The sequence below is a fragment of the Ranitomeya variabilis genome, chromosome 4, assembly GCF_051348905.1.
Source record: "Ranitomeya variabilis isolate aRanVar5 chromosome 4, aRanVar5.hap1, whole genome shotgun sequence".
In the NCBI taxonomy this organism is placed as follows: Eukaryota; Metazoa; Chordata; class Amphibia; order Anura; family Dendrobatidae; genus Ranitomeya; species Ranitomeya variabilis.
In genome coordinates this window covers 707856191-708000369 of record NC_135235.1, presented here as the reverse complement: position 1 = coordinate 708000369, position 144179 = coordinate 707856191, and the positions used below count along the sequence as shown (strand labels likewise).

General features: G+C 45.1%; 1 protein-coding gene across 2 annotated transcripts; it reads left to right on the top strand.

The window, feature by feature from the left end:
- Window positions 1-40682: 40682 nt before the first annotated feature.
- Window positions 40683-95041, top strand: LOC143766496 (uncharacterized). 2 transcript variants are annotated; one of them, XM_077254224.1, is made up of 8 exons: window positions 40683-40742; window positions 50626-50775; window positions 73082-73258; window positions 73341-73464; window positions 73548-73645; window positions 74657-74747; window positions 90122-91732; window positions 91898-95041. In XM_077254224.1, coding segments are annotated over exons 1-8 (2280 nt in total). In that variant the 5' UTR covers window positions 40683-40715; the 3' UTR covers window positions 91900-95041. The 2 variants fall into 2 exon arrangements, with proteins under 2 accessions (XP_077110339.1, XP_077110338.1); XM_077254223.1 differs by lacking the exon at window positions 40683-40742 and having other exon boundaries at window positions 50429-50775; window positions 90122-95035.
- Window positions 95042-144179: the final 49138 nt, after the last annotated feature.

The following is a 144179-nucleotide window of genomic DNA, read 5'->3' as shown; positions in this document are numbered from 1 at the left end:
TAAAGAAGAAAAAAAAAAATATTATTCCCATAAATACATTTCTTTATCTAAAAAAACAAAAAAAAAACAATAAAAGTACACATATTTAGTATTGCCGCGTCCGTAACGACCCAACCTATAAAACTGTCCCACTAGTTAACCCCTTCAGTGAACACCGTAAGAAAAAAAAAAAAAACGAGCCAAAAACAACGCTTTATTATCATACCGCCGAACAAAAAGTGAAATAACACGCGATCAAAAAGATGGATATAAATAACCATGGTACCGCTGAAAACGTCATCTTGTCCCGCAAAAAACGAGCTGCCATATAGCATCATAACCAAAAAAATAAAAAAGTTATAGTCCTCAGAATAAAGCAATGCCAAAATAATTATTTTTTCTATAAAATAGTTTTTATCGTATAAAAGCGCCAAAACATAAAAAAATGATATAAATGAGGTATCGCTGTAATCGTACTGACCCAAAGAATAAAACTGCTTTATCAATTTTACCAAACGCGGAACGGTATAAACGCCTCCCCCAAAAGAAATTCATGAATAGCTGGTTTTTGGTCATTCTGCCTCACAAAAATCGGAATAAAAAGTGATCAAAAACTGTCACATGTCCGAAAATGTCACCAAAAACGTCAACTCGTCCCGCAAAAAACAAGACCTCACATGACTCTGTGGACCAAAATACGGAAAAATTATAGGTCTCAAAATATGGAGACGCAAAAACTTTTTTGCTATAAAAAGCGTCTTTTAGTGTGTGACAGCTGCCAATCATAAAAATCTGATATAAAAAACGCTATAAAAGTAAATCAAACCCCCCTTCATCACCCCCTTAGTTAGGGAAAAATAATAAAATTAAAAAAATGTATTTATTTCCATTTTCCCATTAGGGCTAGGGTTAGGGTTAGGGTTAGCGCTAGGGTTAGGGCTAGGGTTAGGGCTAGGGTTAGGGCTAGGGCTAGGGTTAGGGTTAGGGCTAGGGTTAGGGTTGGGGCTAGGGTTGGAGCTAAAGTTAGGGTGGGGCTAAAGTTAGTGATAGGGTTGGGGCTAAAGTTAGGGTTGGGGATAAAGTTAGGGTTGGGGCTAAAGTTAGGGTTAGGGTTTGGATTACATTTACGGTTGGGATTAGGGTTGAGATTGGAATTAGGGGTGTGTCAGGGTTAGGGGTGTGGTTAGGGTTACAGTTGGGATTAGGGTTAGGGGTGTGTTTGGATTAGTTTCAGGTAGAATTGGGGAGTTTCCACTGTTTAGGCACATCAGGGGCTCTCCAAACGCGACATGGCGTCCGATCTCAATTCCAGACAATTCTGCGTTGAAAAAGTAAAACAGTGCTCCTTCTCTTCCGAGCTCTCCCGTGCGCCCAAACAGGGGTTTACCTCAACATATGGGGCATCAGCGTACTCGGGACAAATTGGACAACAACTTTTGGGGTCCAAGTTCTCTTGTTATCTCTGGGAAAATAAAAATTTGGGGGGCTAAAAATCATTTTTGTGGGAAAAAAAGGATTTTTTATTTTCACAGCACTGCGTTGTAAACTGTAGTGAAACACTTGGGGGTTCAAAGTTCTCACAACACATCTAGATAAGTTCCTTGGGGGGTCTAGTTTCCAATATGGGGTCACTTATGGGGGGTTTATACTGTTTGGGTACATCAGGGGCTCTGCAAATGCAACATGACGCCTGCAGACCAATCCATCTAAGTCTGCATTCCAAATGGCGCTCCTTCCCTTCTGAGCTCTGCCATGCGCCCAAACAGTGGTTCCCCCCCACATATGGGGTATCAGGGCACTCAGGACAAATTGGACAACAACTTTTGGGGTCCAATTTATCCTGTTACCCTTGTGAAAATATAAAACTGGGGGCTAAAAAATCATTTTTCTGAAAAAAAAAAGCATTTTTAGTTTCACGGCTCTGCGTTATAAACTGTAGTGAAACACTTGGGGGTTCAAAGCTCTCAAAACACATCAAGATAAGTTCCTTAGGGGGTCTACTTTCCAAAATGGTGTCACTTGTGGGGGGTTTAATGTTTAGGCACATCAGGGGCTCTCCAAACGCGACATGGTGTCCCATCTCAATTCCAGTCAATTTTGCATTGAAAAGTCAAATGGCGCTCCTTCCCTTCCGAGCTCTGCTATGCGCCCAAACAGTGGTTTACCCCCACATATGGGGTATCGTTGTACTCACGACAAATTGATCAACAACTTTTGTGGTCTAATTTCTTCTCTTACCCTTGAGAAAATAAAAAAATGGGGGCGAAAAGATCATTTTTGTGAAAAAATATGATTTTTTATTTTTACGGCTCTGCATTATAAACTTCTGTGAAGCACTTGTTGGGTCAAAGTGCTCACCACACATCTAGATAAGTTCCTTAAGGGGTCTACTTTCCAAAATGGTGTCACTTGTGGGGGGTTTCAATGTTTAGGCACATCAGGGGCTCTCCAAACGCAACATGGCGTCCCATCTCAATTCCAGTCAATTTAGCATTGAAAAGTCAAATGGCGCTCCTTCCTTTCCGAGCTCTGCCATGCACCCAAACAATGGTTTACACCCACATATGGTGTATCAGCGTACTCAGGACAAATTGCACAACAATTTTTGCAGTGCAATTTCTTCTCTTACCCTTGGGAAAATAAAAAATTGGGGGTGAAAAGATCATTTTTGTGAAAAAATATGATTTTTTATTTTTACGGCTCTGCATTATAAACTTCTGTGAAGCACTTGTTGGGTCAAAGTGCTCACCACACATCTAGATAAGTTCCTTAAGGGGTCTACTTTCCAAAATGGTGTCACTTGTGGGGGGTTTCAATGTTTAGGCACATCAGGGGCTCTCCAAACGCAACATGGCGTCCCATCTCAATTCCAGTCAATTTTGCATTGAAAAGTCAAATGGCGCTCCTTCGCTTCCGAGCTCTGTCATGTGCCCAAAAAGTGGTTTACCCCCACATATGGGGTATCAGCGTACTCAGGACAAATTGTACAACATGTTTTAGGGTCCATTTTCTCCTGTTACCCTTGGTAAAATAAAACAAATTGGAGCTGAAGTAAATTTTGTGTGAAAAAAAGTTAAATGTTGAATTTATTTAAACATTCCAAAAATTCCTGTGAAACACCTGAAGGGTTAATAAACTTCTTGAATGTGGTTTTGAGCACCTTGAGGGGTGCAGTTTTTAGAATGGTGTCACACTTGGTTATTTTCTATCATATAGACCCCTCAAAATGACTTCAAATGAGATGTGGTCCCTAAAAAAAAATGGTGTTGTAAAAATGAGAAATTGCTGGTCAACTTTTAACCCTTATAACTCCCTAACAAAAAAAAATTTTGGTTCCAAAATTGTGCTGATGTAAAGTAGACATGTGACAAATGTTACTTATTAAGTATTTTGCGTGACATATCTCTGTGATTTAAGGGCATAAAAATTCAAAGTTGGAAAATTGTGACATTTTCAAAATTTTTGCCAAATTTCCATTTTTTTCACAAATAAACACAAGTTATATCGAATAAATTTTACCACTATCATGAAGTACAATATCTCAAGAGAAAACAGTGTCAGAATCGCCAAGATCCGTTGAAGCATTCCAGAGTTATAACCTCATAAAGGGACAGTGGTCAGAATTGTAAAAATTGGCCCGGTCATTAACGTGCAAACCACCCTCGGGGCTTAAGGGGTTAATTTAGAGTTGTAAGAAGAAGCTTTACATTCAAACGGATTCAGTTCCAGGCCCTGTACCAAATATAACTGTACAACAAATGCACAAGTTTCCTATGGAGGAGTCCTATCCATAGATTAGAACATAGTGTAATTGTAGATAATGTTAGATAATATTTAGGGAATATTCAAATAAATATTAGAATACTAAATTTAATAATATACAATGCGCATTGATAATTAGGATACAACATTTTGGGTTAATATACATGTATTCTTATTCTTTGTATGTGAAATATGTAGTTTCAACTTCTATGTGTGTCACAGTCTGAGTGACAGATGACAGATGAGCGTATGAGCAGCTGCTAAGAGTGCACTTAACGTAAGAGTGAAGTTAACGAAGGAGTGAATATAGTGTGGAATGTACGGTATGAAACAGGCCTCTTTCAGTCTCATGATTTATGGTATGTTGAAGAAAAAAAAACCTTGATTTATGAAATAATATTGTTAAATTATTAGAATATTAAGATATATTTAAATATTATTTATTCAACATATATTTCTATATTTCTTTAGTAATTATTATTACTTGATTTAGTTAATAGTGAATAAGTGCAATCACACATCAATATTGTTTATCAAGAAAATCTACATTTAGAACATTTTTCCAAATTATAATTTTATGATATTCAGTGTTTATTTAATAGTTACATAGATGGGTACACATCTTCAAACAAATATATGGCACAAGTTGATATGACAGTTATAAAATTAATTATTTTTAATTTTGGTTTTTACAAATTAATTTTTTTCATAAAATATTATTTTTTGGTAATAAGGGGGAAATGTGTTTTTGATCCAAATTACATCATCACATTTCATCAATACCTCTTCACACATTTTAATAAAGAAGAAATATTAATAAGGTATTATTGGGTACAATAACATTAAGTGTTATAAAAGTAATTTTTTCTCTAATGAAGGATATTACATGCAAAGCTGCATAATTTCAGTATTTCAGTAATCGAAGGTTATGACAACATCTAAATGATGAAAATATTAAGGAAATGTGTTATTGAGACATAACCTCTGCATTTATCATCAACATACAAAGGCCTTATTTTTATTTTTATTCTCATTTTTATTATTAATTTTTCACTTTTTCTTCAATTTTTATTCTTAATTTTTATTTTATCTCAAGAAAAAAATCAATATTTAATAAAGTAATGTCTAATACAAGAATATTGCTTTATTGAATATAATAATCATATGGCTTCTTTATATAAGAAATGTTTCAATTCTGAGTTAAATACAACAATTCTTTCACTCATTCTTTCACTCATTCATTTATTCATATATATTCCTATTTTGGTTCATGACTACACATTCTTACATATTATTGGTATAATAAAGATGGAAATATTTGTTATATAAAAAGACACACTGACATCTATGGGTTCAAAAAGAAATTACACCTATGACATAAAAATGTCCTATCACATGAAGAATATGGTTAATAATATATATTATCATTATTATTATTATTATTATTTTATTTTTCCAAATATAAACTCCATATTAATATTCTGCTAATAATTATATGGATATTATTGATTGCTATGGTAAGCTATGATATTATAAGTTAGGAAAATTACCAGATTTGGTATAGAGTAGGGAATGAAGACTTCAATCAAGATACTGAAGTTACGTTAATAAAATTCAATTGATTCTTAAAAGTTGCAGGAAGAAAAAGCCGTTATCCAGAAGTTCCACAAGGTAACAATGCTATGATTTCTGAGTAATAATAGACTGTCAAATACAATTCATGTCACCACTCACAACTACAGCATCCATCACTGACAAGTATGAGTACAGTATCTAAACTGACAATCACAATTGGGACGATGATCCTATGATGCTAAGTTGAACTGTGTTATTACGTTCCAGTGGTTTCCTATCACCTATAAGACTTCCATGAAAGCTGGCGAACAATCAGGTAATTGTCAGGACATGTGTCCTGTGCACTAAAGACTGGTTATGGTGATATGTTTAGCAAGGAAGAGTCAATGTAACCCTTGCTGTTCCGACCAAAGATGTCACACCTGTTCCAAGACCAATGTGGATGATATGGAGATTCCAGACGATTTCCAAGGTGAGCCAATGTAAGTCCAGGTCTCTAAAGGTGACACTGCACAGATATTAAAGCTACATTTCATCTATGAAATTTGTTTTCTTATCAACATTTGAATTTATGGACTTTAATTGACACATGACACACAGTCTCTACAATATCTACATGCTATCATCTATTTCAAAATAATTATAATAAAGATTGTTTTAAAAGAACCAAGAAGCAGACATCAAGATGAAGACTAGATGATGATCAGACCTGAGATGCTTCAAGTAGATATAGGGAAGTATAATATATATATTTTATATGAATATTAGTCACGGCTTACCATAACATGAATTTACATAACATTATATTATTGAGTATGTATAACAATATTATTATTATTATTATTATTATTATTGATATTATGAACACAATTATTTTGCCAAAGAAGAAGAAAGAAGATCTTATTAATATATTTTATTTGAGGGTTCCAATCAATGTCTGTCACCCTCAAAAGGGGGAATTGTTAAATATTAATTAATTGAATTATTCTTAATCTCAATTCTGTACTGAGCACATTGCTTCTTGCTGACATTACAAAGAGCTATTTCTGTGTATGTATCTCAGAGTATAAGTCAACTCCATATAAAGGGGAACATGTGGTCTGAGGACACATATATAAACATAGCTCTTAGGAGGGTGGGGGCCTTTTTGTCACATGGGGACTGTCACCTCCTGCCTTTACCATCATTCTCCATGGACATCCAACATGGAACAGCTGATAGCTGGTAGCCATGATGACCTTCAAACTTCACACAGACAGACGGCTTTTACCATTCAAACTTTGGGAAAGTTGAGTATCAAGTTCTGATACCTTCACATGGACAATCTATTCGTAACTATTTCATCTATTTTTATGTTTCACTGAAATGTGTTTTTTTTCTGTGGACAATTCAATAAACCACTACCTTTTTTTTATGAGAATATCATGACATTTTCCTTTAAGAGTAATGCACCTGGTGAATAGTCTTGATTAAATAAATGTGCGAAAATAATCATATTTAACAGTGCGAGGTGTACGGAGTGTAGCCGTGTGTGTACGAGGTGTACGGAGTGTAGCCGTGTGTGTACGAGGTGTACGGAGTGTAGCCGTGTGTGTACGAGGTGTATGGAGTGGAGCCATGTGTGTACGAGGTGTACGGATTGGAGCCGTGTGTGTATGAGATGTATGGAGCGGAGCCGCATGTGCAAGGTGTATGGAGCTCAGTCGTGTGTGTAGGAGGTGTATGGAGCAGAGCCATGTGTGTACGAGGTGTATGGAATGGAGCCGTGTGTGTACGAGATGTATGGAGAGGAGCTGTGTGTGTAATGGGGTATACGGAGTGGAGCCGTGTGTGTATAAGGTGTATGGAGCGGAGCCGTGTGTGTACGAAGTGTATGGAGTGGAGCCGTGTGTGTACGAGGTGTATGAAGAGGAGCCGTGAGTGTATGAGCTGTACTGAGCGGAGCCATGTGTGTACGAGGTGTACGGAGCAGAGCCGCATGTGCAAGGTGTATGAAGCGGAGTCGTGTGTGTACGAGGTGTATGGAGTGGAGTCGCATGTGTACAAGGTGTACGGAGCGGACGCTGGCTGTGTCGGATCGGAGCAGATATTGCTCCTCGCTCTGACACTGACTGGCACAGGAGACACAGGAGGTCTTTATCAGTGGCGTATCACAGCTGCAGCGACGTGAGCAGTCAACAGCGCAGCTGGATGACACCATTCAGCGCCGTGGGAGTGGAAGCTGCCGGCTGCTGCGAGGGAGCGCGGTGAAAGGTGTGTGTGTGTGGTGATGGAGAAGGCAATGATGGGGGTGGGGTAACCATGTGTGGCCATTATACTGCACCCAGCATTGTGTGGGAGCATTATACTGTATAGAGCATCGTGAGGGGCCATTATACTGCACCCAGCATTATGTTTGGCCATTATACTGTACCCAGCATCATGTGGGGCCATTATACTGTACAAAGCATCATGTGGGGCCATTATACTGTATGGACCATCACATGGGGCAAGTATACTGTACGCAGCATCATGTGGGGGCCGGGGGCCATTATACAGTATGGAGCATAATGTGGCCATTATACAGTATGGAGCATTATGTGTGGCCATTATACAGTATGGGGCACTGTGTGGTCATTATACAGTATGGAGCATTATGTGGAGCCATTATACAGTAAGGAGCGTCATGTGTGGCCATTATACTGTATGGAGCATCATGTGTGCCATTATACAGTACGCAGCATCATGTGTGGCCATTATACATGTTATGATCCGGTGACCTTGGAGCTGCATGGGACTTTCTCAGGAGACGTGGTATCTACACTGACCGCAAACCCTGAACTAACACCGCAACTAGAAGTAGCCGTGTGGTGTGCCTATCCAACCTAGACACCTCGACACAGCCAGAGAACTACATACCCCTATAGATGGAAATGGGAATCCTAACTTGCCTCAGAGCAGAACCCCAAAGGATAGGCAGCCCCCCACAAATATTGACTGTGAATAGGAGAGGAATGACGCACACAGGCAGAAAACAGATTTCAGCAAAAGAGGCCACTCTAACTAAACAGGAAAAGATAGGACAGAATACTAAGCGGTCAATATTAAAATACTTCAAAAATATCCACTGCAGATAATACAAAAAGTTCCACAAACTAACTAAAGTCATGGAATGTTCATCTGCAATTCCTGAGAATCCAACAAGACCGTGAAATACACTGACACAATCAAAGCTGGACAAAAAACAATGAATAGTACTGAATAATAAAGCACATAGCATGTGTGACAAAAGTAACCAGACACTTATCTTGCAGATTTGGTAGCAAGGCTGAAGGAACCAGGCTAGGACTAAACCTCCAAAAACAATGGACAACTGGCAAGGACTAATGAATCCTGGGAGCCTAAATACTCCAGAAGAACTGCAATCAGTAGATTCACCTGAACAGAGCTACAAACCAGAGACCACTGCATTACCATCTACAACCACCAGAGGGAGCCAAAAAGCAGAATTCACAACAGTACCCCCCCTTTGAGGAGGGGGCACCGAACCCTCACCAGAGCCCCCAGGCCGATCAGGACGAGCAAAATGAAAAGCATGAACCAAATCAGCAGCATGGACGTCGGAGGCAAAAACCCAAGAATTATCCTCCTGGCCATAACCCTTCCATTTGACAAGATACTGAAGCCTCCGCCTCGAAAAACGAGAATCCAAAATCTTCTCAACCACATACTCCAACTCCCCATCAACCAACACAGGGGCCGGAGGATCAACAGAGGGAACAACGGGTACCACATATTTCCGCAATAAAGATCTATGGAAGACATTATGGATAGAAAAAGAGGCAGGAAGCGCCAAACGAAAAGACACCGGATTAATAATCTCAGAAATCTTATAAGGACCAATAAACCGAGGCTTAAACTTAGGAGAAGAAACCTTCATAGGAACATGACGGGAAGACAACCAGACCAGATCCCCAACCCGAAGCCGGGAACCAACACCTCGACGACGGTTAGCAAAACGTTTAGCCTTCTCCTGAGACAACACCAAATTGTCTACCATATGAGTCCAAATCTGCTGCAACCTGTCAACCACAGAATCTACACCAGGACAGTCAGAAGGCTCAACCTGCCCAGAAGAAAAACGAGGATGAAAACCAAAATTACAAAAAAAAGGTGAAACCAAAGTAGCAGAACTAGCCCGATTATTAAGGGCAAACTCAGCCAATGGCAAAAAGGTCACCCAATCATCCTGATCAGCAGACACAAAGCATCTCAAATAAGTCTCCAAGGTCTGATTAGTTCGCTCGGTTTGGCCATTTGTCTGAGGATGAAATGCAGAGGAAAAAGACAAATCAATGCCCAGCCTAGCACAAAAGGCCCGCCAAAACCTAGAAACAAACTGGGAACCTCTGTCAGACACAATATTCTCCGGAATACCATGCAGACGAACTACATGCTGAAAAAACAACGAAACCAAATCTGAGGAGGAAGGCAATTTAGGCAAAGGCACAAAATGAACCATCTTAGAGAACCGGTCACAAACAACCCAGATAACCGACATCTTCTGGGAAACGGGGAGATCAGAAATAAAATCCATAGAAATATGCATCCAAGGCCTCTCAGGGACCGGCAAAGGCAAAAGCAACCCACTAGCACGGGAACAACAAGGCTTGGCCCGCGCACAAGTCCCACAGGACTGCACAAAAGAACGCACATCACGTGGCAAAGAAGGCCACCAAAAGGACCTACCAACCAGGTCTCTGGTACGAAAAATACCAGGATGACCAGCCAACACCGAACAATGAACCTCAGAAATCACTCTACTAGTCCATCTGTCAGGAACGAACAATTTCCCCACTGGACAACGGTCAGGTCAGTCAGCCTGAAATTCCTGAAGAACCTGTCGTAAATCAGGGGAAATGGCAGAAAGAACAACCCCTTCTTTCAAAATGCCAACCGGCTCAAGGACCTCAGGGGAATCAGGCAAAAAACTCCTAGAAAGGGCATCAGCCTTAATATTCTTAGAACCCGGAAGATACGAGACCACAAAATCAAAATGGGAAAAAAACAAAGACCATCGAGCCTGTCTAGGATTCAGCCGCTTGGCAGACTCGAGGTAAATCAGATTCTTATGATCAGTCAGAACCACAAAGCGGTGCTTAGCTCCCTCAAGCCAATGTCGCCACTCCTCAAACGCCCACTTCATAGCCAACAACTCACGATTGCCGACATCATAACTGCATTCAGCAGGCAAAAATTTACGGGTAAAGAAGGCACACGGTTTCATCAAGGAACCACTAGGATCCCTCTGAGACAAAACGGCCCCTGCGCCAATCTCAGAAGCGTCAACCTCAACCTGAAATGGAAGAGAAACATCTGGCTGATGCAACACAGGCGCAGAAGTGAATCGACGCTTAAGCTCTTGAAAGGCAGATACTGCCGCAGAGGACCAATTCGCTACATCAGCACCTTTCTTCGTCAAATCGGTCAAGGGTTTAACCACGCTGGAAAAGTTAGCAATGAAACGGCGATAAAAATTAGCAAAACCCAAAAATTTCTGAAGGCTCTTTATGGACATAGGTTGAATCCAATCATGAATGGCCTGTACCTTAACTGGATCCATCTCAATAGATGAAGGAGAAAAAATAAAACCCAAAAAAGAAACCTTCTGCACCCCAAAAAGACACTTAGACCCCTTCACAAATAGAGCATTGTCACGAAGGATCTGAAACACCATCCTGACCTGCTGTACATGAGACTCCCAATCATCAGAAAAAATCGAAATATCGTCCAGATATACAATCAAAAATTTATCAATATAATTCCGGAAGATATCATGCATGAAAGATTGAAAAACAGATGGAGCATTAGAAAGCCCGAATGGCATCACAAGGTATTCAAAATGGCCTTCGGGCATATTGAACGCAGTTTTCCATTCATCACCCTGTTTAATACGAACAAGATTATACGCCCCCCGAAGGTCAATCTTTGTAAACCAACTAGCCCCCTTAATCCTAGCAAAGAAATCGGAAAGCAAAGGTAAAGGGTATTGAAACTTGACTGTGATCTTGTTCAAGAGGCGATAATCAATACAGGGTCTCAAGGAACCATCCTTCTTAGCAACAAAAAAAAATCCTGCTCCCATTGGTGAAAAACATGGCCGAATATGCCCTTTCTCCAAAGACTCCTTAATATAACTCCGCATAGCGGTATGTTCAGGCACAGACAGGTTGAAGAGTCGGCCCTTAGGAAATTTACAGCCTGGAATCAAATCAATAGCACAATCACAGTCCCTGTGCGGTGGAAGAGCACTGGACTTGGGCTCATCAAATACACCCTGAAAATCAGACAAAAACTCTGGAATTTCGGAAGAGGGAGAAGAAGAGATGGACATTAAAGGAACATCATTATGGACCCCCTGACAACCCCAACTAGTCACAGACATAGACTTCCAATCCAGCACAGGATTGTGTACCTGCAACCATGGAAAACCCAATACGATAGCATCATGTAAATTATGCAACACCAGAAATCGACAATCTTCCTGATGGGCTGGTGCCATGTGCATGGTCACCTGTGTCCAAAACTGAGGCTTATTTTTAGCCAAAGGTGTAGCATCAATGCCCCTTAAAGGAATAAGGTTCTGCAAAGGCTGCAAGGTAAGACCACAACGCCTGGCAAACTCAAAGTCCATTAAATTCAAAGCGGCTCCTGAATCCACAAACGCCATGACAGAAAATGATGACAATGAGCATATCAAGGATACAGATAACAGAAACTTAGGTTGTACGGTACTAATGGTAAATGAACCAGCGATCCTCTCTGTCCGCTTAGGGCAGACTGAAATAACATGAGAAGCATCGCCACAATAATAACACACAACCCATTCTGACGTCTGAATTCCTGTCGTTCTGTTCTAGACAGAATCCTAGACAGAATCACACTGCATTGGCTCAGGACTCTGCTCTGAGGACAACGCCACAGCGCGCACAGTTCTGCGCTCCCGTAAGCACCGATCAATCTGAATAGCCAGAGACATAGAATCACTCAGACCGACAGGCGTGGGAAACCCCACCATGACATCTTTAACGGATTCAGAAAGACCTTTTCTGAAAATTGCCGCCAAAGCATCATCATTCCATTTAGTCAACACAGACCATTTTCTGAATTTCTGACAATACAATTCTGCTGCCTCTTGACCCTGAAACAGGCCCAACAAGGTCTTCTCTGCTTGATCCACAGAATTAGGTTCATCATATAATAGTCCTAAGGCCTGAAAAACGGAATCTATATTAAGCAAAGCAGGATTCCCAGTTTCCAGGGAAAATGCCCAATCCTGTGGATCGCCACGCAGCAGGGAAATAACGATTTTAACCTGCTGAATGGAATCACCAGAGGATCGAGGTCTCAAAGCAAAAAACAGTTTACAGTTGTTTTTAAAACTCCAAAATTTAGACCTGTCACCAAAAAACAAATCAGGAGTAGGAATCTTCGGCTCCAGAACAGGAGTCTGAACAATATACTCAGAAATTCCCTGCACCCTATTAGCAAGCTGGTCTACACGAGAAGCCAATTCATGAACATCCATGCTAATGCAAAACTCCTCAGCCACCCTAGGAGAAAGAGGGAGAAACAGGCAAAACAGACTGCAGAAAAAAAAATGACTCAACACCTTTCTTCCCTTCTTTTGAGATGCATTTAACTCATTATTGGCCAGTTGTACTGTTATGATCCGGTGACCTTGGAGCTGCATGGGACTTTCTCAGGAGACGTGGTATCTATACTGACCGCAAACCCTGAACTAACACCGCAACTAGAAGTAGCCGTGGGGTGTGCCTATCCAACCTAGACACCTCGACACAGCCGGAGAACTACATACCCCTATAGATGGAAATAGGAATCCTAACTTGCCTCAGAGCAGAACCCCAAAGGATAGGCAGCCCCCCACAAATATTGACTGTGAGTAGGAGAGGAATGACACACACAGGCACAAAACAGATTTCAGCAAAAGAGGCCACTCTAACTAAAAAGGAAAAGATAGGACAGAATACTAAGCGGTCAGTATTAAAATACTTCAAAAATATCCACTGCAGATAATACAAAAAGTTCCACAAACTAACTAAAGTCATGGAATGTTCATCTGCAACTCCTGAGAATCCAACAAGACCGTGAAAGACACTGACACAATCAAAGCTGGACAAAAAACAATGAATAGTACTGAATAATAAAGCACATAGCATGTGTGACAAAAGAAACCAGACACTTATCTTGCAGATTTGGCAGCAAGGCTGAAGGAACCAGGCTAGGACTAAACCTCCAAAAACAATGGACAACTGGCAAGGACTAATGAATCCTGGGAGCCTAAATACTCCAGAAAAACTGCAATCAGTAGATTCACCTGAACAGAGCTACAAACCAGAGACCACTGCATTACCATCTACAACCACCAAAGGGAACCAAAAAGCAGAATTCACAACATATACAGTACGAAGCATCATGTGGGGCTATTATACAGTATGGAGCATAATGTGGCCAATGGCCATTATACCGTATGGAGCATCATGTGTGGCCATTATACAGTATGGAGAATCATGTGGCCATTATACAGTATGGAGCATCATGTGGCCATTATACAGTATGGGGCATCATGTGTGGCCATTATACAGTATGGAGCGTCATGTGTGGCCATTATACAGTATGGAGCGTCATGTGTGGCCATTATACAGTATGGAGGCTCATGAGTGGCCATTATACAGTATGGAGCGTCATGTGTGGCCATATTTTTTTTGTTTATAATTATTGTTTACGAAACATTGTGAACAGAAGTGCTAAATGGGTGTGGTTGGGCGTGACTAGTTGTGAAATGGGTGTGGTCAGAGGTTTGGCCTAAAATTTGCCGCAGCGCGCTAAGCGCGCCGCTAAATTTGTCCCTCTTTCCCTTCCTCGAAAGTTGAGAGGTATGCTATTACATGAAAACATTGTCCATCACTTTGTGCACCTGTGGCTCCATTCTGTGCATCGTCAGGGTCGCCTCTGTTTCGCAGTGGGTTCCCATCAGTCGGTGTAATAAAGATTGAAGTACAGTCCTTTTCAACTTTCAAATCAAGTTTAGAAAAAAGATTTGCACTGGCGCCTGTCACCCAAGGAGAGAAAGGAGCAGAAACTCAGAAGCAGCTGGTGTTTAAACAGGTTCTGTGTTGATCCCTGTAAATAGTAAAATTTGGAAAGGGTAGTACGGTAACACCGTGCTAAACTGAGATAGGATGACTGTTCAAATAAAGGATAGATCACTAAGTGTTATGTAAAAGGTTAACCAACTAAGGCTATAGGGTACTCACTTGTACTGATGATGATGCTCTGTCGGAGGAGTGGATTAAGCAGATCAATGGACAATTGAAGTGGCTAAAAGATGGATGTAAGATAATAGTTAATATATTTTTAGATCCTTAAGCCGACTCCTTACTGGATTATAGTTGTACTTACTGGTACTAGAAGATGAGATGTTTAATATCTATAGGTTTAACAGGATATTTGAGCGCTCGCCAACATGATTTGCTGAAAAAATATTGTATGTATATATATATACTAGATGGCAGCCCGATTCTAAAGAATCGGGAGTCTAGAATCCATATATACTTTATTTATTCAAATGTAAGAATAATACAATAAATAATAGTAAGAAAGAACAAAAAACGGCTGCACTCACCAGCTCTTGACAATTCTTGACAGTACGGCACATTTCTGATTGGTCGCTTGCGGCAGGCGGCAACCAATCAGAAAAGTGCCGCGCACCACGAAGGCATATATCTTTGTCCACCCTGAGCGGGTGTAGGACGCTGGTGACGTCACTTATCTCCGGACATTATCTCCGGACAAAGCCACGGAAGTTGGCACAAATTGCCGGAAGTAGTATTCTAGGCAATTATATATTAGATTTTAATGTTATCAGTGTTTACCTTTGAACGTTTATATTGTATTGTCCTGTCACCAGCCATGTGTACGATTATCGGCCGAAAGCCTCTCTGGAACCAATAATCACCCCATGTAAAGGTATCTTTATAAGTTAAAGATTCAGAATACTATGACTTTTATCATATCCTGACCAGTCAAGTTTTTTATGAACCGTTAAGGTTTTCTGGTTGAAGTAAAAAAAACTCTGAGTGTTTACAGTTTGAAACCATAAAATGTTGAAAAATTATGTCATTCTTGAGTATATCACTCAATGGTGCTCATAAACGTGTCAAATTTGATCTATAATATACTTTAATATACGTTACTTTAATCTTTAATATACTTAAGAACAGGGCCCCAGACATCACACAGGGGGTCTGAAACACCGCACAGTGGTCCAAAATATCGCTGTGCTCTGCCTGGGGCCCCATATGCTGCCTGGGGCCCCTGTGCTCTGCCTGGGGCCCCATATGCTGCCTGGGGCCCCTGTGCTCTGCCTGGGGCCCCATGTTCTGCCTGGGGCCCCTGTGCTCTGCCTGGGGCCACTGTGCTCTGCCTGGGGCCCCATATGCTGCCTGGGGCCCCTGTGCTCTGCCTGGGGCCCCATATGCTGCCTGGGGCCCCTGTGCTCTGCCTGGGGCCCCATAGGCTGCCTGGGGCCCCTGTGCTCTACCTGGGACCACTGTGCTCTGCCTGGGGCCCCATATGCTGCCTGGGGCCCCTGTGCTCTGCCTGGGGCCCCATGTTCTGCCTGGGGCCACTGTGCTCTGCCTGGGGCCCCATAGGCTGCCTGGGGCCCCTGTGCTCTGCCTGGGGCCACTGTGCTCTGCCTGGGGTTCCATATGCTGCCTGGGGCCACTATGCTCTGCCTGGGGCCCCATATGCTGCCTGGGGCCCCTGTGCTCTGCCTGGGGCCCCATATGCTGCCTGGGGCCCCTGTGCTCTGCCTGGAGCCCCTGTGCTCTGCCTGGGGCCCCATGTTCTGCCTGGGGCCCCTGTGCTCTGCCTGGGGCCCCATGTTCTGCCTGGGGCCACTATGCTCTGCCTGGGGCCCCATAGGCTGCCTGGGGCCCCTGTGCTCTGCCTGGGGCCCCATATGCTGCCTGGGGCCCCTGTGCTCTGCCTGGGGCCCCTGTGCTCTGCCTGGGGCCCCATGTTCTGCCTGGGGCCCCTGTGCTCTGCCTGGGGCCACTGTGCTCTGCCTGGGGCCCCATGTTCTGCCTGGGGCCACTGTGCTCTGCCTGGGGCCCCATAAGCTGCCTGGGGCCCCTGTGCTCTGCCTGGGACCACTGTGCTCTGCCTGGGGCCCCATATGCTGCCTGGGGCCCCTGTGCTCTGCCTGGGGCCACTGTGCTCTGCCTGGGGCCCCATATGCTGCCTGGGGCCACTGTGCTCTGCCTGGGGCCCCATATGCTGCCTGGGGCCCCTGTGCTCTGCGTGGGGCCCCATGTGCTGCCTGGGGCCCCTGTGCTCTGCCTGGGGCCCCTGTGCTCTGCCTGGGGCCCCATGTTCTGCCTGGGGCCCCTGTGCTCTGCCTGGGGCCCCATGTTCTGCCTGGGGCCCCTGTGCTCTGCCTGGGGCCCCTGTGCTCTGCCTGGGGCCCCATATGCTGCCTGGGGCCCCTGTGCTCTGCCTGGGGCCCCATATGCTGCCTGGGGCCCCTGTGCTCTGCCTGGGGCCCCATATGCTGCCTGGGGCCCCTGTGCTCTGCCTGGGGCCCCTGTGCTCTGCCTGGGGCCCCATGTTCTGCCTGGGGCCCCTGTGCTCTGCCTGGGGCCACTGTGCTCTGCCTGGGGCCCCATATGCTGCCTGGGGCCCCTGTGCTCTGCCTGGGGCCCCATATGCTGCCTGGGGCCCCTGTGCTCTGCCTGGGGCCACTGTGCTCTGCCTGGGGCCCCATAGGCTGCCTGGGGCCCCTGTGCTCTGCCTGGGACCACTGTGCTCTGCCTGGGGCCCCATATGCTGCCTGGGGCCCCTGTGCTCTGCCTGGGGCCACTGTGCTCTGCCTGGGGCCTCATATGCTGCCTGGGGCCCCTGTGCTCTGCCTGGGTGTAGGACACTGGTGACGTCACTTATCTCCGGACATTAGCTCCGGACATTAGCTCCGGACATTAGCTCCGGACATTAGCTCCGGACAAAGCCACGGAAGTTGGCACAAATTGCAGGAAGTAGTATTCTAGGCAATTATATATTAGATGGGCATTTCCTGAAGGAAATACATGGTGCTTGAACAGCGCTACCAGCTTTACAGCAGCACTTTTCACACACGGAACTGGGGGGCACGCTTACTTTTGCACCCGGGGCACGCTTACTTTTGCACCCGGGGGCGCACTTACTTTTGCACCCGGAGGCGCACTTACTTTTGCACCCGGGGGCGCACTTACTTTTGCACCCGGGGGCGCACTTACTTTTGCACCCAGGGGCGCACTTACTTTTGCACCCGGGGGCGCACTTACTTTTGCACCCGGGGGCGCACTTACTTTTGCACCCGGGGGCGCACTTACTTTTGCACCCGGGGGCGCACTTACTTTTGGGGCCACACTTACTTTTGGTGGGCGGGGCTCCTCGGCCTCCGATTTGGTTGGTGGGGCCCCTCGTCCTCCGATTTGGTGGGTGGGGACCCTCGGCCTCCGATTTGGTGGGCGGGGACCCTCGACCTCCGATTTGGTGGGCGGGGACCCTCGGCCTCCGATTTGGTGGGCGGGGACCCTCGGCCTCCGATTTGGTGGGCGGGGACCCTCGGCCTCCGATTTGGTGGGCGGGGACCCTCGGCCTCCGATTTGGTGGGCGGGGACCCTCGGCCTCCGATTTGGTGGGCGGGGACCCTCGGCCTCCGATTTGGTGGGCGGGGACCCTCGGCCTCCGATTTGGTGGGCGGGGCCCCTCGGCCTCCGATTTGGTGGGCGGGGCCCCTCGGCCTCCGCTTTGGTGGGTGGGGCCAGGCCCCTCGGCCTCCGCTTTGGTGGGCGGGGCCGCTCGGCCTTCGATTTGGTGGGCGGGGCTCCTCGGCCTCCGATTTGGTTGGCGAAGCCCCTCGGCCTCTGATTTGGTTGGCGGGGCCCCTCGGCCTCCGATTTGGTGGGCGGGGACTCTCGGCCTCCGATTTGGTGGGCGGGGACCCTCGGCCTCCGATTTGGTGGGCGGGGACCCTCGGCCTCCGATTTGGTGGGCAGGGACCCTCGGCCTCCGATTTGGTGGTCGGGGACCCTCAGCCTCCGCTTTGGTGGGCGGGGCCCCTCGGCCTCCGATTTGGTGGGCGGGGTCCCTCTGCCTCCGATTTGGTGTGCGGGGACCCTCGGCCTCCGCTTTCGGAGGCCGAGGAGCCCCGCCCACCAAATCGAAGGTCGAGGGGCCCCGCCCACGATTTGGTTGGTGGGGCCCCTCGGCCTCGAATTTGGTGGGCGGGGACCCTCGGCCTCCGATTTGGTGGGCGGGGACCCTCGGCCTCCGCTTTGGTGGACGGGGCCCCTCGGCCTCCGATTTGGATGGTGTGGCCCCTCGGCCTCCGATTTGGTGGGCGGGGACCCTCGGCCTCCGATTTGGTGGGCGGGGCCCCTCGGCCTCCGCTTTGGTGGGCGGGGCCGGGCCCCTCGGCCTCCGCTTTGGTGGGCGGGGCCGCTCGGCCTTCTATTTGGTGGGCGGGGCTCCTCGGCCTCCGATTTGGTTGGCGGGGCCCCTCGGCCTCCGATTTGGTCTGTGCTCTGCCTGGGGCCACTGTGCTCTGCCTGGGGCCCCATATGCTGCCTGGGGCCCCTGTGCTCTGCCTGGGGCCCCATATGCTGCCTGGGGCCCCTGTGCTCTGCCTGGGGCCCCTGTGCTCTGCCTGGGGCCCCATGTTCTGCCTGGGGCCACTGTGCTCTGCCTGGGTGTAGGACACTGGTGACGTCACTTATCTCCGGACATTAGCTCCGGACATTAGCTACGGACATTAGCTCCGGACATTAGCTCCGGACATTATCTCCGGAAAATAGCTCCGGACAAAGCCACGGAAGTTGGCACAAATTGCAGGAAGTAGTATTCTAGGCAATTATATATTAGATATATATATCCCAATGATCGATGTGCTGTATTGCTACAGATATAGCATGGAGATAATACTTACTAGACGAGTGACTAGTAGGGGTGGATCTTTGTTAGAGTAGTCAGATCCTAAAAATTGGCTGTCAGATGCCCCGGAATACTATATAAATCAAATATAGATAATAAGTAGTCTGTATGAAGGGTTGAATAAACATTTGAGCACTTGCCAACAGGATTTGCTGAAAAAATAGTGTATATATCTCTCCAGCGATCAGTGTGCTGTATTTCTACAGATATAGCATGGAGATAATACTTACTAGACATGTGACTAGTAGGGGTGGATCTTTGTTGAAGTAGTCAGATACTAAGGATTGGCTGTCAGATGCCCCAGAATACTGTAAAAACCAAATGTAGATAATAAGTAGTCTGTATGAAAGGTTGAATATCCCCTGCCTGCCTGCTTGCAGTGAAGAAGTGGGTTTAATCTATATTGATAGAGGACTGTTATGATCCGGTGACCTTGGAGCTGCATGGGACTTTCTCAGGAGACGTGGTATCTATACTGACCGCAAACCCTGAACTAACACCGCAACTAGAAGTAGCCGTGGGGTGTGCCTATCCAACCTAGACACCTCGACACAGCCGGAGAACTACATACCCCTATAGATGGAAATGGGAATCCTAACTTGCCTCAGAGCAGAACCCCAAAGGATAGGCAGCCCCCCACAAATATTGACTGTGAATAGGAGAGGAATGACACACACAGGCAGAAAACAGATTTCAGCAAAAGAGGCCACTCTAACTAAACAGGAAAAGATAGGACAGAATACTAAGCGGTCAATATTAAAATACTTCAAAAATATCCACTGCAGATAATACAAAAAGTTCCACAAACTAACTAAAGTCATGGAATGTTCATCTGCAACTCCTGAGAATCCAACAAGACCGTGAAAGACACTGACACAATCAAAGCTGGACAAAAAACAATGAATAGTACTGAATAATAAAGCACATAGCATGTGTGACAAAAGAAACCAGACACTTATCTTGCAGATTTGGCAGCAAGGCTGAAGGAACCAGGCTAGGACTAAACCTCCAAAAACAATGGACAACTGGCAAGGACTAATGAATCCTGGGAGCCTAAATACTCCAGAAGAACTGCAATCAGTAGATTCACCTGAACAGAGCTACAAACCGGAGACCACTGCATTACCATCTACAACCACCAGAGGGAGCCAAAAAGCAGAACTCACAACATATACAGTACGAAGCATCATGTGGGGCTATTATACAGTATGGAGCATAATGTGGCCAATGGCCATTATACCGTATGGAGCATCATGTGTGGCCATTATACAGTATGGAGAATCATGTGGCCATTATACAGTATGGAGCATCATGTGGCCATTATACAGTATGGGGCATCATGTGTGGCCATTATACAGTATGGAGCATCATGTGTGGCCATTATACAGTATGGAGCATCATGTGCGGTCATTATACAATATGGAGCATCATGTGTGGCCATTATACGGTATGGAGCACTGTGTTGCCATATTTTTTTGTTTATAATTATTGTATATGAAACAGTGTGATCAGCAGTGCTAAATGGGTGTGGTTGTGACGTGGATATGGGTGTGACTAATTATGAATGGGTGTGGTCAGAGGCGTGGCCTAAAATGTGCCACAGCTCACGTTGCGCGCCGCAAACTTTGTCCCTCTTTCCCATCTTCAAAAGTTGGGAGGTATGACAGAGCCCCTGATTCCTGGTACAGAGACTTAACTGTTATGATCTGGTGGCTTAGGAGCAGCATGAGATGAGCTCTAGAGAAGGTGGTCCCTATACTGACCGCAGACCCTGAACTTAACACAACAACTAGAAGTAGCCGTGGGATGTACCTAATAGGCCTAGACACCTCGACACAGCCGGAGAACTAGATACCCCTAAAGATAGAAACAGGAAAGCTATCTTGCCTCAGAGAAAATCCCCAAAGGATAGACAGCCCCCCACAAATATTGACTGTGAGAGGAGAGGAAAATAACATACATAGCATGAAACCAGGATTTAGCAAAGGAGGCCAATCTAATTAGATAGAAAGGACAGGACAGAGTACTGTGCAGTCAGCATTAAAATACTAAAAATATCCACCACAGATTATACAAAAATCTCCACACCTAACTAAAGGCATGGAGGGTAAATCTGCTTCTCAGAACTTCCAGCTTGACTGAATAAATCCACACTGACAAAGCTGGACAAGAAAAAACGTAGACATGCAATGAGCTATAAAGTCCACATCATGTGGACAGCCACAAAACAAGCCAGGACTTATCTTTGGTGACTTGGACAGAATAGCAGGAGAATCCAGGTAAGATGTGAATCCACCAAGTAACAATGGGCAACTGGCACTAAGTAAAGGATCAGGCCAGACTAAATAGCCCAGTCAGAATTGGTAACAAGTGGAAGCAGCTTATGACTCCTGAAATCCAAAGGAGCAGCCGTACCACTTATAGCCACCGGAGGGAGCCCAAGAGCAGAATTCACAACACTTAACAGTGCAGAGCCCCTGATTACTGGCTGTGCTGTAAAAGCTAAAGACTCAGAGCCTGTGCATACCACATTAACTCCTGAAACCCCAGGCAGCAGGCTCCTAGAGACTACTCAGCCCACGGACAACAGAGGGATGACAAGTGCCGCTGTTCCTCGGCGCCTACGTTGGAGAAGACAACCCTTCAAGCAAGTCCTCATCAGACTGATAAGTGTTCTTTTCTCAAGAAATCTTGCTTACTTCAGTTACATTGTTTCACTCCCATATTTTTTGCACTGTTTTATTGCTAGTTATTTTCCATTGCTTCCTCCCTGCGAGGAGAACCTGATTCCTGTTATTAAAGGGAACCTGTCACCCCCAAAATGGCTGGTGAGGTAAGCTCACCGGCATCAGGGGCTTATCTACAGCATTCTGTAATGCTGTAGATAAGCCCCCGATGTTACCTGAAAGAGGAGAAAAAGACGTTAGATTATACTCACCCAGGGGCGGTCCCGCTGCGGTCCGGTCGGATGGGTGTCTCCGGTCCGCTCCGGCGCCTCCCATCTTCGTTCCATGACGTCCTCTTCGGGTATTTATGCCGCGGCTCCGGCGCAGGCGTACGTTGTCGGAGCCGCGGCGTAAAGACCCGAAGAGGACGTCATGGAACGAAGATGGGAGGCGCCGGAGCGGACCGGAGACACCCATCCGACCGGACCGCAGCGGGACCGCCCCTGGGTGAGTATAATCTAATGTCTTTTTCTCCTCTTTCAGGTAACATCGGGGGCTTATCTACAGCTTTACAGAATGCTGTAGATAAGCCCCTGATGCCGATGAGCTTACCTCACCAGCCATTTTGGGGGTGACAGGTTCCCTTTAAACCCCTCAACTGTTGGTCTGTCTGTTCCGTGGTGACATACTCAGTACCTGCATACTATTACATGGTCATTGGTGATTCAGCGCAGTTGCACGCAGTAGGGGGACAGTTTAGATCTCGTTGGCTCCCAATGATCACTGTGTGGGATGTACAAGGTGCTGGGGAGGTTGTCACCTAGTTTGATTGTGCTGCTGGGGCGTCCGCAACTAATTGCAGGACAGCTGACACTTCGCGCGCTCAGGCTGGCAGCGACACATGCGGAAGCATCCGCATACAGCGGCACGACCTGCGTACCTATCTTTAACATTAGGCCGCATGCAGAAGTAGGCGGAGGTAGAGGCGGAGGTGCGGCCAAGGGTGGGGCTTCACGGAGGAAGTCTGCAGCCCTCCGCAGCTTCTCAAAACGCTAATGTGAAACCGACCTTAGCTACGGTATATGACGAAGAACTGAAAATTGACAAAGATGAGGACATTCAGCAAATGCTTGAGCAAATATCAGTTGCAGTATGGATAAAGAATAAGAGAGACGTTGGTTTGGGATAACACCAGTATCCATCAAATTGAAGCCAGGAACTGTACCGATGCATATTAAACAATATCCCCTGAGCAGAGAGCAAACAGGTATGTCTAATCGAAATAGATCCCTTGCTAATCTTTGTACCACGAAGAATGTAAGGGTACCGTCACACAGTACCATTTTAATCGCTACGACGGCATGATCCGTGACGTCGCAGCGATCGTATGATTATCGCTCCAGCGTCGTAGACTGCGGTCACACGTTGCAATCACGGCGCTGGAGCGATGCCGAAGACCACGGTAACCAGGGTAAACATCGGGTAACTAAGCGCAGGGCCGCGCTTAGTAACCCGATGTTTACCCTGGTTACCAGCGTAAACGTAAAAAAACCAAACAGTACATACTTACATTCCGGTGTCTGTCCCCCGGCGTTCTGCTTCTCTCCACTGTGTAAGCGCCATAGCCGGAAAGCAGAGTGGTGACGTCAGACGTCACCGCTGTGCTCGCTTTCCGGCCGGCGCTCACAGTGCAGAGAAGCTGAGACGCCGGAGGACAGACGCCGGAGGACAGACGCCGGAGGACAGACACCGGAATGTGAGTATGTACGGTTTGTTTTTTTTACGTTTACGCTGGTAACCAGGGTAAACATCGGGTTACTAAGCGCGGCCCTGCGCTTAGTTACCCGATGTTTACCCTGGTTACAAGCGAACACATCGCTGGATCGCTGTCACACACAACGATCCAGCGATGTCAGCGGGTGATCAAGCGACGAAAGAAAGTTCCATACGATCTGCTACGACGTACGATTCTCAGCAGGATCCCTGATCGCTGCTGCGTGTCAGACACTGCGATATCGTAACGATATCGCTAGAACGTCACGAATCGTACCGTCGTAGCGATCAAAATGGTACTGTGTGACGGTACCCTTAGGTTTCAAAAGATACAGGAAAGATATATATCATGGTACCGTGTTAACCAGTAGATAGAAAAATATTTAGAATCAAGAGTCCTCAGTGGGTGATACCTTTTAATGGCTAACTGAATAGATGGTAACAAATTGCAAGCTTTCAAGACAACTCAGGTGTATTCATCAGGCATAGACTAAAAGAAATCCTGCAGAATCACATACTGTATTTATGCACAGCACAGCTCAGAAAAATGCTGTAGATGAGACAGGTGACATGAAGCAGAATTACCATGAGTGATAAACAGTTATGTCCATAAATATTGGACCAGTTCTTAGATAAGAAATGGTTTATTGTCCTCTGATTGGGGTCTGGTTCTGTTGTGATGACCCCACATGGTCTGAGGGGCAAATTCCTTAGTTCCTTAGTTGATGTAAAAAGACATAAATCCATGCGACACATTCATTCCTGCACTAAGAGTGTCAAAGGTCATCATCAGTTTATATTCCCAAACTCTTCTGTCTCTCTTGAAATGACCCTTTAATACAAGTAATTTTATGTCCATAATGTTATGATTGGGGAGACAAAAATGTATTTCCACAGGTAGATCCATTCTTTTTTCTCTTATTGTATGGCGGTGAGAATTCATTCTTGTTCTCAGTTTTTGCTGTCTCCCCCACATACAGACCCCCAGTTGGACATTTAGTACAAATAATTAAGTACATCACATTAGAAGAGACGCAGCTGGAAGTACCTGGGATCTTGTAGTCCTGATATGAATTGGGGATCTTTATCCTGTCTGTAGTCATTATAAATGGACAGGTTTTACATTTTTTCTGATTGCAAGGAAAGGTTCCTGCATCTGTTGGATAGAACAGGGAGCTTTTGAAAATGATGCTTCTTAGATTTGGGGGCTGCCTAAAACACAGTAGTGGGGGTCTGGAAAAATGGATTGTAATCGGGCATCTTTTTGTAGTAAAGGTTGTAATTTCCCTGCAGGTCCCCTTAGCACCTCTAGATTTGGATTGTAGGTGACTACTAGAGGTACCCGGTTATTTTCTTCTTTAGCTTTGTAATGTAGCATGTGATTCCTTGATATTCTGGTGGCTCTTGTGATCTCGTATTCAATTGTTCTTGGATAGTAGCTCTGATTCAAAAAGGTCTTTCTGAGGCAACCAAGGTGTTCATCCCTATCCATGGGGTTGGAACATATACGTTTGTATCTGATGGCCTGGCTGTAGACAATAGAGTTTTTTTGTGTTTTGGATGGAAACTGTCCCATTTAAGGTATGTTGGCTTCTGATATAGAGATGTCTTTATTTTATTGTTCTGCAGCTTAATGATGGTGTCCAAAAAGTTAATTTCATTACAGGAGTAGTTGAGTGTCAATTTGATGGTAGGATGAAATTGATTAAACTGTTCATGGAACGTCTTTAGCTGTGGCTCAGACTCCTTCCAGATGATTAAAATGTTGTCAATGTAGCGGTAGTAGGCCAGGGGCCTGATGGGACATGAGGACAAAAAGCCAGTCTCCTGTAGATAGATCTTGTTGTCAAATTCAAAGTAATTGTGGGTGAGGAAGAATTTTATACATTTCACAACAGAATCCTCATCATCAGTCCCTGTGTTTTTCAGGAAGAATTTGCTGGCATTTAATCCATCCTGGTGTGGGATATTGGAGTATAAATATTCCACATCCATGGTGGCCAGGATGGTTCCTTCTGGTGGAGGATTAGGTTTCAAAAGATAAACTGCAAATAAAGGAAAAGGTTGTTTTCTTAGGTCACTGCATTTCACCTCAGCAGAAGCACATAACACCAGAAAGGAAAAAAGCCATAAGCCAAGCAATTGTGCTCATGTCCATCAGTACAGTGAGAACATTCCTGGGGTTGATCGGCTACTGTAGAGAATGGATTTCCTCTACATCACAAATCGTGTAGACATCTCTTTGATGTATTGTCAATGTATAACATTGCTCAGCCATACCAACTGACCACAGAAGCAAAAGAGGGTGTACAAGGATCTGAAGGAAGCCATTCTCTCACCCCAACACTAGGAATCCCAAGTTATGACCTCCCTTTCCGTTTGTACTGTCAAGAATCAGGGGGGACATGTTAAGGGTGCGCTGTTTTTAACACAGCTACTTGCCAATGTGCAAGAGACACCAGTCCCTAATGCAGATCTAGAGCTTTATGTAGATGGGTCAGTTTTTCCAAGATAAAGTACCTCATACAGGTTATGCAATAGTTGATCAACATGAGGTGGTAACAAGTGAAGCTTTACCCTTTAGGGTATGTGCACACTTTAAGGTTTTTTCGCGTTTTTCGCGATAAATACGCTATAAAATCTCATTAAAAACGCATACATTTTTCATCCTATCATTTAGAATGCATTCTGCATGTTTTGTGCACATGGTGCGTTTTTTTCCGTGAAAAAAATGCATCGCGATAAAAAAAGCAGCATGTTCATTAATTTTGCGGATTTTCCACGGTTTTCCTGCAATTCTATGCATTTGGAAAAACACGCACAAAAACGCATCAAAAACGCATCAAAAACCGCGAAAAAAACGCATGCGGATTTCTGGCAGAAATGTCCAGTTTTTGTCAGGAAAATTTCTGCTAGAAATCCTGACGTGTGCACATAGCCTTAGGATGTCTGCTCGGGAAGCTGAATTGAAAGCACTCGCTGAGTCCTGTATAATGGCAGAGCATTTACTGATAGAGCTACGCATTCGGCATTTTCCATGATTGCGGTCCCATGTGGAAGAGCAGAAAGTTTATTGGTTCTTCTGGTAAACCTGTTAAAAATGCAGACTCGGTGGCTCAACTTCAAGTTGCTATAGTTAAGGTGCAAGCTCACACTACAGAGCGCACTAGAGAAGCTGAAGGTAATAACCGATCTGACATTGAAGCAAAAGCTGATGCTTTTCTTCATCTCCCCGCAGAGATATACACTGTGCAGATGTCCAGGTGAAGGACCTACAACTACCTCCTGAGCCTGCAAGATCAGGCCTCGGCACCGGAAAAAGAAGGCTGGAAAAGGCACTCAGGTGCTAAAGAAAAGGATGGACTGAGGAGAGTGGACAGTAACTACTGCCTGCCTCGGGCACTATTCTGTATTATGTGTGCCCTTTATCATGGACTGACGCATCAGTCTAAGGACACAATGGTAAGTCAGGTAAAAGCTAATTGCGTAGCCCCAGAATTCCATTGTGCTGCTGCTAGATTCGTATAGGGACGCGCAATCTGTGTATGCCTAAATGTGGAAAAAGTCCACTGCCTGACCATTGTACCTGCTTCAGCTACCTCAAATTAATTTCATACAGCTAAAGGTAGGCATCTATGAATATGTGTTGGTATGCATCGACTAGATGACATTTCTGATGATATAACTGATTATTTATTTGATGCTCTATATGTTGAATCAGCCTACATGAAACAGCTTATAATTATTATTAATCAGTGTTCCATCTATCTATATAATCGTCTAAGGGTCACTTCCATCTGTCTGTCATGGAAATCTCGCATCGCTGATTGGTCGCGGCCGTCAGCGACAGGCACAGTCCAGCCGCGAATTCGCCCCTTCCTACTCTCTGTCAGTGCCCCCTCCAGTTAGCGCTCACACAGGGTTAATGGCTGTGTTACACCGTGTTATGCCGGACTGTAACGCATTCCATTAACGCTGCTATTAACCCTGTGTGACCAACTTTTTATAGTAAAAAGATCTAATGTTAAAAATAATAAACAAAATAAAAAATCATTATATTCTCACCTACCGTCGCCTTTCCCGCTGCTCCTCACGACGCTCCGGTCCATGCATTGCGGTCTTGCGAGATGATGACTTAACGGTCTCGTGAGACCACAATGCATTCTTGGGACCAGAGCGTTGCGAGGAGCAGCGGTAAACGCCTGGGCTGGATCCGGGGGTAGAAGGAAGGTGAGTATATAACTATTTTTTATTTTAATTCTTTTTTTTAACAGGGATATGGTGCCCACATTGCTATATACTACCTGGGCTGTGATAGATACTGCATGGGCTGTGTTATATACTATGTCTCTGTGCTATATACTACGTGGCTGGGCAATATACTACATCGCTGTGCTCTATACTACGTGGCCTGTGTTATATACTGCATGGGCTCTGTTATATATCACATGGCTGTGCTATATACTACATGGCTGTGCAATATACTACGTGGCTGTGCAATATATTACGTGGCTGTGCAATATATTACGTGGCTGGGCAATATACTACATATATACTATACTACAGGGGCTGTGTTATATACTGCATAGACTGTGTTATATACTGTGTGGGCTGTGTTATATACTACGTCTCTGTGCTATATACTATGTGGCTGTGGTATATATTACATGGCTGGGTAATATACTACATCGCTGTGCTCTATATTACTTGGCCTGTGTTATATACTGCATGGGCTGTCTTATATACTACGTGGCTGTGCTATATACTACGTGGCTGTGCTATGTACTACGTGGCTGTGCAATATATTACGTGGCTGGGCAATATACTACTTGTCTGTGCTATATACTACTAGGGCTGTGCTATATACTATGTGGCTGTGCAATATATTACGTGGCTGGGCAATATACTACTTGTCTGTGCTATATACTACGTGGCTGGGCAATATACTACGTGGGCTGTGCTATATGCTACGTGGGCTGTGTTATATACTACGTGGGCTGTGTTATATACTACGTGGGCTGTGTTATATACTATGTGGGCTGTATGCTACTTGGCTGTGCTATATTTCTCTGCTGTATCTGTGCATCATGAATCATGGTATGTGTTAAAGAGTGGGGCCCACTGAGACACTTTTGCCCGGGGCCCTCAAAAACCTGGAGCAGGCCTTGGCTTCACTGATTGTTCGCGGCCGGGCGTGACCAATCAGCGAATTGGCACGGAATTTGAACCACGCTTCGCTAATTGGTCACACCTAGCCGGCCGAATCCGGTGTATAAATTGCATTACTCTGAAAACTTCATGAATAAACTACATACCTATTCTAGAATACCTGATGCGTTAGAATCGGGCCACCATCTAGTGGTATATAATTATCTAACAGCCTCTCAAGGAGGATTCTGTAAGGTGGTAGGACCTGCCTACTGCCACTATATGGATCCCAAAGGATTAATGACAGTTACCCATGATATAGAACAAGTTGAAATGATAAAGGGAAGGGGTGCGAAAAGCTACAGTAATTCATTCGATGATTTACCCCTCCCTGAATGGTTTTCATGGTTAAATCCCTTGAACCTGTTCAAAGGAATAGGAGGATGGATATCAGGTGTAATTCATTTCCTAATTCAAGCAGCTTCTGTGATCCTAATCATTGCAGTGATGATAAAGTTATTTATTATGCTTTTAACCCCTTCATGACCCAGCCTATTTTGGCCTTAATGACCTTGCCATTTTTTGCAATTCTGACCAGTGTCCCTTTATGAGGTAATAACTCAGGAACGCTTCAACGGATCCTTGCGGTTCTGAGATTGTTTTTTCGTGACATATTGGGCTTCATGTTAGTGGTAAATTTAGGTCGATAATTTCTGAGTTTATTTGTGAAAAAAACGGAAATTTGGCGAAAATTTTGAAAATTTAGCAATTTTCACATTTTGAATTTTTATTCTGTTAAACCAGAGAGTTATGTGACACAAAATAGTTAATAAATAACATTTCCCACATGTCTACTTTACATCAGCACAATTTTGGAAAGAAAATTTTTTTTTGCTAGGAAGTTATAAGGGTTAAAATTTGACCAGTGATTTCTCATTTTTACAACAAAATTTACAAAACCATTTTTTTTAGGGACCACCTCACATTTGAAGTCAGTTTGAGGGTTCTATATGGCTGAAAATACCCAAAAGTGACACCATTCTAAAAACTGCACCCCTCAAGGTGCTCAAAACCACATTCAAGAAGTTTATTAACCCTTCAGGTGTTTCACAGCAGCAGAAGCAACAAATAGGAGAAAAATTAACATTTAACTTTTTAGTCACAAAAATGATCTTTTCGCAACAATTTTTTTATTTTCCCAAGGGTAAAAGGAGAAACTGGACCACGGATGTTGTTGTCCAATTTGTCCTGAGTACGCTGATGCCTCATATGTGGGGGTAAACCACTGTTTGGGCGCACGGCAGGGCTCGGAAGGGAAGGAGCGCCATTTGACTTTTTGAATGAAAAATTGGCTCCAATCTTTAGCGGACACCATGTCGCGTTTGGAGAACCCCCGTGTGCCTAAACATTGGAGCTCCCCCACAAGTGACCCCATTTTGGAAACTAGACCCCCCAAGGAACGTATCTAGAAGCATAGTGAGCACTTTAAACCCCCAGGTGCTTCACAAATTAATCCGTAAAAATGAAAAAGTACTTTTTTTTTCACACAAATTTTCTTTTAGCCTCAATTTTTTCATTTTCACATGGGCAACAGAATAAAATGGATCCTAAAATTTGTTGGGCAATTTCTCCTGAGTACGCCAATACCTCATATGTGGGGGTAAACTACTGTTTGGGCACATGGTAAGGCTCGGAAGGGAAGGAGCGCCATTTGACTTTTTGAATGAAAAATTATCTCCATCGTTAGCGGACACCATGTCAGGTTTGGAGAGCCCCTGTGTGCCTAAACATTGGAGCTCCCCCACAAGTGACCCCATTTTGGAAACTAGACCCCCCAAGGAACTTATCTAGATGCATAGTGAGCACTTTAAACCCTCAGGTGCTTCACAAATTGATCCGTAAAAATGAAAAAGTACTTTTTTTTCACACAAAAATTTTTTTAGCCTCAATTTTTTCATTTTCACATGGGCAACAGGATAAAATGGATCCTAAAATTTGTTGGGCAATTTCTCCTGAGTACGCAGATACCTCATATGTGGGGGTAAACCACTGTTTGGGTGCACGGCAAGGCTTGGAAGGGAAGGCGCGCCATTTGACTTTTTCAATGGAAAATTAGCTCCAATCGTTAGTGGACACCATGTTGCGTTCAGAGAGCCCCTGTGTGCCTAAACATTGGAGCTCCCCTACAAGTGACCCCATTTTGGAAACTAGACCCCCCAAGGAACTAATCTAGATGTATAGTGAGCACTTAAAACCCCCAGGTGCTTCACAGAAGTTTATAACGCAGAGCCATGAAAATAAAAAAATATTTTTCTTTCCTCAAAAATAATTTTTAGCCCGGAGTTTTTTATTTTCCCAAGGATAATAGGAGAAATTGGACCCCAAATGTTGTTGTCCAGTTTGTCCTGAGTACGATGATACCCCATATGTGGGGGTAAACCACTGTTTGGGCGCACGGCAGGGCTCGGAAGGGAAGGCACGCCATTTGGCTTTTTGAATGGAAAATTAGCTTCAATCATTAGCGGACACCATGTCGCGTTTGGAGAGCCCCTGTGTGCCTAAACATTGGAGCTCCCCTACAAGTGACCCCATTTTGGAAACTAGACCCCCCAAGGAACTAATCTAGATGTATAGTGAGCACTTAAAACCCCCAGGTGCTTCACAGAAGTTTATAACGCAGAGCCATGAAAATAAAAAAATATTTTTCTTTCCTCAAAAATGATTTTTAGCCCGGAGTTTTTTATTTTCCCAAGGATAATAGGAGAAATTGGACCCCAAATGTTGTTGTCCAGTTTGTCCTGAGTACGATGATACCCCATATGTGGGGGTAAACCACTGTTTGGGCGCACGGCAGGGCTCGGAAGGGAAGGCACGCCATTTGGCTTTTTGAATGGAAAATTAGCTTCAATCATTAGCGGACACCATGTCGCGTTTGGAGAGCTCCTGTGTGCCTAAACATTGGAGCTCCCGCACAAATGACCCCATTTTGGAAACTAGACCTCCCAAGGAACTAATCTAGATGTGTGGTGAGCACTTTGAACCCTCAAGTGCTTCACAGAAGTTTATAACGCAGAGCCATGAAAATAAAAAATTATTTTTCTTTCCTCAAAAATGATTTTTTAACCCACAATGTTTTATTTTCCCAAGGGTAACAGGAGAAATTGGACCCCAAAAGTTGTTGTGCAGTTTCTCCTGAGTACGCTGATACCCCATATGTGGGGGTAAACCACTGTTTTGGCACACGTCGGGGAGCGGAAGGGAAGTAGTGACGTTTTGAAATGCAGACTTTAATGGAATGCTCTGCGGGCGTCACGTTGCATTTGCAGAGCCCCTGATGTGCCTAAACAGTAGGAACTCCCCACAATTGACCCCACTTTGGAAACTAGACCCACAAGGGAACTTATCTAGATGTGTGGTGAGCACTTTGAACCCCCAAGTGCTTCACAGAAGTTTATAACGCAGAGCCGTGAAAATAAAAAATGTGTTTTCTTTCCTCAAAAATATTTTTTTAGCCCAGAATTTTTTAATTTTCCCAAGGGTAACAGGAAAAATTTGACCCCAAAAGTTGTTGTCCAGTTTCTCCTGAGTACGCTGATACCCCATATGTGGGGGTAAACCACTGTTTGGGCACATGGCGGGGCTCGGAAGGGAAGTAGTGACGATTTGGAATGCAGACTTTGATGGAATGATCTGCGGGAATCATGTTACGTTTGCAGAGCCCCTGATGTGCCTAAACAGTAGAAACCCCCCACAAGTGACCCCATTTTGGAAACTAGACCCCCCACGGAACTTATCTAGATGTGTGGTGAGCACGTTCAACCCCCAAGTGCTTCACAGAAGTTTACAACGCAGAGCCGTGAAAATAAAAAATAATTTTTCTTTCCTCAAAAAAGATGTTTTAGCAAGCAATTGTTTATTTTCACAAGGGTAACAGGAGAAATTGGACCCCAATATTTGTTGCCCAGTTTGTTGTGAGTACGCTGATACCTCATATGTGGGGGTAAACCACTGTTTGGGCGCACGTCAGGGATCGGAAGGGAAGTAGTGACATTTGAAATGCAGACTTTGATGGAATGGTCTGCGGGCGTCATGTTGCATTTGCAGAGCCCCTGATGTGCCTAAACAGTAGAAACACCCTACAAGTGACCCCATTTTGGAAACAAGACCCCAAAAGGATCTTATCTAGATGTGTGGTGAGCACTTTCAACCCCCAAGTGTTTCACATAAGTTTATAACGTAGAGCCGTGAAAATAAAAAATAATTGTTCTTTCCTCAAAATTATGTTTTAGCAAGTAATTTTTTTTTTTTGCAAAGGTAACAGGAGAAATTGGACCCCAATAGTTGTTGCCCAGTTTGTCCTGAGTACGCTGGTATCCCATATGTGGGGGTAAACCACTGTTTGGGCGCACGTCGGGGCTTGGAAGGGAGGGCGCACCATTTGACTTTTTGAACGCAAGATTGGCTGGAATCAATGGTGGCGCCATGTTGCATTTGGAGACCCCTGATGTGCCTAAACAGTGGAAACCCCTCAATTCTAACTTCAACACTAACCCCAACACACCCCTAACCCTAATCCCAACTGTAGCCATAACCATAATCACAACCCTAACCCCAACACACCCCTAACCACAACCCTAACCCCAACACACCCGTAACCCTAAATCCAACCCTAATCCTAACCCTAATCCCAACCCTACCCACAACTGTAACCCCAACACAACCCTAACCCTATCCTTAACCCTAACCACAAGCCTAATCTTAACCCTATTTCCAACCCTAGCCCTAATTCCAACCCTAAGGGTACCGTCTCACATAACGATTTACCAACGATCACGACCAGCGATACGACCTGGCCGTGATCGTTGGAAAGTCATTGTGTGGTCGCTGGGGAGCTGTCACACAGACCGCTCTCCAGCGACCAACGATGCCAAGGTCCCAGGTAACCAGGGTAAACATCGGGTTACTAAGCGCAGGGCCGCGCTTAGTAACCCGATGTTTACCGTGGTTACCAGCGTAAAAGTAAAAAAAAAAAACGTACATACTCACATTTCGGTGTCCTTCAGGTCCCTTGCCGTCTGCTTCCCGCTCTGACTGAGTGCCGCCATACAGTGAGAGCAGAGCGCAGCGGTGACGTCACTGCTGTGCTGTGCTCTCACTTTCCGGCCGGCAGACAGTCATAGCGGGAAGCAGACGGCAAGGGACCTGAAGGACACCGAAATGTGAGTATGTACGTTTTTTTTTTTTTTTACTTTTACGCTGGTAACCACGGTAAACATCGGGTTACTAAGCGCGGCCCTGCGCTTAGTAACCCGATGTTTACCCTGGTTTCAAGTGAATGCATCGCTGGATCGCTGTCACACACAACGATCCAGCGATGACAGCGGGAGATCCAGCGACGAAAGAAAGTTCCAAACGATCTGCTACGACGTACGATTCTCAGCAGGGTCCCTGATCGCTGCTGCGTGTCAGACACAGCGATATCGTATGGATATCGCTGGAACGTCACGGATCGTACCGTCGTAGCGACCAAAGTGCCACTGTGAGACGGTACCCTAACTCTAATTCCAACCCTAACCCTAAGGCTATGTGCCCACTTTGCGGATTCGTGTGAGATTTTTCCGCACCATTTTTGAAAAATCCGCAGGTAAAAGGCACTGCGTTTTACCTACGGATTTACAGCGGATTTCCAGTGTTTTTTTGTGCGGATTTCACCTGCGGATTCCTATTGAGGAACAGGTGTAAAACGCTGCGGAATCCGCACAAAGAATTGACATGCTGCGGAAAATACAACGCAGCGATTCTGCATGGAATTTTCCGCACCATGGGCACAGCGGATTTGGTTTTCCTTAGGTGTACATGGTACTGTAAACCTGATGGAAAACTGCTTCGAATTCGCAGCGGCCAATCCGCTGCGGATCCGCGGCCAATCCGCTGCGAATCCGCGGCCAATCCGCTGCGTATCTGCTGCGTATCCGCGGCCGATCCGCTGCGGATCCGCTGCATATCCGCTGCCGATCCGCTGCGTATCCGCGGCCGATCCGCGGCCGATCCGCTGCCGATCCGCTGCCAATCCGCTGTGTATCCGCTGCGGATCCGCTGCGTATCCGCTGCCGATCCGCTGCCGATCCGCTGCCGATCCGCGGCCGATCCGCTGCGTATCCGCTGCCGATCCGCTGCGGATCCGCTGCGTATCCGCTGCCAATCCGCTGCGTATCCGCTGCGGATCCGCTGCCGATCCGCTGCCGATCCGCGGCCGATCCGCTCTGTGTGCACATGCCATAACCCTACCCCTAACCCTACCCGTAACCCTAACCCTACCCCTAACCCTACCCCTAGTTCTAACCCTAGTTCTAACCCTAACCCTAGTGGAAAAAGAAAAAAAAAAATTTCTTTATTTTATTATTGTCCCTATGGGGGTGATAAAGGGGGGGGGGGGGTATTTATTATTTTTTTTATTTTGATCGCTGTGATAGAACCTACCACAGCGATCAAAATGTACCTGTAAGGAATCTGCCGACTGGCAGATTCGGCGGGCGCACTGAGCATGCGCCGGCCATTTTCCAAGATGGCGGCGCCCAGCGAGGAGACGGCCGGACACCGGGAGGATCGGTAAGTATGAAGGGGTGGTGGGGGGGGTGATCGGAGCACAGGGGGGGTAATCGGAGCACAGGGGGGGTGAATACTAACAAGGAGGGAGCGGACAGGAGGACGGGGGAGCCGGCAGGCGGACGGAGGGGACCGGACCCCATAACAGAGGCCTGGGGGGGCGATCGGTGGGTGTGGGGGGGTCACGTGAATATTTCCAGCCATGGCCGATGATATTGCAGCATCGGCCATGGCTGGATTGTAATATTTCACCAGTTTTTTAGGTGAAATATTACAAATCGCTCTGATTGGCAGTTTCACTTTCAACAGCCAATCAGAGCGATCGTAGCCACGGGGGGGTGAAGCCACCCCCCCTGGGCTGAAGCACCACTCCCCCTCTCCCTGCAGATCGGGTAAAATAGGAATTAACCCCTTCACCCGATCTGCAGGGACGCGATCATTCCATGACGCATACGCTGCGTCATAGGTCGGGAAGGCACAGACTTTCATGACGCAGCGTATGCGTCAAAGGTCGGGAAGGGGTTAAAGAAAATTCTCAGTTCTAATTGCAAATATTTTCCAGGTAAGCGTAAAGCTAATATCGATACTGACTCTGAGATAAGGCAAACTCAAGTGATGACTACCTTGATAATAAAGCAGACCCAAATGATGACTACCTTGATAACCGCACTCCAACATGGATACATATTCTGCAAAAAGCAAACTTCAGTAGATTTGGCTGATTGTGTTTATTGCGGAAGACCGAAAGTCAGATAAAAGACAAAGAACCCACAGAGAACTTACAAAGACTAATTGACAATATGGACTCTATGAATTATACTAACAAATACAAACTATATTCTAACACATATTTTAATATATTAATAAAAATGTCAATATTATATAATGTCATAAAAATATATCTATATCATCCCCTCATATTAAGCCCTTGATAGAAATAGGGTTAGAAGGAACAGAAGGTCTTACTCACAAGTATAATCTGAATGGATACACAGCAAGACTGGTATCCCATGATACACATAGGATAAGCCGTGTATTTTGTGATGTAGGGTTATCTTGCAGACCTGAGTAACAGGAAGGGATTAGCTAGGGCAACGTAGACCAGATGAAAAAAAGAGGTGAGTTGTTAAAGAAGTGGTTAATTTCTGTTCTGAATAAAATAGAAGAAAATAGTATTATGCAAGAATGGCCTAGGTTCCAGTTATCATCTGTCTACGTGCGGACATTCTTATGGCCAATGGTCAGTTCCTACAATTCCCAGAAATTTCAAATACATGTTGTTGTTTTTAACATGGTCTGTAATCACCCAAGAATTCTATTTCTTCATCCAGATTCTCTTGAGAACTATAACTTTTGAACCAGAACACATTGAAATGTTGGAAGTACCCCCACATTCTCTTATGTAATTTATCTCATATCCCAGGATGTGTTTTACAACCAATTGTATAACTCATATTTCTGCCAGATTATTGTGTAATGCCTCATTTCCCTTTGATCTTGTACTATAAGAGAACACCCTAACTCCCCCCATGAAAACAGAAACTATTTGGAAAGACAACGAGCAGTGTGTCTCTCTGATTATTGCTTCATCGCTTGAGTACCTAAGAACACCTGAGTAGGTTAGGAATCACTTCTATAACACTACAGGGTCTGCCTATGTGGGGCTGCCTTTCTACAGAGTGCCTATGGGGGGCTGCTTTACTACATAGTCTGCCTATGGGGGGGCTGCCTTATTACAGAGTCTACCTATGGGGGGCTGCCTTACTACACAGTCTGCCTATGGGGGCTGCCTTATACTACAGAGTCTAATGGCACAGTAAAAGAAAAAAAGAAGGCACTCACCATTACCAAAAGTGGAAGTCTTTATTTCATGGATAAAAAAGCATAAGCTCGGGAGTAATGCAGAGAGTGCGCACAACGGCTGTTTCACTCTCCTGCGCTTCAACAGGTCCTCATGAAGGCATGAGTGCTTCCACTTTTGGTAACAGTGAGTGCCTTCCTTTTTTCTTTTACTGTGCCATTGGACTCTATATTCATACTGGATTGAGCACCCGTTCCTTGGGGTGTGTGGCATTAATATAGTGTGTGAATGGTCTCACGGTGGTGCAGCAGTGCCGAGTTTGTTTTTCTCTGTTTTGGACTTTATACTACAGAGTCTGCCTATGAGGGCTGCCTTATACTATAGAGTCTGCCTATGGGGGCTGCCTTATACTACAGAGTCTGCCTATGGGATGCTGCCTTATACTACAGAGTCTGCCTATGGGGGGCTTTTTTGTGCTATAGAGTCTGTCTATGGGGACTGCCTTGTGCTATAGAGTCTGCCTATAGGGAGTGCATTATACTATATGAAGGCCAATGGGGAGTGCATTAAACTATATTGAAGACTATCTGGTGCATTATACTATATGGAGGCTATCTAGGGGGCCATCATACAGTGTGGGTGATACTATACAGTGAGGGGGGCATTATACTATGTATAGGAGAGCATCATACTGTTTATAGGGGAGCTGTACAGGAGGGAGACTTGGGACATTATTAAATGTAAAGCGGGCACTTATTGTTATAGGGGAACTTAGGTGACTGTGTCTATCAAAGGGGCGCACAGAGGGCATTATTACTTTCTAGGAGGCAAAATATGGGCACTGTTTTCTAGGGTACTTGCACCTGGTATTACTATATTATAGAGGGGTGCTTCAGAATTTAGAGGGCACAGAGAACCACACAGCAGGTGCAGTAATAGGGACACATACGGAAGCAGCGGCTCAGTATTGGGATATCATCAGGATGAGGAGATTGTGCAGGTTGGGAATAGATGGTGAAGTGCTGAAAATATGAGAAGTGAAATGTGTTTTTGTTGTATTCTCTGCAGCCGAGTTGTGACTGGAAGAAGTTGTCATGTCGGTCTGGGCCAGATGGAAAAGATGTAAAAAGTTAATGATTCCATCAGATCATCAGCGGTAGGTAAGTCATTATCTGTAACTGTGCTGTAATCTCTTACATGTTCTGTAGGGCTGGTATCTACCACTGACCATATGGCGGTAATATCCATGTTGGTCTTTATATAGAGATTATCTTCAGTAACAGCGCGGTCATCTGCTAAGGTTCTCCTCCACTATTAGGGGGCGTCACCCAGCTGTAATCAAGGTTACCTGGCTAGAGGCTCACTCAGAAGCTTTACCCTCCCTGAACCAAAACACTAGCTATGCCTCTGGAAGGAAGGTAAGTAATGTTTTTTTTTTATCTTTTCTGATGGGGCCACGGATACCAGGACTAGGATGGGGCCAATCATACCAGCAACGAGATGGGGCCAATCAATCATAACAGGAAGAAATGAATATTCATTGCCCACCACGCCCATGGGCGTGGAATGCAGTACATATTAATTTCTCTTTAGCAGCGGGCACAGGAGTTAGCCAGATCCGCCGGCTCTTGCCTCTGTGACCTGCTGCTCCTCCGATACCACTCCCCCATATCCCCACCACAGCCAGAGCCAATACATTTGGACTATAAGACACTCACCCCCATTTTGGGAGGAAAAAAGTGTGTCCAAAAATATGAAAATTATTTAGAATTGAGAGTCCTCAGTGGTTGATACCTTTTAATGGCTAACTGAAAAGATGGTAATTCTAATTTGTTGCTGAGACTCCTGGCATTAGTATACATCACTTTATGTATATCTCTGTACCTCTATTCTTTCTTAAATTATTAACTGTTCTAACTCCACCCCATGCTACCCCCAATTTCTTTATTTGTGCCCGGGTCACTATTTGCACTATCTTAACATCCTATACAATGAATACCCTCCCCCCCAATCCCTGGTTTAAACACTTCTCCAACCTTCTAGTCATTTTCTCCCCCAGCACAGGTGCACCTTCCCCATTGAGGTGCAGCCCGTCCCTAGCATAGAGCCTGTAGCCAACTGAGAAGTTGGCCCAGTTCTCCAGGAACCCAAACCCCTCCTTACTACACCAATTCATGAGCCACTTATTAACCTCCCTAATCTCCCTTTGCCTCTTTGGCGTGGCACGTGGTACAGGCAGTATTTCAGAAAATACCACCTTGGAGGTCCTTGCTTTAAGCTTGCGGCCTAATTCCATGAAATCATCTAAAAGGACCTTCCACCTAATTCTCCCAATAATCTATCTACCCAATCAGCGATGTGTCAGACTCGAGCGCCAGGCAGACAGCATACTGTTCGGTGATCTCTATCTTTGTGACAGATTGCCCTATCTGTTCCCCTAATAATTGAGTCTCCCACTACCAGCACCTGTCTGGCCTGCCCTGCTCTCCTATTTCCCTCCTTACTGGAGCAGTCACTCCTCCGGCTTTCAGAGGACATGCCTGGCTGAAGCAGTGCTACCCCTGTACTGACACCCCCTCATCTACCAACTTATCAAACTTATTGGGGTGAGACAGATCAGGACTAGCATCCCTGGCACTCTTCCCTCTACGCGGCCTTCTGTCACCCAGCTTGCTGCTCCACTGTCCTGCAGCTCCATCCTACCATCCCCCTCATCTATCCCATTGAGCGTCTGCTCAGTGAGCAGAAGACTCCTTTCCATATTGTCTATGGATCTCAGTGTTGCCAGCTGCACATTTAGATCCAGAATCTGGGCTTCCAAATGCTCAACGTGCTCACATCTCGCACAGCAGTATGCACCCTCGCCCGGCTGCTCAAGGATTGCATACATGTGGCCAGATGTGCACTGGATGGCAGTAACAATAGTGGAGCACATTTCCTAATGGGGATTCCACCAGACCGAAACGTTAAAAAGAAATTTAGAATATTAATAAAATGCAAAAAGCAATTCAGTAATTCCTCCCTTGTAAACTCCCTGAATCCAAAGTCACTAAATCACAAGTCACACACTTACTTCAGTTCGCACTTACACTCCGGTCACACTCAGCTCGTTCACACAGGAAGAAGATTAAAGAGGTTTTTTCCCCTTTAGCAGCAATCCAACCTACAGCTCAATGACTTCTGTACACCTCATACACTCGTGGCTCTGCTATATCCACAATGTAAACCCCTCCTGACCCCAAACATCCAACACCATAACAACCAGCACAGCAGAGTCCTGCATACACTGAGGCCCCTGATCATGTGACCCCTGACTCCTCCCCTCCTGTGACCTCATCACAGGTCCTGTGCGCACAGAGCAGCCATACATGTGGAGTGCGGCTCTGTGGGTGGAGGTCAGTGCTGGAGGCTCCATTATTCTCTATGTGGAGTGCGGCTCTGCGGGTGGAGGTCGGTGCTGGAGGCTCCATTATTCTCTATGTGGAGTGCGGCTCTGCGGGTGGAGGTCGGTGCTGGAGGCTCCATTATCCTCTATGTGGAGTGTGGCTCTGCGGGTGGAGGTCGGTGCTGGAGGCTCCATTATTCTCTATGTGGAGTGCGGCTCTGCGGGTGGAGGTCGGTGCTGGAGGCTCCATTATTCTCTATGTGGAGTGCGGCTCTGCGGGTGGAGGTCGGTGCTGGAGGCTCCATTATTCTCTATGTGGAGTGCGGCTCTGCGGGTGGAGGTCGGTGCTGGAGGCTCCATTATTCTCTATGTGGAGTGCGGCTCTGCGGGTGGAGGTCGGTGCTGGAGGCTCCATTATTCTCTATGTGGAGTGCGGCTCTGCGGGTGGAGGTCGGTGCTGGAGGCTCCATTATTCTCTATGTGGAGTGCGGCTCTGCGGGTGGAGGTCGGTGCTGGAGGCCCCATTATTCTCTATGTGGAGTGCGGCTCTGCGGGTGGAGGTCGGTGCTGGAGGCTCCATTATTCTCTATGTTGAGTGCGGCTCTGCGGGTGAAGGTCGGTGCTGGAGGCTCCATTATTCTCTATGAGGAGTGCGGCTCTGCGGGTGGAGGTCGGTGCTGGAGGCTCCATTATTCTCTATGAGGAGTGCGGCTCTGCGGGTGGAGGTCGGTGCTGGAGGCTCCATTATTCTCTATGTGGAGGGTGGCTCTGCGGGTGGAGGTCGGTGCTGGAGGCTCCATTATTCTCTATGTGGAGTGCGGCTCTGCGGGTGGAGGTCGGTGCTGGAGGCTCCATTATTCTCTATGTGGAGTGCGGCTCTGCGGGTGGAGGTCGGTGCTGGAGGCTCCATTATTCTCTATGTGGAGTGCGGCTCTGCGGGTGGAGGTCGGTGCTGGAGGCTCCATTATTCTCTATGTAGAGTGCGGCTCTGCGGGTGGAGGTCGGTGCTGGAGGCCCCATTATTCTCTATGTGGAGTGCGGCTCTGCGGGTGGAGGTCAGTGCTGGAGGCCCCATTATTCTCTATGTGGAGTGCGGCTCTGCGGGTGGAGGTCGGTGCTGGAGGCTCCATTATTCTCTATGTGGAGTGCGGCTCTGCGGGTGGAGGTCGGTGCTGGAGGCCCCATTATTCTCTATGTGGAGTGCGGCTCTGCGGGTGGAGGCCGGTGCTGGAGGCTCCATTATTCTCTATGTGGAGTGTGGCTCTGCGGGTGGAGGTCGGTGCTGGAGGCTCCATTATTCTCTGTGATGTGCGGCTCTGCGGGTGGAGGTCGGTGCTGGAGGCTCCATTATTCTCTATGTGGAGTGCGGCTCTGCGGGTTGAGGTCGGTGCTGGAGGCCCCATTATTCTCTATGTGGAGTGCGGCTCTGCAGGTGGAGGTCGGTGCTGGAGGCTCCATTATTCTCTATGTGGAGTGCGGCTCTGCGGGTGGAGGGATGTGGAGATTCCCCATTACTGGGGGGCATCTAGTGGGTTTGGATCAGGGAGAACCTTCTGAGTGGCCCCATAACCAGGTAACCCTGATTATACTATGGTGGCGCCCCCTTCTCTCGGGTGACACCTGTAGACTTGTATAGGGGCGAGTGAGCTGAGCCTCGCTACCAATCCCAGAGAGTAACACGGGGCCGAGTGCTGTGTGAGGTGTTATCGCATACCCCTCGGCTGTGTTATCCAGTAATGTGACTCCGGCCTTACGATACACTTTATTGATCCCGGTGGAAATTACGGTATTACAGCAGCAATACAAACAGCAGTACATAAAATATTAGGACACATAACTTGCACAAGTATACCAACATTACATTCTTACACCTTAGTAGGATTAGACGGCTCCTGAATGTGCTCTTCTGCTTCAAGAACAGCTCGTATAGTGGGTGTGTGTTATTGATCATTATAGCCCTACACTTCTTCTGAATCCTATCCTCCAATACCTCCTCAAGAGTCCAGATGGAGGCCAACTCTTGCCTTCTTGATAAGTTTCTTGAGCTTATGTGCATCAGCTACTCGCACACTACTGCCCCAGCAAATGATAGCAAAAATGATGGCGCTTGCTAGTGATGAGCGAATATACTCGTTGCTCGGGTTTTCCCAAGCACGCTCGGGTGGCCTCCGAGTATTTGTGACTAGGGTTGAGCGACTTTCGTTTTTTTAAGATTGAGTCGGGTTTTGTGAAACCCGACTTTGTCCAGAGTCGAGTCGAGTGCAGTCGGCCGATTATCGCTAAAAGTCGGGGATCGACCGAAACACGAAACCCAATGCAAGTCAAAGGGGAAGCATAGTCGGCAGTGAGTGGAGGCCAGGAAAACACCCACAGTGCCCATTTTAATGGCAAAAACATCCATTCTTGTTTCTGAAGCTTGTCAATCTTAATTAACTTTATAATAATAGTTGGGCATTGGAAATTGGGGGTCATTTGGCAAAAGTTGTGGGGGGTAGGGCTGGTTCAAGGTTTTAGTGGGCCCAGGAAACGTGGACTACGTCACAGCGGTGGAGCAGGGAGAGGTAAGTATGTCAAATTTGCAAGTGCTGTAATCCTAAGCAAGCAGGGGGGCCCACTCGTTGGCACTGGCACTGGCACAGGGCCCCTCAAAGTACAGCGGTGTGTTTGCACGGCGGGGGCGCCTCCCACCAGCAGCGACACTTTTGCGTACTCTGAGGGGACCTGTGCCAGTGACGTCGCCAATGAGTATGCCCCCCCCCACCTGATGAAGGAACCTGCACTTTCATCTGCACCTTCCTCTTTGTCCCTGTGTAAGGTGGTATAACATGCGGGAAGGGGAACCTTACTTTCAGCAGGGTCAGATTCTGGCTGTGTAGCGTGCAAGGGGAATGTAGTGGTGTAGGTCAATGTACCAGCAGACTCATCTAGCAGTGGCTGGGCAATGGGCAGGATGAGGAGGAAACAGATATAGAGCCAAAGAATAAAGTAGGCAAAATGCAGTTCAAAATTGGTAACAGGACTAAACAGGCGGCATTGCTTTGTTCAGTGGAGTAGCAAACCCAGGAGCAGCAGACACTGTTTTAAGGGCCCAAACACACTAGTAGGCCAAATGCACTTTAATATCTGCTACTGTAGGCCAAAAGCCAGAAGGTAGAAGCTCAGCTTTATTCAGTTGAGGACAACACCAGGCAGGGGCAGACACCGTTAGTAGGCCCTAAACACCTATTTTTTTTTTAAAAAAAACAGCACTTAATAAGAGCCAGAAGGTAGAAGCTCAGCTTTATTCAGTTGAGGACAACACCAGGCAGGGGCAGACACCGTTTGTAGGCCCTAAACACCTATTTTTTTAAAAAAAAACAGCACTTAATGAGAGCCAGAAGGTTGAAGCTCAGATTTATTCATTTGAGGACAATTTGAATTAGGGACTGCAGACAGACTTACCAGGCTGTCCCCTGTGTGGACCATGCATCCAATACATTAACCCATTGCGCCACAAAGGACACGTAACCTTCCGTGGCCATGCCTACAGGTCCATGTGTCTGTTGTCAGGTGTACCTTTGGAATCACAGATTGACAGAGTGCATGGACAATGCGGTCTTTAACATGCTGGTGGAGGGGTGGGATGGCTTTTCTCGCAAAAGAATTGTCAACTGGGTAGCTCATAGCGTGGTACAGCGTAGTCCATCATGGCTTTATTAATATTAAATAAAATAAAAAAATAGGCTCTATGCAGTGTAAAATAGGTTCCAGGGGTAAACGGGCAGCATTGGTGTGGTCAGTGGAGGAGGATTGCAAGGAGGCACCGCAGACAGGCTAACAAAGGCCTAAAATAACAAACAATAGGCTCATGGCAGTTTTACAACGGTTACATGGATACACAGGCAGCATTGTGGTCAGTGGAGAAGGATTGCAAGGAGTGTCTGACACAGTTAGTACTCACAAAAAATAAATAGATGTTAATGTCTCGCAAAACAACCCAAAAAAAAAAAGTGTGGCATACTTAGGTACAGGGGTGGGCTCATCTGCTGAGTTTCTGACAAAGTAATTTGGCAGTAAATTAGTATTTACTGGTGTCAATATAGGACACTGACCCAGACTACTTTAACTAGCATCATAGATGTCAACAAATTGGCATTGTTTGACAGTGCCAGGCATTGAATGATGTCAGCGCATAGACTAAACATTGGTGGAGCTGTGCGAGATAATTTTGCACGTGGTAGAGCACATTTTGAGCTGGGGGGGGGAACTCTCTTGTGGCCGGCGGTACCGCCCCAGGGCCCCTCATGTTACAACGGTGTGTCTGACGTTGGGTGCGCACCACCACCGCCAGAGACACTACATTGTACTATGAGGGACCCAGTGGCAGTGCCGTCGACCAAAAGCGAGCACACCCACCTCTTCTGACAAACAGCACTGTAACTAACGGGTGCTTGCGCCAAGTGGTGAGACCACGGCCCCGTGGGGGCAGTTTTCCCATTGGGGGAGGTGTAAACATGTCGTATGCTGGTCAAACAGCTGCTGCAAATTAAGAGATTGGAACACTCAGTAAAACCAGTCCACAAGCAAGACCTTTTTATAGGAAAGCTAGGTGTCAGCCGGGAAAGGTGGGGCAAAATAATTTGAAATCCAGGAGCGGTTCATTTTAATGAAGGTGAGATCATCCACATTTTGGGTAGCCAGACGAGTCTTTTTTTCGGTTAATATTGAACCAGCAGCACTGAATACTCTTTCTGATAGCACACTAGCTGCTGGGCAAGCAAGCTCCTGCAATGCATATTCTGCCAATTCAGGCCAGGTGTCTAATTTTGATGCCCAGTAATCAAATGGGAATGACGGTTGAGGGAGAACATCGATAAGGGATGAAAAATAGTTAGTAACCATACTGGACAAATGTTGTCTCCTGTCACTTTCCTGTTCCTCTTCCACCAGACTTCCTCATTTTTGGGAAAATGTAACCAAAATATCAACGGTTATATGATACTGTAAAACAATGTAGAAGGTGTATATAAACTTGTTGAGAATTTAAATATCCCTTTTTATTTTGGGGAGACTGAACCCAAACTCAGGCCCAGTGTATTTTACAACGCAATGTGAGTGGCAGCAAGTGGCTTGCTGATACACGACAAACTAACAGCACTGAAATATATCCACTTTGTGAGAATTTCAGTCACTTTTTTTTGGGAGGGGACTGAGCCCAAACTCAGGCACAGTGTATAAAACAACACAATGGAAGTGGCAGAAAGTGGCTGGAAGATATATGAAAAAATACAAGGACTGTAGTACAATTTCAATCTCCCTACAATGATCTCAGTACAAGTATGGCAGCAATAAAAAGGACTGCTGCACACAAGTGTGGACAAATAAACAAGATAACTGTACAGAAAGGAGCAACAGGATTTTTGCTTTTAAAAAAGCAGTTGGTTTGCACAGCAGCATGCAAACAGCAATGCAGCTATCAGGGGAGCCTTATAAGCTACAGAGCTGATGCACAGAAATCTAGCCTCCACTGTCCCTGCAAAAAAAAGGTGGTGTTGGACAGTGGAAATCGCTACAGCACAAGCAGTTTCGGGGGATTATCTTCCCTCCCTAACTATGTCCCTTCTTCTGACGAAGCTGCAGCAACCTCTCCCTATGCTAAAATCGGCAAACGTTAGATGGCGGTCGGCGTGCATGCCCCTTTATAGCCCCTGTGACGCCGCAGAAAGAAGCCAATCACTGTCATGCCCTTCTCTAAGATGGTGAGGACCGAGACCTATGTCATCACGCTGCCCACACTCTGCGTCCTCCTTCATTGGCTGAGAAATGGTGCTGAATGCGTCATACAAAACACGTCTTTGGCGCGATGATCGCCGACCTCATGGCCGATCCCACACTAGGGTCGGGTTTCATGAAACCCGACTTTGCCGAAAGTCGGCGATTTTTGAATTTGTCCGATCTGTTTCGCTCAACCCTAGTCGTGGTAGCAAGAGATGAACTCTACAACCCACATAAGTGGCTCAGGTAGTGCAGCTCATCCAGGATTGCACATCAAACGTGAGCTGTGGCAAGAAGGTTTGTTGTGTCTCTCAGCGTAGTGTCCAGAGGCTGGAACCTCTACCAGGAGACAGGCCAGTACACCAGGAGATGAAGAAGGGGCTCAGCCTTTGCGCAAGGAGGAACAGGAGGAGCCCTGCAAAATGACCTCCAGCAGGCCACAAATGTGCATATGTCTGCCAAACGGTTATAAACCGACTCCATGAGGATGGTCTGAGTGCCCGATGTCCACAGATGGGGGTTGTGCTCACAGAAAAAAAAGTGCACCGTGTAAAAACTGTAGTTAAGACGTAATTAAAGGTAATTTTTTTTTTTAACGCAGTAATGTGATATTAAGGACCACTACCACTATTTAAAAGATACCAGTAGGTGCCTGTACCCACTATACTGAACTGTTCCTACCTACCAGCGGAGGGTGGCATCCTACACTTGCGCAATGGTGCCCCCGCTCCCCATCGACTGTCCCTCCTACCCCTATCCAGCCCTGTGGGATGGGGAAAGAAATAGGAGGAGAGATAATGAAATGAGTTTGTTTGGACAGTATACCACAATTTATAGTGGGGGATTGATGTATTACTTTTTTATCATTACTGCCAAAATTTTAATGTTGGGTAGTAAACCTTGTGAGTGAAAATATATTTAGATTTTCAAGTACCCAAGATAAAGGGGGTTGTAAAACATAATATAGACTCGGTGAGGGGCCAAAATGAATTGAAGGGACCTTACCCTTATCTATCTCCTGCCTATCAGCGGAGGTTGGCACCCTACGTGATATTTATGATTTTGTTGGTGCCCTCCTAACCCTAAGACCATAAGGAAATTTCCATATGAGGGGCAGTGAAGGGGTGAAGTCTAACAATGATGGCAATGATACGTTAGACTCAACAGTTTACTATCCAAAATTAACATACAAGTGAGCTCAAACTAATAAATGATCAATATAGTTCCACTTCCTCTTATGGGGCAAATAGTTATACTGTCTGAGTAGGAACTAAACAGATGGCCAATGTCATATATAAATATCATAGAGCCTGCATAAATATTGCACGATCCCAGGGCATTCACCCCTTAACCCCAAGGATGGTGTGCATGTTAATGACCGGGCCAATTTTTACAATTCTGACTACTGTCCATTTATGAGGTTATTGCACTGGAACTCTTCAATGGATCCCGGTGATTCTGACAGTGTTTTCTTGTGACGTATTGTACTTCATGTTAGTGGTAAAATTTCCTCAACATTTCTTGCATTTATCTGTGAAAAAAAAAAAAAAAGGAAAATTTCGCAATTTTCCAACTTTTAATTTTCATGCCCTTAAATCACAGAGATATGTCTCACACAAAATAAGTAACTTTTCCCACATGTCTACTTTACATCAGCACAATTTTGGAACCAAAATTTTTTTTTGTTAGGGAGTTATAAGGGTTAAAAGTTGACCAGCAATTTCTCATTTTTACAACACCATTTTTTTTAGGGACCACATTACATTTGAAGTCACTTTGAGGGGTCTATATAATAGAAAATACCCAAGTGTGACACCATTCTAAAAAACTGCACCCCTCAAGATGCTCAAAACCACATTCAAGAAGTTTATTAACCCTTCAGGTGTTTCACAGGAATTTTTGGAATGTTTAAAAAAATAAAATGAACATTTCACTTTTTTTCACAAAAAATTTACTTCAGATCCAATTTGTTTTATTTTACCAAGGGTAACAGCAGAAATTGAACCCCAAAAGTTGTTGTCCAATTTGTCCTAAATATGCTGCTACCCCATATGTTGGGATAACCCCTGTTTGGGCGTACAAGAGAGCTCGGAAGGGAAGGAGCATTGTTTTACTTTTTCAACACAGAATTGTCTGGAATTGAGATCGGATGCCATGTTGCGTTTGGAGAGCCCCTGATGTGTCTAAAAAGAGGAAATCTCCCAATTCTAACTCCAACCCTAACCCCAACACACCCTTAACCCCAACACACCCCTAACTCTAATCCCAACTCTAACCACACCCCTAACTCCAACACACCCCTAACCCTAATCTCAACCATAATTCTAAGCACACCTAACCATGACACACCCCTAACCCTAATCCGAACCGTAAATGTAATCCCAACCCTAACTTTAGCCCCAACCCTAACTTTAGCCCTAACCCTAATGGGAAAATAAATATTTTTTTTATTTTATTATTTTTCCCTAACTAAGGTGGTGATAAAGGGGGGTTTGATTTACTATTTATAGCGGGTTTTTAGATTTGGCAGCTGTCACACACTAAAAAATAGTTTTTGCGTCACCACATTTTGGAAGCTATAGTTTTTTCCAAATCTTGGTCCACAGACTCACGTGAGGTCTTGTTTTTTGCTGGACGAGTTGATGTTTTTATTGGTAACATTTTTGGGCATGTGACATTTTTTATTATTATTTTTTATTCCTATTATTGTGAGGCAACATTAACAAAAACCAGCAATTCATGAATTCCTTTTTGAGGGGGGTGTTTATACCGTTCCGCGTTTGGAAAAACTGATAAAGCAGTTTTATTCTTCGGGTCAGTACAATTACAGCGATACCTCATTTATATAATTTTTTTATGTTTTGGCGCTTTTATACAATAAAAACTTTCATATAAAAAATAATTTTTGCATCGCTTTATTCTGAGGACTATAACTTTTTATTTGTTTCGCTAATGACGCTGTATGGCGGCTCGGTTTTTTTTTGCGGGACAAGATGACGTTTTATAGCGGTACTTTGTTTATTTATATCTGTCTTTTTGATCGCGTGTTATTCCACTTTTTGTTCGGCGGTATGATAAAGCATTGTGTTGTGCCTCATGATTTTTTTTTTTTTTTTACGTTGTTCACTGAAGGGGTTAACTAGTGGGACAGTTTTATAGGTCGGGTCATTACAGTCGGCGATACTAGATATGTGTACTTTTATTTTATTTTATTTTTTATTTACTTAAAGTAATGTATATTGGAACAATATTTTTTTTTTCTTTATTTAGGATTTTTTTTTATTTTTTATATTTTTACACAGTCTAATTTTTTTTTTTTTTTTTTTTACTTTGCCGCGGGGGGGGGACATCACTATATATTATCAGATCGCTGAGGTATATAGTGTATTGTTAACAATAACTGAGGAATAAGCGATCTAGACTTACCTCACTATATACCATAATTGGGTTATTGTCTCTATATTTGCACTGCGCATGAAACCAGTTTGTGGATAGGAAGCATTCTGTATACTATGTAAACTGTGTTTGTCAAGTGATGAATTTTTATTCTTATTTGTTTATAAATAAATTATTGTTTGAACTGACCATTCTGTGGCCTGATTAATTATATGGCAGGCTTGTTTTGGTGTATCATAGTTTTGAATGAGTTCTATGTAAACTTTTGGACTAATATGTATAAACCTCATCAGGAGTATGCCCAGGCTTGTAGGGAGGTCATACAGGCACAAGGAGGCAACACACACACAACTGAACATCATTTCCTTGTCTTGAGGCATTTCCACTGAAGTTGGATCAGCCTGTAATTTGATTTTCCACTTTGATTTTGAGTATCATTCCAAATCCAGACCTCCATGGGATATTCATTTTGATTTACATTGATAATTATGTTTTATTGTTCTCAACACATTCCACTATGCAATGAATACAAATTTGCAACTGAAATATTTCATTCAGTGATATCTAGGATGTGGTATTTGTGTTCCCTTTATTTTTTTGAGCCGTGTATATTGGTTTTATTAGTAGATGTAAAGAAGAAAACTAAATACTGTAAAATAATCACTCATGTTTCCCTTATCTCCAGTAATTGTATTATTACACAGGATTCTTATGATGTTACATCGGCTCATCTTCTCATTCAGGTCTCTACAATATCGGATCCTCTCAGTGAAGATCTTCTATATGAGAGCATTTTCCTGATTTACCCATCAAAGATGGATATGGACAGAGACAAGATGGCGGAGAGGATATTACACCTCACCCTAGAGATCCTCTTCCGGCTTACTGGAGAGGTGAGAGATTCTGATGACTAGAGATGAGCGGTGTTCGAGTCGGACTGTTCGCCAATTTCAAATTCGAGATGCTTTGGGCGGTGTTCGAGTCGTACGACGAACTCGAACAATTTGCTTAAAATTCGGCTGTTCGAGTTTCTGTTAGATAACTGTTCGTTCACCAAAAGCCTAGCTTGATTTGCACATTAAAACTGTTTATCATTGTTAATGGACTCTTTCAGTGTATAGTGGGCGGGGGGGGGGGGTGTTAGATCTGGCTGAAATAACGCCGACCTCCATTTTTATTTTTTTTTCCTTTTCCGCATTTACAGAGGGGCGGTGCAGTCTCTCAGCCTATCAGCAGTGCGCACACACACAGCAAAGTGCATGTGATGCAGACAAGCAAGGGCATGTCACTCCTTGCCCAATGAGAACCAGCCATTTGCCCCGTCGTCACCATTTCCTCACTGCTGCAGCTTAGTGTTAGACGGCACCGCTGCTGCTGTGGGCGCTATACAGTCAAAGAGTCTTTTTTTGCCAGCAAATTTTCTGAGAGATAGGTTTAGGGAGTTGGGACCAGTTGTAATATCAGCCCTTTTCAGGGTAGGTTACAGCAGTTCATAGCACTGTTTGCCAGGCAGGTCTGAGCCAGTGCTGTGCAAGTGCTAGTCACAGCATTTTGTGTAATCTAGCTCAGCCAATCCTTTTAGGCTAGTAGCATTGTCTAATAGTCATCTGAGTAGCCCGCCTGTGAAGCTAGCTACACCGCCTGTGTATCTCAGTTTTTATGGCATCTAACCCAGTAAATCGTTTTGGGGTTTGGGGCCTAGTAGCAGTGTCTGCACGTCCACAGAGTAGCCCGCCTGTGAAACAAGCTATACCGTCTGTGTATCTCGATTTTCACTGCATCTAATCCAGTTGATAGTTTTGGGCCTAGTAGCAGTGTCTGCACGTCAGCAGAGTAGCCCACCTGTGTAACTAACTACACCGCCTGTGTATCTCAATTTTTACTGCATCTAATCCAGTTGATAGTTTTGGGCCTAGGAGCAGTGTCTGCACTGTCTGACGAGCCCTGGTGCAATACGTTATGACGTATAGCCTGGGCCAACGAGCTCAAGAGGTGGGGCAAATCACGCTGCAGGAGTGATCTCAGATCATGGACCTATGTACCCTTCTGCACAGTTTTGAAATAGTAACGAAGATGTTTAGTGCTGACGATGCCATTATCAGCATGACCATTCCGGTGATATACATGCTGAAGCACACCTTACACAGTGTTCGGAGTCAGGTGGTGGAACAAGAGGAGGAGGAGGAACAGGAAGAGTCGTATGCGGAAGGGATCATATCTCCAAGGCCAAGAAGGTTGGCAGCACCAAGGCGGCTGGCATTGGAGGCTGGGGGAGAGGGATTACCGAGGGCGCATGGTAGCAGCCAAACTGTTGAGGAAGGTGCAGGAGGCGAGGAAGAAGTGGAGGGCGAACTGGCTCTGGGCATGGAAGACTCATCAGATGAGGGAGACCTTGATCAAATTTCTGTTGTGCGAGGTTGGGGGCAGAAGGCAGACGAAGGAAGCATGATTCTCACCTCGCCACCACCAAGACAACAAGGACTTGGTCCTCCTGTATGCGCAAGACACATGAGTAGTGTTGAGCGATACCTTCCGATATCGGAAAGTATCGGTATCGGAAAGTATCGGCCGATACCGTCAAAGTATCGGATCTAATCCGATACCGATACCCGATCCCAATGCAAGTCAATGGGACGAAAATATCGGAATTAAAATAAACCCTTTCTTTCCTTGTAGGTTAATTCTACATGAAGGAAAACAACTAAGAATAATGTAGGATGTATTGGGGGAGGTGGCGGAGACATTAAAGGCACAGAGGTTTAGCCCAAACAAATAGAATAGCAGGTTTTTTTGTTTTTTTTTATGACGTTCGGCGTTAGAAAGATTTTGACTTTTTTTTTTTTTTTATTTTGTCAGATATTGATGTTTCACTACTTCCACGTCCTTCACCTTCTTTTTTACTTCTCCCACACTTTCTTCTTCATTATCCTCATCATCAGCTTCTTTGACATCAACTATCTTCACCTTATTCATCTTCTTCTTGTTCTACCTATAATTTTTTTTTTTACATTGTTCATATTCTTTTTATTTAACTATTATCTTTTTCATATTCAACTTCTTCATCATATTCTTATTTGTGACAGGCATTCCCGTAGTTGTTATCTATAAAAGTTTGAAGATTACACCTTCCGTTCTGCCTGTCACAAAAGAGTTACATTTGTCCGCGTTCAGTTTGGCCTGCAGCATCAGGCTTTATCCAGGGGCACCACGAGGAGGAACGGACTCACCCCCATACACTGCTTAGTCTTCTGCTTATAATTTAGATAATATCTTTTGCTCTGATATTTAGTCTTATGCTTAATGTTCTTCTGCTCTTTGTTCTGCAGCCTCTTGTTCTTCTGCTTCTCGGTCTCCCATGTCGTCGTCGTCTCCAGGGTCGTCGTCTCCAGGGTTGTCGTCTCCGGGGTCGTCGTCATCGGGGTGGTCTTCAGGGTCATCGTCTCCAGGGTCGTCGTCATCTCAGTGGTCGTCGTCTCTGGTGTCGTCGTCATCTTAGGGGTGGTCTTCCGGGTCGTCGTCTTTAGGGTCTTGAACTTGGAAATGTAGCAGAAGGTACAAGAAGGCTGAGAAAATGCCGAGAAACAGCTGATGGAACTGGAACTCGGATGGTTACCCGAAGGTCCAAGAGCCAATGGAACTACCGAGGACCAGCTGACGTTACTGGAACCCGGTTACTAAGCAGGAGGTACCCGTGCCTGAAAGCACTACCAAGGACCACCTGACGTTGGTGGAACTCGGATACCCAGAAGGAGGCACCTAAGCCAAAGGCTCTGCCCGGAACCAGCTGAAGGTACTGGAACCAGGATGGGGAGCAGAAGGTACAAGAGCAAAAGACACTGCCGAGAACCAGCTGACGGTGCTGGAACCCGGATGGGTAGCCGAAGGTCCAAGAGCCAATGGAACTACCGAGGACCAGCTGACGTTACTGGAACCCGGTTACTAAGCAGGAGGTACCCGTGCCTGAAAGCACTACCAAGGACCACCTGACGTTGGTGGAACTCGGATACCCAGAAGGAGGCACCTAAGCCAAAGACTCTGCCCGGAACCAGCTGACGGTGCTGGAACCAGGATGGGGACCTATTCAAGCTTATCTTCCTAGAGCCCCAACTAGCGGTGTTGGAGCAAAGGGTCAGCAGGGGGAGCAGAGTGTAGGCCAAAGCCTGCACTGGCGGCAGCTTTGTGTCTGCGTGGCTGTTGCAGGACACGTTGCCGGCTGCACAGCAGGGGAACAGCTGGCGTTGCTGAACCCCACTGACACTTTGGCTGGTGTTTTTCTCTGTGCAGCTAGCAGTACCGGGCACCAACTGGCGGTGTTAGAGCCCAGGCTCTGCGGGGGGAGCAGAGTGTAGGCCGAAGCCTAATTGAACCAATTTTAAAGGTAACCTTTAACCCCCCCTCAGGTGTTACAAACTAGAAGAGCCACAGCTTATGCAGCAGTAGTGCTGCACAAGTCAAAGGTTGCTCTTTTCATTTTTCTCCTTGCACACGCTGAAAGGAACACGTATAACATTTAGGCCCTTACACAGTCAAACTGTGTTGGAGGCGAGAGTTCCCTTCGTAATGAGACGCAGCACAGATGTCAAGAATCCCACCTTGGTGCTGGGCGCAGCCTCCTGAGCGTTGTTATTTGCTGTACAGGAGTCTGCGCTGTCGTGTTATCCATTGGCCTTGCGCTGTTAGCGCTGCACATCTTCTGACATCATTTCATGTCGGCTGTTGCGGTTTGCGATGACCATGAATCCGAGCGACGCAGTGTCTTTACATAGTTAAAACACTGCGGGGCTGGGATTCATGGCCTGGCGCAGTACATAGGTTCGCCTCTCACACTCGGGTCCTTACACCCGCTTCAGACTGTGCGGCGTCAGCTGATCCCTTATCGCATGCCGCGGCCATGAAGCCGCACAGTCTGAAGAAGGCGGAAGGAGATGAGGGACAGGCGAACATAAGCACTGCTCATGCCCGTCAATCACACCCTCGCAGTCCAAATAAATAAGACACCGAGGGGCGTTGTGTGGGTCAGGGCGGCCGCAGAGGCGCAGGCAGCCAAACAATGATGCCAGAAGACGGGCAGCGCTACCAAGGGGGTTGCAGCGTGTCATTACAAAGGAAAGTCACACCTCCGGGACGGTTAAATGGTCACAGAGGACACATTTTAGACGTGTTCAGGTCCACATGTGCGAGGAGAATAAGTTTATGAGCCACCTTGCACACATGCAGCATTACTGCTGTACAAGGTGGCTGGAAAACACACAAACACCTGGGGGTGGGGCGACAGGATCCCTTCAATTTCAGTTCTTGTGTCTGCGTGGCTGTTGCAGGACACGTTGCCGGCTACACAGCAGGGGAACAGCTGGCGGTGCTGAACCCCACTGACACATTGGCTGGTGTTTTTCTCTGTGCAGCTAGCATTACCGGGCCCCAACTGGCGGTGTTAGAGCCCAGGGTCAGCAGGAGGAGAGGGAGCAGAGTGTAGGCCGAAGCCTGCACTGGCGGCAGCTTTGGGTCTGTTGTGCCTGCGTGGCTGTTGCAGGACACGTTGCCGGCTGCACAGCAGGGGAACAGCTGGCGTTGCTGAACCCCACTGACACTTTGGCTGGTGTTTTCCTCTGTGCAGCTAGCAGTACCGGGCACCAACTGGCGGTGTTAGAGCCCAGGCTCTGCGGGGGGAGCAGAGTGTAGGCCGAAGCCTAATTGAACCAATTTTAAAGGTAACCTTTAACCCCCCCTCAGGGGTTACAAACTAGAAGAGCCACGCCTTATGCAGCAGTAGTGCTGCACAAGTCAAAGGTTGCTCTTTTAATTTTGTTCCTTGCACAAGCTGAATGAAACACGTACAACATTTTGGCCCTTATACAGTCAATATGTCTTGGAGGCGGGAGTTCCCTTCGTAATGAGACGCAGCACAGCTGGCAAAAATACCACCTTGGTGCTTGATGCGGCCTCCTGAGCATCGCATTTTGATGTACAGGAGTCTGCGTTGTTGCGTTATCCCTTGGCCATGCGCTGCCCCTCTTCTGACATCATTTCATGTCGGCTGGTGCGGTTCGCGATGCCCATGAATCCCAGCCCCGCAGTGTCTTTACAGTGTTTCACACTGCGGGGCTGGGATTCATGGCCTGGCGCAGTACATATGTTCGCCTCTCGCTCGTGTCCTTACACCTGCTACAGACTGTGCGGCGTCAGCTGATCCCTTATCGCATGCCACGGCCATGAAGCCGCACAGTCTGAAGAAGGCGGAAGGAGCTGAGTGACAGCCTGGCGAAGATATGCACTGCTCATGCCCGTCAATCACACCCTCGCAGTCAAAATAAATAAGACACCGAGGGGCGTTGTGTCGGGCAGGGCGGCCGCAGAGGCGCAGCCAGCCAAACAATGATGTCAGAAGAAGGGCTGTGCTACCAAGGGGGTCGTTGCGTGTCATTACAAAGGAAAGTCACACCTCAGGGACGTTTTAATGGTCTCAGGGGACACATTGTAGACGTGTTCCGTTCCACGGGTGCAAGGAGAATAAGTTTATGAGCCACCTTGCACACATGCAGCATTACTGCTGTACAAGGTGGCTGTGAAACATACAAACGCCTGGGGGAGGGGGGACAAGTTCCCTTCAATTTCAGTTCTTGTGTCTGCGTGGCTGTTGCAGGACACGATGCCGGCTACACAGCAGGGGAATAGCTGGCGGTGCTGAACCCCACTGACACATTGGCTGGTGTTTTTCTCTGTGCAGCTAGCAGTACCGGGCACCAACTGGCGGTGTTAGAGCCCAGGGTCAGCGGGGGGAGCAGAGTGTAGGCCGAAGCCTAATTGAACCAATTTTAAAGGTAACCTTTAACCCCCCTCAGGTGTTACAAACTAGAAGAGCCACAGCTTATGCAGCAGTAGTGCTGCACAAGACAAAGGTTGCTCTTTTCATTTTTCTCCTTGCACACGCTGTAAGGGACACGTATAACATTTAGGCCCTTACACAGTCAAACTGATTTTGAGGCGTGAGTTCCCTTCGTAAAGAGACGCAGTACAGCTGGCAAAAATCCCACCTTGGTGCTTGGCGCGGCCTCCTGAGCATCGTTATTTGTTGCACAGGAGTCTGCGCTGTCGTGTTATCCCTTGGCCTTGCGCTGTTAGCGCTGCCCATCCTCTGACATCATGTAATGTCGGCCGTTGCGGTTTGCGATGACCATGAATCCCAGCCCCGCAGTGTCTTAACATTGTTAAAACACTGCGGGGCTGGGATTCATGGCCTGGCGCAGTACATATGTTCGCCTCTCGCTTGGGTTCTTACACCCGCTTCAGACTATGCGGCGTCAGCTGATCCCTTATCGCATGCCACGGCCATGAAGCCGCACAGTCCGAAGAAGGCGGAAGGAGATGAGGGACAGGCGAAGAAATGCACCGTTCATGCCCATCAATCACACCCTCGCAGTCCAAATAAATAAGACACCGAGGGGCGTTGTGTGGGGCAAGGCGGCCGCAGAGGCGCAGGCAGCCAAACAATGATGCCAGAAGACGGGCAGCGCTACCAAGGAGCTTGTTGCGTGTCAATACAAAGGAAAATCACACCTGAGGGACGTTTTAATGGTCACAGAGGACACATTTTAGACGTGTTCAGTTCCACATGTGCGAGGAGAATAAGTTTCTGAGCCACCTTGCACACATGCAGCATTACTGTCGTACAAGGTGGCTGTAAAACGTAGAAACACCTGGGGGAGGGGGGACAGGTTTCCTTCAATTTCAGTTCTTGTGTCTGCGTGGCTGTTGCAGGACACGTTGCTGGCTGCACAGCAGGGGAACAGCTGGCGGTGCTGAACCCCACTGACACATTGGCTGGTGTTTTTCTCTGTGCAGCTAGCACATCTGGGCCCCAACTGGCGGTGTTAGAGCCCAGGGTCAGCAGGAGGAGGAGAGGGAGCAGAGTGTAGGCCGAAGCCTGCACTGGAGCAAGTTGAAAGGGAACCTTTAACCCCCCCCCCCAGGCGTTTGTAGCTGAAAGAGCCATCGTGTACAGCACTAATGCTGGAAAAGGTAAACTTAGCTCTTTTAATTATGGTCCTTGCACATGCTGAACCTAACACTTATGAAAAGTGTCCCCTCCTACCGTGATACCGTCCGGTTGGTGGAACTTTCCTTTGTGATGTGACGCAGCACAGCCGTCATTCTTACCCCCTTGGCGCCGTGCGCCGCCTCCTCAGCGTTGTTTGAATCAGTCCCAGAGCCTGCGCTGTTAGGTTAGCCCTTGGCCATGCACACATTTTGCGCTGCCCGTATTCTGACATCATTTGGTGTCAGGCTGGCTGAGCCTGTGCGGCCGCGCTGGACGAGATCCCGCCTCGCAGTGTCGTCTAATGTAATCCCAACGCGGGCCTAGGGTTCCGTAGCCATGCGCAGTGCATATCCTCACCTCTCACTCCCCTCCCTACGGCTTCTTCAGACTGTGCGGTGTCACGGCCGTGGCATGCTATTAGGGATCAGCTGACACCGCACAGTCTGAAGAAGCCGTAGGGAGATGAGTGAGAGGCGGAGGTTCAGATATGCACTGCGCATGTCCATGGATCTCAGGCCCCCAGTGGGATTAAATCAGAAGACACTACGAGGCGGGATCTCGTCCAGTGCGGCCGCACAGGCTCAGCCAGCCTGACACCAAATGATGTCAGAAGACGGGCAGCGCAAAATGTGTGCATGGCCAAGGGCTAACCTAACAGCGCAGGCTCCGGGACTGATTCAAACAACGCTGAGGAGGCGGCGCACGGCGCCAAGGGGGTAAGAATGATGGCTGTGCTGCGTCACATCGCAAAGGAAAGTTCCACCAACCGGACGGTATCACGGTAGGAGGGGACACTTTTCATAAGTGTTAGGTTCAGCATGTGCAAGGAGCACCACGAAAAGAGGCACTTTTTCCCTTTGCATCATTACTGCTGCACAAGGTGGCTCCTTCAGTAACAAACGCCTGGGGGGGGACAGGTTCCCTTAAATTTAACTTGTTGTGCCTGCGTGGCGGTCGCAGTACACGTTGCCGTATACACAGCAGGGGAACAGCTGGCGGTGCTGAACCCCACTAACACATTGGCGAGGTGTTTGGCTCTGTGCGGACAGCACTTCTGGACAGCAACTAGCGGTGTTGGAGCCCAGGGACAGGAGGAGGAGGAGGAGGTGGAGGAGATAGGAGGGATTGCCACACACACAGCAAGGGAACAGCTGACGTTACTGAACCCCAATAACAGAGGAGGGACTGTTGACTGTGCGTACAGCACTTCTGGACAGCAACTAGCGGTGTTGGAGCCCAGGGACAGGAGGAGGAGGTGGAGGAGATAGGAGGGATTGCCACACACACAGCAGGGGAACAGCTGACGTTACTGAACCCCAATAACAGAGGAGGGACTGTTGGGACTGTGCGGACAGCACTTCTGGACGGCAACTAGCGGTGTTGGAGCCCAGGGACAGGAGGAGGAGGAGGAGGTGGTGGAGATAGGAGGGATTGCCACACACACAGCAGGGGAACAGCTGACGTTACTGAACCCCAATAACAGAGGAGGGACTGTTGGGACTGTGCGGACAGCACTTCTGGACAGCAACTAGCGGTGTTGGAGCCCAGAGACAGGAGGAGGAGGAGGAGGTGGAGGAGATAGGAGGGATTGCCACACACACAGCAGGGGAACAGCTGACGTTACTGAACCCCAATAACAGAGGAGGGACTGTCGGGACTGTGCGGACAGCACTACCAGGCAACAACTAGCGGTGTTGGAGCCCAGGGACAGGAGGAGGAGGAGGTGGAGGAGATAGGAGGGATTGCCACACACACAGCAGGGGAACAGCTGACGTTACTGAACCCCAATAACAGAGGAGGGACTGTTGGGACTGTGCGGACAGCACTACCAGGCAACAACTAGCGGTGTTGGAGCCCAGGGACAGGAGGAGGAGGAGGAGGTGGAGGAGATAGGAGGGATTGCCACGCACACAGCAGGGGAACAGCTGACGTTACTGAACCCCAATAACAGAGGAGGGACTGTCGGGACTGTGCGGACAGCACTACCAGGCAACAACTAGCGGTGTTGGAGCCCAGGGACAGGAGGAGGAGGTGGAGGAGATAGGAGGGATTGCCACACACACAGCAGGGGAACAGCTGACATTACTGAACCCCAATAACAGAGGAGGGACTGTTGGGACTGTGCGGACAGCACTACCAGGCAACAACTAGCGGTGTTGGAGCCCAGGGACAGGAGGAGGAGGAGGAGGTGGAGGAGATAGGAGGGATTGCCACACACACAGCAGGGGAACAGCTGACGTTACTGAACCCCAATAACAGAGGAGGGACTGTCGGGACTGTGCGGACAGCACTACCAGGCAACAACTAGCGGTGTTGGAGCCCAGGGACAGCAGGAGAAGCAGAGGAACACAATGTAGGCCGAAGCCTGATTGGAGAAAGGGAACCTTTAACCCCCCCCCCCAAGGCGTTTGTAGCTGAAAGAGCCAGCTTGTGCAGCACAAAAGATGCAAAAGGAAAAGGTGGCTCTTTTCATTATGCTCCTTGCAAACACAGAACTTAACACACTTATAAAATGTGTCCACTGATACCGTAAAACCGTCCCGGAGGTGGGACTTTCCTTCGTAATATGACGCAGCACAGCTGTCATTCCTACCCCCTTGGCGCCGTGCCCCGGCTCCTCAGCGTTGTTTAAATCTGTCCCGGAGCCTGCGCTGTTATGTTATCCCTTGGCCAGGCACACTTAGCGCTGCCCATCTTCTGACATCATTTGGTGTCAGGCTGGCTGCGCCTGTGCGGCCGCGCTGGCCGAGATCCCGCCTCGCAGTGTCGTCTAATGTAAAAAATGTAACAAATTTGTCGTCAAATGTAACAAAAATAGCTACCTTTTCCTTGTGCAGCATTACTGCTGCACAAGGTGGCTCTTTCAGTAACAAACGCCTTGGGGGGGGGGAAAGGTTCCCTTACATTTCAGTTGTTGTGTCAGCGTGGCGGTCGCAGGACACATTGCCGGCTACACAGCTGGGGATCAGCTGACGTTACTGAAACCCAATAACACTGGGTCGTATGTTTTGACTGTGCAGACGGCACTTCTGAGCCTCAACTGGCGGTGTTGGAGCCCAGGAATTTAAGTTCAGGTGGTAGAAAGATGAACACAACAGGAGACCTGGATAACGTAGACAGTCACCTAATTATTTAATCAGGAAGAGGAGTGGCAAATTCCTGCGAGATCCAGGCCTTGATCATTTTCAGGAAAGTAAGCCGGTCAACGTTATCGGAGGATAGTCGCATGCGACGGTCAGTTAGTACACCACCTGCAGCACTAAAGACACGTTCCGATAATACACTAGCCGCAGGGCAAGCCAGCACCTCCAATGCATACTGGCTTAGCTCTGGCCATGTATCCAGCTTTGAGACCCAAAACTTGAAAGGTGAAGAGCCGTCTGGGAGTACAGCAAGAGGGCAAGACATGTAGTCTGTCACCATCTGACGGAACCGTTGCCTCCTGCTGACTGGAGCCGTCTGTGATGGTGTTGACTTTTGTGGCGGGCACAGAAAACTGTGCCACAGTTGGGCCATACTGCTCTTGCCTTGGGCAGAGGCACTGCTTCTGCTCCCTCTTTGTGCAGAGCCTCCACCACTGCCTGGACGCACTGAGCTGCTTTGTAATGCACTAGCAGCACTTCTCTCACTTGGAATGGAGAAGATGATGGAATTCACCAGTGTGTCTTGGTACTCCCGCATTTTTCGCTCCCGGTTCAACGGTGTGATGAGGCTTTCTACGTTGTCCCGGTAGCGAGGATCGAGGAGGGTGAACACCCAATATTCAGACATGTTGACAATGTGGGCGATGCGGCGGTCGTTTCTCAGGCACTGCAGCATGTAATCCACCATGTGCTGCAGACTGCCAACTGCCCAAGAAACGCTGTCCCCTGCTGGAGGCGTGATCTCTGCCTGCTCGTCATCACCCCACCCTCGCTGTACACACTGAGTACTGGACAATTGTGTAACTCCCTCCTCTGGACGGATGTCTTCCTCCTCCATTGACTCCTCCTCATCCTCCTCACAAACTGTCCCCTGCCTACGCGTTTGTGAGGAACCACGTGGCGCTGACTGTCCAGAAGATGATGGAAATGTTGAATCCTCATCCTCCACCTCTTCCACAACATCATCCCTTAGCGCTTGCAGGGATTTTTCAAGCAGGCAGATAAGGGGGACAGTCATGCTGACTAGTGCATCATCTGCACTCGCCATCCGCGTGGAATAATCGAAGGGACGCAAAACCTGGCAGACGTCATTCATAGTGGCCCACTCTGTGGTTGTGAAGTCTGAACGGCGCTGAGTGCGACTTCTTTGTGCCTGATGCAGCTGGTACTCCATTACAGCTTGCTGCTGCTTACACAACCGCTCCAACATATGTAACGTGGAATTCCACCTGGTAGGTAGGTCACATATGATGCGATGTTCCGGCAGGCGGTGTCGGCGCTGCAGAGCCGCAATGCGCGCTTTTGCCGTGCTGGAACGCCGCAAGTGAGCACACTCTAGGCGGACCTTGTGCAGCAGTGCATCAAGATCCGGATAGTCCCTCAAAATACTCTGCACGACCAAATTGAGCACATGTGCCAGACAAGGGATGTGAGTGAGGTTGCCGAGGCCCAGAGCTGCCACCAGATTTCGGCCATTATCACACACTACCATGCCTGGCTGGAGATTCGCTGGCACAAACCACACATCGCTCTCTTGCTTGATGGCATTCCAGAGCTCCTGCGCTGTGTGGCTTCGATTCCCCAAAGAAATTAATTTCAAGACGGCCTGTTGACGTTTGGCCACGGCTGTGCTCATGTCGGTCGTAACAGGTAAACGTTCATCACGGGTCCATGTGGAGGTGGACTGTGACGGCTCCTGCAGCGATGATTCTGAGGAACTGGTGTAAGAGGAGGAGTCAATGCGTACAGAATGGATTCCTGCAATCCTTGGAGTGGGCAGGACACGTCCTGCGCCACTCGCACGGTCTGTACCCGGCTCAACGACATTAAACCAATGGGCAGTGAGGGAAAGGTATCGCCCCTGTCCATGTTGACTGGTCCACGCATCGGTGGTGAGGTGGACCTTGCTACTGACGGCGTTCAGTAGCGCGTGTTTTATGTGTCCCTCCACATGCTTGTGTAGGGCAGGGACGGCTTGCCTGCTGAAATAAAAGCGGCTGGGCACATTGTACTGTGGGACTGCCAATGACATCAAGTCACGGAAGCTGTCAGTCTCCACCAGCCTGAATGACAGCATTTCCAGTGACAGAAGTTTGGCAATGCCTGCAGTCAGAGCCTGTGCTCGTGGGTGGTTTGCCGAGAAAGGCCGCCTTTTCTCCCATGCCTGTACTACCGATGGCTGTACACTGGGCTGGGAGTGTGTGGATGACTGGGATAGTGGTGCTGCGGGTGGAATTACAGCGGGTCTCTGGACAACAGGGCCAGAGGTTCTTCCACGGCGATCCTGGGAGGAAGCCGAACCAGCTGCGTGTGAGCTGGAGGAAGAGGCAACACGAGCTGAAGAGGTGGTAGCTGCCGCTCTTGTTTGGCCTAGCTCTTCAGTGTGTTTTTGTAACTCCGCCGCGTGCCTGTTGCGCACATGTTTCCACATGTTGGAGGTATTGAGGTTGCTGACATTTCGACCTCTTTTTACTTTGTGATGACACACCTAGCATTTGACATAGCAAATGTCATCTGCAACTGGGTCAAAAAAGGACCAGGCACTGCAAGTCTTGGGAGCGCCCTTTTTGGCTTTTGGAAGAGACATGCTCCTAACGGGTGCCAAAGCGGAGGCTGCAGGATCCGCAGTCTTCCCCCTCCCTCTCCCTCTTTGGGCCGTACGGGGAATCTCTTCCTCAGAGCTGCTCCCACCACCTTCCTGTCCCTCACGCCAAGATGGGTCAAGGACCTCATCATCTACACTACCCTCTGCCCCCAACTGCTCCTCCTGGGTAGTCTCAGCAGCAGAGCACGCACCAGTAAGTGGCACCTGAGTGTCATCATCAGCGGATGCGGCCTGCGATGTGGTGACCGGAGGCACTGGCCCACCCGCCTCTTCAGACTCAGAGAGAAAAAGCTGTTGGGCATCACTGCACCCTGCCTCTTCTTCCATTTCTCCAATGCTGCTTGGCTGGCCCCCTGTTTCCAAGCCAAGAGATTCAGAGAAAAGAAGTAGAGACGGCTCCTGTCCTGGGCTCTCTGTCTGCCTGGGCAATTTGGCAGGTGGTGAAGAGACAGATGGCTGCTCTCCAGTGCTCTGTGTCTGAGAGGATGTGGCACTAATTGAAGTTGATGCATTAGCTGCCATCCATCCGACAACGGCTTCAATTTGTTCTTCACGCAGCAGCGGTGTACGGCGCTCTGCGACAAAGCTGCGCATGAATGACTGTTCCCTGGTGAAAGTGGGTGCTGATGAGTCACCGGTGCCCGCAGCAGGCACAGAATCCCCACGTCCCCTCCCTGCTCCGCGCCCACGCCCACGTGCCTTACTCACTGCCTTCTTCATCTTGGTTGACTGATAAAGATAAGCAGAAAAGTACTAACGGCTTTGTGTGCTTATTCCTGAACAACTCCTAACAGGTATAAGAAACACTAATTTTCTAAAGTGTGGACTAGACTTTAATATGAGCTAATGTGGCCTACACAAATGTAAAGTGGTGGCACTGGTGTGTTTGGTGAACTTTATTATTTATTTTTTTTGGGGGGGCTGAACTGACAACAGAGAGAGCTGCAGTCACACGGAGACCGTGCAGACAGCCGTAAACGGCGCTGCAAGGCCCAAAAACCCTCCTCTACGTTATCCTATGTAGTGTTTTTCCACAAATTAGCTGGAGACGGGTGGAAAGACACTAATAGGAATTTTTTGAAAAAATGTGCAGCAGCCTGCACTACTTAAAAGAAAAGGAAAATTGATTTTACGGTATGACGCAGTGAAGAACCCTGAGCTGGAGACAACCAGGCTATGGCTGCTCACAGACTACAGGGCGAGCTGCAGTCACACGGAGACCGTGCAGACAGCCGTAAACGGCGCTGCAAGGCCCAAAAACCCTCCTCTACGTTATCCTATGTAGTGTTTTTCCACAAATTAGCTGGAGACGGGTGGAAAGACACTAATAGGAATTTTTTGAAAAAATGTGCAGCAGCCTGCACTACTTAAAAGAAAAGGAAAATTGATTTTACGGTATGACGCAGTGAAGAACCCTGAGCTGGAGACAACCAGGCTATGGCTGCTCACAGACTACAGGGCGAGCTGCAGTCACACGGAGACCGTGCAGACAGCCGTAAACGGTGCTGCAAGGCCCAAAAACCCTTCTCTACCTTATCCTATGTAGTGTTTTTCCACAAATTAGCTGGAGACGGGTGGAAAGACACTAATAGGATTTTTTTGAAAAAATTAGCAGCAGACTACACTACTTGGAAAAAAAACAAAAAAAAAAAAAACAGTATGAGGCAATGAACCACCCTCCCTGAACTGAATACAACCAGCTATGGATGGCCTATGGCTGCACTCAGACTAGAGAGTGGGCTGCACTCACACACACACACACACAGACCTTGCAGATCGCTGTGAAAACAGCGCTACAAGGCAAAAGCAAGGTGAATAGTAGGTGAACACAGCGGTTGCTAAATTAGCCTTTGAAAAGCACAAAAAAGCAAATCGCTATCTCTAAACTGGCCCTCAGTCTGCAAACAGCGTCCTGTCACTAACTGAATTCACAGCAGAGTGAGCGCAAAATGGCGCCAGCGACTTTTAAACTGCATCATGACATCATTTCAGCAGCCAATCACAGCCATGCCAGTAGTTTCATGCCCTCCATGCTGAACAGGATGTGCCCACACTTGGAATCATTGTCATTGGCTGAATTTGTGCAGTTTGAATCTGGGAACTTCCGATTCCGGTATCCGATACGCGGCAAGTATCGGAATCCCGGTATCGGAATTCGGATACCGCAAGTATCGGCCGATACCCGATACTTGCGGTATCGGAATGCTCAACACTACACATGAGTGTCTTCTTGCTGCACTACCTGCAACATGTCCCTCGGATTGTCAGAATCCAAAGTAATGCCGACTACTGGGTTGCCACACTCTTAGATCCCCGGTACAAAAGCAAATTTGGCAAAATAATTCCTGCCATAGAAAGGGATTCACTCATGCAGAAGTATCAGCAGAGACTGTTAGATTCTATAACATCTGCTTTTCCACAAAACACCAGTGGTGCACGTAGTCAATCTGAGTTCTAACTTGCCAACCGTGGGACTATCGAGTCATCACTCTAACCGTAACAGTAACATCGTATCTGGTGGTAACAGCAATTTTTTCCAATCGTTTCAAGATTTTTTTAGACCATCCTTTGCAAGGCCACAGGAGACAAGAAGTCTGACGCACAGCCAACGCCTAGAGAGGATGGTACAAGAGTATCTCCAAGTTAACATTGATGCCATGACTGTGGAACTGGACCCTTGCTCATTTTGCGCTTCCAATCTTGAAAAATGGCCTGTGCTCGCCACTCATGCCTTGGAGATCTTGTTGTGCCCCGCAGCCAGCATTCTCTGAACGTGTGTTCAGCGCTGCTGGTGGTGTGCTGACAGATAAGCACACGCGGCTGTCCAGTGACAATGTAGACAGACTAACGTTCATCAAGATGAACAAATCCTGGATCCGCAAGGACTTTTCTACCCCTGTCACATCCAAACATAGACTAAAGGTACCGTCACACTCAGCGACGCTGCAGCAATATAGACAACGAGCCGATCGCTGGAGCGTCGCTGTTTTGGTCGCTGTAGAGACGTCGAACACAGCAGCTCTAGAATGATGCAGGAGTGATCCAGTGACGTAACGGCGACTCACTTATCATTCTCACTGGTTGTTAGCTCCATGTAAAACATTGCTGACATCGTTGCTTTTGATGTCAAACATGACGATACACGCTGACCTGACAACGAAATAAAGTTCTGGACTTCTAGCTCCGACCAGCGATATCATAGCGGGATCCAGATCGCTGCTGCGTGTCAAACACAACGAGATCGCTATCCAGGACGCTGCAACATCACGGATTGTTGTCATTCTCGTTGCAAAGTTGCTGAGTGTGACGGTACCTTAACCCCTTCCTGACATCAGACGTACTATCCCGTCGAGGTGGGGTGGGCCCGTATGACCACCGACGGGATAGTACGTCATACGCGATCGGCCGCGCTCACGGGGGGAGCGCGGCCGATCGCGGCCGGGTGTCAGCTGCATATCGCAGCTGACATCCGGCACTATGTGCCAGGAGCAGTCATGGACCGCCCCCGGCACATTAACCCCCGGCACACCGCGATCAAACATGATCGCAGTGTACCGGCGGTATAGGGAAGCATCGCGCAGGGAGGGGGCTCCCTGCGGGCTTCCCTGAGACCCCCGGAGCAACGCGATGTGATCGCGTTGCTGCGAGGGTCTCCTACCTCCTTCCTGGCTGCAGGTCCCGGATCCAAGATGGCCGCGGCATCCGGGTCCTGCAGGGAGGGAGGTGGCTTACCGAGCGCCTGCTCAGAGCAGACACTTGGTAAGCCTGCAGCCCTGCACAGCAGATCGTCGATCTGGCAGAGTGCTGTGCACACTGCCAGATCAATGATCTGTGATGTCCCCCCCTGGGACAAAGTAAAAAAGTTAAAAAAAAAAAATTTCCACATGTGTAAAAAAAAAAAAAAAAAAAAAAAAAAAAAAATTCCTAAATAAATAATAATAAAAAAAAAAATATTATTCCCATAAATACATTTCTTTATCTAAATAAAAAAAACAAAACAATAAAAGTACACATATTTAGTATCGCCGCGTCCGTAACGACCCAACCTATAAAACTGCCCCACTAGTTAACCCCTTCAGTAAACACCGTAAGAAAAAAAAAAAAAAAACGAAGCAAAAAACAACGCTTTATTACCATACCGCCGAACAAAAAGTGGAATAACACGCGATCAAAAAGACTGATATAAATATCCATGGTACCGCTGAAAACGTCATCTTGTCCCGCAAAAAACAAGCCGCCATACAGCATCATCAGCAAAAAAATAAAAAAGTTATAGTCCTGAGAATAAAAGCGATACCAAAATAATTATTTTTTCTATACTTTAGTTTTTATCGTATAAAAGCGCCAAAACATAAAAAAATGATATAAATGAGATATCGCTGTAATCGTGCTGAACCCAACGAATAAAACTGCTTTATCAATTTTACCAAACGCGGAACGGTATAAACGCCTCTCCCAAAAGAAATTCATGAATAGCAGGTTTTTGGTCATTCTGCCTCACAAAAATCGGAATAAAAAGCGATCAAAAACGGTCACGTGTCCGAAAATGTTACAAATAAAAACGTCAACTCGTCCCGCAAAAAACAATACCTCACATGACTCTGTGGAGCAAAATGTGGAAAAATTATAGGTCTCAAAATGTGGAGACGCAAAAACTTTTTTGCTATAAAAAGCGTCGCTGGTTTCACACTTGCGTTTTTGTCTGCAGCGTTTTTTGCACAAAAAAACGCATGCGTTTTTTCCCTATATTTAACATTGAAAACGCATGCGGTTTTTTTGTACGCGTTTGGTCGCGTTTTCAAACGCATGCGTTTTTTTTCTGCATGCGTTCATTTTCAGAAATACAACCTGCAGTATTTTCTTGCGTTTTTAAGCACATGCGTTTGTTTGCGTTAAAAACGCATGCATTTTTATCGAAAAAAAACAGAAAACACACTGAAAAGCCACCCACCACCATCAAGGTGATAAAGGGATCCAAACCCTAACTCTACCCCTAACCTCACCCCTAACCGTTTAATGAACATTTTCTGACAGTCATAGTGCCACGTATTTCAGTGCCACGTATTTCAGTGCCATGTATTTCAGTGCCACGTGTTTCAGTGCCACGTATTTCAGTGCCACGTATCACGTATTTCAGTGCCACATATTTTAGTACCACGTATTTCAGTGCCACGTATTTCAGTGCCACGTATTTCAGTGCCACGTATTTAAGTGCCACGTATCACATATTTCAGTGCCACGTATTTCAGTGCCACGTATTTCAGTGCCACGTATTTCAGTGCCACGTATTTCAGTGCCACGTATTTAAGTGCCACGTATCACATATTTCAGTGCCACATATTTCAGTGCCACGTATTTCAGTGCCACGTATTTAAGTGCCACGTATCACATATTTCAGTGCCACATATTTCAGTGCCACGTATTTCAGTGCCACGTATTTCAGTGCCACGTATTTCAGTGCCACGTATTTCAGTTACGTTTAGGGTTAGGGTTAGGGGTAGGGTTAGGGTTAGGGTTAGGGCTAGGGTTGGAGGTAAAGTTAGGGTTGGGGCTAAAGTTAGGGTTGGGGCTAAAGTTAGGGTTAGGGTTTGGATTACATTTACGTTTGGATTAGGGTTGGGATTAGAATTATGGGTGTGTCAGGGCTAGGGGTGTGGTTAGGGTTACCGTTGGGATTAGGGTTAGGGGTGTGTTTGGGTTAGGGTTTCAGGTAGAATTGGGGAGTTTCCACTGTCCAGGCACATCAGGGGCTCTCCAAGCGCGACATGGCGTCCAATCTCAATTCCAGCCAATTCTGCGTTGAAAAAGTAAAACAGTGCTCCTTCCCTTCCAAGCTCTCCCGTGCGCCCAAAAAGGGGTTTACCCCAACATATGTGTTATCAGCGTACTCGGGACAAATTGAACAACAACTTCTGGGGTCCAAGTTCTCTTGTTATCCTTAGGAAAATAAAAATTTGGGGGGCTAAAAATCATTTTTGTGGGAAAAAAAAGATGTTTTATTTTCACGGCTCTGCGTTATAAACTGTAGTGAAGCACTTGGGGGTTCAAAGTTCTCACAACACATCTAGATAAGTTCCTTGGGAGGTCTAGTTTCCAATATGGGGTCACTTGTGGGGGGTTTGTACTGTTTGGGTACATCAGGGGCTCTGCAAATGCAACGTGACGGCTGCTGACCAATCCATTTAAGTCTGCATTCCAAATGGCGCTCCTTCCCTTCCGAGCTCTGTCATGCGCCCAAACAGTGGTTCCCCCCCACATATGGGGTATCAGCGTACTCAGGACAAATTGGACAACAACTTTTGGGGTCTAATTTATCCTGTTACCCTTGTGAAAATACAAAACTGGGGGCTAAAAAATCATTTTTGTGAAAAAAAAAAAAGAATTTTTATTTTCACGGCTTTGCGCTATAAACTTTAGTGAAACACTTGGGGGTTCAAAGTTCTCAAATCACATCTAGATAAGTTCCTTAGGGGGTCTACTTTCCAAAATGGTGTCACTTGTAGGGAGTTTCAATGTTTAGGCACATCAGGGGCTCTCCAAACGCAACATGGCATCCCATCTCAATTCCAGTCAATTTTGCATTGAAAAGTCAAATGGCGCTCCTTCCCTTCCAAGCTCTGCCATGCACCCAAACAATGGTTTACACCCACATATGGGGTATCAGCGTACTCAGGACAAATTGGCCAACATTTTTTGGGGTCCAATTTCTTCTCTTACCCTTGGGAAAATAAAAAATTGGGGGCAAAAAGATAATTTTTGTGAAAAAATATGATTTTTTATTTTTACGGCTCTGCATTATAAACTTCTGTGAAGCACTTGGTGGGTCAAAGTGCTCACCACACATCTAGATAAGTTCCTTAGGGGGTCTACTTTCCAAAATGGTGTCACTTGTAGGGAGTTTCAATGTTTAGGCACATCAGGGGCTCTCCAAACGCAACATGGCGTCCCATCTCAATTCCAGTCAATTTTGCATTGAAAAGTCAAATGGCGCTCCTTCCCTTCCAAGCTCTGCCATGCGCCCAAACAATGGTTTACACCCACATATGGGGTATCAGCGTACTCAGGACAAATTGCACAACATTTTTTGGGGTCCAATTTCTTCTCTTACCCTTGGTAAAATAAAACAAATTGGAGCTGAAATAAATTTTGTGTGAAAAAAAGTTAAATGTTCATTTTTATTTAAACATTCCAAAAATTCCTGTGAAACACCTGAAGGGTTAATAAACTTCTTGAATGTGGTTTTGAGCACCTTGAGGGGTGCAGTTTTTAGAATGGTGTCACACTTGAGTATTTTCTATCATATAGACCCCTCAAAATGACTTCAAATGAGATGTGGTCCCTAAAAAAAAATGGTGTTGTAAAAATGAGAAATTGCTGGTCAACTTTTAACCCTTATAACTCCGTCACAAAAAAAAAATTTTGGTTCCAAAATTGTACTGATATAAAGTAGACATGTGGGAAATGTTACTTATTAAGTATTTTGCGTGACATATGTCTGTGATTTAAGGGCATAAAAATTCAAAGTTGGAAAATTGCAAAATTTTCAAAATTTTCGCCAAGTTTCCATTTTTTTCACAAATAAACGCAAGTTATATCGAATAAATTTTACCACTAACATGAAGTACAATATGTCACGAGAAAACAATGTCAGAATCGCCAAGATCCGTCAAAGCGTTCCAGAGTTATAGCCTCATAAAGGGACAGTGGTCAGAATTGTAAAAATTGGCCCGGTCATTAACGTGCAAACCACCCTTGGGGGTGAAGGGGTTAAGTGTGATCAGGTGCTGAACCTAGAGTCACCAACTCTTATATAGTCAAGCAAATAAGGCAGCACACTGCAGCGCTGAAACATGCAAACATGAAACACGAAAATTGAACTGCATTACTGCACTAGAAATATGAAAAATGAGAGCGTTAAGCGCATAAAAATGGCCAATTTTATGTGTACCTGGTAGCCACTTTACGGCATCTCTCTTATACCAGGTCCTACGCTGTAGCTTCCAGGTACACATAAAATTGGCCATTTTGGCCTGGGATTCAGAGGTCTGCTACAAAGCTTCAGTGTCTGCTAGTCAGCAGAGTAGCCCAGCCACCCACTGCCTGTTTACCTAAGTACTATTTTTAACAGCATCTGGCTCAGGAAATCCTTTGGGGCCTAGTAGAATTTGGTGCTACTCAGCAGCGTACCCCACACATGAAGCAAGCTACACCGCCTGTTTACCTAAGTACTATTTCGTAACGGCATCTAGCCCAGGAAATCCTTTTGGGCCAAGAAGCAATTTCTGCTACTCAGCAGAGTACCCCACCCATGAAGCAAGCTACACCACCTTCTTTCTTTCTCAATCTAACCCCTCGGCTCTGGGGTGTCCACTCTCCCTCCAGCTCTCTCCATCTCACAGGTGGACTACCGCGTGTTTTCACACTGTGGCAAATCTTTTGGGCCCAGGCATAAGAAGTCGTCGAGGTAATGGATAATATGTGCCGCCTTTCAAACGTCCATGACGACACATTCGAGGAAGCAACTAAACGCCTCAAATAGTGAGCAGGATATGGAGCACCCCATGGGCAAACAGCGATCTATGTAGTATGCTCCTTCACAGAAGCAGCCCAATGGGAGGACACTGTTCGGAGGCACAGGTAGTAACCGGAACGCCCTCTCAATGTCTGTTTTGGCCATTAGGGTGCCCTTCCCAACTTCTTGACCCACCTGATTGCCTCGTCAAAGGAGGTACAGTACATAGTACTGTACTTGGTTCCGCGTCGATGTTGTCATTTACTGACCTGCTCCTTGGATATGACAAATGGTGGATTAGTCTGAATGTATTGGGTTCATTTTTTGGCACAACTCCCAACGGGGGTACCACTACGTCTTCTAAGGAAAGTGTTCTGAATGGACCCGCCGCCATTCTACCTAAAGATATTTATTTTATTTTTTTTTGTCAAGACTTCTGGGTGTTGGTAGAGTGAGTTTAGATTTTTACTCCAGCTTTTCTTAACTTTAGAAGGGCATGACATGCCTATATCTGTGTCTCCTCCTCCTTTTACTCCACCTCTTTTCTTTTCGCATGACTATGTGTAGTTGTGACTTTTCCATGTGTTTGTTGTGTCTTCTGAGCAGTTTGTCAGCTTTTGGACACCTTTTAAGGTGTTTTCTATGTGTTTTCCATGTGTTTGTATGTGTTTGTGTTTGCCTGCCATTGGTTTCAATGGGGTTTGACGGTGTTTGTCGAACAGTTTGGCGAATATCTCCCTGTTCGATGAACCGAACCTGAACACTAGGGAGGTGGCTCATCTCTACTGATGACGTCACATTACATCATTCTTATCTATGGGAATAACAGATGGACAGAAATGGAGAGTTGAGGACTCTGGAAATATCTATAGTGAAATTTATGAATTTGTCTCTCCATAACCAGGATTACACAGTAATGAAGAAGACCTCTAGTGAACACTGTCAGGACCCTGTGTCTGAGGGATGGAGAAGACCCCTGAGCCCTTTCACGGGGCCTCCACCTCACCTGATACATGAGGACATCAATGACCAGAAGATCCTAGAACTCACCTACAAGATGACTGAGCTGCTGACTGGAGAGGTGACACGGCTGGGAATGCTGGGACATTATACAGTAACACTGTGAAGGTTTCAGGGGATGATGGTGTCATTGTGTGTGTCAGGTTCCTATAAGGTGTCAGGATGTCGCCGTCTATTTGTCCATGGAGGAGTGGGAGTATTTAGCAGGACACAAAGATGTGTACAAGGAAGTCATGATGGAGGTTCCCCAGCCCCTCACATCACCAGGTAATAGACAGGACTAAATACATACGGTCTTTAATTATCTGTATGTAAATAATGAATTCAGTCCCTGTATGTGTTTCCTCCAGTTCTATCCAGTAGGAGGACAACACCAGAGAGATGTCCCCGTCCTCTTCTTCCACAGGACTGTAAACAAGAAGATCCCAATGTTCCTCAGGATCATCAGGTAGATGGAGAGAAGGTGTTATGAGATCTCCCCTATGATGAGTAGACTGATGTGAAGGTCTTGTGCTCAGTCTTGTTTTATTCACCAGTATTATATGTTTTATACTTGTGTAATGAGAACGGTGCAGATGGCAGGCAGGGCTGCCACCAGGAATTTCGGTGTCCCATACTGGCAAAACCTTCGGGCCCACTTTGGACTCTGCCCAGGCTACACCCCCCCCCCAGCTCCGCCTCCAACTCTCGAACCTTCCACAGTCCCACTGCCCACTCATAGAAAAACTCTGCATCTGTATCTGTATAATGCATCCCATAGTCAAATATAGTTGAATAATGCATCCCCTTAACAGTATAATGCACCTCTGTAGTACTATAGTGCACCTCATAGTATAATGCACCCCCATAGTAGTATAATGCACCCCCATAGTGGTATAATGCACCCCCATTGTGGTATAATGCACCCCCATAGTAGTATAATGCACCCCCCATAGTAGTACAATGCACCTCCATAGTAGTATAATGCACCTCATAGTATAATGCCCTCCCATAGTGCTATGATGCACTTCATAGTATGATGCAGCCCCATAATAGTATAATGCACCCCCATAGTAGTATAATGCAGCGTCATATTGCAGCTTTACAAAAAAAAAAATTATCCTGACCTGGTTGAAGTCCAGCGGTGTCCTCCACCTGATACATCTGAGGCGTGTACCGTCATATGTGAGTGTCATTATACGCCGGCAATGTGCCCTCTGACATCAGCTGCCAGCTTGTCATCTCCCACAAGGCAACAGATTTTAACTTGCCATGCGTCTGACAATGCATGATCAATTGAGCCACTGGGGCCCGTAGAGGAGAGGCGGCCTGCTGCGGGCCCCCTCTGCTCGCCAGGCCCTATTCGCCAGTAAGGGCTGTAATGCCCTGATGGCGGAACTGATGGCAGGATTAGAGCTGATCATAGATGTGACTATCTTTTCTATTCATCTGTCTGTGACGTTTACAATATTTGTTTCAGGGTGAAGATCTAACCCACATTAATACTACAGAGACATATGTGAGGGATGATGAGTGGTGTAAAGAGGAGATTCCAACATACAACTACCCAGGTAAGTAGTATCCACTAAATGCAGAGAAGTCACAGATTCTTCTCAGTCACCGGCTATGGCTGCTTTATCGGTTGTATAGCCCGGTTTTATCACAATCGGGTGTTCACCATTTTGCCTCTAGACCTCAACATTCTCCTCCATCCAAACTTTGAGACATCAGCTCTAAACTGTTATAAAAAATGTATTTGTCTAATATTTCTTCTTGAAACTGATGTGACATCTACCATTGGTCCTTATAATAGTTTAGCTTGAAAGAGCCACTGAGCCCCATACTCTAATTACCCCAGAGAGGTTTCACCACTAGTTACTCATTTATTACTGACTAGATGGTGGCCCGATTCTAACGCATTGGGTATTCTAGAATATGTATGTAGTTTATATATGAAGTTTTCAGAATAATGCAATTTATACACAGGATTCAGCCGACCGGCCGCAACCAATTAGCGAAGCGTGGTTCAAATTCCGCAGCAATTCGCGGGCCGACTGCGCCTGTCGCTGATTGGTCACGCCCAGCCGCAAACAATCAGTGAAGCCAGGGCCGGCTCCAGGTTTTTGAGGGCCCCTGGTGAAAGAAGTCTAAGTGGAGCCCCCTCTTTAACACATACCACGATTCATGATGCACAGATACAGCAGAGAAATATAGCAAAGACAAGTAGCGTACAACACAGCCCACATAGTATATAACACAGCCCACGTAGTATATAACACAGCCCACGTAGTATATAGCACAGCCCATGTAGTATATAGCACAGCCCACGTAGTATATAGCACAGCCCACGTAGTATATAGCACAGCCCACGTAGTATATAGCACAGCCACGTAGTATATAGCACAGTCACGTAGTATATAGCACAGCCACGTAGTATATAGCACAGCCACGTAGTATATAGCACAGCCCATGTAGTATATAACACAATGATGAAGTATATTTCCCAGCCACGTAATATATACCACAGCTACGTATATAGCACAGCCCATATAGTATATAACATAGCCCACGTAGTATATAGCAATGTGGGCACCATATCACTGTTAAAAAAAGAATTAAAATAAAAAATAGTTATATTATCACCTTCCGTTGGCCCCCGGATCCAGGCGAGGCCTTTACCGATGCTCCTCGTGACGCTCCGGTCCTAAGAGTGCATTGCGGTCTCGCAAGATGATTATGTAGCGGTCTCGCGAGACCGCTACGTCATCACCTCGCGAGACCGCAATGCATGGACCGGTCACCGGAGCGTCCCGAGGAGTGTGAAAGGAGCCGGAATGTGAGTATATAATGATTTTTTATTTTTTTTATTATTTTTAACATTAGATCTTTTTACTATTGATGCTGCATAGGCAGCATCAATAGTAAAAAGTTGGTCACACAGGGTTAATAGCAGCGTTAACGGAGTGCGTTACACTGCGGCACTGTGTGAGCACTGACTGGAGGGGAGTATGGAGTCGGCACTGACGGCTGGGGAGTAGGGAGGGACTAATTCTCGGCCGGACTGTGCCCATCTCTGATCAGCGATGCGGGATTTACTGGACAGACAGACGGAAGTGACCCTTAGACAATTATATATATAGATGAAGACTGTTGAGTTTGATCATTTAAGTAGATGTGTTATTATCTTAGGTCACAGTTTTTGACTACAGTAGTAACTGCTTAAATCTTCTGACTTAACCACTTCCCGCAGTCCTTTTTTGTTCCTAATCAGGACCCAATTTTTCGAACCTGATGTGTGTCACTTTGTAGTGATAACTTTGGAATTCTTCACAAAGGATAATAGGAAACAAATGGACCTTACAAATTATTTTCCAACTTCCCTTGAATCTGACAGTACCCTATATACAATTGTACACTACTGTCTGGGCACATGGCAGGGTTAAGAAGCTATTTGACTGCAGATCTTGCAGAAATAGATTGCAGATACAATGCATTGGGGGGCTCTGTTCGTGGTCACCTGGCAGCTCAAAAGATGGCCACCATGAACAGACTTGGCGCTATCTACTCCATTTTACAGATCCCAGGGATTGCCTTGTTCACTTACTTTAACCCTTCTACTTGGGTCTGATCTTAGACAGAGACCCCTAGGCTTTGGCCATGGTGTTACCTTCTGTTATGTGATGCGAGATGTAGCAAGAATAGTCAGGTAACCGGGTCAGTACCAGGAGAGCAGAGAAAATACAAAATCAGAAGACACAAGAGTAGTCAGTAAGCGAGCCGAGGTCACAACAGGAAACAAACAAGCCGGGATAGGAGCACAGAGGAATTAACCAGAGGAGAAGGCTGTATCTGACAGCTCCCAGCAATATGCTTCCAGCTTTAGGAGGGTGTGGTGCTTTCCATCTGGCTGGAGCAGGGAGCTGGACAACACATATCCATACTGCCAGACTGAAAGGTACTGCAAATCCCAGGCACCCTAATCTCAGTGGCGTTGCAGAGTCTGCGTCGCCCAGAGCTTCTGGTTTCGATGTCTCCTCCATTTACCAGTGCCGCCTGTAGAATGAATAAGGTCATGCCTGGTAACAGAACCAAACATCACAGGAGCAGATCCCAGAGGAGATAGGACATACCATATGCAGAAGCCCTAATATGAGAAAATGGCAGAAAACCAGAGCAGTAGAAATCCCCATAAATTGACTTCATTTTGGAAATTCTAACCCTCAGGGGATTAATGTATTGTAGTAGTGACTATGTTCACCCCAGAGCCATTTTCCAGAAATTAGCACGCAGTGGATGTTGGAGAGTGAAAATTGCAAATATGCCATTTTATTACCCAACACACAGTGCCCAGATTGTGCTCCAGGAGACACACACATTGTAAATTAAGTGGGTTCTTATCACTATAGTAATACCAAATACATTATTATTTCTCAGTCGCCCATGACGACACTACCAGAGAGAGGGAATCCGCCCTTCAGGGACAGGAAACCTACAGGATAAAAAGGGCGGTACCTCTCTCCTGCCTCAGTTTTGTTTCCTGTCCCTGACAGGGGAACCCTCAGGTCGGTACCTGTGATCCGGAGCCGACCAGTGGAGGTATGACGGCGGGGAGGCCTCTGTCACCGCTGGTACGGTGTCCGATGCCGCCGCTTCTGGGTCCGATGGGGCTGCAGAGCGTGCGGAGGGGAGCGCGGCTGCCTCCCCGGATTGGGGTAGGGGCTTCAGGGACCCGGTGTGCCTCGGCAGAGAGGCCTGGTCCGGAACGACGGCCTGGTGTGTGAGAGCACCAAGATGGCCGCCGCACCGGATATAGACGCTGTCTACTTCCGGGTCCCGGGGAGCGCGCATGCACACTGGGGACCAGCGCTTCCCTACAACGCAGCCTGGAGGAGGGGTGATCGGCGCACTATTTAAAACACAGCTGTAAGAGCGCCCTTTGCTGCATGCAGTCCCAATATGGCGGACAGCGATCAGCAGCTCCAGCCGGCGCAGCCCTTACAGCCACCGCCGCAGCAACAGCAGCGACACCACCAGTGCAAGTCGGGCGAGACAAAGAGAAGGACCTCTGCAGGCACCCGAAGTACCCGCTCCAGGAGCCATTCCACGCCGCAGAGTAAAGCCTCCAATATGTCCAGCCAGCCGACACCTTCTACTTCGGGTCTCATACAAGATCCCGTACCTCCTCCAGAACTGGTACCTGTAGCTGCGCAAGATGGGTGAGTGATCTTCGTGAAAGTTCACCAAATAATTAGGGTCCCCTTTTCCGTTTATTTTTTAGGCAAGAAAAAAAACGGAGAAAACTAAACATAGAGACTGTCCCTTATGTGGAGAACCCCTGTTACAGAACTGGGATAAGAAACTATGCGGTTCCTGTATAGGACAAATCCTTTGTGAAGAAACACCTAGTTTTGCCTCTGAATTATGTTCAGTAATAAGATCAGAGGTAGAAACAGCGTTCAAATCCCTTAAAGGGGAGGGGGTTAAGGAGAGAACACCTGTCCCCCTTTCTCACTCCGATCCTTCTAGTTCTGATGAGGATATATCAGACAGGAAAGTTTCCTCTTCCTCCTCAGACTCTGAGAGTGGAGGCCGTCACTGCTTCCCCTTAGATGAAATAGATGCCCTTGTAAAGACTGTAAGATCTACAATGGGTGTCCTAGACCCACGTCCTGACAAAACGGTACAGGACGTTCTGTTTGGCGGTCTGGGCCAGAAAAAACGTAGAGTTTTCCCACTTAACGAAAACGTACAGGCCCTAATTAAAAAGGAGTGGGAGAAGCTGGAAAGAAAAAATTCATCTGTACCCTCCCTTAAAAGGAAATATCCTTTTGCGGAAGATGATTCTACATCATGGAATAAAGCCCCTAAACTTGACGTGGCAGTAGCTAAAGCGTCAAAGAAATTTGCACTGCCCTTTGAGGACATGGAAACGCTAAAAGACCCCCTTGATAAAAGAGCCGACACCTTCCTAAAAGGGGCCTGGGAGTCAGCAGGGGGATGTTTAAGACCCGCCATAGCGGCCGCATGTACTTCCAGGTCTCTAATGATTTGGATAGACAATCTGGAGAAACAGTTAAGAGATGGAGTATCTAGGCAAAAAGTAATCGAATCAATTCCCATGATTAGGGGCGCGGCAGCCTTCTTGGCTGACTCTTCGGCGGACTCCATCAAACTCACTTCAAAATCGGCAGCCCTGTCCAATGCAGCTCGTAGAAGGCTATGGCTGAAAAACTGGCCAGGCGATCTACAGACAAAACAAAAACTCTGTTCAATCCCATGTGAGGGAAAATTTCTGTTTGGAGAAACCCTAGATGACATTCTACAAAAAGCAGGGGATAAGAAGAAGGGATTCCCTAACCTGGCCGTGCCTTATGTTAGGTGGCCCTTTCGGAACAGGAAATTTTTCCGCAGTCGCCCCCCTAGAGAACAGAACAGGTGGGAGGATGGGAGAAATAGAGACAGGGGCTTCCTCTTTGGCAATTCCCCAAGAAATAAAAAAAACCCTAAGTGACACCTCCCCCAGGGTGGGAGGGAGACGGTCTCAATACCTTCCGGCCTGGGAAAAAATCTCTTCCAGTACTTGGATTTTAAACTTAATAAAAATGTGACTTCAAATAAACTTTACCACCCTTCCTCCCCAACACTATGTGGTCACTCCATTGAAACCCTCATGGCGGCAACAACAGGCCTTGGAACTAGAGATCTCAAAACTCATAACCAAAGATGTGATCCGAGAAGTTCCCTTACTGGAAAGGGGGAAAGGATTCTTTTCTCCACTTTTTTTTATTCCAAAGCAGGACGGTTCCTTCCGCACAATAATAAATCTGTGGAGATTAAACAGTTATGTAAAGAATCAAACATTCAAAATGGAATCGATAAAATCAACAATAAAAAACCTGTTTCCAAATTGTTTCATGGTAGTGTTGGATCTCAGCGACGCGTACTATCACGTCCCCATCCACAAAAACTCACAGAAATACCTCAGACTAGCAGTAGTCATGGAGGGAGTAGTGAAAGAATACCAGTACAAGGCCCTCCCGTTTGGCATTTCAGTAGCGCCCCGTGTTTTTACCAAGGTGGTAGCAGAAATGATGGCCCACATAAGGGAGGAAGATGTTATTATAATACCATACCTAGACGACTTCCTAATTGTCAGCAACTCAGCCCAACACTGTCGCCAACAGTGCAGCAGAGTAATAAAAACTCTAACGGAATTAGGTTGGCTCCTAAATCTCCAGAAGTCAAAACTGGAACCGACCATGGTGCAAGAGTTTCTGGGCCTAACTCTGGACTCGGTTTTACAGGAATGTCGCCTTCCAGACCAGAAGAAACAAAAAATATTAGGCATTGTGTCCGGAGCTCGCTCAAACCCTCATATGACCTTGAGAGGAGCGATGTCACTGCTGGGGTCCCTTTCTGCTTGTCTCCCGGCAGTACAGTGGGCTCAGATCCACACGAGAGACCTCCAGTGGGATGTCCTGAAAAATCAGGTTACACTGAGGGGACACCTAGAAGGTCGCATGACTCTAAGTTCAGACACTATTCGTTCCCTAGACTGGTGGCTAGATTCCAACAATCTATCAAAGGGGGTTCCGTGGGTGATAGATGCACATCGAGTAGTTACCACGGATGCCAGTCCCACGGGGTGGGGAGCTCACCTGGGAAACAGTGTTACTCAGGGGGTATGGACAGATCAAGAATACCAGGTATCCTCAAATGAAAAAGAACTTTGTGCAGTGAGCCATGCTTTGTCAATTTTTCTTCCAAAACTATGGGGACATCATGTCCGGGTTTTTTCGGACAATCAAGTAGTAGTGGCCTACCTGAACCACCAGGGGGGGACCAGATCCCAAGCACTGATGAAAACTACTTCCCAAATCTTCACCTTAGCCGAACATCACTTCCTATCCCTCTCGGCGTTACACATAAGGGGCGTAGTGAACAAAAAGGCAGACTTCCTAAGCCGTACCCAGCTGAAACAGGGGGAATGGGCTCTGAACCAAAAGGTCTTCGATCAGATCACAAAAATCTGGGGGGTCCCAGTAATAGACCTCTTTGCCAGTATAGAGAACAGAAAAGTAAAAGAGTTTTGCTCTCTAAACCACAGAGGGAACCCCCGAGCACTGGATGCATTCTCGATTCCCTGGACTCACGGTCTGACATACGCCTTTCCCCCTCATATTCTTATACTGGCAGTGCTGCGGAAGATAAGACAGGACAGGGCGAGAATCATCCTAATAGCCCCCTTCTGGCCCAAAAGGGCCTGGTTTTCCTGGCTGAGAATCCTATCGGTCACAGATCCCTGGGTCCTTCCGGATCTTCCGGACCTCTTATCACAGGGGCCGGTGTTCCACCCTCAGTCGGCAAATCTACACTTGACAGCGTGGAACTTGAGAGGTCACTGCTAAGGGCAAGGGGATTCTCAGATAATTTAGTCTCCACGCTATTAAAAAGTAGGAAGACAATAACAACTAAAATATATGGTAAAACTTGGAAAAAGTTTCTGTCCACCTCCGGGGTAAAACTACAAGATGGGGTTCCAGTAGTCAAAATATTAGAGTTCCTACAGAAAGGCTTGGATATGGGCCTGTCGGTGAGCACCTTAAAGGTGCAAGTAGCGGTCTTAGGGGCGTTGTACAATGATAGTATTGCCACTAACCCATGGGTAGCAAGATTCATTAAAGCCGCTGTACGTTTTAGACCAATAAAAATCAGAAGTCCTCCATCTTGGGACTTAAATTTAGTACTTTCAGCTCTGACAGAACCCCCGTTTGAACCCATAGATTCAATACCATTTAAAATCTTATCCCTCAAGACGGCCCTCCTTACAGCCCTAACATCTGCCCGTAGAATTAGTGACCTCCAGGCTCTATCTGCGAACCCTCCCTTCACACAAATCATGGAGGATAGGGTAGTATTGAGAACAGACCCTGCTTATCTACCCAAAGTTGCTTCCAATTTCCATAGATCCCAGGAAATAATCCTTCCTTCCTTCTGCCCAAACCCGAAAAATCAAAAAGAGGAAAAATTCCACACCTTAGATGTGAGAAGATGCCTAACACACTACCTAGAATCCTCTCGTCAGTGTAGGAAGGAAGGCTCTCTTTTTGTCTGCTTTCAGGGACCTAGGAAAGGACTCAAAGCCTCCAAAAGTACTATAGCTCGTTGAGTTACTGATGCGATAGCCCTGGCATACTCGTCCACGGGAAACACAGTTCCTGAAGGACTCAAGGCACACTCTACAAGGGCTATGGTGACCTCCTGGGCCGAAAGGTCGGAGGTACCAATAGATAAAATCTGTAAAGCGGCCACCTGGTCAACACCTTCAACCTTCTTTAGGCACTATCGCTTAGACTTAGCCTCTTCGTCGGACTTAACCTTCGGAAGAAGGGTCTTGCAGGCTGTGGTCCCCCCCTAAAGCAATAATCTCTGCAATTCTCTCTGGTAGTGCTGTCATGGGCGACTGAGAATAGTGAAGTTACTTACCGATAACGGTATTTCTCAGAGCCCATGACAGCACCTGCTTATTATCCCCCTTATCACATGTGCGGTGAGCACCTTATTATACGAAGTGTGTGTTTGATTTAGACACGGTGTAATCTTCATAAGTATTTTGCTAAAAATATGTGTATTTCTTGTTGTCACTAACCTGGAGGACCTCTGATGCTCTGTAAACTAAACTGAGGCAGGAGAGAGGTACCGCCCTTTTTATCCTGTAGGTTTCCTGTCCCTGAAGGGCGGATTCCCTCTCTCTGGTAGTGCTGTCATGGGCTCTGAGAAATACCGTTATCGGTAAGTAACTACACTATTACTATCATTGTTCATTTTTATAGCGCCATTTATTCCATTGGGCTTTTACACGTGCTTTATACATCGATGCTAAATGTGGTTTGGGCACACTGCAAGGTTCAGAAGCGACGGGAAAATTTGACTTTGGGAGAGCGGATATTCCTGGATTGGTGTATGGAAGCGATGGTGCTTTTCAAGAGCCTTTGAGCCACTTGTAATGTAGAAACCTGTTTTTCACTGACAGATGATGGACCTGAGTGGGGACTTGTTTTTTTGGGAGATGAGTAGAAGGTTTATTGGTATAATTTTCCTCAACATAACATTGTTTGGTGACTTTTTACTCTATATTTCGGAGGCAGAATGGACAAACAGTTGAACACCACACTCTACTGGTTCATCCTATGAGGTTTTCTATTAGACTGTGAGCTATCATTGTCTTAGGCCGGTTTCACATTTGCGGTTGTGTCTGCAGCGTTTCCTCCGCAAATATCCACATGCGTTGTTTATTCCTATATTTAAAATTAGGGACGCATGCGTCTGCGATCGGTTGATTTTTGCCGCATGTGACGACGCATGCGTCGTTTCGTCGTCTGTGGTTTGGCGTGGTAAACGCTACATGTAGTAATTTTAGAGGCGTCAATTTGCCGCCTAGAAACGTATGCGGTCGATTGCGGAAGGAATGCGCCAAAAAAACTCTTTGCTGTCTATGTGAACGCATGCGTTCACAAGCACATACGTTTGCTTGCGTTTGTGAACGCATGCGTTGTTTCCCAGGAAAACATGTCTAGACACGGATTAGCCACCCCCCACATACAAAGGTGATAAATGGAGGGAGTGGACATTTGCAGGTCACTACTCAGCAGACAGAGAACCAGACGAGACGCCGGCTACAACCTTGGAGGAAAACAAGACACTGAACAATGTGAGTATATCCTAGCCAATGCCTATATTTTCTATTTTCTGTCTCTACATATCCTAATTTCTGCCATTTCTTTCTTTCTGCATGCATCAGAATGTCATCTTCTTCTGATGAAGATCAAACGCCTGGGCCTGCACAAGCGGAAAATGTCAGCGAAGTGAGTATTCACCTCCTCAGATTGGTAAGTATTCACTGTCACATCAACACATATGACAATTTTTTTGTATGTTTTTTTAGAGCACTTCTTCCACTGCGGCAGAGGCTGAGCAGGAGGAGCGGGGTCACCGTCGGGTGGCACAGCGGCAGCGTGTACGTATATGTGTCTGGCTGTTTATTGTATCCTCACTTTACAATTCTTGAATCTTCATTTCTTTACTTTTCTCTTTCTTTACATTTTTCTTCTGGAATCCTTTTTTTTTTTTTTTTTTTTACTTTCAATATTCAAGCCATTTCTCTGCTTCTGTATTCTTTCTTCCTTATGTCTCCAACATTAATGTCCTTTTTATTTTTAGGTTCCAGAACGGGATGAGGACCTCATAGACAATGACCACCTCATCTCCCTGGTCCATGAGCGAGTCCCGTTGTGGGACACCCGGATTCCGCAGCACTCAGACAACGTGACGATCTGGCGGCTATGGAATGAGGTGGCCATAGCGATGTGGGATGGCTGGGACAACGCCCCGACTCTGGTCCGAACTGCATTTGGCAAGTATTGCAATGCAGTGTGAAGCAGCAGAGACCTTGGCCGTGCTCACACAACTGTGTGTGATGAGAGAAACTCCTGAGAGTTTCTCTCATCAGACACAGTTGTGTGAGCACGGCCAAAAGACCATTGTCTAACCATTATGTTTTGTTTTTTCAACAGTGGGCAGAATCAAAACAAGTTGGCGTTCGATGAAGGACTGCTTCAACAAGGACCTGCGTCAAGAGAGCCGGCTGCCTAGTGGTTCTGGAGCAAGGATTAGAAAATACAAATATCACCGCATCCTTGCATTTTTGAGACCGGTCCTTCCCAGATAACGGAAGTATATTTTTGGTGAAAAAAAAGGTGTTTTGTATTGCACTAGGCTGCCATCGCATTAGCATTTTTTGGTCACTATTTTACATCAGTATTTGTAAGCCAAAACCAGGGGTGGGTTTTAAAATGCAGAAGTGGTGCATATGTTTCTATTATACTTTCCCTCACATTGTTCCACTCCTGGTTTTGGCTTACCAATAGTGATGTAAAATACTGAGCCTACAAAACAGATCTATACTCATCAACTCAGGTGTCAGAAATATTGAATTCATGATGTACAAATAAATGCCTCATGGAATCATTATTTCTGACACATGTCCTGGTGAGTATAGATATGCCTTGTATGACCTCAATCGTCCCTTCATATTTTACATCAGTATTTGTTATCCAAAACCAGGAGTGGGTGATAAATGCAGAAGTGGTGCATCTGTTTCGATTATACTTTTCTTCGGACTGTTGTACTCCTGGTTTTGGCTTCCAAAGTCTGATGTAAAACTGTGACCAAATACTGCTAGTGTGACCTCAGCCTTAATCTGTATGTTTATATTCCACAGGAGTTGGCGTTTTGTAAATGTTTGGTATTATTTTTTTTTCTTATTTTTTCACAGCACATGGAGCAGCACTGTTGGCCCAGGTTCTGGAGCGGTCCTTCATCAGACAGCCATGGACCCGTCCCAGCCACCCTCCAGCGCTGCAGCAAGTGGGCCTGCCACACTAACTGGAGACCAGGAAGCTGGTCCGTCAGGTGTTCCCCTTCCCCAGTCCTCTGTTTCTAGCCAATTTTTTATGGGCTCCTCCCGGCAGCGGCAGAGGGCCGCGGACAGGTCACTCATGCCCGAGTTTTTGCACTTGAGCTCGGTTTTTCACGAGGGACTCAAGGCGATGGGTGACCGACTGGATACTGCGATTAGCCATATGAGTACACGTATCTAGGAGGTTACCACAGCCCTTGCCCAAGTGAAAGCCGACCTCCAGAGGCCAGCACATCATTTTTTTAATCAAATTGAACAGGGCATTTCGGAACAAGAACACCTTACTCCCGATCTCCAGATTAATGTTATGCAGGCCTGCAATGTTGCTTACGTGCAGGCTATGCAGCAGAGTCGATATTTTCAGCAGACAGTGGGGGCATTTCCACCTGTGCCCACACTGTCACGCTTTACCTCAATGCCGACCTCTGTTGCATACCACTGCACGGCCACCTCCATTCCAAGCACTGCCGGACACCACTATAGCACCACCACCATGCCGAGTGCTGTTGGACAGCCCACCGCCACCACCATGACAACTGCTCCTGCTTGGACCTCCTCCACTGCCACCACCATGCGGTAGCCGCAGGACCATTACCATGCAGCAGCTGCCGGACCCTGGCCTGGCCTTCCCCGCCACCACAACAATGCCGCTGCCGGACCCTGGCCTGGCCTTCCCCGCCACCACAACAATGCCGTTGCCGGACCCTGGCATGGCGTTACCCGCCACCACAACAATGCCGTTGCCGGACCCTGGCCTGGCGTTCCCCGCCACCACAACAATGCCGCTGCAACGGCACACGGACCTTGACAGGTCGGCCACCACGGCCAGGCCGATACCAGTAAGACCAACGAGGCTCCACGGACCGCAGCGCCGATCCTAGAAAGGGAAAGGCAAAAAAAAAAAGATAGCTATCCCTCCCCCCTCACCTCCCAATGTGTCTGTAATGTCTGATTTGTCTCACCCTTCCAGTGTGTCTCTGCCGTCTCATGTGTCTAGCCCAATCCCCGAATTTCCAGACCCCAGTAATTTTATTGCACCTTCTCCAGCCACCCCTGCGTCATCCACAGTTAGCCAGCCCTCATAGCTCCACACCCCCCATTTCCGTCAATCAACCCCAAGCAGGCGCAGTTAATTTTTGGGGGGTTTTGTTAAAATAAATAATCATGTTTTTTGCTCCCAATAAGGTTTGGTTAATTGTGTATTTCGCCGCCGGCAACACACACCGTGCGCCAAATAAAAAAAATGTGCCGCACACTATTTTTTTGCCACCTCCTAGCTCCACTAGTTAGTTAGTACAACAGTGGAGCTTTGTGTTTGTTTGGAATAGAGATATGAGGTGGCCCAAAAAAATAATACTTGTATTTTCTCCATAATCTCTTCTTTCTGTTTACTCTGTGACTTTGTGTCGCAGACTGAAGAGAAAATGGTGGTAAAACACAGCAGAATACACAGCAGAACTATACTCAACAGGTCATGTGTTGAAAAAATCATTCGTTATTACACCTGACCTGGTGAGTAGAGAAATGCCTTGTATTACCTCCATTTTATCTTCTGTGTACATAAAATCTATTTCAAACAAAGTGAAGGGACGATGGAGGTTATACAAGGCATATCTATACTCACCACGACATGTGTCAGAAATAGTGAATTCATGAGGCATTTATTTGTGCATCATGAATTTTATTATTTCTGACACCTGACTTGATGAGTATAGATCTGTTTTGTAGGCTGTCGTCACACTGTCAGTATTTGCTCAGTATTTTACATTACTATTGGTAAGCCGAAACCAGGAGTGGAACAATGTGAGGAAAAGTATAATAGAAACATATGCACCACTTCTGCATTTATCACCCACTCCTGGTTTTGGCTTACAAATACTGATGTAAAGTACTGAACAAATACTGCTAATGTGACGGCACCAAACAGCCATCGTCTCTTCAGGCTGCGTCAAATAGATACTGGTGAACCGAGTCAGGACGCTATGACGTCAACAACCTAAGGCCAAAAAAACAAAGTGGTTTGTATAGGAAATACATAGGAGACATGGTCAAGATAATAAAACAAGTATTTTATTAACAACTAACATTAGTAACATTTAAATCATAACTGGTACAGACCCAAAGCCAACAGGACCTTTTACACAATATTGTCCTGCCATGCCACACGTCCAATCTCAGAATCAAAAAAGTCAGCAAATTGGTCCCGCATGTGGCCAACTTCAACAGTTGACCGCAGCGGGTGATGCCAGTAATCAGGCAAAGGGTTTGCAACTTGTTCATCAAGTTCAATGGTGAGTCGCTCCTTAGCCAGAATGTAATTGTGGAGAACCACACAGGCTTTGACCACCTCATCCACTGTCTCCATTTTTAGATTTATGGCTGTTGCAAGAATGCGCCATTTTGAGACCATAATCCCAAAGGCCCACTCTACTGTTCTGCGGGCCCTGGTTAGTCTGTAGTTATAGATCCGTTTTGTGTGGTTCAAGTCTCGACTTGAATATGGCTTCAGTAGATTTTCACTCATATGAAAGGCCTCATCCCCAACCATAACAAATGGCATCGGTGGACCTTGAGTGTTGGAGAGAGGTCGTGGCTGTGGAAAATTAAAATTTTTGCCATAAACACGTTGGCCCATATCCGAGTTTTTGAAAGTCTGGGAATCGTTGCCACGGCCAAAAGCACCCATGTCCATGGCGATGAAGGGACAGTCCGCATCAGCTATTGCCATGAGAACTACTGAAAAATATTTTTTATAGTTGAAGAACTCTGATCCCGTTCTGGCTGGTTTGATAATCCAGATGTGCTTTCCATCCACCGCACCCAAACAGTTGGGGAAATCACTCGCAGTCCAGAATTTATCAGCAATTCCCATCCACATATCCTCGGTGGGTATGGGTATAAATTCTTCACGGAGAATGTTCCACAAAGCCCGGCAGGTGTACAAAACTATTCCGGACAGGGTGGAAATTCCAAGCCAGTACTGGAAGTGGAGCGATGACAAGCTCTCTCCGGTTGCCAGAAATCTGTAATAAAATAAAGAAAAAATAAATTACAATCAATTCTATTTATGGTGTTATTCTGCTAAAGACATAAAGAAAAATACAAAGAATACATGTCAGACCAACAATAATTATGATTGGCATTTGTTTAGAATTATTACGTACCTTAAGGTAACCAGGAGATGTTCCTCTGCTGGAATCGCTCTACGGAGCTGGGTGTCCTGTCTCCGGATGACTCCTTGAACACGAGCAAGCAACTCCAAAAAAGAGTCTTGCGACATCCTGGTATATTCCAGGAATTTGTCCGGGTTGGCATTAAGCTTGCCATACAGTGCGTGATATGCTCCACGGCTCTCCCGGAGTTCTATAATGGGGTGTTGCCAAAAACACCTACGCCGTGTCCTTCTGTCTTTCACGGTTTCGGTGTTGCTCCCAAGCAAACGCACACGCAAGAAAAAGCTTGATGCTTAGATCCAGGTTAAAGTAAAAGCTATCCATGCAAAGATCCATCATGACACAGGATACAGTAGCACACTGGTAAGATTTCAGCAATCCTAGGGTCTATATATAGATATGTAGCAATGAAAAAGAAGAAAATGAGGGCACTCACCAATCTTTCACGTTCTTAGTCCTTTATTGCAACACGATCCAGTTAAAACACATGGCCGGGGAAGAGAGAGAGCCGAAGCCCGTGTGAGCAGGCGAGAGACGACAGCTGTTTCGCGCTGTGCTTTGCGCTTCTACAGGTCATTACAGGTGACCTGTAGAAGCGCAAAGCACAGCGCGAAACAGCTGTCGTCTCTCGCCTGCTCACACGGGCTTCGGCTCTCTCTCTTCCCCGGCCATGTGTTTTAACTGGATCGTGTTGCAATAAAGGACTAAGAACGTGAAAGATTGGTGAGTGCCCTCATTTTCTTCTTTTTCATTGCTACATATTTATGGACACATTTTCATTGAGGTGCACCACCAAGTCACCACTGTATGGTTTGTCCATCCGAAGTCTGCACAAATGCACCTTGACTAGAGCCTATGAGAAGTCGTTAAGACACAGGCAGTGCCGCTCTTCTCCTTTTTTCTTTTGATTTTGGACATTTTGCCACTATATATAGATATCCCATAATACATGCCCTCTGTAGTCCCATTGGCAGTGTCTGGTTATCTAGATTTTTCTCCTGTAAAATTTTCCATGCACACAAAAAAATGCAAGCACATGAAAAGCATGGAAACGCAGCGTTTTTAAACCGCATGCGTTCCCGCATGCGCCTAAAAACCGCTGCGTTTGTACGCACTTCTATGCGTTTTTTCCTGTACTTGCGTTTGCGGATTAAACGCTGCGGATTCTAACGCAAATGTGAAACTATCCTTAGTGAATAATTACGTATTCAACATAACTTGTCATGTACAAATGTTAAAATATGTAAAATTCAAGGATTTCTTTATGAAAACTAATTGGTTTTATTTTTAACAGATGACTACACCAGGCGATCAGAGGGGCAGCTGACATCTTCAGTTTTTAAATCAGATAATCTTGAGATCCCACAGGATACAATTGAAGTGAATGCCATTACTCCAGGTATACCATCATCCCTTCACAGCAAAGATCTATCGTCTGATCTTTTGAAACAGGTCCTGTCTTCTGATTCATTACCGACTACTAAGGAAAATCAAAGTCACAAAATAAGCATTAAAAAACAAATTGGTCCCGAAGTAAAGAAGCCATTTTCACTTTTAGAATATGGAAATCATATTCCCCTCAAAGAATCTTTTCTTAAGCATCAAAAAATTCAAACAGCAGAGAATAGATTTTCTTGTTCCAAGTGTGGGAGATGTTTTAACCAGAAGTGGAATCTTGTTACACACCAAAGAACACACACAGGGGAGAAGCCTTTTTCATGTGCAGAATGTGGTAAATATTTTACACACAAATCAAATTTTGTTGAGCACCAGAGAACTCACACAGGTGAGCAGTCTTTTTCATGTTCAGAATGTGGGAAATGTTTTAATCAGAAAGCGCATCTTGATACCCACCAGAGATTACACACAGGAGAAAAGCCTTTTTCCTGTTCAGAATGTGGGAAATGTTTTAACCATAAATCAAATTTGGTTAAGCACCAGAGAACTCACACAGGTGAGAAGCCTTTTTCATGTTCAGAATGTGGGAAACATTTTAATCAGAAAGCACATCTTGATAGCCACCAGAGAATCCACACAGGGGAGAAGCCTTTTTCATGTTCAGAATGTGGTAAATATTTTACACACAAATCAAATTTTGTTGATCACCAGAGAACTCACACAGGTGAGCAGTCTTTTTCATGTTCAGAATGTGGGAAATGTTTTAATCAGAAAGCGCATCTTGATACCCACCAGAGATTACACACAGGAGAAAAGCCTTTTTCCTGTTCAGAATGTGGGAAATGTTTTAACAACAAATCAAATTTGGTTAAGCACCAGAGAACTCACACAGGTGTGAAGCCCTTTTCCTGTTCAGAATGTGGGAAATGTTTTAACCACAAATCAAATTTGGTTAAGCACCAGAGAACTCACACAGGTGTGAAGCCTTTTTCATGTTCAGAATGTGGGAAACATTTTAATCAGAAAGCACATCTTGATAGCCACCAGAGAATCCACACAGAGGAGAAGCCTTTTTCATGTTCAGAATGTGGGAAATATTTTAACCGCAAATCAAATTTGGTTCAGCACCAGAGAATCCACACAGGGGAGAAGCCTTTTTCCTGTTCAGAATGTGGGAAATGTTTTAACTGGAAAGCGCATCTTGATAGCCACCAGAGAATCCACACAGGGGAGAAGCCTTTTTCATGTTCAGAATGTGGGAAATATTTTAACCAGAAATCAGATTTGGTTAAGCACCAGAGAACTCACACAGGTGAGAAGCTTTTTTCATGTTCAGAATGTGGGAAATGTTTTAATCAGAAAGCGAATCTTGATAGCCACCAGAGAATCCACACAGGGGAGAAGCCTTTTTCCTGCTCAGAATGTGGGAAATGTTTTAACCTGAAAGCGCATCTTGATAGCCACCAGAGAATTCACACAGGGGAGAAGCCCTTTTCCTGTTCAGAATGTGGGAAATGTTTTAACTGGAAAGCGCATCTTGATAGCCACCAGAGAATCCACACAGGGGAGAAGCCTTTTTCCTGCTCAGAATGTGGGAAATGTTTTAACCTGAAAGCGCATCTTGATAGCCACCAGAGAATTCACACAGGGGAGAAGCCTTTTTCCTGTTCAGAATGTGGGAAATATTGTAATCGGAAATCAGAACTTGTTAGACACCAAAGAATTCACACAGCGGAGAAGCCTTTTCCTGTTCCTAATGTGGGAAATGTTTTACATGTTTATTAAAGAGTTGAATTCCATCAGAGAAGTTGCACAGGGGAGAAGCCTTCTTCATGTTCAGAATGTTGGAAATATTTAACCAAAAATTGTAACTTCTTAAAACAGTTGTCTTACTATTAGGACAACACCTTGTCATTCCTTATGTTATGTTATGGAAAAAGGCTACCCTAGGCATGTTTTGGAAACAGCTTATCAGGGTGCAACTAATAAAAGTAGACAACAGCTACTACACAAGCATGACATCTCACGGGAAAGAACAAAGGATGTGATCAGGATCATAGGGACCTATGATCATCAACATCATAAAGTGAGGGAAATTATATATAGACACTCGGACATCCTTAAAATGGATCCGGACCTCAGGGATCTGTTAGGTCCTCACCCAGATATCACCTATAGAAGAGGAAAGTCACTAAAAGATGTATTGGTTCATAGCCACTACAGTAGACCAAGAGGTGGGGGCACGTGGCTTGATTAAAATCCCTGTGGCTTCTTTCGTTGTGGAGACTGTCAGATGTGTAAAAGGATGAAACCCAATAAGGCCTTTGTGAGATTCTCCACAGGAAAGGTCTTCTATCAGAGGGATTTTTCTAACTGCAGGTCCTCAGGGGTGGTATACATGGCCACCTGTCCCTGTTCAAAAGACTATATTGGCAAAACTAAGAGGGAGCTTCGTAGGAGGGTAGGTGAACATATGGGGGACATCAGAAATAACAGGGAAACCACTCTAGCGAGACACATGAGACTTCAACATCTGGGCGATATGATGAATGTCAGATTTATGGCCATTGAGGTTGTAAAACCCAACCCTAGAGGGGGTAATATGGATAAAAAGAATCTTACAGAGAGAATGTGAATGGACCTTTAGAATGGACGCAATGACCTCTAAGGGTCTGAATGGACAATTGTCCTTTACATAAAGCCTCCACGATACAGGAAACAAGCAAAGTGATTGCTTTTTCTGGTCATTAAAGTGTTCCCCATTTCCTGTTAGTTGGGAGGGACTTGATGTATATCTCCATGAAGAAATTCTGGCTATGCTTTTACTCTAAAATTCATCCTTTGTTAGGGTGATTCATAGATTAGTATGATAAATATAACATACAATAGAAATCCTCTGACTTATGGGTCTTCTATGTTAAAGAAACGGGCTAATCTTATATATGTTGTACTCCTACCGTTAGATCATGGGTAAGAGATAGGGACACGTATAAGTATGATCTTTTTGACATTAAGTGGTATTCAGAATGGTACATTTCAAAAGAATAAGATATGCATATCTATATCATAAGCGACGACAATTTACATTCACCGTTATGCTGCCGGCAGGCACTGGATGGCTAACATTTGCGATGCACAACCAGGAGTCTGCGCAGAAGCATCTAGTTGGTGTTTATCGGGTGGAACGCAATCGATGCGTCCAATCTAGACGCAAGCGCAATAGGCACACACCAGCATCGAAAGGGTAGGTGTGTTTTGGAAGGAGCATGCGCAATACACGGTTGGGTAACGCGAGATCATGGGTGCGTCCCATGGTGATTCTTTGCGGCATGCTGTATCTACGAAAGGTCGCAGAGGCGGACCTCTGGCTGAACCGGAAATGAGATGGACATAGAGCCCGGGCGGCCTTTTTAAATCAGAGATGGTGTATCACAGTTCATAGCTATCTGACACCATCGGAACACATGTTCTTAAATCGGACCTCCTGATGAGCCGGAGAGGTTAAACGCGTTGAGGCGGTACTTTGGAAAGGCGGTCGGCATGCTTTGGCTGGATGAGAACTTTATTAATTTGTATCCGGATGTATACTCACCAGTATACTTACCTATATTTATGACAGCATATGTGCAGCACATCATATAGGGGCATTAACCACACAATTGAGTACATATTGAGGTCTCAAATCTGAAGGGCATAAAGCCCCATTAGAATGTGGAATGAGAGCCAGCGTGCCGCATTGATCGAATTACCGCCCTAAACCTTTCTACATGTTCTCCATTGTTTTTATGGCATGGTGTGGGGATTAGGATTCCTTAGACATAGGATTGTTCTGTGTATAGTGGTCAGGGGTACCCTCAGTTATATAATTGGGTAGAGGGACCCCAGACATCCAATAGGGTTCATCAGGGACCCTAGGGCCAGCCGTCGTGGAGTGGGGGCACCACAACGTTCCCCCTAGGGCTCCAACCCCTGCAGACAGGCAGGTACCAGTTTAGGTATTAGTGTAGGAACACCTATCCCTATACCAGTTTGTTCACGGTGTGTTTTGTTTACATGGTATTACCACAGGGTTGGTGGTATTTTAATAGTTTATAAATAAAAGTGGTTTTATGGAGTATTATATGATTTAGTACATTAATGATTACCCTGGTTTAATATTAACTATTCAACAAGATATTTGTCATTCCTTATGTTTGGCCTCATTAAAACAAAAATACTCATACACCGCTCCCTTGCCAGCGCCAATTCAGCGGTGTCAGGATTCATGAGAGGTTGTTACAGTACACAAGCCCTGCGCCCAATCGGTGCCGGCTTCACTGTTCCTGCCTTCGGAAGTATTGAACATAAACAGGAAACCAGAGCTGCGACTGCTCTCTACTTCCTCCTATTGTTTGATATTGAAGTTGGGGACAGTGACATCAGCGCTGATTGGCTGCAGGGCTCACATGACGAGACAAACTCACATGAGCTTCATGAACGCAAGTGCTGACACTGCTGGAACTGCATCAGCATGGAAGGTTTGAATAATTATTTTTATTTTAACAGGATCAAACATAAGGCTTGAGAAGGGATTGTCCCAGTAGAGAACAACCCTTTTACACATAAAAATTTTTTAAAAAATCCCACTCAGCGAGAAGTCATTATAATACCTAGAGTGTACAATGGAGAAAATATATACAATGGGGAAAATAATTATTGGATACTATACCGATTTTTGCAAGTTTTTCCAGCTACAAAGAATGAAGTCTGTAATTTTTTTTTTTTTTTGTATGTACACTTCAACTGTAAGAGACAGAATCTAAAAATAAAAGCCAGGAAATAACATTGTGTGATTTTTGCATAATTAAATTGCATTTTATTGCATTTTATTGAATGAAATAACGTATTTTTCGTACTATAAGACGCACCAGACCATAAGACTCACCTAGGTTTTAAAGGAGGAAATTAGGGAAATAAAAGCTGAAGCAAAAAAATGTGGTAAATTTTGTACTTAATATTTCCTATCCTGGTATATGGTCCTCTCATCCACATCCTGATATAGATTGTCATGATAATGTGAATATGCCATGTTTGAGTCTGCCCAGCTTTATAAGACACAGGGTGCGGGCTATTCCGACCTCCCCCCAGGGCCGCCATCAGGGCATTATTACCCTTACTGGTGTAAGGGGCCCGGGAGCTGGTGGGGCCCGCGGTCAGAATTTTCATAAACCAGAGCGGTGAGCGTGAGTCATTGACAGACAGCTGGGAGGGGGAGAGGCAGCCAGTGCTGAGCAACAGGTGGGCGGGACTTTCCAGCATCCAATCCCAGCTGAGCGCGGGCTTAGTGCAGTTCCAGTATTTCCCCCGTCAGGAGTGAGTCACGGAGCAGCCCCCCTCCCCGGTGAAGGCCTGTGCTGTTTAAGTGTATGGACGTTGTGCTGACAAGCCACAGTCCAGTCCCTGCAGCCCACGCATCCTCAGTGAGTCGGCTACTGTGCTCATTGACAGGGTGTCACCGAGGACGCTGCTATGTCCTGAGTCTGACCCCTGTCTGTCTGTAGCATGAAAAGAGCTGAGTGCCCCTTCACCTCCTGCATAAGACTGCTGAGCCCAACCTGCCCCTCACAGGACACTGCAGCCCCCTCTCAAGGTTCCCTGCATTTACTCTCCAAAGCAAAGTGCTCTGAAAACGTCAGTCTTCAGAATGGAGCTGTGGTGTCCTGTCAGGAGGCAGAAGGTGAAGCCTTCTCTTCTCTGTTCTCTGGAGGAGGCTCATCAGGATTTATAGGCTCGCCTTCTAAAGATGTTATATAACATGACCACACACTACATTATATCTATCTCACAGACACAGTATATGGTAAATGTATGCCACAAATTCCACAGTTCTACAGACAAGTAAGTGAGGCCGGCCTCCAGCATGAGAGGCTAATGAGAGAAGATCTGCAGGGGGAATAAAGCTGTGCACACGATGCGGATTTAGTGCAGAAAACCCCATTCCACAACGTGTGCACATAGCCTCTTAGGCTAAGGGTCTTAGTCCTCGCACAAACTGGCGTATAACACAGCTGAGTGCTGGGTGACGTTATATTGGAGAACACTCGGCACAGTGTCATACTATGGCGCAGCGAAGATCTGTGATTTTTTTTCTACAGACCGAATTTGTTGAAAATTATCTGCAGCACGCTGCGAGTGGCTCTGGAATTCGGATCACATGGACCCCTTGAAATCGATGGATGCGTGTGAAACATCAGGCTGCATTCAGCTGTCATCTGAGTGCAGTCCGACATCCACGGCCTCAGACAGTGGAGAAGATGAAGAAATTAAGTTCCCTGTCTTCTCAATGTGCTCCAATTATTTCATGCAAGAGAATCAGATGACACTCAGATGAGAGTTTGGGCCAAGTGTCAGTGGCATAATTGAGTTGATTCTCTCACATGAGAGAATCATGACTCGTGACCCCAGCCTTACACTTTTTTCAGCTGGACAATTATTTTATATACCTTAATTATTCCTAATCTTCCCGAAAAATTTTTAATATACGGTAAGTATCCTTCTTCCCAAACCCACTGACCTAAGGAGGGCTGCCATCAGGGCATTACTGCCCTTACTGGATGAGGCCCGATGAGCAGATGGGGCCCGCACTGGGCCCCCTCTCCTCTGCTCAGCAGGCCCCAGCTAAAGGCTTCTGCCAGCTCAGCAACTGATCGTGTGTCCTCAGACACACAGGCAGTTAAAATTTGTTGCTGTGCGGGACATTGCTACCGCACGGCAACAGTTAACATCCGCCAGCCAATCACAGGCTGACAGCTGATGACAGCGTGCACTTAGCCAGCATATGACATCACTGTCATACGCCGGAATGAAGGTCCGGGCCTCAGATGCATCGAGTGGAGGACACTGTTGGATCTCAGCCAGGTAAGGAGAAACTTTTATTTTTTTGTAAAGCCGTGGCATGGGGCATATTATACACTATGGGGGTGAATTATACCACTATGGGACAGCATAATACCGCTATGAGGCTGCATTATATTATGGGCTGCATTATACTACTATGGGGCTGCATTATACTACTATATATAACTATGGGATGCATTATACTATTATGGATGACTATGGGGGCAATATGGAAAGACATGGGGCAGTATGGAGAGATGAGGGATTTTATTACTGTAGGGGCTAATTAAAGGATATTATTTTTGAGGATACTGTCTTCAGTGTGGGGGAGGAGAGCTCCTGTTACTGTGCAGGGTGACATGGTCGCTTTATTCATCATATGGCGTAGTATAGAGGTTGGGGAAAAATTGGGGAATGTGCACTAGATAACTGTGTTATTTTCTGCAGAGACGAGTCCTGGCTGGAAGAAGTGATGGCGGTCTGAACTGGATAAAGAAGAAATGCAAAATTGAAGGACTTCAGCTAGAGGCGTCACCGGTGAGTCAGTGTGTTACCTGTACACTTACACTATACACTGTATACTATATAAGAGAGCTCCTGTGTATAATGTCACCGGTGACCACTGTATTACCTGTACACTATATACAGCGTTCGTGTGTATAATGTCACTGGTGATCCCTGTATTACCTGTACACTATATCTACTATACACAGAGCTCCTGTCAAAAATGGCACCAGTGATGAGTGTATTACCTGTGCACTATATACAGAGCTCTTCTGTATAATGTCACTGGTGACCACTGTATTACCTGTACACTGACACTATACACAGAGCTGTGTATAATGTCACTGGTGATCACTGTATTACCTGTACACTATACACTATATACAGAGCTCCTGTGTATAATGTCACCCATGATCACTGTATTACCTGTACACAGACATTGTATACTAAGTACAGATCTCCTGTGTATAATAGCATTAGTATTGTTTTTTATATTAATGATCAGTATTGCATCAGTATTGTAGTATTCGGTCACTATGTGGTGGTAATATGTGATCTGGTCACTGTGTGGAGGTATTCGTTCCTTGTATGTGATATTATTCGGTAACTATTTGGTGGTAAAATGTGGTCTGGTCAATGTCGTGATGGTATTTGTTCCTAGTATGTGGTATTATTGTTCACCATGTGGTGTTAACGTGTGTTTCGGTCATGGTGTGGTGGTATTTGTCCCTTGTATGTGGCATTATTGATAATTTTAAAAATAGGAAAATAAATAAAAATATACCTAAAATTGTATTGGATATTTTAAGAAATGTTTAATAAGTTACAGTAGAGTAGAGCCTGGCCAAGAGAGTCTACCTTGTCGTGGTGGCGGATTAAAAAATCTTTTGGCCAAAACAAAAGCTGCTGGCTATATATGTGATCTGGTGATGGGAACTGTTAATGTGTGATTGGTGAGGACATGGTGCAGAACTTGGTTTTTCCAAGAGAGGGTGGTGGGACTTTGGAAGGTTCGAGGGGTAAAGGGGAAAATTTTGCCAGTATGGGGCCCCGAAATTCCTAGTGGCAGCCCTGGCTGTGACAAAGATCTATCTATAGATCGAAACGCGTCTCTAGACTTTCACCCCTCTGTGCGTCCACATCATCTGTGGATTTTGCCAATTACGTGGATTTTAAAATGGATAAATAAAGATAACAATTTTAAGGAGCTGGATCGCCCATCTTTCCTTTTCTGGAAAGACGAGGTTCCGCGCACCTGTGGCTGTCGCCGAGCTGGCTGTGGCTATTTAGCCTGTTTGTTTTATATACTGGATACGTTGGTTTGTCATATTGCCAATTCTTTTGTAATGATTCCTTTATCTTTGGCTATTTTTATCATATGACAAGATTGTATTGAATATGATAGAGGGGGAATATATGCCAGCTTTCTATAACAATCCTTATTTTTAAATGGCTGAATGTCTCAGACTCATACAGAGTTTTTGGCAGTGTCACTATGTTCCCGCCCTTGTTCGTTGGTTTAAAAACAACATTGTCTCTTTTGTTAGGTTATATAGACTGCTACATTCATTTCTGCTTAAATTGTCTTTTTTAATTGTATGAGGAATTTTCTCAAAGTCTGACCAACTGAGCCAGTAAATCCACACTAGGACAGATAGATAGAGGTGGACGTTTTTTGACCTTGGGGCAATACTAGATGGAATCTTCCTTCCTTCCTTCCTCTGTTTTTTTATGATCATGATGAGCTAATTCCTCCAAGATCTTTAGAGCTTCCTGTTCTGATTTTGTTGGAATCAATTTATGTAAGGATTGGTCATGAGAATGTTTTTTAAAGGTCAGAGATCATGCAAAAAGCTGCCGATCTTTGATACTTATAAATAAACCAAATTTACTGTCAGGAAAAAAATTAAGACCCTTATTAAGGACAATCATAATCAGCTTCAGATAATACATGAGTGCTCACATTAATGACCTTGTTGTCAGGTGACCGATAGCCTCTGTTATGGAAATGACGCTTTTCATATTTATGTCTGAATAAATTATTCCTTTTAAAAATTGTTACAAAGACGTTTCCAGAACTTTGCTCTGGGATGTAGCAGAAGATAATGATTCTGAACTCATATTTTCATGTGTTTGTTGTTTTCTCCGTTATACGTTATTCGCCTGCAGGTCTTTGAGGTCTCATGTGAATTTAGTAGCTTGAGTCTGAATGTTTTTAACCCAAGTATCCACATGTTTATGCATTTGGGAATTAATAGATTCAAGGTCATCTGCTGAGAATTCTGATGTAGCGGATGTACAGTAGCATGTTAAAGTTTGGGCACCCCTGATCAAAATTGCTGTTGTTAAGCAAGTTAAAAATGATATTATGTCTAAAAGCCTAAAATTAAAGATGACCCATTTCTTTTGTATTTTAGGCAAAGCATATACACTATGGTTCAAAAGTTTAGGGTCACCCAGACAATTTTGTGTTTTCCATGAAAACTCATACTTTTATTAATCAAATGAGTTGCCAAATGAATTGAAAATCTAGTCCAGACACTGACAAGGTTCGAAAGAAAGATTTTTATTTGAAATAGTAATTTTCTCCTTCAAACTTTGCTTTCGTCATAGAATGCTCCCTTTGCAGCAATTACAGCATTGCAGACCTTTGGCCTTCTAGCAGTTAATTTGCTGAGGTAATCTGGAGAAATGTCACCCCATGTTTCCACAAGCCCCTCCCACAAGTTGCTTTGGCTTGATGGGCACTTTTTGGGTACCATACAGTCAAGCTGCTCCCACAACAGCTCAATGCGGTTGAGATCTGGTGACTGCGCTGGCCACTCCATTACAGATAGAATACCAGCTGCCTGCTTCTTCCCTAAATAGTTCTTGCATAATTTGGAGGTGTGCTTTGGGTCATTGTCCTGTTGTAGGATGAAATTGGCTCCAATCAAGTGCTGTCCACAAGATATGGCATGGTGTTGAAAAATGGAGTGATAGCCTTCCTTATTCAAAATCACTTTTACCTTGTACAAAACTCCCACTTTACCAGCACCAAAGCAACCCCAGACCATCACATTACCTCCACCATGCTTGACAGATGGCGTTAGGCACTCTTCCAGCATCTTTTCAGTTCTGCGTCTCAAAATGTTCTTCTGTGTGATCCAAACACCTCAAACTTGTATTCATCTGTTCATAACACTTATTTCCAATCTTCCTCTGTCCAATGTCTGTACCTTTGCCCATATTAATATTTTCCTTTTATTAGCCAGTCTCAGATGTGGCTTTTTCTTTTCATCTTTGCCCTGAAGGCCAGCATCCCAGAGTCGCCTCTTCACTGTAGACGTTGACACTGGCATATTGTGTGTACTATTTAATGAAGCTGCCAGTTGAGGACTTGTGAGGCGTCGATTTCTCAAACTACAGACTCTAATGTACTTGTCTTGTTGCTCAGTTGTGCAGCGGGGCCTCCCACTTCTCTTTCTACTCTGGTTAGAGCCTGTTTGTGCTCTCCTCTGAAGGGAGTGGTACACACCGTTGTAGGAAATCTTCAGTTTCTTGGCAATTTCTCACATGGAATAGCCTTCATTTCTAAGAACAAGAATAGACTGTCAAGTTTCACATGAAAGTTCTTTTTTTCTGGCCATTTTGAGAGTTTAATGGAACCAACAAATGTAATGCTCCAGATTCTGAACTAGCTCAAAGGAAGGTCAGGTTTATAGGTTCTCTAATCAGCCAAACTGTTTTCAGCTGTGCTATCATACTTGCACAAGGGTTTTCAAGGGTATTCTAACCATCCATTGGCCTTCTTACACAGTTAGCAAACACAAAGTACCATAAGAACACTGGAGTGATTGTTGTTGGAAATGGGCCTCTATAAACCTATGAAGATACTTCATAACAAACCAGATGTTTGCAGCTAGAATAGTCATTTACCACATTAACAATGTATATAGTGTATTTCTGAATCATTTAATGTTAGCTTCATTGGAAAAAAAACTGTGCTGTTCTTTCAAAAATAAGGAAATTTCTAAGTGACCCTAAACTTTGGAACAGTAGTGTATATATATATATAAAATTGGCTGATGCCAACATTTAGGCACCCTGAATGGTTAGTAACTAGTAACACCCCCTGTTGCAAGTATCACAGGTTGTAAATGCATTTTGTTGCCAGACAATAGTATTTTTTTTTAGGTATTTTCATCCAATTTTCCTTGTAAAACTTTTCTAGTTCTGTGAGATTCCTGGGTCATCTTGCATCCTCTGCTATTTTGAGGTCTAGCCACAGATTTTCAATGATGTTCACATCAGGGGGCTGTGAGGACCATTGTAAAAACTTCAGCTTGTGCCTTTTGAGGTCATCTATTGTGGATTGTGATGTGTGTTTAGGATCACTATCCATTTGTAGAAGCCATCCTCTTTTCACCTTTAGCTTTTTTACAGATGGTGTTATGTTTGCTGTAAAAGGGTAGGGTTACCCCCTAATAAAAATGAAACTTATGGGTACCAAAGGAGGACCCCTCCTTAACCTCAAATAAGGTCAGATATCAACTATTAACACCAAATTGGCTACTAATAAATAATGTCCACTTAATACCACAACGTTATCTTTACCTTATACTATACACTAACTTATCTATTCCTTATACTATATACTAACTGAGACAAAACTGTGTATCAATTAAGGGTATTTATTACACACACAAGTCTGCAGTCTATAACATACATATATATTTATACCCAAGCTGGCGATTATAAATATATATGTATATATACACATATACGGATACTACAGCTCTAATACAGTAATCTCACTACAGTATACAATAATATAACAATATCACACAGTAAAAACCCACCCTGAATTACCTGTCTAAATTACCCAATCACACACTATCAGCCCTCCCACCTATGTCTCAGCTATCCCTGAGGCCTAGTATACTCAGCCATGTGTGTAAGTCCATCCTTGTCCCAGGAATCCAGCAAGGTAAGAGAGCGAGACCCACCTGGCCTTGTCCCTTATATGTGACCAACTAAAAGAGGTGTGTCCAGCCCCAGGTGTGGGGGATGAGGTCACGGTCTATTGTCCACTAAGATACATCCCCTCAGTCCTAAATGAAACTTTTTTCGAGCTCATGGCAGCTTTGTTTTACAGCAGGCTGGAAGGGGGGCCTTGCTCCATGTGGCATACATGTATATATAAATGTGTATATACATAAAACATGCACTAAACACATCTCTATATAGAGATATACATTTTGGGGCATTTCCCTTCTACATTCCCCCTGTTGTTGAGAACACGACAATGACATTTGAGGGAAGTGTTGTGCTGGGTTTTATTTGCCTATTTAACCCCAAATATAAATTGTGACAATTCAGGATGGAATGAAGTATAATATTGCACTTGGGTACCTAGACATCATCCACACGGCCATCAGCTCTTCCCTGCCATTCACTGTAACCCACATCTCTATCCACAGAGTACACCTTCTTCTTCTTTCTTGAGTCTTTTGTTATCAAAGTCTTTTTGCTATGTCTTTTCTCTGTGGTCGTTACCGGTCTTCAGGTGTCGGCCTATCCCAATGTCATCTTTCTCCAGTTGTGACCGGTGAGACTCTGGAACGGCTTCACCCTCACAGTCCATAGGTCAGTCAACATCATCCTGTGTGCACCCGTCACCCTTCCAGATTTCACGTTACTCTCCTATAGCTTGATGTAGCAGGATTTTGAGTATGTCTGGCAAGATGAGACTGCTGAATGTCACAGGTTTGTTTTTCATTTTTTATTTTTTTTTATTTTTTCACGGACTCAGGCACAGGAAAAGACTGGACTCAGGCACTTGAAACGACTTTCATCAGACATGCATCAGACATGACTTCCATCAGGCTCTTCTGTAATCTTGACTGAAGATTGTTGATTAGGTTCCTCCATGGAGAGATACGCAGATCTTTACTAGGCAGGTCAGAATTTCTTAAGTATGGAGTGATGTCACAATACCTAAGTGGACTGCAGGAAATTACACCGTCTAATTCTAACCGACATTCAGTCCATCCCTTAGGAACTTCACCATTGCTAGGGTTAAAGTGGCAAATACCTTAGATGAGGGGACCTGTCCCTAGGGAACCTTACTCTTCTCCCCATTCACACAAAATACATATTACAATTTCATAATGCAAATAGAGACTTAAGCTCTACTGGCTGTAAATGCCGGGACACCTTCACATGAACACACTTACTGAGTATGTCCATGAAGCTACTGTATTTTTTGTGTACCCCCTAAGATATTATCTATTGAGGACAAAAAAATAAATTGAAGTGACAAAAAAAAAAATTCCTTATAAATAGAAATTTTTATTAATTCATTCAAGAAACAGTACTAAAATTCAGAAACAAAGGTACTGAATAAAAGAGGTTAATCTATATGCTATCCATCACATTAATTTCATTTGCATCCATCTGAAAAAACGACCTAATTAATGACCTGGCACTGCTTTCTCCCACTGATGATAAGGATTGGATAGATGAGCTTCTTGAAATCCTTCCACCATTCTCTTGTTTTCTCATTTGCCATCTAAATATTTTCTGATTTTGGTAATCATTTCGATCCCTTTCATATTTTTTTTGTTTGTCTGCACAGATTATCTTTTCCCATTTTTCGAAATCTTTATCAAAATTTAGAAGGTCTTCTTTATATTCATCTGCTTTCATGTTATTTTGTAAATCTTTACTTAGGCCATCAATATCTTGCTCTATTTTTTTCATAGATTTATCTTTTTTTTTTTTCTATAATGATTTGTATGAATTCCATAGAGCAACTGTGGGCCGCCTTAATCCATCTCTCAAGTTCAAAAGTGGGGAACGTTTGAAACCTCAAACCACGCGGTATAATTTTTTGTTCAACATAATTTCTTAAAGAGATATTAGTCCACCATATTTTTGTTTTTTTGTAAAGTAGAGTTTTATATTTTTTCAGAGTTTCTTGATTAGAAAAAGAATATTGATGTATTTTCGTGCCAGTACCTTTTCTGAAAATATCCGTTGCTTTAGCCAGCCAGGAACTCTCCCTGGCTTTAACCCCTTCACCCCCGGAGCTTTTTCCATTTTTTCGTTTTCGTTTTTCGCTTCCCTCCTTCCCAGAGCCATAACTTTTTTATTTTTCCGTCAATATGGCCATGTGAGGGCTTATTTTTTGCGGGACGAGATGTACTTTTGAACGATAGCATTGGTTTTACCATGCCTTGGAACAGAAAATGGGGAAAAAAAATTCCAAGTGTGATGAAATTGCAAAAAAAGTGCAGTCCCACACTTGTTTTTTGTTTGGCTTTTTTGCCAGGTTCACCAAATGCTAAAACTAACCTGCCATTATGATTCTCCAGGTCATTATGAGTTCATAGACACCTAACATGTCTAGGTTATTTTTTTATCTAAGTGGTGAAAAAAAATTCCAAAGTTTGCAAAATAAAATAAATAAAAAATTGCGCGATATTCTGATACCCGTAGCGTCTCCATTTTTCATGATCTGGGGTTGAGTGATGGCTTATTTTTTGCGTGCCGAGCTGGCGTTTTTAATTATACCATTTTGGTGTAGATACGTTCTTTTGATCGCCCATTATTGCATTTTAATGCAATGTCGCGGCGACCAAAAAAACGTAATTTTGGCGTTTTGATGTGTTTTTCTCGCTACACCATTTAGCGGTCAGGTTAATCCTTTGTTTTTATTGATAGATCTGGCGATTCTGAACGCGGCGATACCAAATGTGTAGATTTGATTTTTTTTTAATCGTTTTATTTTGATTGGGGCGAAAGGGGGGTGATTTGAACTTTTATATATTTTTTTATTTTTTTTTATATTTTTAAACACTTTTTTTTTTTTTTTGCATGCTTCAATAGCCTCAATAGGAGGCTAGAAGCATGCACAACTCGATCGGCTCTGCTACATAGAGGTGAAGTACAGATCACCTCTATGTAGCAGGAATGCAGGTGTACTCTGAACGCCGACCACAGGGTGGCGCTCAAAGCAATCGGCCATCAACAACCATAGAGGTCTCAAGGAGACCTCTGGTTGTTATGGCAATGCACCGCTGACCCCCGATCATGTGACGGGGGTCAGCGGTGCGAGCACTCCCGGCCACGCGGCCGGGAGCGCTAGTTAAATGCCGCTGTCAGCGCTTGACGGCGGCATTTAACTAGTTAATGGGCGCAGGCGGATCGCGATTCCGCTCGCGCTCATTGCGCGCACATGTCAGCTGTACAAAACAGCTGACATGTCGCGGCTTTGAGGTGGGCTCACCAGCGGAGCCCACCTCAAAGAAGGGGATCTGCCAGCTGACGTACTATTCCGTCAGCTGGCAGAAAGGGGTTAAAATCCATTTGGACTCACTGTTCAAAAAACAGCATAAGCAATTAAATCAAGACAAAAAGTCCTTACAGTTTACATTAACCCATCACATGCGGGCAGCACTTCTTACAAACATAAAGCTACTGTATTTTTTGTGTACCCCCTAAGATATTATCTATTGAGGACAAAAAAATAAATTGAAGTGACAAAAATAAATTACCTATAAATAGAAATTTTTATTGATTCATTCAAGAGACAGTACTAAAATTCAGAAACAAAGGTACTGGATAAAAAGAGGTTAATCTATATGCTATCCATCACATTAATTTCATTTGCATCCGTCTGAAAAAACGACCTAATTAATGACCCATAGGCTATCTGAAAGTTGTACAATGATCAGTAAAACAGTAAAGTGCCTAGTGCTATGAAGTGTAAAAAATTATTATATATAATTTATCACAATATGTAAACAAGCACCAAAAAACACCCAGTGGCGCTATTCTTTTGTTTTCAGATTTCTATATAAAAAAGACTAAGTAGATCATAACAGATCAATATCAAGAAAAAAGAAAAAAAATGGTGCTGCACAGCCTAGCTTCCCTGGAGTGAACCGTGGTTCACATGTAATGTGAACGGAAAGTCCGACGTCAGAACTGGAGGTGCTCGCGTGGAAACAGTGGAACAATGAATGAAACCAAGAAAAAAATGCGGCAGCACTCACCAGGAAGTGTGGTCCAATCTTTTATTGAAGCATATTCATAGCCGCGTCTTCACGGCTCGGGGGAGTGCAGGAGAGAGGAGGTGAGCAGGAGTGACGACGATCGTTTCGCGCTGAAGCAGCGCTTCAACAGGTCTGAAGCACTGAGGTGACGCTGATGGAAATAGGTGAGCAAACCCACCCACTGCCGTCACACGCCCACAATACAGGTGCCTTAATACAACAGATAATGATACAAAACATATACATAACATGAATGAAATCAATACAAAACAAAAGCTAGCGGAGCATACCTATGAAAGCAACAGACCGCGGACCTAAAGCCAACAGAAAAATATCAATATTATGAATATATGTGCAAATATGCAAATGAGTACTAACAAAAAAAAAATATATATATATATATATATATAGATTCCAGATTAATGGACAAAGACTGAATGATAAGAGCAAACAAGATTAGGAGGACCAGTGATAAATAAATACTATAGGGAATTAGTCAGGGGAAACCAGACAGACAGGGGTCATAAGAATACAGACATATCAATCCGGTCATTAAAACCGGCAGGACCCATAGCCCGCGTACGGATGATCCATTTAGTTTCTTGTCTTAATAATAATTTATGCAGATCCCCTCCTTGCACTGGTAAGACTACCCTCTCTATTCCTGCAAAAGTTAGAACCTCAGATCTTCCTTCATGGAAATCCCTGACATGATTAATAAGTCTCGGGACACCTTTGCCCGTCTGACTGGATCTGACAGGTGGGGAACAATTTCTCTGCCTTTTTTTGAGTGATAACGCGTTGTTCCACTGCAGTCCTCAAAAATGATTGTAATTCAATCTTAAATCTATTGGAGAGGGACAAGGAGCTCTCGGATAGGGCGGTTGGAGGTCCCTTAATCTCAAACAAACGCAGCACACGCATTAGGGATGTGCTAGTTCATAATAGGACCCCAAATCCTCAGTTTAAATGGTTGGAATTATCGACATTAAAGGGCAACTACCGCTGTGGACATTGTCATTTTTGCACATATCATGTTACTGGACGGGCCTTGAATATTGGCCCTGTAAAGCACACAGTTCAACAGTTTATTTCGTGCAAAACTGACTATGTCGTATATGTACTTTTCTGCCCCTGTAAGCGGTTCTATGTGGGCAAAACTATCCGTCAATTATATGTACGCTTCAGAGAACATGTCAGATCCATCCAGACGGGCAAAGGTGTCCCGAGACTTATTAATCATGTCAGGGATTTCCATGAAGGAAGATCTGAGGTTCTAACTTTTGCAGGAATAGAGAGAGTAGTCTTACCAGTGCAAGGAGGGGATCTGCATAAATTATTATTAAGACAAGAAACTAAATGGATCATCCGTACGCGGGCTATGGGTCCTGCCGGTTTTAATGACCGGATTGATATGTCTGTATTCTTATGACCCCTGTCTGTCTGGTTTCCCCTGCCTAATTCCCTATAGTATTTATTTATCACTGGTCCTCCTAATCTTGTTTGCTCTTATCATTCAGTCTTTGTCCATTAATCTGGAATCTATATATATAATTTTTATTTTTTTTTGTTAGTACTCATATGCATATTTGCACATATATTCATAATATTGATATTTTTCTGTTGGCTTTAGGTCCGCGGTCTGTTGCTTTCATAGGTATGCTCCGCCAGCTTTTGTTTTTAATTGATTTCATTCATGTTATGTATATGTTTTGTATCATTATCTGTTGTATTAAGGCACCTGTATTGTGGGCGTTATGAACTATACTTTTGGGCTCCCTCTTGTGGTCACTCGCGGTATGGCTCTTGGATACTCTTTCCCCAGGTTGGTAGTCACCTGGTTCGTTAAGACTCTGGGTGTTTCTATTTAAACTTCCTGGAGTCTTAGTCCATTGCCTGGCATCCATGTAATCAGTCCTTGTCTGGTTGCTCTTGTCTACTGGTCCTGATTTTTGCAACATAAGCTAAGTCCTGCTTTCTTGTTTTTTGTTTATTTGTATTATTCTGTTTTTTGTCCAGCTTGTTCATAATGTGATTCCTGATTTTGCTGGAAGCTCTTAGGGGGCTGATATTCTCCCCCCATACCGTTAGTCGGTACGGGGGTTCTTGGATATTCAGCGTGGATATTTTTGTAGGGTTTTTCGCTGACCACATAAGTCCGCTTTCTATATTTCTGCTATTATTTAGTGGGCCTCTCTTTGCTGAATCTAGTTCATACTTACGTTTGTCCTTTCCTCTTACCTCACCGTTATTATTTGTTGGGGGCCTGTATCTACTTTGGGGTACCTTTCTCTGGAGGCAAGTGAGGTCTGTATTTTCTCTGAAAGGGTTAGTTAGATCTCCGGCTGGCGCGAGATGTCTAGAACCAACGTAGGTACGTTCCCCGGCTGCTATTAGTTGTGGGCTAGGATCAGGTATGTGGTCAGCTCAGTTACCACCTCCCTAAGAGCTAGTTTTTATGTTTGCAGACTTTGCTGAAGACCCTGAGATCCTCTGCCGTTAGGATCACAACAGGGCGTGTGACGGCAGTGGGTGGGTTTGCTCACCTATTTCCATCAGCGTCACCTCAGTGCTTCAGACCTGTTGAAGCGCTGCTTCAGACCTGTTGAAGCGCTGCTTCAGCGCGAAACGATCGTCGTCACTCCTGCTCACCTCCTCTCTCCTGCACTCCCCCGAGCCGTGAAGACGCGGCTATGAATATGCTTCAATAAAAGATTGAACCACACTTCCTGGTGAGTGCTGCCGCATTTTTTTCTTGGTTTCATAGATCATAACAGACATGCTATATAACTTTGGCGAGTACTAAGGATATAAATTTCTATATATATCTCCTTTCCTTAGGGATTCAGTGATGAGGCTATAACAATCATAGATCTACCAAAGAATATATACGTAAGCCTTCCTCCCAAAGAAATGTTATGAGTCCCATTAGGGATAATACCGGCAAATAAATATATTAAGTGTCCAAAAAAAAATAGGAAATATAATATTACCAGATTATCGCTGAGATCCGATTAGTACTGCTGGTGGGATATAGGAAACCTCGCGCCCCGACGCGCGCGTTTCGCCCAGCTTCTTCCGGGGGCGTGTCCTAACGGGTAGCATGCATAAATATCAGGCCTGACCAATGGGGATGCTTCATAGGCGGATCCAGAGATTACCTCACCGGCTATACAGATGTAGTTAGTATAATTGGCCAATAGGAAAATTCCTCATGTGATGACACGATTGTTGCTGGGTACATACTGCGCATGAGCCAATGTTCAGATTTAACACAGAAAAAAAAAAATTCTAACATTATAACATAGATTAATTATACAAAACGCACATATTAGCAAAGAACAATCAGTGCGTGTACCAGATCTGACCCCCTAAATGTTATTAAATATATATCGTGCGTATGCTACAGTGAACGGATTCACAGCCAATAAGAAATTCTCCGGACTATGACACAGCAGTTGCCATGTGTATAATGCGCATGCGTTAAAGAAGAAGAATCTGCTCCTTACATGAATAGCAGATCAGATAATCTAATTGTTATATTGCCGCTATGTAACGTTGCGCCTGCATGAAACAACACAGACAATAACTAATTTATATAATGCCGATAAGTATAGCAACAAATCTCAAATATAACCCAATTTCGTAACGCTTTCATTTACAAGTATATATTCGCTTACCATAGAATACTTACAAGTATAAATATCGGAAGTGGGATCATTGTTGACGCATATCTCCAGTAATATGTTCAGTGGTAAAAATGTAATTCCCGGACAGTGATCCCGTAAAACATCATCTCTCCCTCTCACTCCCTAATGGGGAAAGGGAAGATGGTGATCACTTTTTGATCTACTGCCACTGGAATATGACGAACACATACTTGAGGGACGCGTACTGATCCCCATATCTGATATATTGCACACATTGAATAAAATACAAAAATTACACATTGAAAATACGTAAAATTCCGGAATTATATAAAATACCCCCCCCCCTAAACAATTTGCAACAAAATTAAATATAATAAGAAAGGAAAAAATGTGAAAATAGTGTGTTAAAATATAAATGTAAAAGTTATTAAATATTAATGTGATGTGCAATATAGCAATAAATGTGTCTACTGTTAGTGTAGTGACAAATATGAAGGGTCATAAAGAATAACCGAATAATTATATATCTGAAATAATATGTGATAGTGAAATTAGATGCATTATAATATCATAATAAGAGGTAAACAGACGATCTATAATATATTGAGCTTAATACAATTCATTACATGACCACATTATATTTTAAATAAATTACATCTAGCAAATATATACAAAATGTGTTACTGCCGTGAATAACACATTATGAAGCATTCCGCAGTTTCTTCCTCTTTCCATTGTCAGTCTAGTCCATATCTTCATTGCTTTTGCACTCTCAGTGTATTTTTGGTGAATAGATCTAGGACTCCGATAAATCATCCCTCACAAAGGTCAAACCACCGATAGATATGCATATACTGAAATTGATAGAATCAATAATGTTAAAATCAAACATATATAAAAATAAAATTGAAACTAAAAAATTAGTTTTCAAAAAAACTAATCCAAAACACTGAACTCCACTTATAAACTCTACAATTACAAAAATGCCCCAAAACTGACTCATTAAAGGGACACTGTCACCCCCTCCAGCCGTTATAAACTAAAAGAGCCACCTTGTGCAGCAGTAATGCTGCAGTCTAACAAGGTGGCTCTTTTAGTTTTTGTTGCTGTTATTCCCACAATAAATGTATTTATAATTTAGCTCAAATACCTATCTTTGTACCTGGAGGCAGGTCTGAAGCCTCCTCTTAGAAGCGCCCAACCGCCGTCAGTCATCTCTTCTGTGTTGATTTTCGCCGCCCCTTCAGCGCTGTTATTGTCCGAAATCCTGCACCTGCGCTCTGCTCTTCTGCCTGGAGCAGGCGCATAGAGCATTGGCCGTCCTAGCGCTGATGCCGGGTTCCGTTCTGCGCCTGTGCGGCCAGTTACTGAATCCCCGCCCCGCACTGTGTTATGCATTATGCACAGTGTGGGGCTGGGATTCCTGGGCATGCGCACTGCGCTTGTCAGACGCTCCCCCAGGTCCCCCGCCTTCCAGCATTGTTCTGTGCGGCTGTTCCAAATGCCGGCAAGGATACCTGTATATTCCGGCAACGCTGGAAGGCGGGGGACCTGGGGAGCGTCTGACAAGTGCAGTGCGCATGCCCAGGAATCCCAGCCCCGCACTGTGCATAATGCATAACACAGTGCGGGGCGGGGATTCAGTAACAGGGTGGCCGCACTGCCCGCACAGGCGCAGAACGGAACCCGGCATCAGCGCTAGGACGGCCAATGCTCTATGCGCCTGCGCCAGGCAGAAGAGCAGAGCGCAGGCGCCGGATTTCGGGCAATAACAGCGCTGAGGGGGCAGCAAAAATCAACACAGAAGAGATGACTGACGGCGGTTGGGCGCTTCTAAGAGGAGGCTTCAGACCTGCCTCCAGGTACAAAGATAGGTATTTGAGCTAAATTATAAATACATTTATTGTGGGAATAACAGCAACAAAAACTAAAAGAGTCACCTTGTTAGACTGCAGCATTACTGCTGCACAAGGTGGCTCTTTTAGTTTATAACGGCTGGAGGGGTGACAGTGTCCCTTTAAGGCCTTTTGGTGTTAAGGCCCCTAATTGATAAATCCACCAGCTTTCTCTCTTTGCTAATTGGTTGCTCAAGTCACCTCCTCTGAAGCCCAAAGTAACTAAATCTATTCCACAAATTTTTAACAGGTTAGGATTACATTGATGATATCGTTTAAAATGCCTAGGAATTGTTTTTAGATCTGAGTCATTGTTGTTTTAGCTTTTTCTATGTCTAGACAGTGTTCTCTGGTCCTCACCTTCAGTTCTCTACTGGTGAGACCCACATAGATTTTTCTACAAGGACATTCTGCTATATAGATGACACCTTTCGAGCTACATGTGATGTGTTTCCTTATTTCATATGTTTTTGAACCATCATGATTAGCAAATTTCTTACCTTTTACCAAATTTGCGCAGGCTTTGCAGATACCACATGGGAAGAAGCCATTATTTTCTTTTCCACTTTTATTTCCCTGTTGTTTAGATGGTTCATAGTGACTGAACAAGGCGATCCCGTAGATTTTTTGAGCGTCTTGCCACAATAGACGGATAAGGAGGCTAAATTCATTTTAGGATAGGATCAGTAGACAGAATGTTCCAGTGATCAGAAATGATCTGCTTAAAGCTATGCCACTGTGAATGATAATTTGTAATCAGACGTACCTCTTCATCAGTATTTTCTTTTTGAAGCATTGAACTGTTTTTATATAACAGAAAGTTGCGTGATGAATGTTTCGCTCGTTGAAAACATTTTTTGATACTTTGATTACTATATCCTCTGGCTTTAAAACGTTCAGTCAATTCTCTTGATTGTAATAAAAAGTCTTCTTCTTCTGAACAGATTCTCCTTAACCTCAGGAATTGACCCACCGGTATTCCTTGGATTGTGGATTTTGGATGTGAAGAGGTGGTTTCCAAAAGGGAATTCGTAGGCTTCCTAAAAATAGTTGTGGTAAGATGTCCGTCAGGATTAGTGGAAATCATCAAATCCAAAAATTCAACAGTTTTGCCATAATGGAATGTCAATTTAATGTTATATCTGTTGTCGTTTAGCTTTCCCATCAAATCCTCCCATTCTCTTACATTGCCCTCAAAAATGAAAAAAATATCAATATAGCGAATCCACGTCTGGATTTTCTCAATACCAGAAGTGGATTCGCTTTGAAAAATTCTACTCTCCCAGTACCCCAAAAATAAATTTGCGTATGAGGGGGGGCAAGCTGCCCCATGGCCGTACCTTGTTGTTGTAGATAAAAAATTTTATTAAACGTAAAAGTATTGTGTGTTAAATGAATTTCAATAAAATAATGAGGAGCTCACTCAAAGACTTATCCATGCTGCTTGCTTGGAGAAACCTACTTACAGCTTCCAATCCGTCTTGATGTACAATTGAGGTGTATAATGTTTGTACATCTGCAGTAACCAACAGCATTTCCTCTCCCAAAATCATATGATCTAAATGACCAAGAACTGCCGTGGTATCTTTTACACGTGATGGTAACTCAGATACTAAAGGTTTTAAATAGTGATCCATCACTTTGCATATCATTTCACAGAGACTATCATTCCCAGAGACTATTGGTCTCCCTGGAGGATTCTCCGCATCTTTGTGTATTTTTGAAATTAGGTAGAATGTCGCCAGTTTTGGATTCAATTTTTGGTAGAGATCCAATAGTCTCTTGGGAATGATGCCCTGTTCAAATGCCTTAGATAAAATCTTCACAAGTGTTTCCTGATACTGTGTTGTGGGGTTGAATGTTAAAGGGAACCTGTCACCTGAATTTGGCGGGTCCTTTTTTGGGTCATATGGGCGGTGTTTTCGGGTCTTTTATTAACCCCTTTTTTCCCCGCTTGCCACACACTGGTCGCGAAATTGACTTGCCGTTGATTCACTTTCCTCCCTAGTTAACGTGTGCGCAAAGCAATCTTGCCTTGCGCACGCGCAGTATGCTTTGCCCAACTGCAGGCAAAGCCGAAAACCATTAGTGCGCATGCGCCAGCACACTATGTCCCGGAACACAGCAAAATACTTCCGGGACATGCTATGTCTTTTCTCTGTGGTCGTTACCGGTCTTCAGGTGTCGGCCTATCCCAATGTCCTCTTTCTCCAGTTGTGACCGGTGAGACTCTGGAACGGCTTCACCCTCACAGTCTATAGGTCAGTCAACATCATCCTGTGTGCACCCGTCACCCTGCCAGACTTCACGTTACTCTCCTATAGCTTGATTTAGCAGGATTTTGAGTATGTCTGGCAAGATGAGACTGCTGAATGTCACAGGTTTTGTTTTTTTTTTTCTTTTTTCACGGACTCAGGCACTGGAAAAGACTGAACTCAGGCACTTGAAACGACTTTCATCAGACATGCATCAGACACGACTTCCATCAGGCTCTTCTGTAATCTTGATTGAAGATTGTTGATAATCTTGACTGAAGATTGTTGATGAGGTTCCTCCATGGACAGATACGCAGATCTTTACTAGGCAGGTCAGAATTTCTTAAGTAGGGAGTGATGTCACAATACCTAAGTGGACTGCGGGAAAATTGCACTGTCTAATTCTAACTGACATTCAATCCATCCCTTACGAACTCACCATTGCTAGGGTTAAAGTGGCAAATACCTTAGATGAGGGGACCTGTCCCTAGGGAACCTTACTCTTTTCCCCATTCACACCCATTCACACAAAATACATATTACAATTCCATAATGCAAATAGAGACTTAAGCTCTACTAGCTGTAAATGCAGGGACACCTTCACATGAACACACTTACTGAGTATGTCCATGTACAGGTAGTCATGCACTTCCACTTAAAGTGTCTATATGCACACATATGGAATTTACTACACAGTAACATGACAATGAATATAACATCATTATTATATACAACATATATATTGGATTCGGGGTAAAGGACTGGATTTTTCTTATGTCCTTAACCCCCTTCACCGGCTGAGTTAATGGTGCTCAGCCTGACTTCCGTGCAGTTGGGCATCCAGTCTTCTGATCCTCCTTCAGATCATAAACAGTCGGGTATTCTAGAATATGCATGTCCCCGTAGTATATGGACAATGATGATTCCAGAATTCGCGGCAGACTGTGCCCTGTCATGATCTCAATGGCAAGAGAACATAGCATCAGCATATATAGGAACTAGCTCTTGGAAGATGGGAACTGAGCTGACCATGAACTAAACCTAACGCACAACTAGCAGTGGCCGGGTAGCATGCCTACGTTGATTCTAGATGCCCAGCACCAGCCGGAGGACTAAATAAAGCTAGCAGAGGAAAATATTAGTCCTAGCTCACCTCTAGAGAAATACCCCGAAAGGAGACAGAGGCCCCCCACATGTATTGGCGGTGAATTAAGATGAAATAACAAACGTAGTATGAAAATAGGTTTAGCAAATTTGAGGTCCACTTACTACATAGCAGAAGACAGAAAGGACACTTTCATGGTCAGCTGAAAACCCTATCAAAACACCATCCAGAAATTACTTTAAGACTCTGGCATTAACTCATAACACCAGAGTGGCAATTCCTGTTCACAAGAGCTTTCCAGACACAGTAACGAAACTACAGCTGTGAACTGGAACAAAATGCAAAAACAAACATGGACAAGAGTCCAACTTATCTAGTAGTTGTCTAGGAGCAGGAACAAGCACAGAGAGGCTTCTGATAACATTGTTGACCGGCAAGCAACTAACAGAGCAGCAAGGTTATATAGCGACTCCCACATCTTGATGGGAACAGGTGAACAGAGAAGATGAAGACACCAGTTCAATTCCACCAGTAGCCACCGGGGGAGCCCAGAATCCAAATTCACAACAGTACCCCCCCCTCAAGGAGGGGGCACCGAACCCTCACCAGAACCACCAGGGCGATCAGGATGGGCCCTATGAAAGGCACGAACCAGATCAGAGGCATGAACATCAGATGCATTCACCCAAGAATTATCCTCCTGGCCGTATCCCTTCCACTTGACCAGATACTGGAGTCTCCGTCTGGAAACACGAGAGTCTAAGATTTTCTCCACAACGTACTCCAACTCACCCTCAACCAACACCGGAGCAGGAGGCTCAACGGAAGGCACAACCGGTACCTCATACCTGCGCAATAATGACCGATGAAAAACGTTATGAATAGAAAAGGATGCAGGGAGGTCCAAACGGAAGGAAACAGGGTTAAGAATCTCCAATATCTTATACGGGCCGATGAACCGAGGCTTAAACTTAGGAGAAGAGACCCTCATAGGGACAAAACGAGAAGACAACCACACCAAATCCCCAACACAAAGCCGAGGACCAACACGACGGTGGCGGTTGGCAAAAAGCTGAGTCTTCTCCTGGGACAACCTCAAATTGTCCACCACCTGCCCCCAGATCTGATGCAATCTCTCCACCACAGCATCCACTCCAGGACAATCCGAAGATTCCACCTGACCAGAGGAAAATCGAGGATGAAACCCCGAATTACAGAAAAACGGGGACACCAAAGTGGCAGAGCTGGCCCGATTATTGAGAGCGAACTCCGCCAATGGCAAAAAAGCAACCCAATCATCCTGGTCAGCAGACACAAAACACCTCAGATATGTCTCCAGGGTCTGATTAGTCCGCTCGGTCTGGCCATTCGTCTGAGGATGGAAAGCGGACGAAAAAGATAAATCTATGCCCATCCTAGCACATAATGCCCGCCAAAATCTAGACACGAATTGGGTCCCTCTGTCAGAAATGATATTCTCAGGAATACCATGCAAACGAACAACATTTTGAAAAAACAGAGGAACCAACTCGGAAGAAGAAGGCAACTTGGGCAGAGGAACCAAATGGACCATCTTAGAGAAACGGTCACACACCACCCAGATGACAGACATCTTCTGAGAAACAGGCAGATCTGAAATAAAATCCATCGAGATGTGCGTCCAAGGCCTCTTAGGAATAGGCAAGGGCAACAATAATCCACTAGCCCGAGAACAACAAGGCTTGGCCCGAGCACAAACGTCACAAGACTGCACAAAGCCTCGCACATCTCGTGACAGGGAAGACCACCAGAAGGACCTTGCCACCAAATCCCTGGTACCAAAAATGCCAGGATGACCTGCCAACGCAGAAGAATGAACCTCAGAGATGACTCTACTGGTCCAATCATCAGGAACAAACAGTTTATCAGGTGGGCAACGATCCGGTCTATCCGCCTGAAACTCCTGCAAGGCCCGCCGCAGGTCTGGAGAAACGGCTGACAATACCACTCCATCCTTAAGGATACCTGTGGGCTCAGAGTTACCAGGCGAGTCAGGCTCAAAACTCCTAGAAAGGGCATCCGCCTTAACATTCTTAGAACCCGGTAGGTATGACACCACAAAATTAAACCGAGAGAAAAATAATGACCAGCGCGCCTGCCTAGGATTCAGGCGCCTGGCGGTCTCAAGATAAATCAAATTTTTGTGGTCAGTCAATACCACCACCTGATGTCTGGCCCCCTCAAGCCAATGGCGCCACTCCTCAAAAGCCCACTTCATGGCCAAAAGCTCCCGATTCCCAACATCATAATTCCGCTCAGCGGGCGAAAATTTACGGGAAAAGAAGGCACAAGGCCTCATCACGGAGCAGTCAGAACTTTTCTGCGACAACACTGCCCCAGCTCCGATCTCAGAAGCGTCGACCTCAACCTGAAAAGGTAGAGCAACATCAGGCTGACGCAACACAGGGGCAGAGGAAAAACGGCGCTTAAGCTCCCGAAAGGCCTCCACAGCATCAGGGGACCAATCAGCAACATCAGCACCCTTCTTAGTCAAATCGGTCAATGGCTTAGCAATATCCGAAAAACCAGCAATAAATCGACGATAAAAGTTAGCAAAGCCCAAAAATTTCTGAAGACTCTTAAGAGAAGAGGGCTGCGTCCAATCACAAATAGCTTGAACCTTGACAGGATCCATTTCAATGGAAGAGGGAGAAAAAATATATCCCAAAAAGGAAATCCTCTGTACCCCAAAAACACACTTAGAACCCTTCACACACAAAGAATTAGACCGCAAAACCTGAAAAACCCTCCTGACTTGCTGGACATGAGAGTCCCAGTCATCCGAAAAAATCAGAATATCATCCAGATACACAATCATAAATTTATCCAAATAATCGCGAAAAATATCATGCATAAAGGACTGGAAAACTGACGGAGCATTTGAAAGACCAAAAGGCATCACTAAATACTCAAAGTGGCCCTCGGGCGTATTAAATGCGGTTTTCCACTCATCCCCCTGCCTGATTCGCACCAAATTATACGCCCCACGAAGGTCAATCTTAGAGAACCACTTGGCCCCCTTTATGCGAGCAAACAAATCAGTCAGCAACGGCAATGGGTATTGATATTTAACAGTGATTTTATTCAAAAGCCGATAATCGATACATGGTCTCAAAGAGCCGTCTTTTTTTGACACAAAGAAAAAACCGGCTCCTAAGGGAGATGACGATGGACGAATATGTCCCTTTTCCAAGGATTCCTTTATATATTCTCGCATAGCAGCATGTTCAGGCACAGACAGATTAAATAAACGACCCTTTGGGTATTTACTACCCGGGATTAAATCTATGGCACAATCGCACTCTCGGTGCGGAGGTAACGAACCAAGCTTGGATTCTTCAAAGACATCACGATAGTCAGACAGGAACTCAGGAATTTCAGAGGGAATAGATGATGAAATGGAAACCACAGGTACATCCCCATGAGCCCCCTTACATCCCCAGCTCAACACAGACATAGCTCTCCAGTCGAGGACTGGGTTGTGAGATTGCAGCCAAGGCAATCCTAACACCAAATCATCATGTAGATTATACAGCACCAGAAAGCGAATAATCTCCTGGTGATCCGGATTAATACGCATAGTTACTTGTGTCCAGTATTGTGGTTTATTATTAGCCAATGGGGTGGAGTCAATCCCCTTCAGAGGAATAGGAGTCTCCAAAGGCTCTAAATCATACCCACAGCATTTGGCAAAGGACCAATCCATAAGACTCAAAGCGGCGCCAGAGTCGACATAGGCGTCCGTGGTAATAGATGACAAAGAGCAAATCAGGGTCACAGATAGAATAAACTTAGACGGTAAGGTGCAAATGGAAACAGATTTATCAAGCTTTTTAGTGCGCTTAGAGCATGCTGATATAACATGAGTAGAATCACCACAATAGAAACACAACCCATTTTTCCGTCTAAAATTCTGCCGCTCGCTTCGGGACAGAATTCTATCACACTGCATACTCTCTGGCGACTTCTCAGTGGACACCGCCAGATGGTGCACTGGTTTGCGCTCCCGCAAACGCCTATCGATCTGAATAGCCATTGTCATGGACTCATTCAGACCCGCAGGCACAGGGAACCCCACCATAACATCCTTAATGGCATCAGAGAGACCCTCTCTGAAAGTCGCCGCCAGGGCGCACTCATTCCACTGAGTAAGCACAGACCATTTACGGAATCTTTGGCAGTAAATTTCCGCTTCATCTTGCCCCTGAGATAGGGACATCAAAGTTTTTTCTGCCTGAAGCTCCAAATGAGGTTCGTCATAAAGCAACCCCAAGGCCAGAAAAAACGCATCCACATTGAGCAACGCAGGATCCCCTGGTGTCAATGAAAAAGCCCAGTCTTGAGGGTCGCCCCGGAGCAAGGAAATCACAATCCTGACCTGCTGTGCAGGGTCTCCGGCAGAGCGAAATTTCAGGGACAAAAATAATTTGCAATTATTTCGAAAATTCTGAAACCCAGATCTATTCCCCGAGAAAAATTCCGGCAAAGGAATTCTCGGCTCAGATACAGGTGCATGACAAACAAAGTCTTGCAAATTTTGTACCTTCGTGGCGAGATTATTCAAACCTGCAGTTACACTCTGAAGATCCATTACAAACAGGTGGACACAGAGCCATTCAAGGATTAAGAGGAGGAAAGAAGCAGCAGGCTGCAATTATGGCTAGGCAGCACACTCTGAGTAAGAGAGAGGAAAAAAAAAAAAAAAGGTTCCTCAGACTTCTTTTCCTCCTACTTCAGCCAATACAATTAACACTTTGTGGGCCGGTCAAACTGTCATGATCTCAATGGCAAGAGAACATAGCATCAGCATATATAGGAACTAGCTCTTGGAAGATGGGAACTGAGCTGACCATGAACTAAACCTAACGCACAACTAGCAGTGGCCGGGTAGCATGCCTACGTTGATTCTAGATGCCCAGCACCAGCCGGAGGACTAAATAAAGCTAGCAGAGGAAAATATTAGTCCTAGCTCACCTCTAGAGAAATACCCCGAAAGGAGACAGAGGCCCCCCACATGTATTGGCGGTGAATTAAGATGAAATAACAAACGTAGTATGAAAATAGGTTTAGCAAATTTGAGGTCCACTTACTACATAGCAGAAGACAGAAAGGACACTTTCATGGTCAGCTGAAAACCCTATCAAAACACCATCCAGAAATTACTTTAAGACTCTGGCATTAACTCATAACACCAGAGTGGCAATTCCTGTTCACAAGAGCTTTCCAGACACAGTAACGAAACTACAGCTGTGAACTGGAACAAAATGCAAAAACAAACATGGACAAGAGTCCAACTTATCTAGTAGTTGTCTAGGAGCAGGAACAAGCACAGAGAGGCTTCTGATAACATTGTTGACCGGCAAGCAACTAACAGAGCAGCAAGGTTATATAGCGACTCCCACATCTTGATGGGAACAGGTGAACAGAGAAGATGAAGACACCAGTTCAATTCCACCAGTAGCCACCGGGGGAGCCCAGAATCCAAATTCACAACAGTGCCCGTCGCTGATTGGTCGAGGCAACCTTTATGACATGATCGTCGCCATGGCAACCATTATGACATCTACGTCGATACTGTGCCCGTCGCTGATAGGTCGAGGCGAATTCTCGGCAGACTGTGCCCGTCGCTGATTGGTCGAGGCAGGTAATAACTGCTGTTAGCAAAATAGAATGTGTTAACAAAAATTTATTCTGCACAAAAAAACCACAAAACAAATAGATAAAAATTTAATTATTAAAAGGCAAAAACTAAGCTAATAGAAGCATTTTACAACATGTATTTCAACACCAGAGATATTCCACACAGATTTAACTAAATTGGCCAAGTAATGTGAAGTAATCTTCTACTACTTATTCGAGAGCCTTTTGATAAACAACATTCTTAGTTTTTCCTTCAGGTGCAAAGACAAACAGATTTTTGGCTGTTCCAACTCTTGAACAGGCCACATAAAGTTGACCATGAGAAAAGCATGGAGATTGTAAATCGATTCCAACTACTTTCAAGGACTGTCCCTGAGCCTTGTTGATGGACATAGCAAATGCCAGTCGAACAGGAAATTGGAGGCGTTTAAAATCAAAAGGCAAATCAGATGGAATGAGAGGAATTGTTGGAATGAAAACATCTTCTCCTGTGGCACATCCTGTCAAAATGGTTGCCTCAATTACATGTGGAAACAGGTTCTTAATCAAGAGTATTGTTCCATTACACAGCTTTGGCGGATCCAAATTTCTCAATAGCAGAATAGGTGCTCCAGGTTTTAGAAAGAGGTTGTGAGGAGAAAGTCCTTGTGGCTCCAAGGAATTGAGGAACTCAGTTGGATAAAATAATGCTTGAGCAGGGTCTATTACTGTATCTACTGACTTGTAAGTTGTGCACAAACCTGGAAGGAGATTTAGAATTTGAAGATTGATCTTGTTGACGCTGTCATTTTTGGGAGCTAGAATAGCCCTTTCACACAGCCAGCCAGAATTTTTGAAGTGGAGTTGAATGTTTGGAAAAACCTTTGCTTTCAACTCCTCAATGGAAGTCACAATGCAACAAAAGTTGCTTGGGAAGGTGATCTGTCCAGTGGTTGAGTTTACTGGTGCCTTGCCATCTCCAATATTCAACAGCTGGCTCGAAAACAGTCCAGCAGAAACATCGCCTGTCATGTAGACCCTCATGTTTGTGTTCAGTGACATTTTCTTTACATTTCTCCAAAGGTACGATGCTTTGAGACAGGCATTGAGTTCGTCTGCAGGGGTTGATCTTGGAATAACAGGTAGTGTTTGGCGGAAGTCACCTGCCAAAACAACAACTACTCCTCCCATGATATATTTGTTGCTACGCAGGTCTTGCAGCAGTCTGTCCACTGCTTCCAGAGCCCTTTTGTGTGACATGGTGCATTCATCCCAAATGATGGCACTGCATTTTTGAAGCAATTTGGCCAGTCCTGATCCCTTGGCAATATTACACACGGGGCTGTCACTATGAGACAGGTTAACTGGTAGTTTGAATGTCGAATGTGCTGTCCTGCCACCGTTTAAAAGCGTAGCTGCAATTCCAGAAGATGCCACTGCAAGTGCAATCTTTTTTTGTTGTCGAAATTTTGCCAGGAGCAAGTTGATTACAAATGTCTTTCCTGTTCCACCTGGAGCATCAAGGAAGACAATCCCACCTTTGTTGGTTTCACTGAAACTTAAAATATAATTATAGGCGTCCCTTTGATCTGGTACCAATATTGGCTCATTCTGAGACACACATGCTGTCAGTTCATCAATATTGTAGTTTGTTTCTATGAAAATCTCCCTACACGTTTGGATGCCTTCAGGATTTCTTATTGGAGCAGGCAAACCAAGCAACTGTAAGGCTTTTCCTGACATCGCTATGCACTGATCTTCAAGGAGCATTAAAGTTTCATTGAACATTTCCTCAGTGAAGTTGATGAGTTGCTGAGGATTTTCCCTTCTAATCTGCATGAGGATGTCCTCACTGAGATCAGTTTTGTACTTTGTCCAAATCTCAAGAGGATATGAAATGCTACAGGTTGTTAGAATAATAGCAAAGAGTGTTGTGAAATTGGATTCTGGGCTCCCCCGGTGGCCACTTGTGGAATTTAACTTGTGTGCATCATCCCCTCTGTTCACCTGCTCCTATCAGGATGTGGGAGTCGCTATATAACCTTGCTCCTCTGTCAGTTTCATGCCGGTCAACAATGTAATCAGAAGCCTTTCTGTGCATGTTCCTGCTACTAGACAACTCCCAGCTAAGTTGGACTTTTGTCCTTGTGTGTTTTTGCATTTTGTTCCTGTTCACAGCTGCTGTTTCGTTACTGTGTCTGGAAAGCTCTTGTGAGCGGAAATTGCCACTCTGGTGTTATGAGTTAATGCTAGAGTCTTAAAGTAATTTCTGGATGGTGTTTTGATAGGGTTTTCTGCTGACCATGAAAGTGCCCTTTCTGTCTTCCAGCTATCTAGTAAGCGGACCTCGATTTTGCTAAACCTATTTTCATACTACGTTTGTCATTTCATCTAAAATCACCGCCAATATATGTGGGGGCCTCTGTCTGCCTTTTGGGAAAATTTCTCTAGAGGTGAGCCAGGACTGTCTTTTCCTCTGCTAGGATTAGGTAGTTCTCCGGCTGGCGCTGGGCATCTAGGGATAAAAAAAACGTAGGCATGCTACCCGGCCACTTCTAGTTGTGCGGCAGGTTTAGTTCATGGTCAGTATAGTTTCCATCTTCCAAGAGCTCGTTCTGATATATGCTGGGCTATGTTCTCTCGCCATTGAGAATCATGACAAAAGAGGTGTCTTAGTCGCTTTGGGGTTTGTGTGGCTGCTGCTTCACTGAGGGTCATGTCCCAGTGTCCATCATTTTCCAGAAGTCCTTTTCTTTGGCAAGCTTCCCTGAATGTTTCACACACATGGCCTCCAACGGTCTTCAAGTCAGAAAATGATGTAGGGCCTTTGACAACATGAAGTAACATGCGCAGGTAGAAGCACTCTGCATTTGACGGATGAACAGTGTAGACGCGACCAAGCGTATCAGTTGCTTTCACCCCTGGATAGCCTTCAATATCAAGCCCCCGTTTCCTCCGTTCCAGTGTTTTTCTGGAGGCATTCCAAGTGTAGTACTTTGGTAAATCACAGTAGAGAATTGTTTTTGCAAAAGGGTCTTGTTGACACAGCTCAAAAAATGCCAAGAGGGTGGTCTTAGGTGGTGTTAGGAGCTGCTGCTGCAAGTTTGCTGGGTTAAAATAAATTCTCTGTCCATTTTCCAAGTGCACACTCAGATGCACAACTGGTGGGTAGCGCTCATGAATGGAGAATCCTAGTATTCTCCAAACAGCTTCATTGCTGCTTATGTACCTGCCCATCTGGAATGCCTCCACTTCATCAATAATAGGTCCATTTTTCTGGAGTTCAAAAACTGCTTGATCACTTCCTTTGTGGACATATTTGCAGATATACGTGATTGATTTCACAGAGAGGCAAGATTCGACATTTATGTGGGCCTGGAAGATTTTTGAGAGCAAAGGGTTGTAAGGCACTACCCACCTGTTGTCAATTTCTATCTCTTGGAGTGATGATCCAACGCGCATTTTGAGCTTTACTGTGAAACCACCATCCCCTGGCTTTCTTCTTCGGTAGACTGGATATCCATCTTGTCCTGTTTGGGTTTCTTGGACCAGGGATCGTGGGTAATGTTTTGAACACCTGCCATCAATCATACAGGGAGAATTTTTGTTGAGACTCCCACACGGACCATGGATCATGTTTTTTGTGATGGTGTCAAACAGCAATGGGTCAATCTGAAGGTCTGGCAATTCGGCACTGATGATATTGTCAATTTCGGTAGGCTGTATTTTTTGCTTCAGCCAGATCAAGATGTGGGCGTGAGGAAGGCCTCTTTTTTGCCATTCAACTGAATACATCCAGCACTGTGTCTCACCATAAATATGTGATTTTGTGATGAGAGTAATCATTTTTGAAAGTTTCTGTTTGAAAACCCGAGCAATAAGGTCATGGCGATTCACTGTTTTTTTGGGCCCGGCAACAGGTGCCCTCCAATTTCCTCCCAGGCAGGATTGCAAGTAAAGGTGATGAAAAGATCTGGACGGCCATACTTTCTCACATAAGTCATTGCATCCTGTGTGTATTCATGCATGTGTCGTGGGCTTCCAGTGACAGTTGATGGAAGAATAACCATTTTCCCCAACTCTTTTGGATCAGTATCATTTGCAACAGCATCTCTAAGGTGAATATATTCCTCTGCCCTGAGCTTCTTTTGATTTAGTCGGATATATAAAAGACGTTCACTCTCAATCTTTGCATACATGTCAACAATAAATTGGTGGAAGAGGTGTTTGCATTTCAAGATGTGATTTTCCTCTGCAAATCTTGTCATGATCCTATATGCATATAAGTCCATGGCAGACACTTTTTTTCCTGAAGGGTTGCCTGTTGTAGGATCTGTCTGAGGTATTCCAAAGTGATAGCCATCCTGTCCCTTCCAAAAGATGATTGGATATTGCAGTGCATCATAGGACCTGTGAGTTTCTGCTACTCGTTGCAAACTATTGTTCCTTTTCTGAAGCACAATGTCACAGCTTTGAAAATCATTGCCTACAATCAAGATTGCTACATCATCAAATGTGGGAGCATTGAAACGTCGCTGATGCTCACCTTGTGGTGTTTTATCAGCTCGAATGACAACCTTGTAATCGTCATTTGGCATGCATTCAAGTGCAGTCTTGAAAAGTTGAACATATGGATTGTTGGAGTGAAGGAACTGCTGCAAAATAGTGACAATATCAAGGCGAGTGTTAGGAATTAAAGAGCATCTCCGCTGAGCCTCTGCATTTCCCATGAAGAAGAGTTGAAGAAATTGAGGTTCTTCTCCTTGTAATGGAAGCAGTGAGCCAATTGAGTGGTAAACCTGTCCTTGAACTTTAAATGTCGGCATAAATCCTGTTGTAAACATTTCTTTTGTTGCACCAAATGATGTCATTTGGAAGCAGGAGTTGTACTTCCTGATGTTGTCCAAGAAATGCTTTGATATTGTACTGGTACCCCTCATCAGAGACTTTAGGGGATCTGGTGGTGACAGGAGAGGTGGAAGTTTTATCTTGCCATTTGCACAGCATAAACCTGGCGGTTCATCTTTCCATTTTAGGGCACTGCAGTACATGCAGACCACATCCATTTTTCCTATCGGAACTTTAGGATTATCCTGATAGTTTATTTCTGACTGGTAACAAAAGGCAGCATGTTTCAAATCTCCAACCATTTCCTGTGCCCTGGCGGAAGAAATAGCAATTCTCTTAGCGGCAAGTCGGCCTTCTCTCTGCTGAGATGACTCATTGGCCCTTGAGGAAGCAGCTCTTGTTTTCATGTCTGCAAGCCTCGCTTCCCTCTCCTCAGAAAGTTCATTGGCTCTTGAGGAAGCAGCTCTTGTTTTCATGTCTTCAAGCCTCGCTTCCCTCTCCTCAGAAAATTCATTGGCTCTTGAGGAAGCAGTTCTTGTTCTCTTGTCTGCAAGCCTCGCTTCCCTCTCCTCAGAAAGTTCATTGGCTCTTGAGGAAGCAGCTCTTGTTTTCATGTCTGCAAGCCTCGCTTCCCTCTCCTCAGAAAATTCATTGGCTCTTGAGGAAGCAGTTCTTGTTCTCTTGTCTGCAAGCCTCGCTTCCCTCTCCTCAGAAAGTTCATTGGCTCTAGAGGAAGCAGCTCTTGTTTTCATGTCTGCAAGCCTTGCTTCCCTCTCCTCAGAAAGTTCATTGGCTCTTGAGGAAGCAGCTCTTATTCTCTTGTCTGCAAGCCTTGCTTCCCTCTGCTCGGAAAGTTCATTGGCTCTTGAGAAAGCAGCTGCTGTTCTCATGTGTGTCAACCTTGTTTCTCGGTCTTCACATTTTTCATTGGCCCGTAATGCAGCTTTTCTTTTCGCATCAGCTGACATTCGTGCCATGGAATTCCTTTTCTTATGAGGCATTATTGTGGTAAAAATAGTCTGTAACTGGCAGTTTCTATATCCTCTCACATAAAGATAATGTGACTGACATCAGCCTTTCCACCAACACACCCTAACAACATGCTATTACCTCACACAAGCTTTGTTATACTGAGAATGTCCTGCCTATATTAACCAATCAGAGCTCAGATTAATTAACTGTAGCAAAGTAGAAGCTGAGCTGTGATTGGTTGCTATTGGCAGACTGATAAATGCCAGCCAACAGGAAGCCCTTCCCCCTGGCAGTATATATTAGCTCACACATACACATAATTGTGGTAAAAATAGTCTGTGACTGGCAGTTTCTATATCCTCTCACATAGAGGTAATGTGACTGACATCAGCCTTTCCACCAACACATCCTAACAACATGCTACTACCTCACACAAGCTTTGTTATACTGAGAATGTCCTGCCTATATTAACCAATCAGAGCTCAGATTAATTAACTGTAGCAAAGAAGAAGCTGAGCTGTGATTGGTTGCTATTAGCAGCCTGATAAATCCCAGCCACCAGGAAGCCCTCCCCCTGGCAGTATATATTAGCTCACACATACACCTAATACACAGGTCATGTGACTGACAGCTGCCGTATTTCCTATATAGTACATTTGTTGCTCTTGTAGTTTTTCTGCTTATTAATCAGATTTTTATTTTTGAAGGATAATACCAGACTTGTGTGTGTTTTAGGGCGAGTTTCATGTGTCAATTTGTGTGTGTTCAGTTGCGTGTGGTGACATGCATGTAGCGAATTTTGTGAGATGAGTTTTGTGTGGTGACATGCATGTAGCAACTTTTTGTGTGTCAAGTTGCATGTGACAGGTTAGTGTGTTTTGCGTGTCGAGTTTTATGTGTGGTGCCGTTTGAGTATGTGCAAGTTTTGTGTGAGGCATTTTTTGCATGTGTTGCAACTTTTGTGCATGTGGCAATTTTTCTGCGTGTGCAAGTTTTGCGTGTGGCGAGTTCTCCATGAGGTGATTTTTGCACGTGTGGCGAGTTTTGCGTGAGCCTAGTTTTGCTCGTGGCGAGTTTTGAGCGGTGACTTTTGTGTTTCGACTTTTATGTGGCGAGGTTGGTGTATGTGTGGTGAAATGTGTGCTGAGGGTGGTATATGTGTTCAAGCACGTGGTAGTGTGTGGCGCATTTTGTGTGTGTGTTCATATCCCCATGTGTGGCGAGTATCCCATGTCGGGGCCCCACCTTAGCAACTGTACGGTATATACTCTTTGGCGCCATCGCTCTTGTTCTTTAAGTCCCCTTCGTTCACATCTGGCAGCTGCCTTTTTCCCCTGTATGTAGATAGGGGCCAAATTGTTTGGTGAATTGGAACACGCGGGGTTAAAATTTTGCCTCACAACATAGCCTATGACGCTCTCAGGGTCCAGACGTGTGACTGTGCAAAATTTTGTGGTTGCAGCTGCGACGGTGCAGATGCCAATCCCGGACATACACACATACACACATACACACATACATACACACATTCAGCTTTATATAATATATATATATATATATATATATATATATATATATATATATATATATATATATATATATATATATATATTAATGACCAGGAGGAAAATGACAGGACGAAGTGGCGTTGGGTTTTATTACAGTCTCCTCCTCATGGCTGAAATCTGAGAGGAGATGTTTCAGCTCGGCACCAAACGTAAGAGGGGTGTTCTGGAGTCTCTCAGGGGCATCTGGGCAAAGGTCAAGACTTCTTCTCTGGAGTGATAGGTGCTCTTCTACATAGATACCTAAAATGGGACAAAAGGAACAACACGCTCTGCGAGATCTCCCAGTGCAGTTAATAAACATCCTTATTTGATGCCTCCCTGTCCCCCCAAACTCTCTCATTCTTTATACTTTTACTTCAGGGTGACCTCCCCCTGTTAACCTTTCTTGAGCTGCCCAGTAATTAGCTAATGCCTCAACTCTCCTGAACCCCACAAAATTAATGCAATTTTCTTATAGTTTGATCCTAGTCAATTGCTTCTGTTTCCTGTATAGACACCCCTACCAGTTTTCCACAATTCAAAAGAGTAAGGGTACTTTCACATTTGCGTTTCCCTGATCTGTGGACGGCTGCGGACTTCCTCCGTGAAGCCCCGCCCTCGGCCGCACCTCCGCCGCTAGCTCCGCCTACTTCTGCATGCAGACTGCGTACCTATCTTTAACATTAGGTACGCAGGTCGTGCGGCTGTATGCGGAGGCTGCCGCATGCGTCGTTTTGACGATGCGGAAAAAAAAAAATGCTACAGGCTGTGTCCTACGCTGGTCGCCGCATCGGCAAAACGACGCATGTGGCAGCCTCCGCATACAGCCGCACGACTTGCGTACCTAATGTTAAAGATAGGTACGCAGGCCGCATGCAGGCCGCATGCAGAAGTAGGTGGAGCTAGCGGCGGAGGTGCGGCCGAGGGCGGGGCTTCACGGAGGAAGTCCGCAGATCAGGGAAACGCAAATGTGAAAGTACCCTAACATACAACCCTCGCAGCTACTTAACACCCTAGGAAAACTAAACGTTAAACTAAGGTACACTGACTCTAGTTGTATCCTGCATCAGGTCTTAAACAAAACCATATTAGTATGTACAGTGTCAGTACAGGTACCACCTTCTCGAGGGTACGTCTCATGCTGCTCCTAGGCCACCAGATCATAACAAGCTCCCCAGCGACCACACAACGGCTTACCAACGATCCAGGTCGTATCGCTGGTCGTGATCGTTGGTAAGTCGTTTAGTGTAACGGTACCTTTATTCTGTGATCTGTGTTACTCTTATCATTATAAATTCTATGGAAAACCGGAGCTAAAAAAAACAAGTACCAGTAAATAACCTCATTTACTTCACAGGGGGCCTGATAGAAAACAGCAAACAACCAACAACTAACAAATCCTGTTATCATTGCAATCACATTGCACCTCAGATAAGGCCCTTCTGCCTCCTGTCTGGTCCTCACTGGTCTATCAATACATTTCACTTACAAAAGAACAAACTTAGCAAATAGAAGAAGAGTAAGGGTACCGTCACACTCAGCAACTTTCCAACGATCACGACCAGCGATACGACCTGGCCGTGATCGTTGGAAAGTCCTTGTGTGGTCGCTGGAGAGCTGTCACACAGAGAGCTCTCCAGCGACCAATGATGTCGAAGTCCCCGGGTAACCAGGGCCGCGCTTAGTAACCTGATGTTTACCCTGGTTACCATTGTACATGTAAAAAAAAAACCACATACTCACATTCCGGTGCCTGTCACGTCCCCCGGCGTCCGCTTCCCTGCACTCTTCCTGCATCCTGTGTAAGCGCGGCCGTAAAGCAGAGTGGTGATGTCACCGCTGAGCTCTGATGTACGGCCGGCCGGCGGGCGCTGACACAGGATGCAGGAGGAGTGCAGGGAAGCGGACGCCCGGGGACGTGACAGGCACCGGAATGTAAGTATGTAGTGGTTTTTTTTTTTACATTTACAATGGTAACCAGGGTAAACATCGGCTTACTAAGCGCGGCCCTGCGCCTAGTAACCCGATATTTACCCTGGTTACCAGTGAAGACATCGCTGCATTGGCGTCACACACGCCGTTGCAGCGATGTCAGCGGGTGATCCAGCGATGAAATAAAGTTTCAAACGATCTGCTACGACGTACGATTCTCAGCGGGGTCCCTGATCGCAGTAGCGTGTCAGACACAGCGAGATTGTAACTATATCGCTGGAACGTCACGGATCGTGCCGTCGTAGCGACCAAAGTGCCACTGTGAGACGGTACCCTAAAAGAAACTAAAACAAAACAGACAATCAGAAAGGCCAGAGGCCAGACTGAAACTCTGAAAACTGAGTTTACATCAAGGCCTCACTAGCCTCCCTGGTTGTAATCGGCCATTTTGAGGAGTCTGCCCATGGCTGGGCACAGACTGCGAGAAAATGCCATTATGTCTGTGAAAATGCCTGTGCTCTTTGACAATATTGCTAGGCCCCTCACAATTACTTGTGCAGTAACAGTTCCTTGCAATATGTCCAAAGTGATCACATTTAAAACATTTCACAGAATGTTTCCTCTCCTTCATTGTACCCGGCCATTTGCAGTTCCTGGCAATATGGCCGGAGCCAGCACAGGCATAACATCTAACACATGCCATGTCTGATTTAGGGGCCCGGACAGAACATACTTCCTTCTGTCTGGAACTTTTAAACTCTTCCATTACTAAGGATGCACTCTTAACAATGTCACATTTGAACTTTGTAATTTAGACAGCACATACCTGTCGTTACATTTCTTTATTTGATCAAAATTTGATAAAATATTTGATCCCTCACCTGTTCCTTCACTCCTCCCTTTTTGCCTTGCACAGGGCACAATTGGTCGGGGATCGGACCTTGTTTTCAGAGACAAAGAGAAGGGCGGCACCATATTTGAAATATCATTGATATTTTTCAGACTAGTAATCAGTTGGGAGCTAGTATCCAGCTCCACACTGCACTGACTTATAATGGCATCACTAGCTGCTGCCATTTCCTTCACAGCTTTGATCTCAGCCCCAGACTGAATCAGCTGGGCTTCCATATCAACACAATGATTTTTCATTTTCAGCAGTTGTGATTCAAGACTGACAATCTGCTTTTCTCTGTCCACATTATACTGATTGTTCTCTGCCAGTTATGTCTGTAAGGCACACACTCTCTGCACATTAGTCGCACACACTGGCAGTGGAAATTTGGGGAACCTGCATTACACAGGGATTCCTCATACACACAGATCAGTTTGGCTAACATTTGTAGTCGTTTACTTGATTTATTCAAGACTGACCGTCTCTCTATGCACATGCTGTCATGCCCACATGCTTGTTCCAATAGGGCAGACCACAGCAATTCTGCAGATTTGGGTATAGTGGGGGTTACTGGATGAAATTTACTGTGCTTTGCTAATCTTTTAAGGGTTGATAAGTCCATACTCACTCTTCCTGAAGCCATCTTGGTCGTCCTCCTTGTCCCTTCTCTGCTGCTTGGAAAGGTCCTTTTACCTCTGGAACGCCTTTCCCTGACCAGCTGGACTTTACCTTGAGAACGACTATGACTCTTTGGAAGATTGGACTGGTAAAGATCACCCCAAACTATCAAAGATGACCAAGCAAAGGAAAAAGAAAAAACGTTAAAAATCAGAAGACTGGTTCTCTGTTATTGATTTTATTCCATGTATAGCTTGTATTGAAAATCTGCATCATCCGTCTGAGCTATCAGCACTCTGAACACACAGAATTACACAACAGTTCACCCTGTATTAATGGAATCTGTCCACGTCCCTACGGCCTGATCAGTTCACAGACGATGACCAGAAATTCAAACAGCAAAACCTGTTAAACAAAATCTAAACAGTGGGCCTGTAGCTCGCCATAGTATAAGGGTAGGGTTACCCCCTAATAATACTGAAACTTATGGGTACCAAAGGAGGACCCCTCCTTAACCTCTAATGAGGTCAGATATCAACTATTAACGTCAAATTGACTACTAATAATTAATGTCCACTTAATACCGCAACGTTATCTTTACCCTATACTATACACTAACTGTTATCTATTCCTTATACTATATACTAACTGAGACAAAACCGTGTATCAATAAAGGGTATTTATTACACACACACAAGTCTGCAGTCTATAACATACATATATATTTATGCATTGCATAAGAAAGGAAGGAGGGCTTGACTTTGCATTATTAAATGTTCATTAAAACATCATGGCCGGGAGAGTAAACAAGGAGCTCCTGTGAGCAGTGTGAAGACGACAGCTGTTTCGCGCTCTCACTGCGCTTCCATGGGTCTGTATGTGGAAGGATGCCGGGAGGGAAGATCATATGCTCCGGCCACGGCATACTTCTCCCATTCCCGGTTCCTCCCACCTGGCCATGAGATACAAATCACAACAAAACACTAAAACACGATTAAAACTGTGTAGAGCACCCATAAATCTTATACATGAACTAGTATAACCAGCACAAATAACGAGAACAACAATTATTCATTTTCTATCTACCCCAATTTCAATCTTCAATCCTGCGAATGAGTCATTAGTATAAAAAAAATATATACAGTATATATGCTCCTTCGTTACCAATGTCTGACGATGCCGCTACTAAACCCCTTTTAGTAATTACAGGAAAACTGACATGTCCAACTTATCGTTGAACCCCGTCGGTCCCATTACGTTAGTGCACATTATCCACTTTGACTCACGTCTGAGGAGGAGCTTATTCCAATCTCCGCCCCGCGCTGGTAAGCGGACCCTTTCAATGCCTGCAAAGGAGAGAACTCCCGGATTTCCCCCATGTACCTCTCTTACGTGCGTAATCAATCTTGGCACTCCTTTGCCCGTTCTGATTGACCTGTAATGCTCCCGGAAACGCACATACATGGGACGTATGGTTTTCCCCACGTAATAAAATCCTCATGGACAGAAAAGGACATATACAACATGGTCCGTTTTACAGGTAATGAAATCCATCACCGGGTGCTCAATTGCCCCTATATGTAGGACCCGACTGGTGGCATGGAATTCACAGAAGGAACAATGTCCACATCTGTGATTGCCCTTGGGGGCCCCCCTCTTATCCAACCAATTTTTGTTCTCCTCTTTCTCAATAGAATTCCTCACCAACTTATCCCCCAATCTAGTGCTGCGCCTGTTCGCTATTGAAGGGCCCCTGGCTACCACCTCCGCTAAATCCTTGTCTCTCTCTAAGATGTGCCAATTCTTTCTTATAGAAGCCCGAATCTGCTGGTCCATAACACTAAATGCAAAACAAAAATTGAATCTTTTCTCTCTTATTATTTTCAACTGACATACTACCCTCCTGGGTCTTTGTACCTCTCACTGTACCATTTCTTACCTTCTCAAATGCTGTATTCAATAAATCCTCTGGGTAGCCTCTTTGCCTAAATCTATCATATAGCTCCCCTGACTGTCTCAAAAAACCTTCCTCCATATTGTTGACCCTCCTGATCCTCAGGAACTGACTATATGGTAGTGAACGTTTTACGTGTGCGGGTTGGAAGCTATCATAGTGCATCATCATGTTCGTCGCCGTAGGTTTCCGATGGACCGATGTGCACAATGACCCCTCCTTAATCTCTACTAGTACATCTAAAAATTCCAACCGCTGTCCTCCAAATATGGCAGTGAACGTCATATTCATCGTGTTATGTGTATTACGATGGGTTACAAATTCCTGAAAGATTTCCACAGACCAATCCCACACGATGAATATGTCGTCGACATATCTTAAATATAACTTGATATGTCTCAAATACATATTTTCTATGGAGTATATGTACCTCTCCTCAACGAGTCCTAGATATAAATTAGCGAACGTGCACGCTGCCAGAGTCCCCATCGCTGTCTCGACCTCTTGACGGTACTACCTGTCCATGAAAGTGAATGCATTGTGGGATAAAACAAATGATAGTCCCTCACATACGAAATCTATAAATGGATAATTTTTTCCTACTGTGCTTAGTACCTTTTCTGTCCATGTAGATTTTATTACGTGGGGAAAACCATACGTCCCATGTATGTGCGTTTCCGGGAGCATTACAGGTCAATTAGAACGGGCAAAGGAGTGCCAAGATTGATTACGCACGTAAGAGAGGTACATGGGGGAAATCCGGGAGTTCTCTCCTTTGCAGGCATTGAAAGGGTCCGCTTACCAGCGCGGGGCAGAGATTGGAATAAGCTCCTCCTCAGACGCGAGTCAAAGTGGATAATGCGCATTAACGCAATGGGACCGACGGGGTTAAACGATAAGTTGGACATGTTGGTTTTCCTGTAATTACCAAAAGGGGTTTAGTAGCGGCATCGTCAGACATTGGTAACGAAGGAGCATATATATATATATTTTTTTTTTTTAATACTAATGACTCATTCACAGGATTGAAGATTGAAATTGGGGTAGATAGAAAATGAATAAATGTTGTTCTCGTTATTTGGGCTGGTTATGCTAGTTAATGTATAAGATTTATGGGTGCTCTACACAGTTTTAATCGTGTTTTAGTGATTTGTATCTCATGGCCAGGTGGGAGGAACCGGGAATGGGAGGAGTATGCTGTGGCCGGAGCATATGATCTTCCCTCCCGGCATCCTTCCACATACAGACCCGTGGAAGCGCAGTGAGAGCGCGAAACAGCTGTCGTCTTCACACTGCTCACAGGAGCTCCTTGTTTACTCTCCTGGCCATGATGTTTCAATGAACATTTAATAAAGCAAAGTCAAGCTTCAGATCGGTGAGTGCCCTCCTTCCTTTCTTATGCAATGCACTGATTTTCATGTGATTTCTGGAGGAGCACCCGGTAGCTTGTGGTGGAATTTGGACCGCTTTTCTGCATGAAAGCACTTGATGTGTACAGAGGCTGAAGGTCTCCAAGTGGAAAGTAGTGCCGTCCCTCTTTTTTCTTTTGTCAAAGAATACATATATATTTATACCCAAGCTGGCGATTATATATATATATATATATATATATATATATATATATATATATATATATATATATATATATATATATACACTCACCGGCCACTTTATTAGGTACACCTGTCCAACTTCTTGGTAACACTTAATTTCTAATCAGCCAATCACATGGCGGCAACTCAGTGCATTTAGGCATGTAGACATGGTCAAGACAATCTCCTGCAGTTCAAACCGAGCATCAGTATGGGGAAGAAAGGTGATTTGAGTGCCTTTGAACGTGGCATGGTTGTTGGTGCCAGAAGGGCTGGTCTGAGTATTTCAGAAACTGCTGATCTACTGGGATTTTCACGCACAACCATCTCTAGGGTTTACAGAGAATGGTCCGAAAAAGAAAAAAAATCCAGTGAGCGGCAGTTCTGTGGGCGGAAATGCCTTGTTGATGCCAGAGGTCAGAGGAGAATGGGCAGACTGGTTCGAGCTGATAGAAAGGCAACAGTGACTCAAATCGCCACCCGTTACAACCAAGGTAGGCCTAAGAGCATCTCTGAACGCACAGTGCGTCGAACTTTGAGGCAGATGGGCTACACCAGCAGAAGACCACACCGGGTACCACTCCTTTCAGCTAAGAACAGGAAACTGAGGCTACAATTTGTACAAGCTCATCGAAATTGGACAGTAGAAGATTGGAAAAACGTTGCTTGGTCTGATGAGTCTCGATTTCTGCTGCGACATTCGGATGGTAGGGTCAGAATTTGGCGTAAACAACATGAAAGCATGGATCCATCCTGCCTCGTATGGAGCATCTTTGGGATGTGCAGCCGACAAATCTGCGGCAACTGTGTGATGCCATCATGTCAATATGGACCAAAATCTCTGAGGAATGCTTCCAGCACCTTGTTGAATCTATGCCACGAAGAATTGAGGCAGTTCTGAAGGCAAAAGGGGGTCCAACCCGTTACTAGCATGGTGTACCTAATAAAGTGGCCAGTGAGTGTGTGTATATATATATATATATATAAAATAAAAATAAAAAAAAATATATATATATATATATATATATAAAATAAAAATAAAAATATATATATATATATATATATATATATATATATATACACACACACACACACCTATACGGATACTACAGCTCTAATACAGTAATCTCACTACAGTATACAATAATATAACAATATCACACAGTAAAAACCCACCCTGAATTACCTGTCTAGATTACCCAATCACACATACAATATCAGCCCTCCCACCTATGTCTCAGCTATCCCTGAGGCCTAGTATACTCAGCCATGTGTGTAAGTCCATCCTTGTCCCAGGAATCCAGCAAGGCAAGAGAGAGAGAACCACCCGGTCTTGTCCCTTATATGTGACCAACTAAAAGAGGTGTGTCCAGCCCCAGGTGTGGGGGATGAGGTCACGGTCTATTGTCCACTAAGATTCATCCCCTCAGTCCTAAATGAAACTTGTTTGTCTAACTCATGGCAGCTTTGTTCCACAGCAGGCTGGAAGGGGGGGCTTTGCTCCATGTGGCATACATGTATATATAAATGTGTATATACATAAAACATGCACTAAACACATCTCTATATAGAGATATACATTTTGGGGCATTTCCCTTCTTCTACATTTGCATCAATAATTTGTTGAAATTTCATTGAATCCATTCTTCCCTCTACTCTAGAAATGTTCCTCGTGCTACTGGCTGAAACACAACCCAAAGCATGATTGATCCACCCCATGCATGGCTGGGTAGATGTTTCTTTCCTGAAATTCTGTGCCCTTTCTCTCCACACATACCTTTGATCATTGAGACCAAATAGTTCTATTTTAACCTTATCGGTCTACAGAACTTGTATCCAAAATGCATCAGGCTTGTTTAGATGTTCTTTTGCATACTTCTGATGCTGAATTTTATGGTGAGGACACAGGAGAGGTTTTTTTCTGATGACTCTTCCATGAATGCTATATTTGTGCAGGTGTCTCTGAACAGTAGAACAACGTACCACAACATCGGAGTCTGCTAAATCTTTCTGGAGGTCTTTTACAGTCAAGTGAGGTGCAGATTTGCTTTTCTAGCAATCCTACAAACAGTTCTCACTAAAATTTTGCTTGGTCTTCCAGACCGTACCTGTTGTGAATTCCGCTCTTGGGCTCCCTCCGGTGGTTGTAAGTGGCACTTTTTGTGAGTTCTGCTCTTGGGCTCCCTCCGGTGGTTTTAAGTGGTACGGCTGCTCCTTGGATTTAGCAGTCAGCAGCTGCTTCCACTGGTTGTCTTTCTGGCTCGGCTATTTAACCTGGTTCTATCCTTCAGCCTGTGCCAGTTGTCAATGGTTCCTGGTTGGATTCACATCTCTGCTTGGATTTCCCTGATATTCTGACCAGTTCAGCAAAGATAAGTCCTTGCTTTGTTCTTTTGCAGTCCACTTGTTGTGGACTTAATCGTTCTGCACTTTCTATGTTCTTTCTAGTCCAGCTTGTCAGTATGGATTTATTCAGTTAAGCTGGAAGCTCTGGGAAGCAGATTTACCCTCCACACCTTTAGTCAGGTGTGGAGATTTTTGTAAACTCTGTGGTGGATTTTTCTAGTTTTTAAGACTGACCGCACAGTATTCTGTCCTGTTCTATCTATCTAGCTAGAGTGGCCTCCTTTGCTACATCCTGGTTTCATTCTGCGTATGTCATTTCCCTCTCCACTCACAGTCAATATTTGTGGGGGGCTGTCTATCCTTTGGGGATTTTCTCTGAGGCAAGATAGCTTTCCTGTTTCTATCTTTAGGGGTAGTTAGTCCTCCGGCTGTGACGAGGTGTCTAGGGAGTGACAGGAACATCCCACGGCTACTTCTAGTGTTGTGTTAAGCTCAGGAACTGCGGTCAGTACAGGTACCACCTCCTCCAGAGCACGTCCCATGTTGCTCCTAAACCACCAGTTCATAACAGTACAACTGGCCAAAAGTGAATTAAATGCATCTCAAAAGAAGGAACAAAAAATTCTAAGCCATTTTTTTTCTGCAGTCTGTTTTGTCTTTTTTTCCTCTTAATCTCTGGGTAGTTCAGGATTTTGGCGCTGGCATGGATGTTCAGGGTTTGTTTTCTCGTGTGGATCAACTTGCTGCAAGACTACAGAGTATCCAAGATTATGTTGTCCAGACTCCGGCTTTAGAGCCTAAAATTCCTACTCCTGATTTGTTTTTTGGGGACAGATGCAAGTTTTTGAACTTTAAAAATAACTGCAAATTGTTTTTTGCTTTGAAACCCCATTCCTCTGGTGATCCCATTCAGCAGGTTAAAATTGTCATCTCTCTGCTGCGTGGTGACCCTCAGGACTGGGCATTCTCCCTTGAATCAGGGGATCCGGCATTGCTTAATGTAGACGCATTTTTTCAAGCGCTCGGATTATTGTATGACGAACCTAATTCTGTGGATCATGCAGAAAAAACCTTTTTGGCCCTATGTCAGGGTCAGGAAGCGGCAGAATTATACTGCCAGAAATTTAGAAAATGGTCTGTGCTCACTAAATGGAATGAGGATGCTCTGGCAGCAATTTTCAGAAAGGGTCTTTCTGAAGCCCTTAAAGATGTTATGGTGGGGTTCCCCACGCCTGCTGGTTTGAGCGAATCTATGTCTCTAGCCATTCAGATTGATCGGCGCCTGTGCGAGCGCAAAGTTGTGCACCATATGGCAGTGTCCGCTGAGCGGAGTCCTGAGCCTATGCAATGTGATAGGATTTTGACTAGAGCAGAACGGCAGGGATTCAGACGTCAGAATAGGCTGTGTTTTTACTGTGTGATTCTGCTCATGTTATTTCTGATTGCCCTAAGCGTACTAAGAGGGTCGCTAGGTCTGTTACCATCAGTACTGTACAGCCTAAATTTCTCTTATCTGTGACCCTGATTTGCTCATTATCGTCCTTTTCTGTCATGGCATTTGTGGATTCAGGCGCTGCCTTGAACTTAATGGACTTGGAATTCGCCAGGCGCTGTGGTTTTTCCTTGCAGCCTTTGCAGAGCCCTATTCCTTTGAGGGGCATTGATGCTACACCGTTGGCCAAGAATAAACCTCAGTATTGGACTCAGCTGACCATGTGCATGGTTCCAGCACATCAGGAAGATTGCCGTTTTCTGGTGTTGCATAACTTGCATGATGTTGTTGTACTGGGTTTTTCATGGTTACAGGAACATAATCCGGTGCTGGATTGGAAATCTATGTCTGTGACTAGTTGGGGTTGTCAAGGGGTACATAGTGACGTTCCTTTGATGTCAATTTCCTCTTCCCCCTCTTCTGAAGTCCCTGAGTTTTTGTCGGATTTCCAGGATGTATGTGATGATCCCAAGTCCAGTTCCCTTCCTCCACATAGGGACTGTGATTGTGCTATTAACTTGATTCCTGGCTGTAAGTTCCCTAAGGGCCGACTTTTCAATCTGTCTGTGCCAGAGCATGCCGCCATGCGGAGTTATGTCAAGGAGTCTTTGGAGAAGGGGCATATTTGGCCGTCTTCGTCACCATTGGGAGCGGGATTCTTTTTTGTTGCCAAGAAGGATGGCTCCTTGAGACCCTGTATTGATTATCGCCTTCTTAATAAGATCACGGTCAAATTCCAATACCCTTTACCTTTGCTTTCTGATTTGTTTGCTCGGATTAAGGGGGCTAGTTGGTTACCAAGATTGACCTTCGAGGGGCATATAATCTTGTTCGTATTAAACAGGGTGACGAATAAAAAACTGCATTTAATACGCCCGAAGGCCATTTTGAATACCTTGTGATGCCTTTTGGGCTTTCTAATGCTCCTTCTGTATTTCAGTCCTTCATGCATGATATTTTCCGCAATTATTTTGATAAATTCCCGATTGTGTATTTGGATGATATTTTGATTTTTTTCTGATGATTGGGAGTCTCATGTGAAGCAGGTCAGGATGGTATTCCAGATCCTTCGTGATAATGCTTTATTTGTGAAGGGGTCTAAGTGCCTATTTGGAGTTCACAAGGTCTCTTTTTTGGGTTTTATTTTTTCTCCCTCGTCTATAGAAATGGATCCTGTTAAGGTCCAAGCCATTCATGACTGGATTCAACCCACATCGGTGAAGAGCCTTCAGAAATTTTTGGGCTTTGCTAATTTTTATCGCCGTTTCATTGCCAACTTTTCCAGTGTGGTTAAACCCCTGACCGATTTGACGAAGAAAGGCGCTGATGTGACGAATTGGTCCTCTGCGGCTGTTGAGGCCTTTCAGGAGCTTAAACGCCGATTTACTTCTGCCCCTGTGTTACGTCAGCCGGATGTTTCTCTTCCTTTTCAGGTTGAGGTTGACGCTTCTGAGATTGGGGCAGGGGCCGTTTTGTCTCAGAGGAATTCTGATGGTTCTTTGATGAAGCCGTGTGCTTTTTTTTCCAGAAAGTTTTTGCCTGCGGAGCGCAATTATGACGTTGGCAATCTGTTGTGAACTGTATTTCTTGGCTCCCTCTTGTGATCACTAGCGGTATGACACTTGGATTGTCTTTCTCCAGGTTGGTACCCACCTGGTTCGTTAGGCCTTGGGTGTTCCTATTTAGACTTCCTGGAAACTCAGTCTAGTGCCTGGAATCGATGTAGTCAGTCTATGTCTTTTTGCTCCTGTCTCCTGGTCTCCTGCTTTTTGCAAGATAAGCTAAGTCCTGCTTTCCTATTTTTGTTTATTCGCATTACTGCTATTTTGTTCCAGCTTGTTACAATGTGATTCCTGATTTTTGCTGGAAGCTCTAGGGGGCTGATATTCTCCCCCCACACCGTTAGTCGGTGCGGGGGTTCTTGGATATTCAGCGTGGATATTTTTGTAGGGTTTTTGCTGACCGCATAAGTCCTCTTCCTATTTTCTGCTATTAATTAGTGGGCCTCACTTTGCTAAATCTAGTTCATACTTATGTTTGTCTTTTCTTCTTACCTCACCGTTATTTGTTGGGGGCTTGTATCATAACTTTGGGGTCCTTTCTCTTGAGGCAAGTGAGGTCTTATTTCCTCTGAAAGGGTTAGTTAGTTCTCCGGCTGGTGCGAGACGTCTAGAATCAACGTAGGTACGTTCCCCGGCTACTTTTAGTTGTGCTAGGATCAGATATACGGTCAGCCAAGTTACCACCTCCTTATGAGCTAGATTTTGTGTTTGCGGACTTAGCTGGAACTTCTGCGATCCTCTACCACTAGGATCACAACACTATTCCAGGCCATAAAGTGAATATTCAATGCATTGCAGAAGCGGGATTAAAAGAAAAGAAGTTCTGAGGGGTTTTTTTTGTTTTTTTTTCTTCTTCCCCTTTTTTTTCCTCTGAGTGGCTTGAAGCTCTGCTGCAGACATGAATGTTCAGACTCTGATTACTAGTGTGGATCAGCTTGCTGCACGAGTGCAGGGCATTCAGGATTTTGTTACTAGTAGTCCTATGTCAGAGCCTAAGATACCTATTCCTGAGCTTTTCTCTGGTGATCGATTTAAATTTAGGAATTTTAGGAATAGTTGTAAATTATTTCTATCTTTGAGACCGCGTTCGTCTGGAGACTCAGCTCAGCAAGTTAAAATTGTTATCTCTTTCTTGCGTGGTGACCCTCAGGATTGGGCTTTTTCATTGGCGCCAGGAGATCCGGCATTGGCAAATATTGATGCGTTTTTTCTGGCGCTCGGATTACTTTATGAGGAGCCGAATCTTGAAATTCAGGCAGAAAAAGCGTTGCTGGCTATCTCTCAGGGTCAGGATGAGGCTGAAGTGTATTGCCAAAAATTTCGAAAATGGTCCGTGCTCACTCAATGGAATGAGTGTGCTCTGGCCGCAAATTTCAGAAATGGCCTTTCTGAAGCCATTAAGAATGTGATGGTGGGTTTTACCATTCCTACAAGTCTGAGTGATTCTATGGCTCTGGCCATTCAGATAGATCGGCGTTTGCGGGAGCGCAAATCTGCTAATCCTCTGGCAGTGTTGTCTGAACAGACACCTGACTCAATGTTATGTGATAGAATTCAGACTAGAACTGAACGACAAAATCATAGACGTCAGAATGGGTTGTGTTTTTACTGTGGTGATTCTACACATGTTATCTCAGCATGCTCTAAACGCCTAACAAAGATGGTTAGTCCTGTCACCATTGGTAATTTGCATCCTAAGTTTATTTTGTCTGTAACTCTAATTTGCTCATTGTCTTCCTACCCTGTTATGGCATTTGTGGATTCAGGTGCTGCCCTGAGTCTTATGGACTTGTCGTTTGCCAAGCGCTGTGGTTTTGTCCTGGAGCCTTTAAAAAATCCCATTCCTCTTAGAGGAATTGATGCTACGCCATTGGCGGAGAATAAACCGCAGTATTGGACACAAGTGACCATGTGCATGACTCTTGAACATCGGGAGGTGATTCGTTTTCTTGTTCTGCATAAAATGCATGATTTGGTCGTTTTAGGTCTGCCATGGTTACAGACCCATAATCCAGTCTTGGATTGGAAGGCAATGTCTGTGTCAAGTTGGGGTTGTCAGGGAATTCATTGCGATTCTCCGTCGGTGTCTATTGCTTCTTCTACTCCTTCTGAAGTTCCGGAGTATTTGTTGGACTATCAGGATGTGTTTAGTGAGTCCAGGTCCAGTGCCCTTCCTCCTCATAGGGACTGCGACTGTGCTATAGATTTGATTCCTGGTAGTAAATTTCCTAAGGGACGATTATTTAATCTATCTGTACCTGAACATGCCGCAATGCGTTCTTATATAAAGGAGTCTTTGGAGAAGGGACATATTCGTCCATCCTCTTCCCCTCTTGGTGCGGGATTCTTTTTTGTAGCCAAAAAAGACGGGTCTTTGAGACCTTGTATAGACTATCGGCTTCTGAATAAAATCACGGTCAAATTTCAGTATCCTTTGCCACTATTGTCGGACTTGTTTGCTCGGATTAAGGGTGCCAAGTGGTTCACCAAGATAGATCTTCGTGGTGCGTACAACCTTGTGCGCATTAAGCAGGGAGATGAATGGAAAACTGCATTTAATACGCCCGAAGGTCATTTTGAGTACTTGGTGATGCCTTTTGGGCTCTCTAATGCTCCTTCAGTGTTTCAGTCCTTTATGCATGACATCTTCCGGAAGTATCTAGATAAATTTATGATTGTTTATCTGGATGATATTCTGTTTTTTTTCTGATGATTGGGATTCTCATGTAAAGCAAGTCAGGATGGTGTTTCAGGTTTTGCGTGATAATGCTTTGTTTGTGAAGGGCTCAAAGTGTCTCTTTGGAGTGCAGAAGGTTTCCTTTCTGGGTTTCATTTTCTCCCCTTCTACAGTGGAGATGGATCCAGTCAAGGTCCGAGCTATTTATGATTGGACTCAACCCACGTCTGTTAAGAGTCTGCAGAAGTTCTTGGGTTTTGCTAATTTCTACCGTCGTTTTATTGCTAATTTCTCTAGTGTTGTTAAACCTTTGACGGATATGACCAAGAAAGGTTCTGATGTGGCTAATTGGGCTCCGGCAGCCGTGGAGGCTTTCCGGGAGCTGAAGCGCCGGTTTACTTCGGCGCCTGTTTTGTGCCAGCCTGATGTCTCACTTCCCTTTCAGGTTGAAGTGGACGCTTCTGAGATTGGTGCAGGGGCTGTTTTGTCGCAGAAAGGCTCTGGTTGCTCTGTGATGAGACCTTGTGCTTTTTTTTTC

Excerpts from the sequence above, each read along its gene's own strand:
- LOC143766496 (XM_077254223.1), top strand. The coding sequence starts at position 50,452 with ATGTGGTATTTGTGTTCCCTTTATTTTTTTGAGCCGTGTATATTGGTT. Across the intron at positions 73,259-73,340 it reads CTGAGCTGCTGACTGGAGAG|GTTCCTATAAGGTGTCAGGA; the intron begins GTGACACGGCTG and ends TGTGTGTGTCAG. Across the intron at positions 74,748-90,121 it reads TCCAACATACAACTACCCAG|ATGACTACACCAGGCGATCA; the intron begins GTAAGTAGTATC and ends TATTTTTAACAG.